General features: G+C 42.3%; 2 protein-coding genes, 1 long non-coding RNA gene and 1 other non-coding gene across 8 annotated transcripts in view; all 4 read left to right on the top strand.

The window, feature by feature from the left end:
* Positions 1–3,653: 3,653 nt before the first annotated feature.
* On the top strand, positions 3,654–89,065 carry LPGAT1 (lysophosphatidylglycerol acyltransferase 1). 4 transcript variants are annotated; one of them, XM_061383582.1, is made up of 8 exons: positions 3,654–3,737; positions 5,089–5,353; positions 43,381–43,499; positions 48,872–48,967; positions 51,696–51,969; positions 55,261–55,387; positions 79,114–79,220; positions 82,349–89,065. In XM_061383582.1, the coding sequence occupies exons 2-8, from the start codon at positions 5,116–5,118 to the stop codon at positions 82,498–82,500; spliced, it is 1,113 nt and encodes a 370-aa protein (XP_061239566.1). In that variant the 5' UTR covers positions 3,654–3,737; positions 5,089–5,115; the 3' UTR covers positions 82,501–89,065. The 4 variants fall into 4 exon arrangements, with proteins under 4 accessions (XP_061239566.1, XP_061239567.1, XP_061239568.1 ...); XM_061383583.1 differs by lacking the exon at positions 3,654–3,737 and adding an exon at positions 4,097–4,187 and having other exon boundaries at positions 5,093–5,353; XM_061383584.1 differs by lacking the exon at positions 3,654–3,737 and adding an exon at positions 4,102–4,187.
* TRNAC-GCA (transfer RNA cysteine (anticodon GCA)) lies at positions 88,439–88,510 on the top strand. The gene has a single exon. It is a non-coding gene; the product is annotated as a tRNA-Cys (tRNA).
* Positions 89,066–130,696: 41,631 nt separating the features above from the next.
* Positions 130,697–132,837, top strand: LOC133228153 (uncharacterized). Its single transcript, XR_009730095.1, has 3 exons — positions 130,697–130,848; positions 131,553–131,583; positions 131,947–132,837. It is a non-coding gene; the product is annotated as an uncharacterized LOC133228153 (long non-coding RNA).
* A 9,419-nt stretch (positions 132,838–142,256) lies between these two features.
* The window catches only part of NEK2 (NIMA related kinase 2), a 12,662-nt gene continuing 10,739 nt past the window's right edge, over positions 142,257–144,179 (top strand). The window contains exons 1-3 of one of the 2 annotated variants that reach the window (XM_061383581.1): positions 142,257–142,536; positions 143,660–143,877; positions 144,159–144,179. The exon at positions 144,159–144,179 is cut by the window's right edge and continues 220 nt beyond it. In XM_061383581.1, coding sequence (XP_061239565.1) covers positions 142,441–142,536; positions 143,660–143,877; positions 144,159–144,179 — 335 coding nt within the window. In that variant the 5' untranslated portion in view covers positions 142,257–142,440. The remainder of the gene's footprint in view (positions 142,537–143,659; positions 143,878–144,158) is intronic. The other variant, XM_061383580.1, reaches the window with a different exon arrangement.

Raw genomic sequence — 144,179 nt, forward strand, 5'->3', positions numbered from 1 at the left:
TAGCTTCAAGATAAGTCTAATGAAGTGGAATCAGTCAAGAGGGGACCAGCTGAAATAATCAAGGTTAGGGTTTCCACATCCCTCCCATAAAGCTACTGTAAAGAATCTGTCTGCAATGCAGGAGACCTAAGTTCGATTCCTGTGTCAGGGAGATCCCCTGGAGAAGGAAATGGCAACCCACTCCAGTATTCTTGCCTGGAGAATCCCATGGACAGGGGAGCCTGGTGGGCTATATTCCATGGGGTCACAAGAGTCAGACATGACCTAGTAACTAAACCACCACCACCAAAGAGTAGAAGTAGGATGTTATGGGTGACTCTTGTCCCCCTAAAATTCATATATTGAAGTCATAACCTTCAGTACTTCTGAACCTGGCTGTATTTGGAGACAGGGCCTTTAAAGAGGTAATTAAATTAAATGGGGTCACTAGGGTGGGTGCTAATCCAACATGACTAGTATAAGGACTGGGGTTCTTGAAAGAAGAGACTGGGACACAAGAATGACACCAGATACCTGCACACACAGACAGATGACTGTGGTAATACACAAGAAGATGGGCATCCACAAGCCAAGGTGAGACGCTTCAGAAGAAACAAACCCTGCCGACACCTTGATCTGTGATTTCCAGCCTTTGCAAGTGCTAGAGATAAATTTCTGTTGTTTAAGTTCCCCAGTCTGTGATATTTTATATCACAGCCCTACAATGCGATATAAAGTACCAATGAGAACAGATATGATTGAATTATTTAAAATCATGAAAGGTCAAGAAAAGGTGATTATCTTAGGATCCTTCTCAGTCAGAGTTTCTTAAAGCAAGATCTGCCTACTCTGCCTGCATTAGAAACACCTATGGTTTTTTGTTTTTTTTAAAAAGCAGGTTCTCCAGCTCCTCTGAACCTAGAGTATGAAAATATTTCTCATATGAGGTTCAAGAATCTCTCTTTTTGGTAGGCACCATAAGTGATGTTTTTGCACGCTAAACTTTGACACCTGCTGTGCAGCCATGAAATTAAAAGACGCTTGCTCCTTGGAAGGAAAGTTATGACCAACCTAGAGAGCATATTCAAAAACAGAGACATTACTTTGCCAACAAAGGTTCGTCTAGTCAAGGCTATGGTTTTTCCTGTGGTCATGTATGGATGTGAGATTTGGACTGTGAAGAAGGCCGAGCGCTGAAGAATTGATGCTTTTGAACTGTGGTGTTGGAGAAGACTCTTGAGAGTCCCTTGGACTGCAAGGAGATCCAACCAGTCCATTCTGAAGGAGATCAGCCCTGGGATTTCTTTGGAAGGAATGATGCTAAAGCTGAAACTCCAGTACTTTGGCCACCTCATGCGAAGAGTTGACTCATTGGAAAAGACTCTGATGCTGGGAGGGATTGGGGGCAGGAGGAGAAGGGGACGACAGAGGATGAGATGGCTGGATGGCATCACTGACTCGATGGACGTGAGTCTGAGTGAACTCCGGGAGTTGGTGATGGACAGGGAGGCCTGGCGTGCTGCGATTCATGGGGTCGCAAAGAGTCAGACACGACTGAGCGACTGATCTGATCTGTGAAAGGTCCTCCCCAACCTCTGGCCCTTTTCTGGGCATGACTGACTGATACTAATTACATCTCAGCAAGTGCTGGTGTATCTGGAGCTCTGGCAGATGCTCTGTAATCCAGGAACCAGGTACAGATCACATTGTAGGTTATGTCTCCCCAGGTGTCAGCCAGCATTTGCCAGCATGTGGAGAATGCTGAATGGGATGGACCTAATGGAATCTTAGGGGAGTTTACTCTTGATTCTCAGCAGAAATATGTGTCTCACCTATCTTACCCACTTAATAATACTATGATATATTTTAAACAATCAATAAACAGTACATATATTATTTTTCTCATGAGATTTATTTTAAGATGCTATTACCTTGGCACCTAAATTCTCAAAGGAAACATTGATACAAAGAATAGAAAGATCATATTTAACTTGTCTATTGCTATTCATCACTTGAACTTATACAGAAAGATATCTGACATGGCCTGTGCCTTTTTATGCCCTGTACAGTTAGAATATAATATTGGTGAAATAAACAACATCTATAAATAAAAACAAATTAATAATAAATGGAAAGAAATCTAATCAACTATTCCAGCCAGGCTCTGTGCTTTCATATTTTCTCATCACCCAAGGGAATAGGAAATACTCTTTCACATGTCCCTAAGGTGAATTTTCTTTCCTTCACCTGTGAGCCAAAGAGGAGCTAGAGAAAGAGAGAGGTCATTGAAAGTCCAAAGCAAACACAGTGATAAACATTTTGTAGGAAGAGTAAGTGGCATTCTGATTTAAATATGGCAGTTCACCATAATGGCAGGGCACCAAAAAAAAAAAAGTGCGCCTCCTCAATTTACAAATGTGATTAAGGGATATAACAAGATTTTATACTTTTTTTTTTTTTAATACTGAAAATTAGTAGGCCATATGTGGAGAAGGAAATGGCAACCCACTCCTGTATTCTTGCCTAGGGACTCCTGTGGACACAGGAGCCTGATGGGCTCCTGTCCATAGGGTCACATAGAGTCGGACACGACTGAAGCGACTTAGCATGCATGCATGCATTGGAGAAGGAAATGGCAACCCACTCCAGTATTCTTGCCTGGAGAATCCCAGGGACAGAGGAGCCTGGTGGGCTGCCATCTATGGCGTCGCACAGAGTCGGACACGACTGAAGGGACTTAGCAGCAGCAGCAGCAGCAGCAGCAGTAGACAGTATGAGAATGTGTAGGTGGGGAGGTCGTTGGGCTCTTTCTCTATTTTTCTTCTGGTGGTCCAGCCTTTGAAACAGAATGCAACTACAGTATCTTGGGAATGACCCAGCCCTGACCAGGGGTACCTATGGACATGAATTTTTGAGCACTCGCTCAATGACAGTTACTGCCTACCTGCTTTTCCCTCTTTGACTAACCAAATTTTAGTGTCTCTGTGTAGACCACTCATTCCCACTGGATTCTTTGGGGTGGGGGTGGTGTAGGGGACAGGAGGATGGATGGGGCATTGGAACTGTCATTAATGTTCCATGTGCTTTCCAGGAACGAGAGTTCTGGCACTTAACATGAATTGATTTTAAACTCTAGACCTTAATCCTCTGGAGAGAGTCAGAAGAAAAGCCATGAGAGCAGCTGGGTTTCATTAGGAAAGAAAAGAGGGCATTCAGTCTTCGAGGAGGACAGTTTCCCAGTCTGGGCAGTGATCGGGTTTGTCAAGGGGAGAGAGAGAGCCCTCACAATGAAAAACCGCTGTTTCGGCAGAAAAGCGGCTCTAAATCTGGACCAAATCACTCTCGTGTGGTGGAAGGGTTGGAGCTCGTTGCTAGATCTTGCCGAGCGGCCCTCTTCCTCGGTCCGGGGCTAAGCCAGGTCCCAGCCTAAGGACCGGGCGGGCCCCAAGGGCCTCGACCCACTGCCAGCGGGATCCCCGGCGCCGGCGGCGGTGGCGCGAGCGGGCGGGCGGACGACGGCCGCCGCGCCTTCATTAGAGGGCGCTCTGGGGACGGCTCTGCAGCAGTGCAGACTCCCGCCGCTTCCTCCCCGCTGCCCCTCCCCGCGAGTCCCGGCGAAACGCGGCCAGGCCCCGGGGACCGAGTCTCGGCGCCGCCGGGGGCCGGGTGCGGGCCGCGCCGCTCCTCCTTCCGCCGGCCATGCAGTCTTCCGGCTCCTCTGGCTCCCGCAGCCCCGGCTGGGGCCGGGCCGGCCCGAGGTGAGTCCGGGCTCGGCGGGTGCAGGCCCCGCGGCTGCCGCAGGCTGGGCCCCGGGGAGGCGCTGTGGGGTGGGGTAGGGGGGAGGCGGGGAACGGGTGTCGTCGTCGCGTGGCCCGGGGAGGAGGCGGCGGCGGCGGCATGAGGGACGAGGGCGCGGTAGGCCCCAAGGAGGAGGCGGGGGCGCGGGGCATCCGCCCGCCTCCCTGGGACCCGCCCCGGTGACAGGTCCGGCCTCTGAGTCCCCGCCGTCCCCTCTGTCCGCAGGCAGCCGCGAGGGGAGTAGGGCGCCCTCGCGCCCGCTCGCGCCGCACCTCGGCCGCCGCCGCCGCCGCGTCCATGACCGCGACCCCCCGGCCGAGGACACCCGCCGCCGCCGCCGCGCCCCGGGCCGCCCACCCCCGGCCCCGCCGGTCCCCGCACTCTACCGCCCGCCGCCCGCGCCAGCTGAGGTGAGCCCGGGGCGCGGGCCGACACCGGCGGCCCCGACCCCTCCCACACCTCGGACCCCGCGGCCGGCCCCAGCCGCCCCCCTGACTGCAGCGCCGCGGTCGCCTCTTCCCCGCTCCTTTCATCACCCCCGGCTCCCCTGCGCTCCGGCCGCGGACGGGGCTCGTCATCCCCGGCTCTGCGCCTCCTGCTGCCGCCGCCGCTCCCCTCCCCCTACTCCCGTTCTTCCTCCTTTTCGCCTGATTATCGCCCACTTTCTTCCTCTCACCCGCTCACCCTTTTGCCCGCTTTTCTGGCCCCCCTCCTTTCCCCCCACCCTCCTCTACACACCTAAGGAAAAAGGAACGCCAGACCCGATTTGCCGCAAATGAACCATTTTAGCGTAACTCTTTTTTTGGGGGGGGGCTAATGCGAGAGACCGTTTTAAAGGATGAATCAGTGCAGAAGGGTGGTGGTGAGGGTCCCGGTCTGGATCGAGAGGTGCCCGCTTCAGTCTTCTCTTCTCTGCTGTCAGTTAGGGAGCTGCCGCAGGCGTGTGAGGCAGGTCGCTGTGTTGTTTCTTCCTCAAAGTCCAACCGGAGACTGCAGTGACACGCGGTTGCGGGCCGGCCGCTGAGGAGTTGGTGGGAATAGTGCTATCAGTTGCTAAATATATTAGGACGTAGCCTGTGCCTCCGTGAACAGCTCCCTTGACCTTGTGGGGCTCCTCCTCCGCTGGCTGTCCGTCCCCCTCTGGAATTTCCCGGACGGATCGCTGAGGTACTACAGCGAGGGGGAAAAGCTTAGATCCTCGATTTTTTCTTTTTTCATTTGTTTTTGTGCTGGAGGTGATTTCTCTATTAGTGACTGTCTAGATGTGTTCACTCCGTTTTCCTTTTTAAATGAATTTTCTTTTCACCTCAGCAAGACAGGACAGACTTCGATGTGAGAATGGCTGTGACTCTGGAAGAAGCTCCGTGGCTGGGCTGGATCTTGGTGAAAGCCCTGGTGAGGTTTGCCTTCATGGTCGCCAACAACCTGGTTGCGATTCCATCCTACCTCTGCTATATAATCGTGCTTCTGCCCCTTCGACTGCTGGACAGCAAGCGCTACTGGTACCTTGAAGGAATGATGTACAAATGGCTTTTAGGAATGGTGGCTTCTTGGGGATGGTATGCTGGATATACAGGTAAGAGCATGAGCGGTTTTTAAAATGCATATTTAAAAATGTGTAACGTTTGCCTTAAATCAGGAGCCATGTTTTAAAAAAAATGTGTATTACACTTCAAGTGGAAGATGCTTTGACCATTGTAAACACAGAGAACAATTCTATTGAGGTTTTTTTTTTTTTTTAAGAATCCTAATTTAGAAAGGATGATATTTTCAGAAGTATCATTTCATAGTTATATACTGATAAATTCCTTAAATAATGGCTTTTAATGATTGACATGTACTAAAACCCGTCAGTGTAAGCTGTCCTAGAGGAGTAAGAGTGAGTTTTATTGGACTTCAGGGGTTATAAAATGAAGAAGTAAGATGTTTAGCTCATAATCATTGGGCATTAAGAAAAAGTACTGAGCCCTATTTGTGCTAAGATAGTTTAATAAAAGTTTTTTCATTTAATGGTGTATTGTACTTGTGTTCACATTTGAAGCCAAGCAAAGGGTGGCTTTTTTTCTGTTAAGTATGTTTCCTTTGTTTACTAGATAATTTTATATTAGAATATTAAATGTAAGAAATTAAGTTTATCCCTGTTAAGCTAATGTATCTTCAGAGTGTCTTTTAATAGATTTTTATTTCTGCAAGCGTAATGCTATTCTAAAGTGAATTTTAAAGAACTGAGAAGCAGTGTTTATTTTCTGCTTATAAGCCTTACATGCTTTGAGAACTTGTGCCCTGGTTGTGAAAATTGTGTACTATTATATTTATTTGACATTTCCCTCTAAAAAGTAGGATAACGAAAAAAGCATTCAGGTTTCTGGCCCTTGTCTTGGACATTGAGGCTTTATCATAGAATTTTATAACTGATAAACTCCTTAGAGATAGTGCCACAGATGCTGTGGTCAGTGGAGTCTGTAGCTCATATCTTGGAAGAGTGAGCAGGGTACTTTTAGGGTTGAACAGCACCGCAGATCCCCACTTAAGATTTTCTGTCTCCCTCTTTCCTGCCCAGGCGACATCTGCAGATTTTACGTACACACACAAGGGCACTGACAGCACACAGCTTTTTTGGAGTCTGGCAGTCTCTTGCTAGGTTAGAGTGCTCTTAGTTGCCCCAGATGAAGCTTTTCTCCTTCTGGCAATGCCATTTATTATTCTGCAAGACCCGAACCCCCAGGGATAGTATACGCATTGCTTCTTTGTTATGTATCTTGTTGAAATTCCAGTGGTCTTTAGATATGGCAGGTGAACTTCTGGTCCTCTTTGGGGGGACCTGGTGGTAGCAGCAGTAGTAAGAGAAAAAAGAAAACGAAGTAAAAATGAATTTTTTTCTATGGTGCTGAATTTTCACCTGTGCTGCACTGCTGTCATAGAATCGCTTTACTCTGTAGAGTCTGAGCTTCCCCCAATATGCTATGCAGTACTACTGGTTTGTTCTTTGCACAGTATACTTAAGTTTGCTTGTTTTAAATGAGCTCATAGTAGTTCTAGATATAAGTTCTAGAAGTTCATTCTACTTAAAAATAATGAAATTACTGAAACATTTGTGCCTGTGTGTGTGTGTTTGGAATATTTGTGTGTAAGTGTTAGCATGATCAGAAGCTGGGAAAAAATAATTTGGCATTGACCTTGAGATTGTAAGGAGGGTAGTGGTGCTGACTGAAGTTAAAGTTAATTATGCTATGGCTACAGCAAGGCTGCAGTATAATTTTTAAGCATATTTTCTTGGAGTGTTTCTTCTTTGCTGCCTATAAAACCATGCAGTTTCTTTGGCCACCTGCTTGGAAGGTGGTCTTGGCATGCTCTGCGTATTTTAGTCTCTCTGAAGCATCTGCTCTCCTTCAAGATACTGCTTTTTGACCATTTGATTGGTTTGTCTCATTTAAATATAGAATATCCTGGTATGTGCATTTTAAATAGTCTTCCTATAGGTAGACTACTTCTCAAGGGTCTGGTCATAACAGAACACAGACAAGGTCAAACAAATGTAGGAGTGACTTTTGTTTAAAGCCGCAACTGTGTCTAAAGAAGCAAACATAAGCAGGGGTTGATGAGCAGATACACCCACAAGGGGGTTGTGTTGGGCTTTGTTTGGATTATATGTTTCATTTCTTACCTTTGTATCAAGGAGAGGGTGGGCCTGGGTTTTTTTTTCACCTTCCCCTTTCCCTAGTTTTAAGTTTCACACCTGGAAAATTGAGCATTGCCAAAGCAGTGCTGCTCAGCGTGTCTAGTATGTTTATGTTTTAAAATAAAAATTGCCAGACTTTGTTGAAAAACCGCTTCTAAGGAAACCTTAAATGTTAATTAGCTAACTGTTAACTGGGAAACTGAAAATTGAATATTGGTATAGAATATCAAATTTTCAAGTTGTGACATTCAGTCTAAGGTAAGTGAATTACTCAGCTTTGCTGCTGAAGACTTATGTTGATTATATAATCTACACTGCCCCATATAGTAGCTGCCAGCCATATTTGACTATTTAAATTAATTAAAATGAAATAAATTTAAAACTCAGTTTCTCATTCACACCAACCACATTCCAAGTGCTCAGTACTAGGTGTCTGGTGGCTACTGTAGTAGACAGTGGAGATAATAGAACGTTTCCATCATCACAGGAAGTTCTATTGAATAGAGCTGATAAATAGTAGGTGTGACTTTTTCCTATTTCTTAGAAAAAGTGCATTTTATCTTTTTAAAAGAATGTTTTTCTCAACATAATTCTGAACAGATTTCTTTTGGGGAAGACAGGAAGATTTATTAAAATTTTATAACATTGACCTTTAATTTGAGGCAAATATCACACAAAAAATGAGTCCTTTAAACTCAAACACACTTCTTGGATAGAGAATGGTGAGACTAGTTAAGTCTAAAAATTTAACTAGATGTTCTTGTACTTGATTTGTCTTCTCAGAGCTGGGGTACTATCTGTGGACCCAGAAGAGGGAAAAGGATTTTCTGGTCTCTCTGCCCATTTCTGATTTTACATTTTCTGTCCAGGGGAACACATTTCTTGAAAGAACTCTGAGGACGCTGGGGTTTCTTCATCTCTAGTTTGCTACTAGGCAGTGATGATTGTTGTGATCACATTTCCTTCAATGGCACGTGCTGTCCAAGCCTCTCGTGTTGAGGGAAAGTTGTATACTACCTTGGTCTCTTTATTTCAAGAGCAAACCAAAAGACCTACTCCTTAATGATTCATATCTACCCGCTTTATTCAGAGCCAGGATAAATCAGCATACTCCTTTGTCTTCAGTTTAAGTGAAGATTGGCAAATCTCAATGCGATATTTCTTTGAAATAATATGTTTATTTAAAATAGATTATTATGATTTTCATTCACTTCTTTAATAAATACATTGTTCCCCATCCAAACACATCTAATTAAAGCCTCTTACACAAAATCCTTTAAAAATATTCACTGTAAGTAGAAGCTTCAAAATTTCTTATGCAGGATGAGGGGAGTCTTTTGGGCCACAGTCTGGCTGGAAAAGAGCGAGGTGCCAGGGGACTTAGCACCAAGCTATCTTTGCTTCGCAATCCTCGTTTCCCTTGGATTGGGTGTTTACTTGGATGGCTGATGGGATTAGGTTTAGCTTCCTCCCACTCCCCAGGGGACAGCTGTCATGGCTCCATGTTAGTCTTTGGGGTGCTATTTGATAGTGTTGTACATTTTTTTTGCTGGGATATTCACTGTGTGAGGAAAATTAATTATTATTAATTTTGTCTGCCTGACATTTAAGAGTTTTAATCTAGCGTAGTATTTTTCCACTTTTGAGGCATAAACCTACTTAATGTGTCAGGACGAACATAAAAAAAAAAGAGTGTGAACTAGAAAAGATCAGAAGTATATGCATTTGTACTGGGTGGGTGGTTGTTAGTCTCTCAGTCGTGTCTGACTCTTTGTGACCCATGGACTGTAGCCCGCCAGGCTCCTCTGTCCATGGGATTCTCCACTCAAGAATACTGGAGTGAGTCGCAGTGCTACAGATTTCCTTTTTTTTTTTTTTTTTTTGCTGTGAGCCGTCAGAATGTCATTTGAAAGACATTCTTCCGGTGGAAAGAGCTAAAATTTAGAATTTTGGGAGTCAGCTGTCTTGGTCTAGCTTTAACTTTAACATCTCTACCTAACTAGTAGGAGGGAGAGCCTTACCTGCTCTGTGCCCCGTGGCTGTGAGCTCCCTATAGACAGAGATGTAGTGTTCTTTATACCCCTAGAACCCAGTTCATTGCCTGATGCTCACAGGGTGCTCTATAAGTGTTCTAAGTGTTTTTTTTTCCTTCAATGAATCCCTTCTTTCATTCTTAGTCCCAGCTGACCTTCCATTCCCCCCCAACCCCCGCTCTTGGAAGCGTGGCCATCTTAATCACTGGACTGCCAGGGAAGTCCACTGCCTGCTGCTACTGCTGCTGCTAAGTCGCTTCAGTCATGTCCGACTCTGCAACCCCGTAGACGGCAGCCCACCAGGCTCCCCGTCCCTGGGATTCTCCAGGCAAGAACAGTGGAGTGGGTTGCCATTTCCTTCTCCAATGCATGAAAGTGAGAAGTGAAAGGGAAGTCACTTAGTCATGTCCAACTCTTCGCGACCCCATGGACTGCAGCCCACCAGGCTCCTCCATCCATGGGATTTTCCAGGCAAGAGTACTGGAGTGGGGTGCCATTGTCTTCTCCGAGTCCACTGCCTACCTTCCTAGTTTTGATATCAGAACTTTCAGGAAGGTAGGCATCTAAGGCAGCTCAGTCTGTTATCAAGATCATTGCAATCCACAGAATATAAACCCTGAACTGGATCATGTTTTTCATACACTTGCACGCACATACACACACCGACTACAATACCACATTTGTTAATTTAACACACCTTAATTGAGCTTCTAGTGTGTGTGGGAACAGGTGCATAAGACATAAATATGACTTTAAGTTGTTCACAGCAGCTTTGGTCGGAAAGACAGTGCCGCTAACAATGAACGCATCCTGGTACAAGGCTTAATGGAGTGTACCATGGGATGAAAGAGGAAGGGCTGCTAATCTTGCCCCGGAGGTAGGTGGCAGCCGAGAGGAAATAGGGAATTTAGGATAGGAGCAACTTTACATTCTTTTTTTTTTTTCATAGGGAAATATTTGTCTATGGGGCTAATTCTATCATCAGTAATTATATAGATTTAAGAGATTTGAATAATGCATCAGTTTTAAATTTGCATCTCCATGATGATAATATTAGCTAACACTTACTGCAATGTAAACCAAGCAGTGTTTGATGAGTTTTAGTTATGTGATGCTCACAGCAGTGTTATCAAGTTGGTACTATTATTATCCTCTCCTTTTGTTATTGATGTTGAAATTGAAACACAGAGATTTCACAATTACTTCCTCTTATGCATTAACTGAGTTGATGCTGCCACAAGTGCATTTTTGTGTTTATAGAACCATTATTGACCTTTATATTATATTTTTAGAATATTTAAAATTTTTTTTTCTACCCATACTATTGTTTCTGAGGCCTGAAATCTCTTTCTGAAACTACAGATTTTTAACTCCTGAAAGCAATCTCATGGTTGTGGATTTCTGCAAGAGGTTAAAAAAATTGTTGCTTCAACAGAATTATTTTTAATAAATAAATTGCATAAAATCCCACTTCCTTAAGATTCAGAAAACAACTCAACCGAAATTTTAGTTTTTGAGTGCTTGACAGTCATCAGGATGAGGAGGTATTGCAATGATGTTAGAGCAACAGCTGATCTTGATGTAAATACAGGTGAGGACGGCTCAGTAAAGTATTTTGATTTTTATGTGGAAAAATTTTTATATACCATTAACTCAGCAATTTGATATCTAGTCTTACTTCAAAGATTGTATATTTGTATATAATTAATTATTATATAGTTTTAATGTATATATGGTATATTTAATCGTGTACACATACCCTATACATACATTGTTACAGAAGCACATGAAACATTATTTGCAGTTCTTGTAAAAGATAAGACCTCAGATTCTGGAATCAAAAAATTCCTACTTTCTTTTTGTTTACATTTGCCTTGTATATCTTTGCCCATCCTTTTGTTTTCTAACCATTTAAATTACTTTGATTTACATATATCTTTCAATCAGCATGAAGATAGGTTTTGCTCTATGAGTCAATTTGAAAATCTCTTTCAACATGAGTTGAATCCATTTACATTTATTGATATGTCAGACTTTTTTTCTGGGGTCTGTCATTGTATTTTATATTTTCTGTTGTAAAATTTATAAATGTTAAGTCTTTCAGTGTGTAGTCTTCCCTTGCTTTCTTGTTCTTTTGATATTTAGGAAGGTTTGTGTTTTTGTCTTATTAGTTGCTTTATATATTTTTATATTACAGTTCACAGTAACTGTTTTCTTCTATGAAAAAAGGTGAAAGTCTTTTAAAATATTCTCTTCTCTCTTCCCCTTTCTCTTTTCTATCACCCAATTTTAGTCAATAGTGAATACTATTTATTCACTATTGTATTTACATTTGCACTGTTTTGTATGCTTTTACTTCTGCTACTTGATTTGTAAGCTTTAAGGCTCTCTGTTGACTCCCAGCTGTTACATCAAGATAATGAGTTAGCTTATTATACTTCCTGCTCACTTTCTCCCGTCACCTAATTTTTTTATTTGAATTTATACATTATTATAGACTATAATGTTTATGTTCTGTTTTGTCACCTTTATCTTTTCTTCTTTTAGTCTTAATTTTTCAGTTAAATATGTGTAATGCTCACTCAAACACTTTTGCAGAAGTTTTTCCTAGTTGCTTAAAGTTTGTCATCTGGTAGTTTCTCAGTAACATCATGAAAACAAAAGGGACCATTATTCTAACATTTTCAGAACTTCTTTTTGTTGCTTTACACTTAGGATGGCTTAGCAGATAATAAAGTCCTCGGCTCACTCTTTATTTCCTTGAGCATCTTATAGGTTTGTTCAATGTCTTCCGGCATTAAACGTTGCTATGTAGATGTGTGAAGCTAACTTGAATTTTTTCCCATTATTAATGATTTGATCTTTTTGCCTATTGGCCCAATGAATTCTGTCTCTAATATTTAGTAATTTTACTAGGATATGCTGGTGTAGGATACGTTGGCACATGTGTGCTTTTTTAATATATAGACTCAGATCCATTTTTATTTCAGGAAAGTTTTCTTTAATTACATCTTTAAATGTTTGTTTTGTTTGATTATTTTTGTTTTCTTTCTTGGTGACCCTAATTATATGTCTGTTGGATCTCCCTTTTTATATCTTTTCTGTTTATTACTTTGCTCTAATCCTTCTAAACACTTTTTCATTTGTTTCTATCTTTAATGTCTCTGTGTCTTCTGCAGTCTCTTTTCTGTGTTCTCCTTCCAGTTTCTTCATGTCTGTGATGCTTTTGTTCATTCTTCTGTTTCTTCCTTGAGTTCTGCTAGTTCATGCTTCTTTTGTTCCTGTTGTCTAGTCAGTTCTTCCTTGAGTTCTTATTATATTTATGCTTTGTGATCTTTTTCATATTGGAGTGACTTCATTGATTAATTTCTTAATTTCGTGCAAGAGTATGTAGTTACAGTTTTTATTTTCTCCGTTGTAATGTTTTTCTAGCAGTATTCTTTGACAGTTGGTATGTTATGCTGCTCATTTCTACTGTTTTTCTTACAGTATCTCCAAGTCATTGCTGTGCCAGTTTCCCTTTGGTTTCCTGTGATTTAGTGAATTGGATTTTCCCTATTCAGTTATTTGTAGGAGGTATGGGTGGAACCAAAGTAGATTCCAGATTTCAGAGGTAGTTTTTTTCTTTTCTTTTCTTTTTTTTTTTTTTAACATATGAAGCCTGATTGTGTTCTCTGTGGTGCCACAAACCCTCTGTCTCTCCAAACCAGATTAAGTCCAGGAGGCTTTTTGCCACTGCAGCATGCCAGCGTAAATCCCTCTTAAGGATGAGCACTTTCACGTTGCTTTCTGAGAGCTGCCATTTTGGAGCCCTCTTCGTCACATGCCACACATTCTGTCTGTCTCTGCTCTCCACTTCCACTACAGATTCTGTCTTATGTCAGCTTGGTTTGATCTCAGCCAGATCTCATGTATTGTGGAAGTTTTATATTTTTGTTTTTCTCCTATACTTCCAGGAAAAGAGTTTTGTGAGGTTTTCTTTTTCTCTTTCTCCTTGTTGCTGTGTATATTTTCTAGGAAGATTCACATCTATAACTCTACAGTATTCATGCCAATGTAAGATTTTTATTCAACTATGTAATTATAATGCAGGCAACTCTGTGTCCATTTAAATGTACTACTAGTGGATTGTTATAAAGTGGAGACTAGTTTTGCTCCATATTTAAGTTCCTTTCTTTCTGTCCAAAAGCAAGACATAACCTCCCCGTTTTTTTTTTCCCCTCCCAAATTGTTTTGGATTTTGGTTCTCAAACTGTTTTGTTTCTTGAAATACTTATCACTGGAGTATATAGAAGATAAATTCTCTGTTTCCACTTGACTACAGAAAGAAAATGTCACTAAAATGAATGGAAGAAGTGACTTATCTTTGATACTTGAGTAAGGAATATGAATGAAATGTAACATTAATACTATAGGATCTGGTCTATTGACCACTTTGAAAACTTTAAAGGTGACTAGTGCTACCAAACTTTGATAAACATATTTATAGTATATTATAATATTAAATATTTTAAGTATATATAATATATATTAGTTATATAAAAGTATATTATCTGTATAAAATATGGTATATTTATAGTTTGAAAATGTTAGTCACTCAGTCATGTTCGACTCTTTGCAACCCCATGGATTGTAGCCCTCCAAGCTCTCCAGTGCATGTATGGATGTGAGAGTTGGACTGTGAAGAAAGCTGAGTGCCAGAGAATTGATGCTTTTGAACTGTGGTGCTGGAGATGACTCTTGAGAGTCCCTTGGACTGCAAGGAGATCCAACCAGTCCATCCTAATGGAGATCAGTCCTGGGTGTTCATTGGAAGGACTGATGCTGAAGCTGAAACTCCAATACTTTGGCCACCTCATGCAAAGAGTTGACTCATTGGAAAAGACCCTGATGCTGGGAGGGAGGGATTGGGGGCAGGAAGAGAAGGGGACAACAGAGGATGAGATGGCTGAATAGCATCACCGACTTGATGGACATGAGTTTGGGTAAACTCCGGGAGTTGGTGAGGGACAAGGAGGCCTGGCATGCTGTGATTCATGGGGTCGCAAGGAGTTGGACACGACTGAGCGACTGAACTGAACTGAAGCTCTTCTGTCCGTGGAATTCTCCAGGCAGAAATACTGGAGTGGGTAGCCATTCCCTTCTCCAAGGGATCTTCCCAACCCAGGGATCAAACCCAGGTCTCCTGCATTGCAGGCAGATTTTTTTATAATCTGAACCCAGGGAAGCCCATATTTATAGTTTGTCTGTTATAAACTAGTTTCAAGAGTTTCTTTTCAGAGTTTGCAAACTAGTGGCCATATTCAGCAGCCAGTGGGACTTTATTTGATCTTTGCAGTTTTTCAATTTTTTAAATTAGTTGGCAACATTTCAAAATTAGGGGTTTTTCCCAAAACATGAAAGATGAAACCAAAGTTTCCAGCTCTTGAGAAATGAGAAATGTGACTCTCTTGGGGCCTCACGTCTGGCAGCAGCTTGCTGGAGTTGAGTGATGGCTGTCTCCTTTAGATGGTCCTGTGCTCTCCTGTTTACCCAAGACCCCACCCCTTCCTTGTCCTCCTCTGGACCCGCTCTGCTCACTTACATTACTGCCTGGACCCCAGAGGCTTAAATGATATTCATTGAAAAATACTCAAGCAATGATTACTAGTCTATTTCTGCTGGGAATATGACAGTTTTGCATTTATGGCCTTTAACAATGCCTGTATCCTAATGAATTGTACCATTAAAACCGAAAGTTGGTTAGTGATCTCAGGCTCTGATTTCATGCAGCAGAGGCACATGATGAAAACTGCAAAATGAAATGCCATTAGTAAGAACTGTGGTCACAGGTTTTTCAAGTTTCATGTACCATATTACTTGTCTAATGAAATGTTTCCTGTTACTTGTGCATTCAGTAACTGGTAGAATGTCTCATTTCTTCTTTTGAATATAGTCATGGAAAACCTAGATGATTAAAAATTGGTAATTTCTTTTTGCTTTTCATATTTGAATATGAAAAACAAAGTCTAGTTGATTTGTTTCTTTAACTTGTAGTGTAGATAATTTTAAAATGGTGTCATAAAAACATGCATAAATTTTAGTTATAAGATTATACTTTTTCTTAAGTTTGGTAGATCTGATCAAGTTTTGCTAGTAACCTTTTCCGCAAAATTTTTTATTACTCATTAAACTTTAAGAAACTATTATGAGTCAAGTATATAAACATGTTTTAATATGCTATTAGGAGTATGCATTGTTTGACACTTTTAAGGGATAAAACATCTGTAAATTTAAATACATCAGGATGTTTCTGAATCATCAAAAGACTAAACTATGATCAATATAGCTTTTGTTGCTGTTGTTCAGTCACTATATGATAATATATATGTGTATATAAATATATAAAAATTGAGATAGAACTCACATACCATAAATTTTGCTATATTTGAATGTACAATTTAATGGGTTTTACTAAAGTCACAAGATTATACAGCCATGAGCACTGACTAATCCTAAGACATTTCATCACCCCCAAAAGAAACCCCAAACTGTTTAGTCCTCACTCTCTATTTCCTCCTCCCTTCAATCCTGGCAACCACTAATCTCTCTTCTGTCTGTATGGATTTGCCTATTCTGGACTTTCATACAAATGGAATTGTACAATATGTACTTGTATGTGTCTGACTTCTTTCACATAGCACAGTGTTTTCTGGGTTCATCCATATTATAATGTGTTAGGACTTTATTCCTTTGTATGTCTGAATAATACTCCATTGTGTAGACAGATTACATTTCATTTATATATTCCTCAGTTGATGAACATTTGGGTTGTTTCTACATGTTGGCTATTGTAAATAATGCTTCCAGAAACATTCATGTATGAGTTTTGGGGTGAATATATGTTTTCAGTTCTCTTGGACCTAGGAGTCCAATCGCTGAGTCATATGATAATTCTGTGTTTAACTTTTTGAGGAACTGCCAAACTATTTTCCATAGCAGTTGTCATGTTGTGCGTTCTTACCAGCAGGGTAGAAGAGTTCCAGTTTCTCCATATCCTCATTAATACTTTCTATTGTCTGGGTTTTTGTTTTTGTTGTTTTAGTTTGGCCATCCTAGTGGATGTGAAGTAATAGCTCACTGTGGTTTAGATTTGCATGTTCCTAATGAGGGATTGGGGGCAGGAGGAGAAGGGGACGACAGAGGATGAGATGGCTGGATGGCATCACCGACTCGATGGACGTGAGTTTGAGTGAACTCCGGGAGTTGGTGATGGACAGGGAGGCCTGGCGTGCTGCAATTCATGGGGTCACAAAGAGTTGGACACGACTGAGTGACTGAACTGAACTGAATGACTAATGGTCATAAGCATCTTTTCATATGCTTATTAGCCAGTTATATATCTTTTGAGAAATGTCTGTTCAAATGCTTTGCCCGTTTTTGAATTGAATTATTTGTCTTCTTAGTATTGAGTTGTAAGGTTTTTCTGTGTTTTATATACTACACTCTATCTGTTTTTTCATTGGTTACTTGTGTTTTTGGTGTCATCTAAGGAACCACTGCCTAATCCAAGGTCATGAAGGTTTACACCTATGGGTGGTTTTTTTTTTCCTTTTTTTTTTTTTTTTGGTTCCTCTGTGCGGCATGCAGAATCTTAGTTCCCTAACCAGGGATCAAACCCATACCCTCTTCACTGGAAGCATAGAGTCTTAACATCTGGACTGCCGGGGAAGTCCTATGTTTTAAGAGTTTAGATTTTATACTTAAGTTTTTGATCAATTTTGAGTTAATTTTTCTAGGTAGTATAAGGTAGGGGTTCATACTTCATTCTTTTGCACATGGAGGATATCTAGTTGTTCTAACATTACTTGTTGGAAAGACTGTTCTTTCCATATTGAGTGATCTTGGCACCATTGTTGAGTATCCAGTTGGCCATATGGGTTTATTTCTGGGCTCTCAGATCTGTCCTTGTGCCAGTACCACACTTTTCTTTATTACTGTAGTTTTGTACTAAGTTTTACATTTCAAGTATATTTTGCTGTATTTCAGTACTTTAAGAATTCATGATCCATTTTGTTACATATAATGACTTCAATAATCATGCTAGTTCACTAATCAGAAATCCTAAAGTTGTTTTGGATTTAAAAGTGTTTACTGAATACTGTGTTTTTCAAGAATTAATATTTATAATTGGGTTAAATCACCCATTTTTACCTCTGTGTTGAGGAAACGCTTATAAGTTATGTATTTCACTAGGAGTTGTCTTAGAAATAACATGATTAGAATTAACAATATTTCTTTCCTGTTTGCTCTGTCAAGAAAGTAGGGCATTCATTGTAGAAATATCTTGTGTAATTGAACAATCAAATGCTTATTGTCTACTGCCAGTTAGCAAAGTTATTGATTTATATAATACTGTGCTGAAGAGTATGATTTAGATTAATTTCTACCCAAAGGATTTTTGGCATAGTTTCTAGTTTGATGGATGGTTTTGAGTTTGCTATGAACTATGGGTCCAAAATGCTTTTGCAAAAAATTTTCTGAAAAACAGTGTTCAGTATGCACATTTTCCCCAATGTGATGGTTCTACTTTTTAAAGTTAATTGAAATCATTGCAGAGAAGAAAATTAACTAGAAGCTAAATTGATATTAAAAATGGATGTATAAAATGGATTACATGGATCAGGAAAAAGGGTGTCATTTGAAGTAAGTTGTAAGCTGTTTTTTTTATGGGTGGGATTGTTATTGTTCAGTCACTAGTCATGTCTGAGTCTCTGTGACCCCATGGACTGCAGCACACCAGGCTTCCCTGTCCTTCACTGTCTCCCGGAGTTTGCTCCGACTCATGTCCTCTGAGAAAGTGATGTCACCCAGCCATCTCGTCCTCTGTCACCTCCTTCTCCCTGCCCTCAATGTTGCCCAGCATCAGGGTCTTTTCCAGTAAGTCGGCTCTGCACAGCAGGTGGCCAGAGTATTAGCACTTCAGCCTAAGCGCTTCCAATGAATATTCCCTTCCACTAACCCTTCCAATGAATATTCAGGGTTGAATTCCTTTAGGATTGACTGGTTTGATCTCCTTGCTGGCCAAGGGACTCAAGAGTCTTCTCCAACACCATCCTTAAAAAGCATCAATTCTTTGATACTCAGCCTTCTTTATGTTCCATCTCGGACATCCATACATGACAACTGGAAAAACCATAGCTTTGTCTATACAGAACTTTGTGGGCAAAATAATATCTCTGCTTTTTAATACACTGTCTAGATTTGTCATAACTTTCCTTTCAAGGAGCAAGCATCTTTTAATTTCACGGTTGCAGTCACCATCCACAGTGATTTTGGAATTCAGGAGAATAAAATCTGTCACTGCTTCCACTTTGTCCCCTTCTATTTGCCATGAAGTGATGGGACCAGATGCCATGATCTTAGTTTTCTGGATGTTAAGTTTTAAGCCAGTTTTTCACTCTCCTCTTTTCACCTTCATGAAGAGTCTCTTTAGTTCCTCTTCACTTTCTGCCTTTAGTGTGATGTCATCTGTATTTTTGAGGTTATTGATATTTGTCCCACCAATTTTGATTCCATCTTGTGATTCATCCAACTTGGCATTTTGCATGAGGTGCTCTGTGTAGAAGTTAAATAAGCAGGGTGAAAACATATATATAGCCTTGACGTACTCCTTTCCCAATTTTGAACCAGTCCATTGTTCCATGTTTGGTTTTACCTGTTGTTTCTTGACCTGCATACAGGTTTCTTGGGAGACAGGTAAGGCGGTCGGGTATTCTTGTCTCTTTCAGAATTTTCCATAGTTTGTTGTAATCCACACAGTCAAAGGCATTAGTGTAGTCAATGAAACAGAAGTAGATGTTTTTCTGGAATTCCCTTGCTTTCTCTGTGATCCAGTGGATGTTGGCAATTTGATCTCTGTTCTTCTGCCTTTTTGAAACACAGCTCATACATCTAGAAGTTCTCAGTTCATGTACTGCTGAAGTCTAGTTTGTAGGATTTTGAGCTTTTCCTTTCTAGCATGTGAAACGAGTGCAGTTGTACAGTAATTTGAACATTCTTTGGCTTTGGCTTTCTTTGGGATCTTTCCTCATAGCTCAGTTGATAAAGAATCCACCTGCAATGCAGGAGACCCCAGTTTGATTCTTGAGTTGGGAAGATCCACTGGAGAAGGGAAAGGCTACCCACTCCCGTATTCTTGGGCTTCCCTTGTGGCTCAGCTGGTAAAGAATCTGCCTGCAGTGCAGGAGACCTGGGTTTGATCGCTGGGTTGGGAAGATCCCCTGGAGAAGGGAAAGGCTACTCCATCTAGTATTCTGGCCTGGAGAATTCCATGGACTGTAGTCCATGGAGTTGCAAAGAGTTGGACACAACTGAGCGACTTTCACTTCACTTCACTTCTTTGGGATCGGAGTGAAAACTGACCTTTTCCAGTCCTGTGGCCACTGCTGAGTTTTCCAAATTTGCTGGCATATTGAGTGTAGGACTTTCACAGCATCATCTTTTAGGATTTGAAATAGCTCAGCTGGAATTGCATTACCTCCACTAGCTTTGTTCATATTAATGCTTCCTAAGGCCCACTTGACTTTATACTCCAGGATGTCTGGCTCTAGGTAAGTGACCACACCATCATGGTTATCCAGGTCATTGAGACCTTTTTTGTATAGTTGTCCTGTGTATTCTTGCCACCTCTTCTTAATCTCTTCTGCTTCTGTTGGGTCCTTACCGTTTCTGTCCTTTATTGTGTCTATCCTTGCATGAAATGCTCCCATACTCCCTTGATAGCTCTAATTTTCTTGAAGAGATCTCTAGTTTTTCCCATTCTGTTGTTTTCCTCTATTTCTTTGCACTGTTCACTGAAGAAGGCCTTCTTGTCTCTCCTCGCTATTCTCTGGAATTCTACATTCAGTTGGGTATATCTTTCCCTTTCTCCCTTGCCTTTTGCATCTCTTCTTTCCTCAGCTATTTGTAAGGCTGCCTCAGACAACCACTTTGCTTTCTTGCATTTTTTCCCTGCTTTGGAGTGGTTTTGATCACTGCCTCCTATACAGTGTTACAGACCTCTGTCCATAGTTCTTCAGGTATTCTGTCTACAAGATCTCATCCCTTGAATCTACTTATCACCTCCACTGTATAATCATAAAGGATTTGATTTCGGTCATACTTAAATAGATTTGTGGTTTTTCCCAACGTTCATCAATTTAAGCCTGAATTTTGCAATAAGGAGCTGCTGATCTGAGTTTTTGTGATTGAGAGGCTGAGTTAGGCAATCATTTTAAAGCTGATATAAACTTTTAAAACTGTTTTAAACCTCAGATCCTTGTATACAGTTGTATTCTATTACAGTTAATAATTATTTCTAAATATGTATGTTATTGGAGATACACCATGAGGTATTCCGGAAAAACATTGACTTTTGAGTTTGAGTTCTGCCACGGCTCATTACTAGTTGTATAACCTTGAACTTAACTTCTCTGAGCTTCAGTTTCACTGTCTTTATTAATGGAAGTTGTATTGATAATATTTTTCTCTTGTGAAGTTTAAATGTGAAGTGAATAGCTTGACATTTGGTACTCTATAAATAATAATATCATTATCATCATTATTATTACATTAATGCCTAGGAAAACAATTATGTTTACTTTTAGGGGAGAGGTGTGAATAAATGAATAAAAGCTAACTTATGGAATAATTTTAGAAACACATTTGAGGATACTCAGACTTGGCTCAATATAGTTCTTATGCTTTCAGTTCAGTTCACTTCAGTTCAGTCGCTCAGTCGTGTCTGACTCTTTGTGATTCCATGAATCACAGCACGCCAGGCCTCCCTGTCCATCACCAACTCCTGGAGTTTACCCAAACTCATGTCCATCGAGTCAGTGATGCCATCCAGCCATCTCATCCTCTGTTGTCCCCTTCTCCTCCTGCCCCCAGTCCCTCCCTCCCAGTATCAAGGTCTTTTCCAATGAGTCAACTCTTCGCACGAGGTGGCCAAAGTATTGGATTTTCAGCTTCAGCATCAGTCCTTCCAGTGAACACCCAGGACTGATATCCGTTGGGATGGACTGGTTGGATCTCCTTGCAGTCTAAGGGACTCTCAAGAGTCTTCTCCAACACCACAGTTTAAAAGCATCAATTCTTCGGTGCTCAGCTTTCTTCACAGTCCAACTCTTCATCCATACATGACCACTGGAAAAACCATAACCTTGACTAGACGAACCTTTGTTGGCAAAGTAATGTCCCTGCTTTTTAATATGCAATCTAGGTTGGTCATAACTTTCCTTCCAAGGAGTCAGCATCTTTTAATTTCATGGCTGCAATCACTATCTACAATGATTTTGGAGCCCCCCAAAATAAAGTCTGACACTGTTTCCACTGTTTCCCCATCTATTTCCCATGAAGTGATGGGACCAGGTGCCATGATCTTCGTTTTCTGAATGTTGAGCTTTAAGCCAACTTTTTCACTCTCCTCTTTCACTTTCATCAAGAGGCTTTTTAAGTTCCTCTTCACTTTCTGTCATAAGGGTGGTATCATCTGCGTATCTGAGGTTATTGATATTTCTCCTGGCAATCTTGATTGCAGCTTGTGCTTCTTCCAGCCCAGCATTTCTCAGGGTGTACTCTGCATATAAGTTAAATAAGCAGGGTGACAGTATACAGCCTTGACGTACTCCTTTTCCTATTTGGAACCAGTCTGTTGTTCCATGTCCAGTTCTAACTGCTGCTTCCTGACCTGCATATAGGTTTCTCAAGAGGCAGGTCAGGTGGTCTGGTTTTCCCATCTCTTTCAGAATTTTCTAGTTTATTGTGATCCACTTCTGCTTTAAGCAATAAATAAAAATAATTTATTGTTAGTAGTTTAAGCCATAGTCTAGCTAAAATATTAACTAAATTTCACATTTGTAAATTACAAAATGCTTCAAAGCAATTTATGTTTAACTTTTCTGATTCATTCCGTCACCTATTCTAATACCAAATATTTGAGTGTCTTTTCTGTCAGACATCGTGCTGGTGGTGGAAATAAAACAGTAACAAAACAGAAGAGCTCCTGTTCTTCTACAGTTGACTTTTTCACATGGGAGACAGAAGGAGTTGCATGATAACCATGAAACCCCAAGTGTGAAAAGGGCTACAAAGAACAAGTATAGGGGCTGTGAGAGTAGGTAATAGAGGTCTTGTTCTGGAGATGATGGTGTCAGGGAGAAATGGCCTCCTTGAGAAAGTGACATTGAGACTGAGACTTCAAGTATAAGTGGACCAGGTGGTGCTGGGGGAGGGCTGCATATTCAGAGGACGCAGAGCTTGTTGTGTTTGAGGAATGAAGGGAAGAGCAGGTGGGATGCAGCAGGGAGCGAATGAGGAGGGGAGCAGCGGCGGCGAGGGTGAGATGATGAGGCCAAGCCCACTGAGGCCTTGTGGTACTTACTGAGAATTTTGAAATTTATCATAAAAGGAATTAATGCAAGGATTTTAAGCAAGGGAATGATGGAAATCAGACTCTCTAATCCATTTCCACAAAACTCTGCCTGTTTTGTGAAAATGGATTAGAGAGAGGTGAGAGTACGCAGGTAGTACCCTCTGGAAGATTCTCAGCTTCCCCAGGTGAGGTGATAGTTGCTTGGTCCAGGGGTGATGGTATTGGAGATGGAAAGAAGTGAACTAATTTGGGGATTTTATGGGAGGAAATTATCGGGACTTGCTGAGAGCTTGGACATAGAGGACAGAATTCATGGACAGGTGATGGGTTTGACTATGAGGTTTCTGGTGTGAGATGCTGCGTTCATAGGGAAGCCCAGCGAAGGAGCAGTGTTGAGAAGAAAGATGAAAAATTGAGCACAGGCTGAGTGAGAAGCATCTAGGAAAAGCTCTGAAGTAGATACATGGGTATGCAGTTTAGAACTCAGAAGAGACACGTGAACTAGAAAGATCAATTGGGAAATTAACAATGGTACTTAAAGTCATGGAGATGAATGGGTTCACCTAGGGAGATTGTAAGTACTGAGTGGTGGGAGACCAGGGCCAGACTCTGAAGAATGCTGACACTTGGAGGTTGGGGAGAGGAGGGTAGTAGAGCCTGTGAAGGAGCAGCTAGAGAAGTAGAAGGCATGCCTGGGCTGTGAGTGTGTGTGAGAGGTCAGCAGTGTTCCAGGGCAGGGGTTCCCCAGGAGAGCTGCTGAGAGTGTCCATTTTGTAAGGTGAGCTGATTCATCCTTTCAATTATTTGGCAAGAGCACCTTCATTGAGGTAGGAGTGGACCTAGCTTGGAGTGAGTTGGAGATGAATGATGAATGGAGGAAATAAAATGGAAACATGTATGTATGATTTTCCAGAAACGTGGCTCTGCAGGAATAAAGGGTGACAGTTGCAGGAGAGAAATTGGGTCAAGGGAAGGCTTTTATTTATTTTTTTTTTAAGATTTAAAACTCTCGCTTTTGACCCACTTAAGAGTTGTACCTGATGAAACCAGAGTCATTTACTTACACCGCTCAAGTGCTTAGGAAACTATTCTATGATTAAATGAGACAAGGCTTATCAGATCTCCATGATACGATAAAACATGGAAAGCACTTAAATGCTGCCTCTGGTGACACAGGCAGGTAAGCAAGGCAGAGCTGCCATGGTTTGATCCTGTTCCAAGCTCTTATTCAGTAAGGCTTGGTCCCTTGGTCCCTCTGCATTTTCTCATTGATGTTTTTCCTGTCCCTAAGATCTGTTCTTCAGTTTCTTTGAAAGTGTATCTCCTTATCTAAGCCCATGACATCCTTTCCTACTGCTCTAATTTCTGCTGTTTCCTTCTTTCTGAACCTCTTTGACATCTGCTCTGCAACTGTGGTTACAAACCTTTGGACTGAGAGTTCCTGCAGTGCTTCAGAGTTCTCTCAGGGGTTCAAGAATCCCAAAATATATTAAATGCCATCTGTGGTTGAATAAATAATGGGTCTTATAAGTACATGTTAATATGTTTCAAATATATGTAGCTGCTGTTTTTTTTTTTTTTTTAAATAAGAAATCCCTTAAAAGCATTATAGACTTTACAGTTGCTTTTTGTTACCAATCTTTTAATTCAGTGCTAAGAGAACTACTAGCATAGGTGTCTGCCACATTTTTTCCACTTAATTTTAGAATGCTGGGAGGGATTGGGGGCAGGAGGAGAAGGGGACGACAGAAGATGAGATGGCTGGATGGCATCACTGACTTGATGGATGTGAGTTTGAGTGAACTCCGGGAGTTGGAGATGGACAGGGAGGCCTGGCGTGCTGCGATTCATGGGGTCACAAAGAGTCGGACACGACTGAGTGACTGATCTGATCTGATCTGATCTTAGAATGCTATACCACTCACTTTGAGAAACAATCTATTAATGTCAGGGGGTAAATATTATAAGATATAAAGTCAAAAATTTTATTAGGTTACTAAGGTAGGGCAGTAAGACAAGTGTTGGCGAAATGTTCAGATTTCCTTGGTCGTGCACTGCACACTGTGCAGCATGTCAGGTCTTAAAGTTCCCTGACCAGGGGTCGAACCCACGCCCCCAGCACTGGAAGCACTGAGTCCTACCCACTGGACCGCCAGGGAGGTCCTACACAGATTTCATGTCTCATTTCTCTGTGCTCAGAGGGTCTATATTGCCAGGCCCAGGTCTTGTCGTGTTTTGTGATGTTAAAAAAGACTGTTCACACTTGAAACAGTTAAGACTCACTGCTCCACAACCAGAATTCTGGTTCATATTTTTTCACTGTTGTTTTTACCTTTGCTGTTCCAATCTCTTTAGCTTGTCAGCTAGTTCAGGGCAGGGACTGTGGTTCTTTCTTCTTCCTTATACCTTTCTGCAGAAATTGGCAAGCTAGTGCCTTTAAGCCAAATCCAGCTGTTTGTTTCGTAAGTTTTCTCTAGTTCAAGAGGTTTTTTTACAGATGACGGTTTGCAGTTGATCTGATAATAGGAAACGCTAACTTTGAAACCCAGTTCACTGAAATCTTACTCCTCGCAAGAAAGAATTTTGTTCTTCTCTTTAGTAGACCAAAAGTCACAAAAAGTTGTATTCTATTATTTTTATATTTTCAATTTTGTCAATAAAGATTTGTAGAATTTTGTTGTAAAACAAATTTGTTACGTAAATGCCTATATAATTTTACTCAATTCTGACTCTTGGCCCGCATAGCCTAATAGTTTACTATCTGACCTTTTAGAGAAGTTTATTGATCCCTGCTTTATAGTGATAATTCCCAAATTAGTCTGTACATCTGTATTATCAGAGAAGCTTTGTATGTATATCAATTTCTCTACCCTGGAGAGTCTGATCAACATATTAAGATGGAGCCTGAGAACCTATATTTTTAACAGGCCGTTTAATTGTTTAGGAATCACTGCCTTTTAATGCCAGGGTCCCCAGTCTCTGGGATCTAATGCCTGATGATCTGAGGTGAAGCTGATGTAATAATTATAGAAATAAAGTGTACAATAAACATAATGCATTTGAATCATCCCAAAACCATACCACCCCTCCTCTCTCTCTGTGGAGAAATTGTCTTTCACGAAACCAGTCCCTGGTGCTAAAAATGTTGGGGACTGCTGTGAATGCATTCATAGGGTTGAACCCTAAGAGATAGCGAAATGAATATTGGATTAGATATCAGAGGACAGCTTGTTATTTTCTTACTTCAACATTTACTGACTATGGGACCCTATCCAAGTAACTACTTGTTCTGCAGGTTTTTGAGAAATTTTCGGTTCCTTTGTTTACACAGAATTTTGCTTAATCCTCTACAGTAGTAGTTCTTTTACTTTGTGGGGTTCATAAGAACCTCTTTCAGAGTCTGATGAGAGCTCTGGGCTCTCCTCTCAGAAAAGTGCACCTGTATTAATTTCATGTAGTTGCATAACAAATGAGCACAGAAGCGTTTAAAACAACAGAAGTGAATTCTTGTCACATTTCTGGAGGCCTGAAGTTCAACTCCTCACAGAGGCTCTAGGGGGAGATTGTCTGCCTCTTTTCTGGTAGCTGTCAGCATTCCTGGGCTTATGGCTGCATCACTCCGAGCTCCGCCTCCAGAGTCATGTGGCCACCCCCTCTTCTCTGTGTCTGTCCTCTATGTGTCTCTTATAAGGATGTTTGTCATTGGCTGAGGGCCTAGCTGGGTAATCCGGAATTAGCTCCTCTTCTCAAGAGCCTAAACTGAATCACATCTTTTACCATATAGGATAACATTCACAGGTTCCAGAAACTTGACATGGTTATCTTGCGGAGTGGGTGTAGGGGAACATTTTTTGGCTTACCACAGCACCTTTGCACATACTCACAGTTTTACAGATAGTTTCAAGGGGTTCAGAACTCTTTTAAGTCCATTTATTGACCCACAAACTCCAGGTTTGAGCTCCATGCTCAGTGAGAAGAACTTTACACCTTTAGTGTATTCTAGTCTATTTACTCTCTCCTCTATGTCAAGTTACATTCATGTCCTGTTAATATGAATCTCGAAATTATGATGTTTTCTTCTTGTGACTTAGTTTCTTCAATTTATAGTATGCTTTGAGTTAGTTTCTCTGATTCCTTTAGGAACTATTTATTCTCTAGTAAGATTTATTGTTAAAATACAAATCTTTCACAATCCTTTTTACTTAATTCTGTCAGTAATGCTTCCAGTGAGGAGACAAACTTACCGTAGCTGAGTACCTGATGTTCCAGGCTATTTACCAAGTGCTTACATGTGACTTCTTATTAAATACTGAAAACAATCCTGAGAGGGAAGTAGTATCAACACCATTACATAAAGGAAAGAAGGAAGACTTCTAGATGCTAAGTAACTTGCTTCATGTGGGTGATAGAGCTAGCAAGGGATAGAGCTGGTCTTTGAATGAAAGTCTACTTGAAAGTCCGTTCTATTTTCATTATACGTTGAACAACATACTTCCCTTTTAGTTGAATGGTTAATAATTTTGTTAAACAGGGGCTATCTATGCTTTGGTTTTAGGGACAAAGAGACAGATTTCAGTAAGATTTATAGTGCTTACTTATAGTATTACCTTTTGCAATATCTTCTCTGAGTCTTAGCTTTAAGTAAGACTGATACACTGCTTGTATGTGTTTAGTGCTGCTGTGGCAATTGAGAGAATAGGGATGAAAGCCCTTTAAAATAGGAAATTTTTACTAATGTGTACTTTCTCATATAATTATATTCTTAGTACTTTCTTCTTTTAGTATCCTGGATTTCAACACTTAGGAATATGGTCAAACCTCAAACCAGGGGCTATATTATTAATAGCTCCAACTACGAACTTCTTTGCTTCAGGCCTCTTGGGCAGTTAGCTGGTGTGAATGCTTGTATCTGCTTTCTGCTCCTCTGTTTTGAGGGGCATCCCCAATTTTGTCTAGCTCAGTTCCACTCAGGATGTCTATGTTCATGATGCTTTTGTCAGCAGTTCTCTTTCCCAGGTCAGTTTTGAATTCCACTCATTGCCTTTTGCCATGGGTTTGGTTGGTGCCCTGGAATTGTGCTCTGGAGACTCTCCCCTTTTCTCTGTCCTACTCCCCAACTTCTTTGCACCCTCATTCATCAATAGATCATCCCTTACCCAAAGCAATTTCCCAATCTCTCTTGTTTCACCTTATTGATTACTGTCTGCTTCTATTTGTGTTTTAGTCTTACAGGATATAAAAATACTAAAGACATTCTCATCTTAAAAAAAAAAAAATCCCCCACTTAACAAGTAGCTACTCTCCCTCATCCCTGCAGTCCTGCATCTCTTCCCTCCATCCCACATTTTGTCAGTTCCTTTCCTACAGGCTTTCTGTGGTTTGTGAGATAACGTGCAGAGCTCTGGTGCTCTGCTACCCTGGCCCAAACCTGCCTCTTTGGCCACATCTTTTGGTATTCCTTCCTTTATTCCTCCCGTTATATTGCAGAATGTCCTTTCTACCAAAAGCCAGTTGTCTCTTTGCTTACGTTCTATTCCTGCTAACCCAGGAGTCTTCCAACATTGTTAATCTTCTATTTAAATTTCATAAAAACTCTCAAATGTCCAATTACTGTTGGATTGGAGGGTCTGGTAAACTGGGTCCACATTTCCAGATATCAGAAACAGCTTAGAACTGGAACTCCTGGAGGGGGTGAGGCATACAAACTGTTCTGAACACAATACCACTGCTCCCTTCTGTCATATAGGAGCCCACTGCCCTCAATTTTGTCACCTGCCTGGTGACAAAAAAAAGGAATTTTATATTTCCTGGTCTCAATTCTAGTATCTGACGTCTAAAAGTACCTCTGTAATCTGACCTTTTATTTACAGTTGCAACCTCATTTTCCAGTCTTCCCAATAGCAACTCTCTGTTCAAGGCCATTTCCCCTGTGTCTTTGGTGTCTCTTCCATTCATGTTTTATCTCCCAATGATTTCTTCCCATCATGCCTCTTGTAGTACATATTTTCATGTGCCATGCATTATTCCCTAGTTTAATTTTTATTCCTAATAAGTGAGCAAACTTCTTGAGGGCAGGGATCATGTTTCATCAATTAAAAAGTTTGCTTACATTTTTTTACGGAAGAAAATGAATTTTTTTAAAAAGCGAAATCATCCTGCTCACTGGGCTGCTATCATGATGACCGGCACATGAGAGCTGAATTGAGGAGGCATAGCGGCTTCACAATTTCAGTCTCAGGCTTCCCCCAGGGCATACACCTGAGAAGTGGAAGGGCAGGCAGAATTGCTTGTACTATTTAAAATGTTCTCTGTCTCAGTCTTTTACTTCTTCCCTTCCTTACTCTATCTTCCCTCAACCTTTGCCTTTTTTTCTCTCTTAGTTTTCTTGCTAAGCTCATGTAGTTGAATTTAATGATTGAATTACTTTTTGATACAATCCCTGTATATGCAGAGAAATGCTGGGCTGGATGAAGCACAAGCTGGAATCAAGATTGCCGGGAGAAATATCAATAACCTCAGATATGCAGATGACACCACCCTTATGGCAGAAAGTGAAGAGGAACTAAAGAGCCTCTTGATGAAAGTGAAAGAGGAGAGTGAAAAAGGTGGCTTAAAACTCAACATTCAGAAAACTAAGATCATAGTGTCTGGTCCCATCACTTCCTGACAAATAGATGGAGAAACAATGGAAACAGTGACAGACTTTATTTTTGGGGGCTCCAAAATCACTGCAGATGGTGACTGCAGCCATGAGATTAAAACATGCTTGCTCCTTGGAAGGAAAATTATGACCAACCTAGACAGCATATTAAAAACCAGAGACATTACTTTGCCAACAAAGGTCCGTCTAGTCAAAGCTATGGTTTTTCCAGTAGTCATATATGGATGTGAGAGTTGGACTATAAAGCAAGCTGAGTGCTGAAGAATTGATGCTTTTGAACTGTGGTGTTGGAGAAGACTTTTGAGAGTCCCTTGGACTGCAAGGAGATCCAACCAATCCATCCTAAAGGAAATCAGTCCTGACTATTCATTGGAAGGACTGATGCTGAAGCTGAAACTCCAATACTTTGGCCACCTGATGCAAAGAACTGACTCATTGGAAAAGACCCTGATGCTGGGAAAGATTGAAGGCGGGAGGAGAAAGGGACAACAGAGGATGAGATGATTGGATGGCATCACCGACTCAATGGACATGAGTTTGAGTGAACTCCGGGAGTTGGTGATGGACAGGGAGGCCTGGCGTGCTGCAGTCCGTGGGGTCACAAAGAGTCGGATATGACTAAGCGACTGAACTGAACTGAACTGAACTGTATATGTCTACGTCCCCCAAAGTGGCAGAATCCTGTTTATCTATGAAGAAAATAAAACTAATTGAATGAATGAATACATCAGTAAGTGCCTTAGGGGATAGTAAGCAAGAGCTGTTGTAAATTAATTATCCTTATCATTTGCATGTTTTTTCTTGCAACTAATTCAGTCAGTCAAGGGGTAGCCATAGAGTTCTGCTTCTTGTATTTGAAAAAGTATCTGTGAAGTAAGGAACTTGATTCAAATACCTCTATGTTCCTTTCAAGCTGTAAACTTCATTAAAATCAGACCTCCTCCCATATGTAATGGCCTGATTCTAAAGCTATTTAGAACTCTACTAGCAAAGCAGAGAAGCATCTACGTTGCGTACTTATTTCCTACCAGTTTGGTTTAATCCTCTACCTTTAGGAGAAGTTAGAATTTCCCTTCTTCTAATTACTCATTTTAGTAACCCAAGGCAGGCACTACTTAATCCCATTGCTTATACTTTCCCAAGGGAATCAAATTAAAGTACCTTTGATTTAAATCTGAATCTTTGAATTTAGTGTAGTGTTCTGTTTGTCATCTTACAAGTAAATGAAAGAAGCTATATAAAAGGTTGAGAAAACAAAACTTTGAACAAGTTGAGGATTTTGTGTAGAGTGAAGTACTTTTATTGGAACATTCTGTAAAAAGCAACAATATAAAGTCTTAGCTACTTCAATTCTCAGTGATTTAACAAAATACATTTGAAGCAGACTACTCAAGGGGAGAGGTTTTTAGAAAGTGAGAAAATGAACATTTAAGAAACAAAAAGAGTGCAATCCATTAGTAACATCTTCTGATACTTAGATGTGGGGCAAAAAACCTCCCTGAATTACTAAAGTAAGAAGTCAAATGCTGAAAACTTGGAGAAAACAGAAAATTATTTTTGAAAGGAAGAAAAACAACAGAGTAAAAAATCATCTGTAGTTTTGCCATGCTTCAGTGATCTCTATCCTTGGTAATCACATTCTCCCCCTACCTGTAACCCCTGGCAATCCCTTGTCTGTCCTCTTTCACTATAATTTTGTCTTTTTGAGAATGTAATAAAATAGAATCATGCATTATGTAACCTTTTAAGAGGCAATTCCTGGTCTGTTTTCTGTCACCATAATTTTGTCTTTTTGAGACTGTCATAAAATAGAATCGTGCATTATGTAACTTTTTTGAGACTGACTTCTTTGACTCAGCATGCCTTTTAAAGTTGTCTAAGTTGTGGTGTGTATCATTAGAATGCCCTTTTTTGCTGCTAAGTCATATTCCATTTTATGGATGTATCACAGTTGATATGCATTCAGCTACTGAAGGACATTTGGGTTGTTTCTAGTATTTAGCAATTATGAATATAGCTGGTGTAAACATTCATGTAGAGTTTTCTGTATTGACGTAAGTTTTCATTTCTCTAGGGTAAGAGTCAACAAACTATGCCCAAATTTTCCTGTTGCCTGTTTTTGTATGGCACTGAAATTCCAGTACTTTGGCCACCTCATGCGAAGAGTTGACTCATTGGAAAAGACTCTGATGCTGGGAGGGATTGGGGGCAGGAGGAGAAGGGGACGACAGAGGATGAGATGGCTGGATGGCATCACTGACTCGATGGACGTGAGTCTGAGTGAACTCCGGGAGTTGGTGATGGACCGGGAGGCCTGGCGTGCTGCGATTCATGGGGTCGCAAAGAGTCTGAGTGACTGATCTGATCTGATCTGATCTGATGAGCTAAGAATGCCTTTTACATTTGTAAAGGTTTGTTTAAAAAAAAAAGAGAGAGAGAATATGCAACAGAGACCATATGTGGCCCTCAAAGTTTAGAATATGTAATGGCTGACTCTTTACAGAAAAAGTTTGCTAACCCTTGCTTTAGGGTAAATACCCAGGAGTCGGTTTCTTAGGTCAGATGGTAAGTGTATTTTTAACTTTAGAAGAAACTGCCAAACTGTTTCCAGAGTGGCTATATATTTTTCATTTCCATCAGCAGTGTCTGTAAGTTTGTTTTTCTGCATCCTTATCAAAATTTGGTATCATCATTATGTTTAATTTTAATAATTCTAGTAAGTGTATGGGCTTTCCTTGTGGCACAGATGGTAAAGAATCTGAAGTTCTCAGCTCTTCATGGTTTTAATTTGTATTTCCCTAATGGCTAATGATGTTGAACATCTTTTAATAAGGTTGTTTGTCATCCTTCTATATTCTTTGGTGAGGTGTCCAAATTTTTTGCCTAGTTTTTAATTGAGTGATTTGTTATCTTACTCTTGAGTTTTAGAAGTTCTGTAAACATTCTAGATACAAAGACACAAATACTTTGTTGTGATTGCTTCCATTTTCACCCAGTCTTGTCATTCTCTTAACAGTGTCTTTTCCTGAGCAAAAGGTTTAAATTTCAAAAAGTCCAGTTTACTGATTTTTTCTTTTATGAATTATGCTTCTCTTATCAAGTCTAAGAACACTTTGCCTAACTCCAGGTCATGGAGATTTCCCCCTAAATTTTCTTCAGGAAGTTTTATAGTTCTAAGTTTCACATTTAATTCTGTGATCCATTTTGTATTAATTGTAGTAAGGTATGGGTTTAGGTTTCATATTTTTCTAACATTGTTTGTTGAAAAGACTCTTCTTTCTCCATTGGATTGACTTAGCACCTTTGTCAAAAATCATTTAGCCATATTTGTGTGATCTATTTCTGGAGTCTGTTTTCTCATCTCTTGATCTGTGTGTCTGATCCTTCACCAGTACCATGCCATTTGATTAGTGTAGCTTTATAGTTAATAAGTAAAATTTACTTTTACTTTATTTTTCCTTTTTAAAGTTATTTTGGTTATTCTAGTTTGTTGGTCTTTATAAGTTTTAGAATCCAATTGTCTGTATATGCAAAAATTCTTTTTGGGATTTTTATAAGAATTGTGTTTTATTTGTAGACCAATTTGTGGGAGAATTGATATCTTTATTGTGTTGAATCTTTCAACCCATTAACATGGTATTCATTTCATTTTAGCCTTCTTTGATTTATTTCATCAACACTTTGTAGTTGGAAGCATACAGATCCTGTCCATGTGTTTTAGATTTATACCTAAGTATATTTTTTGATCTGTTGTAAGTGGGATTTAATTTTTAAAACTTCCTATCATTCATTACTAATATAAAAATATGATACTTGTTGTTGAGTTTGTATCCTTCAGCTTTTCTAAACTCATTTATTAATGTGCTAAGTCACTTCCATCATGTCTGACTCTGTGTGATCCCATGGACTGTAGACTGCCAGGCTTCTCTGTCCATGGGATTCTCCAGACAAGAATACTGGAGTGGGTTGCCATTTCCTTCTCCACATTTATTAATAATATGAGCTTTTTAGAGATTGATTCGGAGAAGGCAATGGCACCCCACTCCAGTACTCTTGCCTGGAAAATCCCATGGACGGAGGAGCCTGGTAGGCTGCAGTCCATGGGGTCACTAGAGTCGGACACGACTGAGCAACTTCACTTTCACTTTTCACTTGCATGCATTGGAGAAGGAAATGGCAACCCACTCCAGTGTTCTTGCCTGGAGAATCGCAGGGACGGGGGAGCCTGGTGGGCTGCTGTCTAGGGTCACACAGAGTTGGACACGACTGAAGTGACTTAGCATAGCAGAGCATAGAGATTGATTGGGATTGGGACATTCTACAGAGATAGTCATGCCATTTGTGAATATGGGCAGAATTATCTCTTCCTTTTCAATCTGCATGGCTTTCATTTCTTTTTCATTTTCCCCCCCTTTTCTTTCTTTTTTCTCCTGTTACTAAACTCGCTAAGACTTCTGGAATAATGTTAAATAAGATAGGTGAGATTGAGCATCCTTGCCTTGTTCTCAATCTTAGGCAGAAAGCACTCATATATAATTAATACCAAATAATATGTTAACTATTGGTTTTGTGTAGAAACACTTTATCACACTGAGGAAATTCCTTTCTGTGCTTAGTTTACTGAGAGTTTTTATCATAAATGGGTATTGAAATTTAAGTGCTTTTTGTGTATTAATTCATATGTGTCTTGGTCTTTTGGACTGCTGTAACAAAGTGTCACAGGCTGGGTGGTTTATGAAAAACAGAAATTTATTGCTCATAATTCAGGAGGCTTAGAAGTCCAAAGTCAAGGTGCCAGCACAGTCACCTTCTGGTAAAGGCTCTCTTCATGGTTCATAGCCTTTTCACTGTGCCCTCACTTGGTAGAATGAGCTGGATAGCTCCGTGGGGTCTCTTATAAGCCCACTAATTCCATTCATGAGGCCTCAACTCGTAGGACCTAATCACTTTCCAAAGTCCTTGTCTACTAATACCATCACCTTGGAAGGTTGGGACTTTAAGATATGAATTTAGAGGGATACAAACCTTCAGACTGTTGCAATATAGTTGTGAGGTTTTTCTTCCTTAGACTGTTAATATGTTGGATTATTACCTTCAGTTCTTGTGATGATAAAACCTTACTTGATTGCAGTGTATATTATTGGAGTCCATTTCCTGATGTTTTTTGAGGATTTTAATGGACATGAGTCTATAGGGGTTTTTTTGTTGTTGTTGTTGTTGTCTTTTTCTGGTTTTGGTATAAGGGTAATCTTTCCCTTCTTTTCTATTTTCTGGAAGAGATGGTATAGAATTGGTGGTGTTTCTTTTTAAAAAGATTAGTGGAATTTGCTAGTGAAATCATTTGGGCCAGAAGAATTATTTTTTGGAAGGTTTTTGACTATATATATCAATTTCTTTAATAGACTATTTGCTTTATTTTCTTTCACATTAAGGGCTTTTTCTGGTTATCTGGTAATACATGACAGTGTGTTCTTATTTAAGAGTAGGGGACTATAATCACTGCACATGGTGACTGCAGCCATGAAATTAAAAGACACTTACTCCTTGGAAGAAACACAAGCTGGAATCAAGATTGCTGGGAGAAATATCAATAACCTCAGATATGCAGATGACACCACCCTTATGGCAGAAAGTCAAGAGGAACTAAAAAGCCTCTTGATGAAAGTGAAAGAGGAGAGTGAAAAAGTTGGCTTAAAGCTCAACATTCAGAAAACGAAGATCATGGCATCTGGTCCCATCACTTCATGGGAAATAGATGGGAAAACAGTGGAAACAGTGTCAGACTTTATTTTGGGGGCTCCAAAATCACTGCAGATGGTGACTGCAGCCATGAAATTAAAAGACGCTTACTCCTTGGAAGGAAAGTTATGACCAACCTAGATTGCATATTAAAAAGCAGAGACATTACTTTGCCAACAAAGGTCCATCTAGTCACGGCTATGGTTTTTCCTGTGGTCATGTATGGATGCGAGAGTTGGACTGTGAAGAAGGCTGAGCGCCGAAGAATTGATGCTTTTGAACTGTGGTGTTGGAGAAGACTCTTGAGAGTCCCTTGGACTGCAAGGAGATCCAACCAGTCCATTCTGAAGGAGATCAGCCCTGGGATTTCTTTGGAAGGAATGATGCTAAAGCTGAAACTCTGGTACTTTGGCCACCTCATGCGAAGAGTCGACTCATTGGAAAAGAGTCTGATGATGGGAGGGATTGGGGGCAGGAGGAGAAGGGGACGACAGAGGATGAGATGGCTGGATGGCATCGCTGACTCGATGGACATGAGTTTGAGTGAACTCCGGGAGATGGTGATGGACAGGGAGGCCTGGAGTGCTGCGATTCATGGGGTCACAAAGAGTTGGACACAACTGAGCGACTGAACTGAACTGAACTGAGGGGACTATAAAGTTGATTGGCAGCCCTACTAGTGGTTGAGGCTTGTCTACACTAAGCCTCATTGTAAGATAATGATTGGAATACTTCGCTGGAGAATCCTAAATGTCAGGATTTTTATATCTTTTCTCATGAATTGATCAGATTTCCCAGAGAAGACTCTAGCAGTCTCCTTGCTGCCATATCCTGGGAGGTGATTGGGTACAAGCTGGTGTCACAGGGCATGATCTTTGTTTTTAATAAGCACGTGTTCACTTAGTCCTCATGTTGTCTGCACTATTCTCATTTGTTATTTAACTCACTCTGATTTTATTACAGGGTCCTATTGACCTCAGTCATTTTGAACTCTCTTAGTGGTTTTATGGCACCCACTCCAGTACTCTTGCCTGGAAAATCCCATGGACAGAGGAGCCTGGTAGGCTGCAGTCCATGGGGTCGGTAAGAGTCGGACATGACTGAGCGACTTCACTTTCACTTTTCACTTTCATGCTTTGGAGAAGGAAATGGCAACCCACTCCAGTGTTCTTGCCTGGAGAATCCCAGGGATGGGGGAGCTTGGTGGGCTGCCGTCACTGGGGTTGCACAGAGTCGGACACGACTGAAGCGACCTAGCAGCAGCAGTGGTTTTAAGTGGGATAGAGGTGGGAGTAGGATGTTTGGACATGTGTAGGGTCTTTCGGTTGTAACGGAGGATGCTGACCAGCTGTGCTGAAAGTTTGCAGTGCTGTGACCGCAGATAGAGTTGCTTCTTCCGAGATACATATCTTCCCTTTGGAAACTGTCTAGGTTTGAGGTAAAACAAACCTGTCTAGATTTAAGGTAACCCACTCCAGTACTCTTGCCTGGCAAATCCCGTGGACGGAGGAGCCTAGTAGGCTGCAGTCCATGGGGTCGCTAGGAGTCGGACACGACTGAGCGACTTCACTTTCACTTTTCACTTTCAAGCATTGGAGAAGGAAATGGCAACCCACTCCAGTGTTCTTGCCTGCAGAATCCCAGGGATGGGGGAGCCTGGTGGGCTGCCGTCTATGGGGTCACACAGAGTCGGACACGACTGAAATGACTTAGTAGTAGTAGTAGTTAGAGTTAATTATCAGTTATCTTTGACTTTCCTGCTCTTTCTCTTTCCAGTCTTGCCAGTGTGATTCAGATTATATTGGTATTTGAAATTACAAACTATTTTAAAATTTTGTTTTAAGCAGGTGGCTAAAGTAGAAGTGAGAGGTCTAGTTAGGAGGTCACTTTAGAGTCCATGACAGAGGTGTCGGTGGCTCGGCCTAGAGTAGAGGTAGTAAGAAGGAGCAACATGGAGGTTGCAGGACGTGTCTTGGAGGTAGAGCTCAAAGGACTTAGATTAAATGTGGAGAACTGAGGAAAGGAAGGAATCAAAGGTGGCCTTAGGTTTTGTCTTGAGTTGGTTGGGTGAATGATGATGTCCTTTGTTGAGATGGAGAAGACTAGGGTGAAGAACTGGTTCTGTATTGAGCATATTAAATTTAAGATGACAGCATCCGGGCCCAAAAGCAATGTTGATTCTCCTTTCTTAGGTATTCTTTGCCTCTTTAGTCTGGGTTATTGTTCAACTGTCATGAAAAAAGCACTTGATTCTTGGCTTCTGTTCCACTCCTTACTGTTGTTGTCCACCACCCTTATTTGTTGTTGAGGATAAGGAAGGTTAGTGGACCTAACCACTAACTTGGCACGCCTGCCCCATTTCCTGGTATGATCATGGGCAACGTCAGGGGCTGTGTGGACAGCATACCCGTTTGTTCCTCTCCTCAAGGTTCCTCGACGCTGTAAGACACCTGCAGTGACAACATGATACAGTGGTTTTGAATCCCAGTTCCTCTACTTCCTAACTGTGTGACTTTAAATATATTGCTTAACCTTTTGTATCTCATTTTCTTCAATTATAAATTGTGGATAATAGTGTCTATACCTTTGGGATTTTTGTGAAGGTTACATAAGAAAATAATGTGAATTATTTTCTATTACTAATTATTAATGCCTGACACATGGTAAACGTTCTATAAATGATAGCTATTAATATTATTAGTATTTAATTGTATATCTATTTAATAATATATGCTACTTTTATTCTTTTAGTTAAGCAGTCCTTCCAAAAGCTATACCTTGAGCCTTGCCACCTCAAGTTTAACCTCTTAAAGTCCCAAAAAGGGGTGCTGACCAGAGCTTCCCAGTATGTTCAGTATTCTTAAAAACATTGGTGCATAAATTCTAGTGATTCTTACTTATAGGCATACATTGGATTCTCCTGGGGGCTTTCTCAGAATGTCTGGACCCCATTTGTGGAGGTTTGAATAGGATGGGTAAAGGTGAACAGAGCGGGAGGCATCGAGTATCTCCATAATAATGGCCCTCCCTTGGTTTTCTTTTAGTGAATCACTCCCTTACTTGCTTCCTCCCCTCCTGTCTCCTCGCTATTATTCAGTACCGTAAGCTGCTTTCTCATAGACACCCGTAATGTCCTCTCTCCTTTTTCATCTTCCTCTGCTAACCCCTGACTTTGGATGAGTCCAGTCCAGTCTGCCTGCAATCTGAAAGCTGCAGTTCCGGAGTTTCACGAGATTCTTTCATGTTTTTTTTTTTTTTTTTCCTCTCTAATCTTTTCTATTCATATTAGAATACCTGACCTTACATGAGTGACATAGTAGTTGTATGACTCAGTTAATAGTGATTTCAAAGGGAACGTCAACTGTCGTGTAATCTAATTACCCAGGATGTCTGTGATTCTATCAATTATATCTCATTCATTTCACAATAAGTTTGAATAGCATAATGATATCATTATATTTCTTAAGTGAAAATACTTAGGCACAGAATCATAAAATAGTTTGTTCCATCAGCTTTCCGATATTTTTTTTTATTTTTGAAAAGCAAGCTATGGCTATGATTGTGTTATTATGATTGCATGTAAAAAGCAACCTTTCTTCTCCACATTGATTCTGTTTTGTGGATCAGTATAACAGCTTTAGCAGCAATGTTTTTAAGGAATTTGTGATGGTTTAATTGTTTTTATTTTCTTTTTGAGATGTGCACTATCCTGATCAATTCTAGTCTATGACTTTTGGTGAGATTTATTAATATATGTGTATGTGTGTGTGTTGGAGAAGGCAATGGCACCCCACTCCAGTACTCTTGCCTGGGAAATCCCAGGGACGGAGGAGCCTGGTAGGAGGCCGTCTATGGGGTCGCACAGAGATGGACACGACTGAAGCGACTTAGCAGCAGCAGCAGCATGTGTGTGTGTAGCAGGTGATAATCTTTGGCTTTGGTTTTTAATAAGAATTTTTAAAAAATCAGTTATAACTAGGAAACTTTTCTTCCAGTTTTTACCCAGTTGTCTTTCATTCCCTTTGGAAATAGTGGACCTGACCCAGTTCTTTTTAGAGAATTCATTTCACAAAACAGTATGTTAAAATATTTTTGTTATTCTAATCAAGTACAATGTAAGAACTGGCTGTCATCCATAGTTTCTGTTCTTTAACATGAGAATAATTCTGTTCCTTGGTTAAGATACTCCTCCATTATTATACTTAACTGGTTTGGATAGCAGGCTATGATTTGAGGAACACAGCTATTTCATACATAAAATAAATGATTTTTCTCTGCAAACATTTTTTAATCTTGATTTTGTCTAACTTGAAGTACATAATGATATGGTAAAAGTACTGGTAAAAGAAGAATCCCATAGATACTAGAAGTGAAATTTATTGTTGAATAAAATTCAGCTTATTATAAAATATAGCATGACTTTATTGCTACATCAGGATAATTTTTAAAAAATTGATCCAGCTACCTTCCCTTGTTTGGTTTAGTATTCATGTAAGTCTTAGTATAATAAATTGACATTTAGTTTTAAAAGTAATTTTAGCTAAGTTGTGGCAGGGAAAGAAAATATATATTGGGTTAACTCTTAATGATTATACCCTTAACCTATTTGTAGGAACGAACATTGAGGACCATTTATAATATATAATATTAGGTTTCTATATAATCTTCTGGGTGTTTAAAGTACAGTGTTGTTGTTCTTTTCTTATAGTTGGTTAGAAAAAAACTATTATTTGAAGGGAATAGAATGGAAAAGCAAAATGAGGAAAGTTGAGGAGGGTGGGATATATTAGTTTTAGAGGGCTTCCATAACCAAGTGCCACAAACTGGGGGACAAAACAACAGGAATTTATTATCTCATAGTTCAGGGTTAGAAGTCTGAAACTAAAGTGTTGGCAGGGATGTCCTGTCTGACGGCTCCAGTGGGAAGGATCCTTCCTTGCCTCTTGCTCACTTTTGATGGTTGTCGGCAGTCCTTGGCTTATGGACGCATCACTCCAGTTTCTGTCTCCGTCGTCACATGACATTCTCCTTGTGTATCTCTGTCCAAATTTCCCTCATTTTATAAGGACACCAGTCATATTGGATATAGGTTTAGAGCCCACCCTAATCAACTCTAACCTCATCTTAACTTGATTACATCTACAAAGCCCCTGTTTCCAAATAAAGTCACATTCATAGATTTTGGATTGATGTAAATTTGAAGGGACACTATTTAAGCCAAAACAAAGAGTTCTAAATTCAATTTATATTTTGAGATTTGAAACCAACACACTGGATTTATCTATTTTATATCTAACAAATGGTAAGATGCATTTTATGTAGAAAGCTTATTTTTATTTGCAGTTATATTTACACGTAGGCTTTCCTGTGTCACAGGCCTAAGTATCTAGTATTTTCCATTCATGTAGCAGAAATTGCTTAAAAGGAATATTTGGCTATAAAACATCAATGTGGAGCCAGAAGGCTTTCCACATTACCTCTTAACAGCCCAATATTTGTAGAATTGAGTTAGAGTTTTCTTGTGTTTTAACTGCTGTTAGAATAATACTTTTGCTTTTATTCATTTTATATCCACAGTGCCTGATGCTGCTTTATTGAGTGAAGAATGAGTTAATAAAAGGGTAGGGTGTGCATGTGTGTGTCCATTGAAGGGTTGTTGACAGAGGCGTAACATGGGAAGTTCTCACTTAGTAAATATATTCTGTCTTTTTTGAAAACCCAGCTGGTGGCATCCTTCACACAGTGTTCTGCACTTGGCCTTTATTACTTACAGTCATTTCATCAGTTCAGTTCAGTTGTTCAGTCATGTCTGACTCTGCGACCCCATGGACTGCAGCACACCAGGGTTCCCTGTCGATCACCAACTCCTGGAGTTTACTCAAGCTCATATCCATCAAGTTGGTGATGCCATCCAAACATCCTCTGTTCCCCGTCTCCTCCTGCCTTCAATCTTTTCCAGCATCAGGGTCTTTTCTAATGAGTTAGTTCTTTGCATCAGGTGCCCAGAGTATTGGAGCTTCAGCCAGTATCATTTCATAGTAGTGTATAGATGCTATGATTGCATAATATTCTATTGCATGGATATATTATAATTTATTTAACTAGCAAGCTCCCCAATTTTCCCCATCAACCACCATTTTAGAAACTTCTATGAATTTGAGCTACTCTGTCTTTTTAGTTGCTTTCATCTTTGCTCTTTGAAATGATGCTGCAATAAAGAGCTTTGCATATGTGTCACTTTACACATAAGTATATTTGTAAGATGAATTCCTAGAAGTGGAATGCCTGGCTAAAAAGATTTTTACATTTCTTAGTTCTCATATAGATTGCCAGATTGACTTCCAAAACTCTTGTACCAATTTATACTCCCGCCCCCTACACATACAATGTATGATATATCAGCTGTTCAGAGAAGTTTAAGTAAAGTTAGCTTGTCAGCTAAACTTCACGGGCAGCTTGAGGAAGGAAAGGCCACTCTGAAGGAAAGTTGTTGCCACTGGACTGTCCCCAGTGTTCTACCTCTATTCCTTAAGGATTACTGGACATCTGTAATGTGGTTTCCATTCTGCATTCATTTAAAAAGCTTAAAGTAAAAGGTTTCAGCACTCAGTGTAAGCTACTTGTGTTTTAGTAATAATTTCTGAGAGAATGATTATGCAAGTAGATACCACAGCTGATTGAAGGCAAAAGAAGAAGAGGGCGGCAGAGGTTGAGGTGGTTAGATAGCATCACTGGACACGAATATGAGCAAACCCTAGGAGATAGTGAAGGACAGGAGAGCCTGGTGTGCTGCAGTTCATGAGGTCGCTAAGAGTTGGACAAGACTTAACAACTGAGCAACATAACAACCACAACTGAAGATATGTTCATCCTGGCTGAAATTCCCTTAATACAGATTTTTAAAATGAAGGCATAGATGCTTTGCTTAGATTTTAATAGAAAAAAATAGCAGAACTCTTTTCTCAAATGATGTCTTAAGAGGAGCTCCACTGTACTGGGGTGACAGTGAAGTGTGGCTGCGGAGGACGGGGGCTGGCAGAGGTAAAGCAAGTGAGCTCCAGGCCCCCCATCCCTGTTTCCTCCAGAACTATTGCAGACAGGGAGCCCAGCTTCTTTCCTTATAGCAATGACAGAGTTGAGTGAATACTAGTGTATATTCAGCCTCTGGTAATTTAGGTCAGACATTTGAAGAACCAAGAAGCTTCTCCATAGAATCCTGATGTTTGAAACTGATGTTTAATTTTCTCTTGTGTGTGTGTGTAGTAAGTGTGCTATAAAATGAGGCATACCTACTTGGAGATATCACTGTTTTCCTTAGAGTGTACATATAGGTTTTGGTGCAATGATTTTTCATCTGGAGATTTTAAATAAATGTAACATCTTTAATTAGTTTTCTTATAAAATGAAAATGCTTACACAGTTTATAATATTTGTATATTTTATTCTAAAGTAGAATTTAAGGATATTTGGGAACTGCCTCCCAATGAAGATCAGTACTTACAGTTTTGAATTCATTTCCCCAGACTTTTTCAATGTGTTAAATTACATGTAAATTTTATTCCTTCTTTGCAAAAATGGAATCATATTATATATACTGTTTTGTGATTTGTTTTGTTTACTTGATAAGAAGACCTTTGAGGTTAGTGTATAGAGATATCTTCCATTCTTTTAATGGATTTATACTCTTTCATTGTATGAAAATTACCCATTCCCCTGTTGGTGAACTATCCTTTATGCATATTTTTGCCCATTTGGACAAATGTTTCTGTAGGATAAACTCTTAAATAGAATTTCTAAATCAAAGGTATGGCTGTTTTACCATGGATATTTTGAGTGTCTCTAAAATATGAATATCCTCATTTTTATAGGAAATATACTTAGGAAATAAACTTTCAGAAGTTTTAATGTGCACCCACTCCAGTGTTCTTGCCTGGAGAATCCCAGGGACGGGGGAGTCTGGTGGGCTGCCGTCTATGGGGTCACACACAGTCAGACATGACTGAAGTGACGCAGCAGCAGCAGTGTTTCTAACATAAGATTTCTGGAAATAGATAAATTTTTAAAATGACAGCTTTGAAACTTTTTGTCTTTACAGTGATGGAGTGGGGGGAAGATATTAAAACAATTTCAGAAGATGAAGCAGTCATGTTGGTGAACCATCAGGCAACAGGAGACGTTTGCACTCTGATGATGTGCCTCCAGGACAAGGGACTGGTAAGCCATCCTGAAAGCAGAGACAGACTGTGGGGAGAGGGGTTGACGAAGGGTCAGCTGAGTGTCTTACTACAGCTGGGAATGTAAAATCTTGAAGAAAAAATATACTGTGTATATAATTCTAAATCACTCTAAGAGGCATTTATAGACTTAAAGAAAACCAACTGGGATAATGTGGATTATACCTCCATGAAGCTTTTTTTTTTTTAAAGAACTGAAATGAAAGCAAAGTTAATATGGTTCAACTTGGGGCTATCTTGAGGTGAGTGGTGGATTTCCAGTTTGAGAAATACAACCACAAAAAAGTTTGCTTAAGACAGAAGAATAAAATTGGATGGGGAATTAGGTGATCTTGGGGATTTTTAGCCAGAAGAAAGTAAAGTAGATATTGTTTTGAATTTCACTTAGAAAGCAAATTGAAAGGAAAGATACTACGTCTATTTTATTCCGTGTTCTAGGGCTGTGTTTGAACTGTTGATTTCACATTGCTTATATTGATAACTAAAATATATCTATAAAATGGGAGGATGTTAAAGTCAATCCTTAACATTAAAAGAATTAACACCTTAGGAGAAGGTAAAGAGATTATGTTCATAGAAAAGTAAATAAATAGAAAGTATATAGAATTAATGGAGTTAATATTTGGCCTAATAATGAAGAAACCAATAGGTATTTTATCAATGTTTCATGTTCATGGTCACTAACTATAAATATAGAAGAACATCATCCTATAAGATGTCCTTTTAAAGGAACTGATAAGCTAGTGATAGGTGAAGAGAGGGAATAGCAAACAATACTTAATTACAAAGTGAGAAGCATTTGGTGGAAGGTGAGCTCACCATGTACTTGGTGGATATAGAAAAATTTGTGGAGAGGAGAAGACATAAACTTGACCTGAAAGGATTGAGTAGAACTTAAGCAGAGTAGTGAAGCAAGGGCCTCTTCTGTAGTGAAATAATCATGGCCAAAACCCAAGGCAAGAATACACCTGGTGTGTTTAGGTCCTCACAGTTTGATTCAGCAGGTCAAGGGTCAGAAAATGAGGTGAGAGTAAATGGAAAAGGTTTGCTTATTATGAAATCTGTTTTTGTTGTTTATCTGAGAAGCAAAGGCATTATTTTGCTAGAATGTAGAATAAATTCAATAATTTCTTATATTCAGAATTGTTAAATAATATCACTGTATATATATATTTGCATTTATAATAATATGTCACCTGTCCTCTAAATTATTGATGTTAAAATTTTGTAAAAACTAGTTTATTTTTGGACTTCTCTGGTGGTCCAGTGGTTAAGACTCTGCTTCCACTGCAAGGGGCATAGGTTCGATCCCTGATTGGCAAACTAAGATCCCACATGCTGTGAAGTGTGGGCCCCCCCCCCCGCAAAAAAAAAACCTATTTGGCTTTATATCAAGGAGAACATTTTTATTCTTACTGATAAGATACTTGTAGTGATTTTTCTGAGGGCCTATGATGTCTTCCATTGGTTTTTGAGTCTCAAAAAGTGCTTAAAATGATAAGTATAAATATCCTAACTTTGTTACTCTTAACTTCAGTTTGGCAGAAATGATGACTGCGTTAGTCAGAATATAGGTAATCTGAGATTCATCAATATTGCAGACAAAAGAAATTTTGATTTATTTGTTTGCTTTTGTAAAAAGATTTCAGTTAGTTGGTCTTCTGCTCATTTTTCTGTCCAGAGTTATTCCCATTTTCAGATTAGTTATACTAAGTATTTGTTACCATCTGATATTACTAAATAATGTGAAATTTCAAAGAATTTTTATCTTGTTTCATAAAGGAGTAGTTGAGAAATAAAAGGTAGAACATTATGATCTCTACCTCCTGCCTAGTAAATGTGGAGCAATATTAATTTATACTCATAAATAGAAATGTTTACTCGATTAATTGCATACTCCATGGGCACTTTCAAAGAAAGGAAACTAATGTCAGTTTAAAACTGGCCCACTAGGGCTTCCCTGGTGGCTCAGATGGTAAAGAATCTGCCTGCGATGCAGGAGACCTGTGTTCGATACCTGGGTCGGGAAGATCTCCTGGAGAAGGAAATGGCAACTCACTCCAGTATTCTTGCCTGGAGAATCCCATAGACAGAGGAACCCATTGGGTTGCAAAGAGTCAGACATGACTGAGCAAGTAACACTTAAAAATATTAGTTTAATGGTGATATAAGTGTAACATAGCTTTTTGAATTCAGGAATTCCTGTGGTGCTCGTCATTATTCCTTTGTGGAGCAAGGGCACTGCTTGCATTTTGGTAGGACAGCACTGTTGTTCTCATCTGTCCTGCTGGAGTTGTTTTCCTTACCTGGCTGCAACCTGCGGCATGCTAGTAGAACTCCCTAGCTATTGTGACCGCCAAAATTGTCCTTGCAGATTTCTAAATGGAGAATCATTGACTTTACTAACATTTCAGAATGATATAAAGAATGGAGCCATTTATGTAAGCCTCTCCAGATGTTTGAATATGTAGAAAATCCATGCTTATGGGTAAAGGATAATTAATGTAAAAGATAAAGCACAAGTTGGAATCAAGATTGCTGGGAGAAATATCAATAACCTCAGATATGCAGATGACACCACCGTTATGGCAGAAAGTGAAGAGGAACTAAAAAGCCTCTTGATGAAAGTGAAAGAGAAGAGTGAAAAAGTTGGCTTAAAGCTCAACATTCAGAAAACTAAGATCATGGCATCTGGTCCTATCACTTCATGGAGAATAGATGTGGAAACAGTGTCAGACTTTATTTTTGGGGGATCCAAAATCACTGCAGATGGTGACTGCAGCATGAAATAAAAAGACGCTTACTCCTTGGGAGAAAAGTTATGACCAACCTAAACAGCATATTAAAAAACAGAGACGTTACTTTGCCAACAAAGGTCCATCTGGTCAAGACTATGGTTTTTCCAGTGGTCATGTATGGATGTGAGAGTTAGACTATAAAGAAAGCTGAGCACTGAAGAATTGATGCTTTTGAACTGTGGTGTTGGAGAAGACTCTTGAGAGTCCTTTGGACTGCAAGGAGGTCCAACCAGTCCATTCTAAAGGAAATCAGTCCTGAGTGTTCATTGGAAGGACTGATGTTGAAGCTGAAACTCCCAATACTTTGGCCACCTGATATGAAGAGCTGACTCATTTGAAAAGACTGATGCGGGGGAAGATTGAGGGCAGGAGGAGAAGGGGACAACAGAGGATGAGATGGTTGGATGGCATCACCGACTCAATGGACATGAATTTGAGTAAACTCTGGGAGTTGGTGGACAGGGAGGCCTGGCATGCTGCAGTCCATGGGGTCGCAAAGAGTTGGACACGACTGAGCGACTGAACTGAACTGGATTTTGTCCCCTGGAAATACCTAGCAGTGCTCTGACAGACAACCTGTGAAATGTCGCCGGAGTTGACTCAGGCGGGTTGTGTTTACTGACTTCCTTTTTTCAGGAATGTGAGTCAAAGAATTAGTTATATTTTCTAAACATTCTAGTACCTTTTTAAGAAATGTCTCTAAAGTGAGGGGTCTTGCCCTTTCACGGCAGTTGATGATAAAACTAAGAATTTTCATTTCTACTAATAGAACTCTATTGGACATGTAATATATATTTATTGACTTGTAATATTTCTGCTAAAATAAGTCAGGACAGAATTATCCATACAAATCTTAGAAGATAGCTTGACTGTCTTATTGAATTTGTTTTAGGTTACTTTCTAACTGAGGAAATAAATCCACTATAAATGTAAGATTAAACATAAAAGCTACTTTAGTGTTGGTATATTAAACCCAGAGATCAGTAATTTGCAGCCACACTTAATACCGTGTATAAAGCTCAAAGATTTTATAGGTTGAATCCACCTGCTTTTTGTTTTGTTTCTTGGGAAACTTTTCAGCAAATTCCATTTAGTTCAGATCTCAATTTATTTACAGAAAGTACTTATCATTACAAAGCAAAACAAATTATTTTAATCTGTATTAATTGATTTGAAAATTAGTCTTTCACTGGGCATGTATCTATTTTTTTTAAGTTGTTTTATATAGTAAAACTGGTGGAATAGGAATCATGCAACTGAATTATTTAGTAATGCTGAAAAATTAAGGCAGAAGCTCCAGTATTATATTATTTGTGGGGTTTTATAATGTTTTTGTAAAAGCAGCACATGGGTGTCAATGCTTCATTTTTTCCTTATATGTGCATACAGTTTTGTGCTTAGAGATGGAATTTATGTTTCTTATTCCTGTAGGAACCGAAGTAGAGCTCTGTTGCATTCTTGATTGAGGCTGTAGTTTTCACTTTATTTATTTAAGGCTTATAACAAGGGATGCTATTATCTCAGCAGGGGAGAACAATTAAGCCATTCATTAACTAGATCCTGTTTACATTTACTTTTAATTTTGAAATTTTGCTTGGAATAAAGTCTTCTGCTCCTGATAGAGTATTAACTCTTATCAACAATGGATAATATTTTGGGTTTAAGAAACTGTATTTTTATGCTGGTAAAGAGTATGGCTTTGTATAAACTAACAAATACACTTAATAGTAGAATGTGTAAATCACTCTCCTGAATTAATTTTTAAAAATTTACAGTGTATTTTTTGAGTAAATGAATGGTTTAATGTTCTTTTATTGAACATTTTTATATTTTTGTATTTATATCTTTATGTTTTTTGACTTTTAGTATTTTAACCATTAAGGTAAAGTCACATTTTATAAAGCTTTAAAAAAGATGTTAACGAAGATATTAAGGCTTTTATAAAGCCTTAATAAAAATGTTAATCGTTCAGTTGTATCTGACTTTGCAACCCCATGGACTGTAGTCCACCGGGCTTCTCTGTCCGTGGGGTTCTCCAGGCAAGGACAGTGGAGTGGGTTTCCATTTCCTCCTCCAGGGGTCTTCCTAACCCAGGGATCAAACCAGCGTCTCCCCTTGCAGGCAGATTCTTTACCATCTGAGCTATTAGGGAAGCCCTTACAAAGCCTTAGTGCTTATTAATTAAACTCATAGCCCTCATTTGATAATTTAGGCATATTGTATTGTTTCAGAATAACTTTATAAGTTATGTAAGAATTACCAGTCATGTTTATATAGAACAAATTGGAAATCATTAAGTTCAAATTTAAGTTAATTCAGTTTTATCTGTTACTAGTGATGTATATACCTGTGATTTAAGAATCCAAGACTTGGAATCAAGACCTGTAATTTTTCATGTAGCACTTTATTTGTAGAAATAGCATTAGATTTTAAATATTTAGGTTAATGAAAAGTATGGTTGGATGATTATGCTTAAAATTTAGATACTGGCTAGTCTATACTCAGTATTTTTTCTATCCAATATTTAATTATTTTTTGTTTTTAAATATTTTAGGTTGTTGCTCAGATGATGTGGTTGATGGATCATATTTTTAAATACACAAACTTTGGAATTGTTTCTCTAGTTCATGGAGACTTCTTTATAAGACAGGTAACCAATGAGCATTTTTTTCCATAGTGAGAGTTGATCAGTCTGATTCTTTAGTGTAAAAAGAGACATCACAAAACTAATTGTAATAGATAGAGCCTCTTCTAGTTATCTCAGGGAGCTGGGAATCTGTTCCCTAAAACAGAGTTTGTATTATTTCAGTCTGAATTTGAGTATGCATAAGTATTAAAAATACAAATATTTTCATCTCTACCCTCCTCCTCTCTTTCTAAACAGTTTTCAAGCACCTGCCACATTCTCAGCTCTTCTGAGATCACTGTTAATTTTATTTACGAGTCACTGTTACATGATACAGAAGATACCTAAATTAGCAATTGTGAGATTGTTAAGTAAGATTACCAGTAGGGAGAATATTAAGTAATTAAATAAATAAGAGAAAATATTTTGTGAATTCATAATATGAAAACTGAGTACATCAGATTTCTGTAAATCCAGAAAAACCTTAGAGGAGAAGATAATACATGGCATAAATTTAAAGAATGAGTATGAGTTTGATGGAAGAAGATGGACTGGGAATGGATCCCAAGCATTAGGAATAGTTTAGTAGGAAAAAAAAACCTCACTTATCAAAATAGTGTTTCCCTGATATGCTACTTAGAGTCGCATGCTTTATTTTCTCAAAAATGGATAACTGAAATATGATATCAAGAGTTTTATGTATGGTAATGCCACACTAATCTACTGTTTATATATTTAGCAGCTTCACCTTGGATGGTGCAGTACCTTGTACATGTTAATTTATTTAATGAATTGCTGGTGAATCTAATTAAACCTCTTCTGAGAACTGTAAATTCAGAAATAAGCTGAAATAATGTAGAAAAACTTCTGAGCTGTATGAAAATACATATCCCAAAACACATAAACTTTGCTCCAGACAGTTATATGTACAAAACATTTTTTTTTTCCCCATTCTGTATAATTGCTTTGTTCCTTCTGGGAAGGCCCTTGGTTTTTCTGAGCAGAGAGATGGGAAAAAGAGCAGGCTTGGAACCTCAGGAAGAACTGGGAATGGGGATTGGCCACAATAAGACTGAAACAAAATAAGCAGATCAACTTATAAGTAATCAGAACAAGTTAATGAAGAAACTAATCTAACATCTTAGTATCACTGGAGGGAAAGACAGCGGAACTGACAATTGAAGCAGTCTGGGTGGAGTCCAGAGGAGAAGCTGGATGAACCGCTCCGAAGTCTGAGGAAATTATTGAATTTATAGTGTTGTAACAGTTGACCTTGTTATCATGATGATCCTTAGGCCTCAACAAGAGGCTAAATTAGACTGAATTATCAGTGAACTTTGAGGAGTTGGAAGTAGAAAATAATGTACTCCAAAACATTTCCTTTTTTATTACAGTGTTGTTTTACATACTTAAGACTATATTTCAGATTATTGGAGAGACTTACAAATTCACTTATAAAGAGCAAAAATATTTTCCCTGTTATATAGTAATTAAAATCTATAACTTGAGGGTAATAGAGAGAAAAAAATATTACTATTAAAGAAAATCTGTTGGGGCTTTGCTACTAGACATTTTTAATAAAATATTTCCAAGGATATTAAAAATATTTTATATGTAGTGTTGGGAACTTAATAAATAAAGTTTAATCATAATCAGTTCCATAAATCAGCTAAGAAAATTGTTACTTGTTTTGCGCTTGGAATAATTTAAAGACTGAAAGCATACGAATTATTTGGGGGGAGCTTCTGTAATTTTGTTGGCTGGAAAATTACTAGCAAATTGATCATACTGAAAGGGAGAGCCTTTCTAATATTTAGTCATGAGTTTGGGGCTTTCCTGAAAATGCTTCTGAATTCTTTTTTTCAGTATCCAAGTTATCCTCTTTCCTTACTTTCCCTCAAAACTGAAACCCAGTCCATCAGAGCATCCTGTTAGCATTCAGACTTTTTTCCTGAATGTATGTACCTCTCATCTATATCCTGTAGTTGAATCTCATCAAACTCCCCGGGCCAGACTCTACAGCAGTCTCCTAACTTATTTCCTGCAGTCTTTTTGTCACTGGAGCCAGAAGATATTTAATGTAAATAAGATCATGACTCTCCCTTTTTGAAAACTGTTTAATGACATCCCATCCCAAATTACTACTCACCAAACTCAAGGCCTTTCTCCTATGATCTCCACCTCTCTGCATTTCTCAGCCACACTGACCTTGTCATGCTCTCTGAAATGCCAAGGTTACTCCCACCTCAGGGCCCTTTGTCTCTTTTGTCCTCATCACCTCGAGTTCTCTGCCACTCATGTTCACATGGCTTATTCCCTCACAATAGCCTCTCTGCTTAAATTTCACCTACCTGGAGTTGCTTCCCCTGACCCTGTTGCACTTCTCTAGCCTCTTACTCTTCTTCCTAACACTTATCACCAGTTGCATGCATCCTCCACGAGGGTGTCTTACTTCTCTAAGACGTGCCTGGCAAGTAAGTAGTAGATACTCAGTAAATACTCACTAATGAAGAGTGAATAAACTTTCAGGGGCAATTAGAGCACTTTGTTTCTTCAGAAAGAAGAGTTTATTTATGTAAGTGGTAATAACTTCCTTTTGCCACTGTGGTCAAAAGGGGAAGTAAGCAGTGCAGGGGGAAGTCACTGTTCTAGCCTGTGTTTGGAATTTACTCTGGAAGCAGTCATTTCTAGCATTTATGGTCTTTAAATTTCAAACATGCCTATACTTATTATACATGTGTCTACCCTCTAGGGAAAATCTCATCGTGACCAACAGCTTCTTCTTCTTAAGAAGCACCTAGAAAATAATTACAGGAGCAGAGATCGAAAATGGATTGTTCTGTTTCCAGAAGGGGGCTTCCTCAGGAAGAGGCGAGAAACCAGTCAGTCATTTGCCAAGAAAAATAACTTGCCATTTCTTACACATGTCACTTTGCCAAGAGTTGGGGCAACAAAAATCATTTTGCGTGCACTTGTAGCACGACAGGAAAATGGAAGTCCAGCAGGAGGAGACGCTAAGGAATTAGGTACGATGGTTTTTAGCATTTTTTTCTTTTCTTGAAATTAGAGGCTTTTCTGGAGTTCTTTTTTATATTTACAATTTTGTTGAATAGAAATAATACTGAGGAAGAAGATGAAAATATAATTTAAAATATTTATTTGTTTGGCTATGTTGGATTTTAGTTGTAGCTCAGGACTCACATGTGGGATCTTAGTTCCTCAACCTGGAATTGAACCCTCATCCCCTGCATTGGAAGGCACATCCTAAACCACTGGACTGCCAGGGAAGTCCTGAAAATATAACTTTTTAATGTTTCTATTTACAAAGTAGTCCATGCTTACAGTAATCTATTCAAATAGTATAGGAATGTATAAGGTCAAAGGTGTCTTTCCCTTCCTGTATATCTTTCTCCTGGTCATTCACACTGCTTCAGTTGCCATTCCTGTAAATATCTTTTCAGATTTGTGAAGCATGTAAGTACTGTAAATTCCTATAAGTGGAATTAGTATATTAAAAGATACAGGAGTAGAAATGAGTAATTTGAAAAACTGTATGCAAATGAAATTGTAATGATACATATATTTTGCATTTATCAAATTTAGAAAGTTTTTTTTTGTTTTTAATACAGAGAATGAGTTTAATACAATTGGGCAGTATTTATTGAAAGTCTTAAAATGTTGATTAGTTACTCCACTGCATATAATACTTATCAAAATGAAATGATCTGAAATACTGGCACAGTAGTTTATCACAGCATTATGTCGAATGGCAGGAAATTGGAAATAGCCAGAAGAGAGAATAGATAAGTAATTATTAAATATCCGTCTAACAGAATACAACACAATCATTATGAATGATGTCTATGGGCTTAGAAAATGCTTCTGCTCTATAATATTAATGGAGTAGGAGGAACATAACAACTCTTGTGTAAACAATATGAGCTTAAATATGTAAATAATAAGGCAGTAGAAAATGTGTGAAAGGAAAGATTCCAGAATATTAGTGATTGCTTCTCTGAGTTGTAACATTATGGATATTTTTTCCCCATTTCTTAATACTTTTCTGAATTAAAAAAAAATAGCACATATTACTTTTATGGCCAGGAAAAAGTAAACCATCCTCAAAGATGCAGCTCTCTTGCAGATAGTCTGATGAAGTATGCAGATCTGCAGCATCTATTTGTGCCAACAATGTGAAGGCTCTTTTGAACAATTTTCTCTAAGACACTATGAAAGTTTGCTGATAAATTATAAGTCAAAAAGCTGAAAGAAACTGACTAGGCCTGTTTCCTTAGTAGCTATTTCTTTTAATAGTCTTTAGATAAAATAAAAATGGAAATGATGGACCCTCAGAAATGTGTGTTATTTTAGATGACATTAAGGACCAGATACAAAAATAATGCCATGAGATTGTGCTGAGTTCTTTTATTTGTTTTTTGCAAACAGCTGCCTGGCAGTCAGCTCTCTTGATCTTTCATCATCTATTAAAAAGACAAATTGAAAGAGTCTTTTAATAGAAAAGGAAGGTTTGGAATAGCTTCACGGCTGCAGAGACTGTGGCAATGTCAGCCAAGCCAAAGCTTGAAGACAAAGGTCTTCCAAACAGGATTAATTGCACTAATAAAGGCTGCTGTTTTTAAATAGTTTTACCCAGTCAATATTCTGTAGTGGTCTAGATCCCAAAGGAATGGGTACTTATCATAATCATTACACACAAGGGAAGAAAAATGTTTTGTTTTGTTTTCCTTTTGGAGAGAAACAGTCTCTGTTTATAACCAAAGTGAAATTGTTTATTACTTATCTTACCTTAGTTGAAATTTTTAGGCCTCTCACCTTCTGAGATGACCCACACTCTGTAGAGTGTGTTTCTCCCAGGGCCGCCCTCGCCTTCTGAGACAGATCACATTCTGTCTATGGGATGTGTATCTCTCTAAATAAATCCACTTCTTACCTGTCAAGAAAAAAAAAATTTCTTAATTCTAGCAGATTAGGAAAAATCCATAAGAAATTCTATAAAGCTATATACTCCAAAACTAGTTTTACTTATATTTTACCTTTTCTTCTCTATGTTTTGGTATTTGTATCTTATTTTTTTAGTGTTCATATTCACTATTTAGTATTTTATTCTATATAAACACAAACCATGCCTTCATGTTGGTTTTAAACATGTAAGCATAAACATGTGAAAATAAAGTTGTATCTAATTAACTTTAAAAGGATTAGTATTTTCATTTTTGTGTGATTTAATCAACATTAAATTGAACTCTGGTGATTTTTCCCAACCATTTTATTATAAAAATTTTTAAACATACATAAAAATTAAAAGAACTTTGCAATTTTGCAGTTAGTGAGCAGACCAACTAGATTTTACAGTTAACACTTTACTGTATTTGTTTTATCACATGTCTCTCTATCCTTCTATCTGTCTATTAGTCCATTTTGGTTGTTGTTTTGTTTTTTTTTTTTAATGCAGCTCAAGGTAAGTTGCAGTCATTACTTTAGCCCCAAACATTTCAGCTTGTATGTCATGGGTAGCTTGTTAAAATGTCTTTCTTTACCTACACTATTCCTTCAGCAATATATTATTTAAAAATTAAAATTTTTAAACTTATTTCTTATATGAGTATTTTTCCCCTTTAGAATGTTGTCTAAAATTTTAAAAGAATTTTAGGCCAGTTTTAAATTATTTGACACTTTAAGTAAAATATTATTGATTCCTTCTGTACATTTGGCCTTATGTTTAAAAGTAAGTTTTATTGTTTTAAAGATCCTTTAATTACTTCAAACAAAGGATAGACCTCTACACTTTAAAGTCTACCTATTAGCATTCTCTGTGAGGATTCCCCTCTCAATTCTTGCTCAACTTTGTACCCTGAGCTGGGAACAGAAATGGAGTGCAGAGGACTGCAGTGAGCAGAACTTCCCCGGCCCCTCCCACAACAATGGTTACCACCTGTTGTTCCTGCCAAAGGGTGGATGGTTTAGGGCTTTATTTTTCTATAACTCTTGACATAATGGGAGGGGTGTTTTGTTGTTGGTTTTGAACAAAAGCAGCAACTGAAGATCATGTGTGTCAATAAAGTGCTTAATTTTACTGCTTTAATCCAATATTTATTAATATCTTCCAAGTATCACAAATCTTAGTGTTTGTATTATCTTGTGAATGGATTTTTTTGTTTGTTTAGAGATCTGCTTTTTACTTTCCTGATGTGATACTTTAGCTTTTGACGTTTTCAAGATGCTTTATACTTTCTATGCTTATTGCAGGTTAGTTTTTCTTAGTTAACAAAATTGATCCAATTTTATATTGTTCTCAGACAACAAATCAAAAGGCCTCCAGTGGATAATAGATACAACTATAGCTTATCCCAAAGCTGAACCCATAGATATTCAAACCTGGATCCTTGGATACAGGAAACCAGCAGTCATACATGTACATTACAGGTAAGAATCCCACATTAGTACTCAGCATAAATCCAACATAAAGTACTGTCTCTATCAACCGTAGGTTGACTAGGTCACCTCATGTATTATTCTAGGCCACCAGGACACCCTGGGGGATAGGAAAAGAAAGATTGGTGTTTTGTTTGGCTGTTGGGGGGATTTTGGCTTTATTTTAACCCCTAGCTTTCTTAATTCCAAAACAGTCTGTTCATTGCATATTCTAGATTTGTCCTGTCAGGAATAACACCATTGAAATTAAAATAAATGGAAACATACATGGTACTCCTTACCCATTCTTGGTTTTCTGTTTTGTTTGTTTGTTTATTGTTCTCAGAAGAATTGGTTTCTGTTCAGACTCTCCAGTTGTTTGGTTGTATTTTAAAATTTTTAAATAAGAATGAAATGTTTTCAATTAGAATAAGAGATTTAAAATGCAGCATTAGAAACCATATATATATACAAATGTTAATAATACAAATAATGAGGTTAGATCTCTTTCTCTTTTAATGTGGGGAGATTGGCAAGAAAAACTAAGTAGCCCTGACTGCTTAAAGTGGGAAATAGGTGCATACAGATAGAAGGTAGTTTGGAAACTATGAAGTTCACTGAAAAATGATAATTTTGGTTTACTTATAGGTAGGTTTTAAAGTCTATTCATGAATGTATTCTTTTTCTGCAGTTAAGCATATCTTATCCAGAACATTACTATTAGCCCAAAATTAGTACAAGCCAGTTTTGCTTCATGTGACATAGAAAATGTTTTTCTTCTTTATCTCAACTGACTTTAAAGATAAAGCAACACCCATTCTTAGAGAATTTAATCGAAATGATCACTTTGGTAATTTGGTGTAGCTAGACAAGTTAGTACTTTTGCTAGTTTTTTCCCCCTAGTATAATTTAGAAGACTATACATGTGATTGGAGAAGGGAAATGGCAACCCACTCCAGTATTCTTGCCTGGAGAATCCCACGGACAGAGGAGCCTGGTGAGCTATATAGTCCACAGGGTCGCAAAGAGTCAGACATGACTGAGCAACTAAAACAGCAACAGCAATGCTTGTGATAGTTGGGCTTCCCTGGTGACTCAGTAGTAAAGAATGTGCCTGCCAGTGCAGGAGATGAGGGTTTGACCATTGGGTCAGGAAGATCACCAGGAAGAGGAAACGGCAACCCACTCCAGTATCCTGCCTGGGAAATCCCATGGACAGAGGAGCCTGGGGGGCTACAATCCATAGGGTCACAAAGTGTTGGACATGACTTAGCATACCCAACATATCTTAGCAACTAAACAACAGCAACAAGAACACATGTGAGAGTCAGAAAGGAATTATTCTATTTTGCTCAGTATTTATCAGATCCCACTTAGAGTATTACATGTAATTTCTCTACTTCAAAAGAAATAATGCAATTAGTAGAAAAGTTTGCAAAGAGCCAATATGATAGATCACTACTACCACTTAAAATGCAGTTGTTTTAGAGCAAATCAAATTTGGAGATAGTAGAGACTAAATGAAACAATGCTAGGAGAAACTCCAAGTTGAAAGCACCAAATCCTAACCACTAAAGCACCAGGGGAGTGAAACTCCAAGTTGAAAGTACAAACAGGTTAAAGAGAAGTTTTAACAACTCATAAATATTAAATTTGTAATAGGTTTCTGTGTATATGAAGTATTTTTTATTGTATTTTAAGTAGATTTCATGGAAGGTAGTTTGATGCTAAGAACTGACTCATTTGAAAAGACCCCGATGCTAGGAAAGATTGAAGGCAGGAGGAGAAGGGGACGACAGAGGGGTGATGGACAGGGAAGCCTGGCGTGGTGCAGTCCATGGGGTCGTGAAGAGTTGGACACGACTAAGCGACTGAACTGAATAGAATAGTAACTGTCCTTTCCTGTGCGATCATCTTGGAGCCTGCTGAGAATAGCACAGTGTGCCTCTGGATGGCTGGAGCACTCTATTATTATACTGCAACATTGCTGACCGTCAGAGTATACTTGGGAAATAATAAAGTTGCCATCATTTATTTACCATTAATCAATGGTTAGGCCATTTTAAATTTCTTTAATGCATTACTTTTCTCTTCTTGGAAATTATTGTCAAGGCTACTAAGTGGATTCCACTGTTCTTTGTCTCTTTGCAACGTACTGTGACGGGTGTATGGAGATCTCTGAGCAAGAAAGACATTCCCCACCAAGTGACTGCAGCCGTGATGCGCCAGTACACTTAAGTGCTTGGAAAACATTTGGTCTTTATTTAAATAGGAAAAGAATATCCAGTTACCAGAATGCGCAGCTGAATGTTCTTTTAGATTTTATGTTTCTATACTGATGCTTAGGGGAAAAAATTAGAAGAATGCAATAGCTAATTTTAACTGTTCTGATATAAACTGTTTTTTCTTCCAAAAGCAGTTTTCTACATTGTCAGTTCAATTGTTACTTCTTAGGCTTATGTTGATTTTTAGAATTTCTGGAAGAGATGAACTCTAAATGTACATATTATTATGTACTATAGAATACTTTCCTAAAAGTCCACACAGCCCCTGCCCGCACCTCGTCCCTGCTGCGCCCCCTGCCCATTCTGGTCGCCACGGGTGGCGGGTATGCAGGGTACCGGCAGTACGAGAAGTACCGGGAGCGAGAGCTGGAGAAGCTGGGCTTGGACGTCCCGCCCAGAAATTTAAAAAAAAAAAAAAGAATACTTTCCTAAAATACCACATAAATGAGAAAGTTAAAATTTGTGATGTGGTTACTTATTAGATCCTATCCTATGAACAGGTAGTAAATAACAGTGCCGTAAATGCATTGTTTGAGCACCAAATGATACACTGATTTTTAAAGTGTTTAAAAAACTACACAAAGTACTATTACTAAGATATATAAGGTTATCAATAAATCCAGTACTAATAAATTAGCATTCTGCATAGATTGGATCTAAACTACTTTATTGGAGAAGGAAATGGCAACCCACTCCAGTATTCTTTCCTGGAAAATTCCATGGACAGAGAAGTCTGGCAGGCTACAGTCCATGGGGTCACAAAGAGTTGGACACAACTGCACGACTAAGCACAAGTTACTTTAAAAGGTGTCTTATTCTTTACTTCCCAATGCTATATATTATTTAACTAGGGAAATATTTTTCGTTACTGTGGATACAACTGCATCATGGATCTCTTTCAGAAGTGAAGGTTGTTTTAAAAGAGGAAAGTGAAAGAAGAAAGTGAAGTCGCTCAGTCATCTCTCACTCTTTGCAACCCCATGGACTGTAGCCTGCCAGGCTCCTCTGTCCATGGGATTTTGCAGGCAAGAATAGTGGAGTGAGCTGCCATTTCCTTCTCTAGGGAGTCTTCCCAACCCAAGGATCGAATCCAGGTCCCCTCACACTGCAGGCAGACTCTTTACCATCTGAGTCACCAGGGAAGCCCCTTTAAAATGAGAACCATTTGAGGGGAACAACTTTTTCCTCCACTTCATATTACAGTCACATCAGAAGACAGCTTATTCCTATTAAAGTAGAAATGGGCACAGTATGCTGCTGTTAAGGAGTTAGTAGCAAAATTAAACATGAATTAGATTTTAATTACAGGGATAGAATGCCCCATCCTTAATACAAATGTCTGCTTCACTCCAAATTAGAAAAAGTGAGTTGGAGAACATTCCGTCATGCAGAAATAGCTTATATTTTAAAAAATCTTAAGTTATAACCATGAGTGTGCTGTTGCTGCTAAGTTGCTTCAGTCGTGTCTGACTCTGTGAGACCCCGTAGACAGCAGCCCACCAGGCTCCTCTGTCCCTGGGATTCTCCAGGCAAGAATACTGGAGTGGGTTGCCATTTCCTTCTCCAATGCATGAAAGTGAAAGGTGAAAGTGAAGTCGCTCAGTTGTATCCAACTCTTAGCGACACCATGGACTATAGCCTACCAGGCTCCTCCATCCATGGGATTCTCCGTACTGGAGTGGGTTGCCATTTCCTTCTCCAAACCATGAGCGTAGTGGCATAGATAAATTGCTAAAAGCAGAGGTGTTACTTTCATGTCTAATTTGATTGGAACATTGGTAACTTCGTTCATGTCTAATTTGATTGGAACGTTGGTAACTTCGAAGGTGTTCAGTTAAAGACTTTGGGTAGTAAATTATTTTCTGTTTGTAGGAGGGTGGGAATTAATTCAGAAAAGTACTATTTAATGAATATTTTTAAAGAAAATATATTCATTAGCAAGAATGGACAAGTGTTAACATTCTGACATATTTGCCTCAGGATAGTTTTATCAGTAAAGAAAATAAAACATTTCTAGAATGCAGTACTTGTTGAATGTATGAATGCTGAAGTTCGTGCTATTTAGACATGGACTGTCCAGTTACAGCAGCCACTAGCCACATTTGCTATTGAGCACTTAAAATGTAGCTAGTCTGATTTGAGATGTTCTGTATGTGTAAAATATACAGTGAATTTTAAAGACTAGTAGGAAAAAGGAATATAAAATATCTCACTAATAATTTTTATTGATGATATACTAAAATGATATTTTAGCTTTAGGGGATTAAAGGATTAAATTTCTTTAATGTTATTAGATGCTCTCTATTGTGTACTTTGTAAAACATTAAATTTCTTTTTAAAAATAAAAACATATAACTATGAAAATACATCATAGAGGGAAAAAATCTCTCCCAGCATGCTCACATAAATTTTTTTTTCATATTTCAATATTGTTTTATGTATATTTATGGTGTAGCTGCAGTTGTAATATGCATAAAAGTTATTTTTATTCTACTTTATTCCACATTGCATTTTAATGAATGTTAAACCTATACACGACTGAGCGACTTCACTTTCACTCTTCACTTTCAAGCATTGGAGAAGGAAATGGCAACCCACTCCAGTGTTCTTGCCTGGAGAATCCCAGGGACGGGGGAGCCTGGTGGGCTGCCGTCTATGGGGTCGCACAGAGTCGGACAAGACTGACGCGACTTAGCAGCAGCAGCAGCAGCCAACCTGTACTACACATGTTCTAGATGTTAAGATTACAAATTTAATAAGTATTTTCAAGTAGCCTTATGAAGTTTTTACATTTTTAGTGGCTTTCCAAAATCCTGGTTACTAAACACATTTAATTATTTTCCTATTGATAATAGATTTCTCAGATTTCATTCTTGATTTTAATACTATGCTGAATGTCAGTACATACATACAGTTTATCTTACCCCATGTTTTAGATTTTTTATAATAGATATATTTAGCCTGTGAGTTCTCATGTTAGATTGCAGAGTGTTATTAAAATTACAGAAAAACTTATTTATTAGAAAAATTACCAACATTTTAAAATAGTATAATATTTTGTTAATTTAATGCATAAACCTATAATATTTGTGATTAATATTATATCACTTTGATTTTTCTTTCTGTTTTTTCCCTTTACTTCATAAAACAAGTTACAAGTTTTTATCAGTTTTAGGGGCTATAATTTCAGAAATAGTGTTTTCCTCCAAAACTTTTTGTTATGGAAAATTTCAAACCTGGAAATGAAACCCCATGTACCTGTCTTACTCTTATGGTGAATGTTGTTTCCTCTGTGTTATTTCCCAGGTTCCAGTGGATTATTTTGAAGGAAGGCTCAGACATTATATCATTTCATTTGTAAATGTTTTATTGTATATTCTTTAAAATTTAATAATTCTTTTTGTAAAAACCAGTACACATTGTCACACCTAAAATGTTAATAGTTTATTAGTATTATCAAACATCCAATCAATCATCAGTTTTCCTGGATTGTCTCATAAATTATTTTTTTGACACTTTGGATTCAGTTAACTTGCAATTGGTTGACGTATCGCAAGTTTCTTCGGTGTCCAGATTCCTCCCTCTCTTATTTTCCTTGTAGCTTATTTGCTGAGATACCATATCGTTTGCCCTGTAGAGTTTATACAGTTTTTGTTTTGCTGATTGTATCCTATGTATTCCTCTGTTCCCTATATTTCCTATAAATTGGTGGGTAGGTACTACAACTTCATCAGATTAAGGGTTAAATTTGTTTCACAAGAAATACCTTGCAAGTGATGATGCCTACTTCTGTCAAAGAGGTAAATAATGTCTGATTGCCAGAAATAGTTTTTTGAATGCTGTTATTAGTTTAAATTTTTCAAATATATCCAGTGCTTTGAGAAAAAAAATCATACCTCCTTATACCATCCTTTAACCCCAAACAATAATGTCAGAAATTTCAATTTAGAGTCGAGACCTCTTCTGGCATGTAACATATAAAGAGAATCAATTTGCCTAAGATACCCTGATAGTGACGGATTGAGAAAGTCCATAGTCTTTTTATTGTTTGATGAGTCATTAAAAAGGATTTTTCCCTACTATGTCCCTAACTATAAAGATATTGAAATTGTTCTAAACTTAATTGGCAAATGAGATATAAATCATCCATTGGGATGATGGATAGTTGTATTAGTTAGGGTTCTTCAGAGAAATAGAACCAATAGGATATAGAGAGAGATCAAGAATAGATTTATTACAGGAGTTGGCTCTCCTGGTTATGGAAGCCGGGAAGTCCCATGATCTAGTATCTGCAAGCTGGAGAACCAGGAAAGCCAGTGGTATAATTCAGTCTGAGTCCCAAGGTCTGAAAAAGGTGGGGAAGTGTGAAAGCCTAAGAACTAGGAGTGCTGATGTTCTAGAGCAGCAGAAGGAGGTCTTAGCAAAGACAGTGGGCTCCCCCTTCTTCCACTATTCTGTTCTGGTCAGGACCTCAATGGATTAGATGCTGCCCGCCAGCATTGGCGAAGCGGATCTTCTTAACTTAATCTTCTGATTTGAATACTAATCGCTTCCAGTGACATCCTTAGAACACACCCTTATAGCACACCAAACATTATGTAAATGTATTACATTTGTAATAATGTAAAACATTATTTGGACATCCTTTAGCCCAGTCAGATTGACCCATTGCAGTGGTCTATGTTGAAAACCAAAGAAACTGAGTTCACCGTCTATTTATAGAGTTCAGCAATCTTGATATAAAATCATCACAGAAAAATCAGTATTATCCCTTTATCCTGACAATACATAGAAAATGTGATATTTTTTAAAAGATGCTTATCTGAGAAACAAGAAGACTATTAAGTATTTACCAATAAAACTTAAGAAAAAAATGTAGAAGGCTTCTATGAAGGAAAATATAAAACTGCACTGAAGAACATAAAAAAACTGAAAAAGTGGAAAGAGATACTGTGTTCATAGGGGGAGGGCTGAAAAGTATAAAGATATCAATTCTCCCAATCTATAAATTTAATTAAATTTAATCTATAAATTTAATATAAGTGTAGTTACATTATCCAGGACTATTAGGATCAGAATTCAGGATGTTTTTTTCTGGAAACTTGACAGATGGTTCTAAAATTCACTTGAGAGAGTAAAGACAAATGAATAGCTAAGATAGTTTTGAAGATAAACAGGACAGAGGAATTCTTCCTACCAGATGTCAAGGCTTAGTGTAATTAAAGCTGTGTACTTTAAGGGCAGGGTTAGATCAATGGAAAGATTAGAGAATCCGGATTTACTTGGGAACTTGTGTATGGTTGATGATTTTCTAACTATATTTTCTATATTTGGTAGTTTTAAAGGGGATATTTGAAGCCCGTCGATAAAGTAGTGTTACTTCTTAGAAACTGCAAGTAAGTTCTGAAAAACACAAGTAAGACATCATATATCCTATTTCATCCATTAAGATACATATTTTTTCACATATTAACATCTCTGAAACTGAGTCATCTTAAAACCCAGTAAAATAAAGCCTTAGTTATTATTTAATTGGGCTTCCCTTATGAGTCAACTGGTAAAGAATCTGCCTGCAATGTGGGAGACCTGGGTTTGATCCCTGGGTTGGGAAGATCCCCTGGAGAAGGGAAAGGCTACCCTCTCCAGTATTCTGGCCTAGAGAATTCCATAGACGTCCATGGGGTCGCAAAGAGTTAGACTCGATTGAGCGACTTTCAGTTCACTTTTCTTCACATTATTTAATTAGATATTTGGCATGCTGCCAAAAAAAAGTAACTGCTGCCTCTCTCCTCTCCCCCTCTGCGTCTGGGGAATGAATCTTTGTACTATTTTAGGACTTTTGTTTGTTTTTTACAATGTGAATGTATTAATTCTTCAATTTAAAAAATTATTTGAGGAATTCCCTGGTGGTTCAGTGGTTGGGAATCTGCATGCTGCAGGGCAACTAAACTTGTATGCCACAACCTCTGACCCCGCACACAAAAGCCTGCAAGCTGCAACTCCTGAAGCCTGCATGCCCGAGAGCCCTGCTCTGAAACAGGAGATGCCACCTCAGTGAGAAGCCTGTGCAACATGACTGGAGAGTAACCCCAACTCGCTACAACCAGAGAAAGCCCATGCACAGCAAAGAAGATCCAGCATTCAGTTCAGTTCGGTTCGGTTGCTCAGTCATGTCCGACTCTTTGCAACCCCATGAACCCCAGCATGCCAGGCCTCCCTGTCCGTCACCAACTCCCGGAGTTCACTCAGACTCACGTCCATCGAGTCGGTGATGCCATCCAGCCATCTCATCCTCTGTCGTCCCCTTCTCCTCCTGCCCCCAATCCCTCCCATCATCAGAGTCTTTTCCAATGAGTCAACTCTTCGCATGAGGTGGCCAAAGTACTGGAGTTTCAGCTTTAGCATCATTCCTTCCAAAGAACACCCAGGGCTGATCTCCTTCAGAATGGACTGGTTGGATCTCCTTGCAGTCAAGGGACTCTCAAGAGTCTTCTCCAACACCACAGTTCAAAAGCATCAATTCTTCGGTGCTCGGCCTTCTTCACAGTCCAACTCTCACATCCATACGTGACCACAGGAAAGACTATAGCCTTGACTAGATGGACCTTTGTTGGCAAAGTAATGTCTCTGCTTTTGAATATGCTCTCTAGGTTGGTCATAACTTTCCTTCCAAGGAGTAAGCGTCTTTTAATTTCATAAGTTATTCAACATATTGAGGTTTCAGATCACTTTTCTCAGTAACTGTAACTAAGTAATACACACCTAAGTGGTACACACCAGGTACTAATGATGCAGGTTTAGAGGTTTACCACCCTCAGCCCCCAAATTACTCATCTGAAAGTAAGGTCATTAAATTGCCTCTTGAACTGAAAGTGACTTTTTTTAATAGCAAAAGGAAACATTGTCCTGTCTTTAGTTTTTCTTATAGAACTTTTCCTTATCACCATAGTTATCACTCATTTCACCTCTAGTTTTGCTATCTAATGATTCTCTTCTTTCTATCTACTTTTCTTGTCATCTCTTGTTTTTTACTGCTTTGCCTCTGTGCCCTAGCTTTACTCTGGAAAAGTCTGGATTTTTTCAAAGCTTCCAGTTGGAAAATGGAAAGTTACCCATTAAATTTAACCTTCAGGTTTTTAGTTCTGCTTGGCTGTTTTTATTGATGTTCACCACCCCCAAGTTATTTTTTTCTTTTCTGCCCCAGCAGTTTTGTCTTTCTTCTTTAAGAAAACAAAACATTTTACTTTGACACAATTCAGGATGCTGACATTAAATAAGTGGTCTTAATTTAGATTTGACTGTATTATGGATTGAATTCTGTGTTTCTGTAATGAAGTTGATTTGAAAGAGGTGAATCATCATTTCAAATAAGATAAAATCTCCATCCTCTACTTAGAAGATATGCTTAATTTCATCTCAAATTTTTATAAGAAGTTATACATGAAAGAGATTTTTTACTGTTAACACAGAACCAAGAAGCTAATAACCTAAAATCTAATTTGCTAAGTTATTTTCATTGTATGAATCTGGAGAGAGTAAGCTTTGGAAATGAAGCTCTATCCTCTCTTCCTTGACCCTCTGGGGGTTCATATTTTCTTTTTCAGATTTCTCTAGAGTCAAGCATAGTTACCGCCATTGGTATTCAAAAAATGCTTTTTGTTTTCTAAGGAAGTTTTGTTGGAAATATTATAGCTTCCAAATTAAAAAAAATTCTTAGAGTTTAAATTTTAATTGAATAATGGTTAAGCATAACTCTCACTGATCAGTATTTATATTTTATATTTTATAGTTACTTAAAGTCATTGAATTGGATCTGTAAAGTGGAAAGGCTAACTAGGTCTTTTTGTCTAACTTTCCATTTAATACAGGAATACACACACAGACACACACACGCACACACACAGATTACTTAAATATAGACCTTCTCTAGAATCCTGTTTTTAGTCTTCTCTTTTTTCTCCTGTGAAAGAGGTTCATAACAGGAGAGTATGTAGAAATGGAGCCTGTGTAGATGTACCTCTGGCTCTCAGTCTTTCTCCCAAGTTCCACATCCTCACTTGGCTTTCTTTCCTCCACCTGGATACCCTGTCTTCTTTGAACCTCATATGTCTAGAACTGAACTCATTTTCCTTCACACAAACTTGTTTCTTTCCTTTTGGGGTTTATGTTAACATAATTCTACCCTCACCCAGAATGAAAATTTTGGAGTTTTTTGACTCTTCCACTTTAAAATTTTATCCTCTTTCTCAAATTCAGCTGCCAGTTCCTATGAAAGTTACTTCTGTAATGTTTGTTTCTGTTCTCTCTTTTTATCTAAATGCCATAACCTAGCTCAGATTTCAATACTTTTTACCTAGAATATGTCTGCTTATTAAATATTCCCTTTATTGATACTGATACTTTACCCTATCTTTTTTATTTCACTGCTATTCTCCTTTTCCTAAAGCATGGTGCCTTTTTTTCCCCTTTGTTTCTTTTCTTGTTTCTTTATTCCTTTGTTTCTGTCTTTTTTCTTTACTTTTTTTGTTATAGACATTAGTGGAACACAGCACAATTTGAATGAAATCTGTAGATTTTAAATTACATAATAGTAGCAGTGTTCATTTCCTGATTTTTATCATTGAAGCATAGTTATATGAATGACTGTTCTTGTATTTTTAAAAAACATTCATGGAAGTATTTTAGGGGACGCACCATCTATAACTTACTCTCAAAAGTTGAGGAAAGACTATATAGATAGATCAGGAAAAAATATATATGGAAAGATGATAAAGTAAATATGAGAAATAATGATATTTTAGGAATATGATTGAAGCATATATATGAATTCTTTGCAGTATTTTTGTAACTTTGCTTTGAGTCTGAAATTATTTCAAAATTAAAAAAAATTTTTTTAAGTCTTTAGAGAGATACAGAAAAATCTCTGTACCTTCTCCTCAGTTTTGCTGTGAACCTTAAACTACTCTTTAAAAAAGAAAGTCTTAACAAAAATATTAAGAAGTCATTAGACTCATTGAAAACACAGTAATGATTCTCACCAGTGTTATATTTTGCTTACTGGATAGTTCAGTTCATTCAGCAAGCATTTGTGTCTCAAAGGATGCAACACAAAAAAGATATAATGAATAAATTTGAGGTATAAACAATGCCATCTCATTGTTTATGCCCTCAATGGCATGTTGGTTTGCTATAGCTTTGACTGTTACAAGGAGCAGGACTCAAGTGATGCCTTTTCCATGTATCCTGTATCCTAAGTAGACATGCACACCCCTTCACTTAAACTTACCCAGAAATTCTTTAAAGTCCTTATATAACCACATTCTGGTTTTAGAGTATTTACTTTTCTTGTTTGGCTCAGTTGTTCCTGAACATGAAGGGAGGCAGTGATCTAGGTGCTGAGTATTTGCTATCTTTCCTTAAACATAAACCTTAAAGTCACTCTGAATTCTCTCCTGTGTGATCCCAGGTTTGCTACCATAGAGCCTTGATTTATTCCTCTACTGAAGTGAGTAAAAGTTTATATCTGAGTTGCTCAATTATTTTTTTTTAGCTGAGTGGCTTAAAAAAAAAAAAACAAAAAAACTTTTCTAGTGGATCCAGGAGGAAGCTCTAAATATTATTCCTTAGTATGTTGAGGATGAGGCCTGAGCAGCTTACCTAAGGACGATGACTCAAAGCAAAACTGGGAACTGAGTACTCGGAGATATTCTGATGTGTTAAGTTTGACAGGATCTGTTCTTGTCCATAAATCTATTTTTGGTGACAAGTAGTTTCCGTATTTCTGAGCTATTCTTGTCATACTACCCTTGTGTCAGTTAACCATGTTGTGTTGTTGATGGCTGTCTACAGATGCACCTCATCAAGTTTTACCCTGGCAGATTACTTTGAATTTAATTAAGTTCAGCAAATTTGAGTTTTCACAGAGGAGCAGGCACTGATTTATACACTGGATATGCAAAGATGAGTATAGCACAGTCTGATAGAGTAAACAGACGCATAAAAAAATAAACAGAACATAATCTAATAAGCATAGTTACAAAGGGCAGAGTTGGCACCAAGGAGGAATTACTAACTACAGGAGAGGAGGAGGAAGTCAAAGAGAGAACAAAGGTAGAAGAGAGCCAAGTCCTTGTCTTTCCTGTTAGGAAGTTGATGAATACATTTTAAATTGGACAGTCTAGCATGTTATATAAGCAATGTGGAAGTGAACAGCAAAATAAAGTTGAAAGAGGTTGTATCTGGGAAATAGGTATCTGAGGAGGGAAAAAATAGGTCTATTATTTTTCACCACGAACCTAATAGTACTCTGACTCTTGAAAACTACATGCAAGTCCTTATATAGTGAAAGTTGCTCAATCATGTCCAACTCTTTGCAACCCCATGGACTGTAATCCGCCAGGCTCCTCTGTCCATGGAATTCTCCAGGCAAGAATACTGGAGTGGGTTGCCATTTCCTTCTCTGAAAATCCTAATATAACATTTACCATATTCTGATGTTAGATTATTTACTTTCCTTGTCCCTCTGCTAGATTATTTAGTTTAAGAAAGCATCAGCAGTTTATCTTCTTCAGTGCTTATTGGCTCCTAACATACCATTGACATAATTGAATTGAGGGTTTAGCCATGTTGTTTGTTAGCTCACATTTTGGAGTCTTTGTGGCATGAAAATTCAAACATTCTAATGAGAAGGTAAGGTATAGAGGTGTCAGCTGCTAAGCATTATTTTATGTCTTTTTTTTTTTTTTAATATAGTTTATCTAGTGATCCTAAATCTGACCCTATGCTTTTTGGTGGAATACTCTGTATTTAGGACCACATTCTAGATTACTATTAATAAGAATTTTTATTTCTGGAACACTAGGAGCCAGTTTCTCAATTGGATAACTGTTGCTATTGCAAAGGTTTATTTCTTTATATCCCACAAGAACTCCTTTTATTTGATTCCAAGAGGACTGGTATTCAGTGCATTTGACACTCTGCCATATTAGGAGATTAGTCATTTTAATATTTTAATCCCATGGTGACCAAACAATCAGACTAATAGCTGTTGACTGCTCTTGAGCGAGCATTTGGTCTTCCCTCCTGGCTGCCTCTTAAAGCAAGAGAAAGTCCAAGCTATTCTAGGCAGATGGTAGGGTAGATTTTCTGTTAAAACACGGCCCCACTCCCTGACACTCACCCCATTTAAAGCAATAGATACTTCACCAACCTCACCACAGTCTTTCACGAGTTAAGTTGGTAAACCCAAACTTCCTCTTTCAGCCTTATTTTTAATGTCACTTTCCTCCTTATAAAGATTTTTTTTTTTAATTTTAATTTTAATTTTATTTTTTTTCTAATTTTATTTTATTTTTAAACTTTACATAATTGTATTAGTTTTGCCAAATAAAAACTATTTCCAAGTTAGCTCTTGCTAAATTATCCTCAGGTTGATTAGACCTGCTTTTTTATTTATAGAAATAGTGTATTTTTAGGGGCTAAAAAGTAATCTAGATAACTCCCCAAACCATTTGACTGTACTCAGTGTGGTAGAGGTAGATAAAGAGTTTAAAGAACACCACTTATATCACAAAACTGTGTTAAGACAGTATTAAACTATCTAAAAGTAAGAAGTCAGTAATTTCTAATACCATTCATTTAAAAAACAAACTTTGATTTTTAAATTTAAATTTTAAAACATTCCATGAATCAACTCTATTTCAATTAAAAAAAAAAAACACTTCAATGAAAGAAACAAATAAAACATCCCTCTAGTATCAGGATGACTAACTGATTTTCCTAAAAATCCAAATATTAAGGACATTTAATTTGAAAAAAACAAAAAGAAACAAATGATTAAATTTCCTGAGTAGTTGAATTTCCTGCATAGCTCTGGGCATCTCTCTTGTGTCCAGCACTGTGCTGGCTTTATTTTGCTGGCTTCTGCCCCATACGTACATAGTTCAGGAGTCACCCAGAAATTCAAGTGGGGAGCAGACTCAGAAGGCATGGTTCCCACTCAGTGCTTACTTCTGTCTGAGATTCCTCACTTTTCAAATGTTATGGTCACCCTAATATCTGTCCTCTGATTCTTCAATGAGTGAGATGACATGTTCTTATATAAGTCTTGATTCTTTGCGTGGCTCTAACTAGGAACTATTTTGAGGTAAAGAGCTGTAAAAAATGGAAAACACACCTACTTTCCTGTTTCTCCTACTCTCCTGTCTTTCCTGACTCTCCTCTAATATCCGATTGCTTTTAGTTACTCTCCAGTGCCTTCCACTAATTACTTTTTGCATTTTGTCCAGAATTTATAACCATTACCTGTGAACTACTCTACCATTTCAAGAAGCAGAACTCCTCTTGTTTTATTTTATTTAAAACATTTATTTTAATGGATATTAAAAAGTCACAGGAGAGGTGACCTTTAAGAGGTGGAAGAATAGGTTTTGCTCCTAAGGGTGCCCTTGTTAAACTTCCCCGGCCCTTATGCCTTTAAAGTTGTACTGCGTTGTGCCAGTGTAGTGTAGTGCCAGTCGCGCAGTCATGTCTGACTCTCTGCGACCCCATGGACTGCAGCCCGCCAGTCTCCTCTGTCCATGGGAGTCTCCAAGCAAGAATACTGGAGTGGGTTGCCATGCCCCTCTCCAAAAGATGTCAGTGCTCAACAAATTCATCTAAATAATTCACTAAGTGAAAGTTGCTCAGTCGTGTCCAACTCTTTGCGACCCCATGGACTCTTCAGTCCATGGAATTCTCCAGGCCAGAGTACTGGAATGGGTAGCTGTTCCCTTCTCCAGGGGATCTTCCCAACTCAGAAATCAAACCGGGGTCTCCTGCACTGAAGGCGGATTATTTACCTTCTGAGCCACCAGGGAAGCCCTAAAGTGACTATAGACATAGGCTCTGAAGTCAGATAGCAGTGCTAATGTGTTTCTCTGTAAGTAAGACTCGGAATATTTGTATTAAGGTTAATATTGAAATGAAGACATAAGGTGTCTGTATTCTTAAAGAGAGCTCATAGGTGGATTCCTAAGAATGTGTCCCCAAATTGGCATATCCCAGTTGTGAAAGGCAGAGGAACCAGAGATCAAATTGCCAACATCCGTTGGATCATAGAAAAAGCAAGAGAGTTGCAGAAAAGCATCTTCTTTATTGACTAAGCCAAAACCTTTGACTGTGTGGATCACAACAAACTGTGGAAAATTTTCAAAGAGATGGGAATACCAGACCATGTTACCTGCCTCCTGAGAATCTGTATGCAGGTCAAGAAGCAACAGTTAGAACCCAACATGGAACAACGGACTGCTTCCAAATTGGGAAAGAAGTATGTTGAGACTGTATATGGTCACCCTGCTTATTTAACTTATATGCAGAGTGCATCATGTGAAATGCTGGGCTAGATGAAACACAGACTGGAATCAGGATTGCCAGGAGAAATATCAATAATCTCAGATACACAGATGACACCACCCTTATGGTAGAAAGTGAAGAAGATCTAAAGAGCTTCTTGATGAAAGTGAAAGAGGAGAGTGAAAAAGCTGGCTTAAAACTCAGCATTCAAAAAACAAAGATCATGGCATCTTATCCCATCATGTCATGGCAAATAGATGGGGAAATGATGGAAACAGTGACAGACTTTATTTTCTTGGGCTCCAGAATCACTGCAGATGATGCCTGCAGCCATGAAATTAAAAGATGCTTGCTCCTTGGAAGAAAAGCTATGACCAACCTAGACAGCATGTTAAAAAGCAGAGATATTACTTTGCCAACAAAGGTCCATCTAGTCAAAGCTATAGTTTTTCCAGTAGTCATGTATGGATGTGAGAGTTGAACTATAAATAAAACTGAGTGCCAAAGAATTGAAGCTTTTGAACTGTGGTGTTGGAGAAGACTATTGGGAGTCCCCTGGACAGCAAGTAGATCAAACCAGTCCATCCTAAAGGAGATCAGTCCTGGATGTTCATTGGAAGAACTGATGCTAAAGCTGAAACTCCAATACTTTGGCCACCTGATGCGAAGAGCTGACTCATTGGAAAAGACCCTGATGCTGGGAAAGATTGAAGGCGGGAGGAGAGGGGGATGACAGAGGATGAGATAGTTGGATGGCGTCACCAACTCAATGGACACGAGTTTGAGCAAGCTCCAAGAGTTGGTGATGGACAGGGAAACCTGGTGTGCTGTGGTCCATGGGGTCACAAAGAGTTGGATACGCCTGAGTGACTGAACTGAATTGAGTTGTGAAACACTGCTCATCATCTTCTACAACCTAAATCAGAGCCTTCAGATTTCGTTCTTCTCCAGTTTAAAAATCTTTCTCTGAGAAGCATTCTCATAAGTTGCTAGTAGGAATATAAATCGGTATAATCTTTATGAAGATAATGTAGCAAAATCTTTCAAAATTAACCTTTGACTTAGCAGTTTCACTTCTGTAATTTTATCATATAGATATACACCTATGAATGGGCATTTGCACAATGCTGTAACAAAAAAATGAGAAACTGTCCATCCGTAGGGTGGTTGTTATTGTTCAGTCACTAATTGTGTCAGACTCTTTGCAGCCCAATAGACTGCAGCATGCCAGGCTTTGCTGTCCTTCACTGTCTCCTGGAGTTTGCTCAAATTCATGTCCATTGAGTTGGTGACACTAACTATCTCATCCTCTGCCACTCTCTTCCCCTTTTGCTTTCGATCTTTCCTAGCATCAGGGTCTTTTCCAATGCGTTGGATCTTCACATCAAGTGGTAGAGAATAGGAGGAATTTACGGCTTACCATGTATGAAGAAATTACAATGAAAGTAGAAAATATTTTTAGCAGAATGATTGTGAAAATATGATCTGTAAGAATTTATGGGGTACAACTTAATCTGTATTAATCTGTATTTTAGAGGAAAATGTACAGCCTTAACAACTTCTGTTAGAGACTTCCCTGGTGGCACAGTGGATAGGAATCTGCCTGCCAGTGCAGGGGACACAGGTTCAATCCCTGGTCTGAGAGGGTTCCAGGTGCCACGGAGCAGCTAGGCCTGTGCACTACAACTACTGAGGCTGCACTTTGGAGCCCTTGAGCTGCAACCACAGAGCCTGCGTGCTTTAACTGCTGAAGGCTGCGCACCTAGAAACTGCACTCTGCAACAAGAAGAGCCGCCCGGGGAGCCTGCACACTGCTCTCCACAACTAGAGGAAGCCGGCGTGAAACACTGAAGGCTCAGCACAGCCAGAAATAATAATATAAAGAAAAGCAAAAAGAACACTTCTATTAAAAAAGAAGACAGTTAAAAATCAGTGATCTAAATGTCTATTTTAAGAAGTTAGAAAAAAAGAAGCAAATGTAATCCTAAAATAGTAGAAGTCAGGGAATAATAAGGGAGAACTTACTGAAATAGAAAACATACAATAGAAAGAAAAATGACATAAAAATTTTTATTTTTTGAAAACATTAACGTGATCAGCTTCTGGCAAGACTGATCAAGAAAAAAAGATCAGTGTTATCGATAGCAGGAATGAAAAGGGGAACATTACCTCAGATTCTGTAGTCATTAAAAAGGAAAATTAAAGGATAGTAAGTGCAGTTATTCCAGAGCATCCAAAAGAGGAAATACTTCCTAGCTTCTTTTATGAGGCCAGCATAACTTGGATACCAAAACCTGAACCAAAGATATTATAAGAAAGGAATATTTAAAGGCAAATCTCTTACATGATTATGGATATAAGAGTAACCCAGCAAAATATTTTAAATTCATCATATTATGTACTGAGAGCATATATTTCAGGAATGAAAGTTTGGCTCAACATTCAAAATAAGTTTGGATTTTTAAATAAAATCACTTACTAAATATAAATACCTATTCATGATAGAAACTCTTTGTAGATTTTTAGAATAGAAAGGACTTTCCTCATTCTGATAAAGGATATCTACAAAATTCTTCAGAAAACACCATATTAAAGGATGATATTCTGAAATATTTCTTTCCAAGATCAGGAATAAGATAATGATGCTTTTTAAAAATAAAAAAGAAACTTTTTATTTTGTATTGGGCTATAACTGATGAACAATATTGTGATAGTTTCAGGTGGACGGCAAAGGGACTCCACTGTACTTATATATGTATCCATTCTCCCTTAAACTCCCCTCTCATCCAGGCTGCCACATAACATTGAGCAGAGATCCCTGTGCTATACAGTAGGACCTTGTTGATTATCCACTTCAAGTATAGCAGTGTGTATGTGTCAGTCCCAAACTCTAAGAACGAAGCTTTTTATCACCACTTTTACAATATTGTATAAGAGGACCTATAATATGCAATAATGAACCCACTGAATAGAAGATATTAACAGTACATTTATCTGATAAAGGGCATGTGTCTGTAATATAGAAATAAAATCTACAAATGGAAAAAATATCTAAAAGTAATCCCTTTAATTAATCACATTAACAGAAGTAGGAAACTATATAAGCATTTGAACAGATGGAAAAAATTGATAAAAGTGCAACTCTTATTCATGATAAAAAAGAAAACTTTTAGCAAATTGTGAATAGAAGGGGATTTCTTTAATCTGATTAATGTTATCTACCAAAGAAATCTACAGCAAGCATATTAAATGGTAAACTACTGAATATTTCCCCCTGAAAAATCAAAAATGAAAGGCAGGGTGCTCATTATCACCACTTCTATTCAACATTGTACTAGAGGTCTTAGAAACGTGATAAGAAAATTGGAAGTGTAAATATAGAGAAGGTAAAAACAAAATTGTCATCATTTGCATTAATTCATCTTCCTACCTGCAAATTAAGATTATAAAATAGTTTGATACAGACATTCGGTCCTTACATATAAATGACTGTTTCATGCAACCAAGTACCCAAAGGGACTTCTTAGGGGAGAAAAGGAGTTAGGAAAAACTACTTCACAAAACTGACTTTTGTTTTTAATTATCTCCCTCTTAAAAACTCACTTTAAGTGGAGATCCAGGCTTGAGATAGGGTGCTAGGCCTTTTGTAACTGACGAGCAAATATACAGGGGGATGAGAAAATGTGAAGTTACTATTATCTGGTGAACACTGAGAACATTTTTCCACAGAAATGTGTTTGTCTAATGGTTCATTCTGCAGGATTTCATGTACAGTGTAGGGGAAGTAGTCTGCAAGCACTCTTAGGAGCTTGTGTATCCTCAGTAACTTCCCTCATAGGAATCTGCTTTCTTAGTTTAAATGGGGAAAGAAGAAAGAGACAATGGAATTCTTGGACTATTATTTCTAATTTGAGGGTTTCTTATAATTCAAAGATAGAAATTATCCTTTGAAGAGAAGGGAAAACACACTTGTTTAAATATCCCACGGACTCTTCCTCTTGAAATTTTCTCTCTCTGTCTCTACTCCTCTGATTATATAAATTTTGATATTAAAAGAACTCTGTCAAGAATTCATTTTTATAATACTTGTAACAGCTGTCCTTTTACATTTATATGGCTGGCTTGAAGCTGGCTTTTTTATTGCCTCCATGGTGTAAAAGATACACACACACACACACACTAATATGTGTAAAGCTGGCTTGGGACCTGTTACTTTATTTACTGCTCTTTTTTCCAACATCCCAGGTTTTGTTGCTATTGTCATTCCTAGTGTTCACCCCATCCTTGTGAGTTTACCCTTGAAAAACCTCTCTAGTATTTTACTGGGGTTTTGGAAGGGCATGAAAGTGGACTTGAGTTGAGTCTACTCCCTCTTTTGAAAAGCCAAGAGGTTGGCAGCATCAGCACCTGTGGAAATAAGGTGGAAAGTTGCTAAACATGGGAAGACTGGTTGAAATCTGTTTAAGGAGAACTGAGAACCCCAGGGAGAAGGCAATGGCACCCCACTCCAGTAATCTTGCCTGGAAAATCCCATGGATGGAGGAGCCTGGTAGGCTGCAGTCCATGGGGTCGCTAAGAGTCGGACACGACTGAGGGACTTCACTTTCACTTTTCACTTTCATGCATTGGAGAAGGAAATGGCAACCCACTCCAGTGTTCTTGCCTGGAGAATCACAGGGACGGGGGAGCCTGGTGGCCTATCGTCTATGGGGTCGCACAGAGTTGGACACGACTGAAGCGACTTAGCAGCAGCAACAGCAGCAGCAGCAAAGAACCCCAGAACCCCCATCCTGCATGCCATTCCTGGGCTCTTGTTCTTTCCCTGCCCTAGCAAATACTGGAGGCCTGCTCTGGAACCCCAGGTGCAGCTGAGGCAGAGGTCCCGTAATGAGACGAGAATAGCAGAGTTAGGTGACGTCTGTGTGCTGAGTGTTGAGACTCCCAGCCCTCACCTTGCTCTGCTGCCAGAAAACTAGCAACAAGGCCTTTCCTCTCTCTTAGCAGGAAATTCGAGGATCTTTCTGTGAGTAAAGGGCGAATTCAAGAGGAAAGACCAATTTAAATGGCCCAGTCAGATAATCCTCAGGGTGACTGACAGTCAACAAACTCCACTCACAGGCAGAGAACTTTGAATCAGCTGTGTAGTCCCACATCTGTAAATGTGCATGAGCAACAGAGAATCCCCAGATAACTGGGAATCTGATCAGCCTCCACTGTTAAAGATGGAGACAAAAACGAACATAGGAGGGTCATGTGAGAAACAGACTGTACGGCTTCCAAAATCCTCATGGTACATGAGAGTTCATTAACCCTTTTCTCTATTTCTGTGAATGTTTTAAAATTCCCATGATAATTGTTATAGAAATGAGATTCTCATAGAGATGAAATATTGTAACAATAATAGCATTCTGTAAAAAAAAGGAACACTCAGATCTCTCAGAAACTAAAAGTATGATAAAAAAAAAAGTAAAACTCAGTAAAAGTTTGAAATTTAAATAAGAAATCTCTCAGAAAGGACAAAAAGACAGATGGAAAAAAAATGAATTTCAACTCTGAATCCTATATCTAGTCAAATTATCAACCAGATATGAGGACGGAAAAAAAGACATTGGCAGAAACGCAAGATTTCAAGTGCCTTTTCTCAGGAAACTACTGGAGGGGTGTACTCCATCAAAATGTGGAGTAAACAGAGAAGTAAGACATGAGATACAGAAAGCACTAAATCCACTTTAGGAATATGAAGACTCACCAGGATGACAGTGAAGGGCCTTTGCAGGATGAAAACTACAGGCAACACATCCAGAACCTTGCTGAAATTTCCTCACGAAAGTGAAATTGAAAGAATGTCTCATGCGCGTGAATCCCTTGGGAGGCGATCTAGACCCGAGTCCATGTGGCCCACTGCCTGGTTTTTAAATAAAGTTGCATTTGAACACAACTACACTAATTTATTTATACCTTGTCTGTGACTGCCTGCACACTACACAAAGCAGAGTAGAATAGTTGTGACAAAGATCTTAATAGCCTGCAAAGTCTAAATATTTTTTCTCTGGCCCTTTAAGGAAAAGTTTGTCGACCTGATCTAGAGATTTGATTTTATTTCATTGGTCCATAGTTTATGGTTGAATTAGTTATGTCTACCTAGGAAACAATGCAAATTGCTCAGTCTAGGGAGAACAGAAATTGGAGATGAGAGGAAACATAGCCTTGATTTACCACCTGGTTTACCTTTGAATGGGCTTCCCTGGTGGCTCAGAGGTTAAAGCGTCTGCCTGCAATGCAGGAGACCTGGGTTTGATCCCTGGGTCGGGAAGATCTCCTGGAGAAGGAAATGGCAACCCACTCCAGTATTCTTGCCTGGAGAATCCCATGGACGGAGGAGCCTGGTGGGCTACAGACCACGGGGTCAGAAAGAGTCAGACACGACTGAGTCGACTGAGTGACTTACCTTTGAATGTACTTACATGATTATAATAATGTAAATATCAAATATTGTGATAATTAAAATGACCATACGAGTGCATGGGAAGATGGAAAGGATGTGCCTGTGTGGTGGGTTGGGAAGAGAAAGGAGCTTAACCCTCATCTGTGATCGTCAGCGAGTGAATGTGTAAAGTCGCTCAGTCGTGTCCAACTCTTTGCGACCCCATGGACTGTAGCCTACCAGGCTCCTCTGTCCATGAGATTTTCCAGGCAATAGTCCTGGAGTGGATTGCCATTTCCTTCTCCAAGGGATCTTCCCAACCCAGGGATCAAACCTGGGTCTCCTGCATTGTAGACAGACGCTTTACCGTCTGAGCCACCGGTGGACAAAGTGTATCATCGTGATTTTGTTATTGCTTCTCACAGTGTTCCCCACTTTCATTTCACATCATTCTAGAGTTCTTTTCTGTTAGCCAGGCTTTTTTGTAGTCTCTTCTTCTTTCCCGGTAATTACTTGCTTCTTTATATCCCGGTTTCCTTCTGTTTGGAAAATACATAGTAAGTGATTGAAGGGGAAAATGTGTAGTTCTCCACTGAAAATTAACCCTCCACCCCACCCTACCCCCATCCTGATTTTTAAAAAAAGGTTTACATTTACAAAGATTCAGATGAAATTTTCAACTCTTAAAAAGATTCAGATGAAATTTTCAACTCTTCTGAAACCAGAAGGACACACCTGACTTTAATAGTTTTCTTAGCTGAAATTGTAGATGTTTTTCTTCAGTTTAACTTATGAGAAAAGATTATCTGATGCATTTTGTGTTCAACTTCCCCTTTAGTGGTTTATTTTTGTCTTTTTCTGCCCATCTGTCTACTAATAAAATGTGAAATAAAATACACCTGTATTGCTACTTCCCCATGGAATGACCCTTTTCTTTTTTGTGTGTTAAAAGGTGGTCTTAATACTTCCTATGTTCCCAGATTATACACAGGACTCAGCTGAAAAATTAAAAAAAAACAAATCATAAGCCCTAAAACTAAAGAAGCAGCAGTGCTAAATACTAAGAGGGAAAAATCCATTCCTCTGGGGAAGGAGAAACAAAAGGCAGAGGAAGTAGGGGCTGTGTTTTTCATACAAACAAACGTTTTGCAGACTTTAAAAACCACACCTTTATACTTTTGATGAAGAAATCAAGAACACCTTCTTCTCACAATTGGAAAACAAAAAAGGAAAGAAACACTTGTTCAAGGCCCCTGTTCTGTTCTCACTTGCAGTAGATATATGTCACTCATCATCCCAGTCTAGTTCCTGTTGAGTAAGGACAGTCACAGAATCCTTCAGAATCATGTTCCAACAACTACATTCAGTCATGAAACCAGTATTTCTGATATAATTAGCAAAAGGGCACCAATTAATACAGATTCTGTCTGGTTCATAGATATTCCCAACAAAGGAACATTGCTAAGATACATTATTTGGCCTAACGTTTGAGTATTCTAAATGTGTTCTAAGAAAGCTGCATTCTAAAACTCCACTTGTTCCAAAAAACATTCCTACTTAAACCTACAAACATGGAAAGACAGGTATTTCTCAATAATTTTTTGTAGATATAGGATACTCTAAAGCTAAGTTGTGGTTCTGAATGATTTTGACTTCTGAATTAAAGTAGTTTTTGCTTTTTTTCTGACTCTTGATAGAATCTTTCCAGTTAAAGATGTACCCCTGGAGACTGATGACCTTTCTGACTGGCTCTATCAGCGTTTTATTGAAAAAGAGGACCTCTTATCGCATTTTTATGAAACAGGTACACAGAATCCTATTACATGTATTCCTGAAGTTACTGATGGTTTCAAAGATATATTTTAAGGGAGATAACCATTTTTCAATTCTTCAGGCACCCTAAAGGAATCAAAGTATTTCCATATTTTAGAATTTCAGCTTAAAACTTTTATAAAGACAAATAAATGCATGTGAAATTTATCCAGGCCCTTACTTGATCAGCCAGTGTGGAACAGTCAAATGATGAGTAAAACATCATACAAACATCAAGTTCAAGAGAATACAACTCTGTGGAAGACTGTAGACATACCTCTGTGATTATATGGTCTATTTTAAGAAATAACAAATATCATTCATGTTTTGATCCTGCACTTGATTGTTTGACCATCACCATGCAGTCATTTTAGATTATTTTTAACTGCATTTTCATGTGCTTATTCTTTTCTTTATGTGGAGGGATAACATTTACATTTTAAGTCTTCATAGATATAACCTTATTACTTTTCTCCTAGGGAGAAAAAGGTCTATTTACTCTAAGATACCTTTTCTGTACTCAATATTCTGTACTTTCTATGACAACTACAGTGAGATGAAAAACACAGAGAAGGGAAGGAGAAGAGAGGGAGGAAACCAGGAAGTTGGGGAAGCAGGAACTAACCAGCCTGGAGCCCCAGGCAGACCCCAGGTTTTCACAGACAGCCGTGTTGCCCACCTGTTTCCAGAGCAACAGGAGTAAGAAGATGAAGAGAAACATGTCCCGGGTCTGAGGATAGCCGTGGGGTTTTAGATGAATAGAGGCCCAGTTTTCTTCCCATCTAGGCTTTTTGGAGACAGAATTAAAGTAGATATTAAATCAGTCTATCAAAGGTTTAATACTCATAATGTTAGTCGCTCAGTCATGTCCAACTCTTTGCAACCCCATGGACTATAGCCCCTGAGCTCTTCTGTCCATGGGATTCTCCAAGCAAGAATACCGAAATGGGTTGCCGTTCCTCCTCCAGAGGATCTTCCTGACTCAGGGATCGAACTAGGGTCTCCTGCATTGCAGGCAGATTCTTTACCGTCTGAGCTACCAGGGAAGCCCCCCAGTAGTCATAAGCAAAAGCTGATACTGTTAATTATCTTTAAGGCTTTTGTGTTTGTATTTAGGATTGTTTCACTTTATCCTCAATGAGACTCCTTTCTCATCTTAACTTTCCCACCCGGGGACTTTGGAGTCATGCATATTAATATGACAGCAGCAGGACGTTGTCTGTGCCATTAAAATGCCTAGTAAGGCTAGTTGAACAACATGTCCCTCTCTGCTGTTTTGCATTCCTTGATCTCCAGGATTTTCTTTCAGGATAAGACAGGTGGATGTATTGGGGAGGCCAAAAAGCTTGTTCAGGTTTTTCTATAAGATGTAATGTAAACCCGAACAAACATTTTTGGCAAACCCAACATAAGAAGGCATCAGGTGATTAAAAGGCCAGCAAGGTCCCTCTTCTTATTCATCTCAATCTCTTTATAATATTTGGCCTAAATAGTAGCAACAATAATAGAAACTCTTTTTAAGAAAGCTATTTGCATAACAGACCTTGAAACTTTAAAATGTTCTCTGTAAATTGTTTGTGAGAAGCAAATCCTCTTTCGAATCAGCTTACCCTAGGGGATTATCCTCAAGAACAAAGACTATTTGGAATGCTGAAGAGTGTTTTCAAGATGACCTTAGAAAATATTGTTCCAAAGTGGTCTAGCTTTCCTTTCCAGAAAAGAATTTAAAGACATCAGTTTACTTTATTTCTCCTTTTTATTTTTTTTATTATTGACATATGCCTTTTGAAAAAAGGAATAAACCATGTTGCCTTTTGAAAAGAGTATCAGCCATTTATGGGCTTACATGGTGGTTCAGTAGTAAAGAACCCACCTGCCAAGAGAGAAGACACAGGTTCAATCCCTGGGTCAGGCAGATCCCCTGGAGAAGGAAATGGCAACCGCTTCAGTATTCTTGCCTGGGAAATCCAATGGACAGAGGAGCGTGGTGGGCTACAGTCCTTGGAGTCGCAAAAAATTTGGGCATGACCTAGGGACTAAACAGCAACATTGGTAATTTACAACCCCTTTTGTGGCAAAAACATTTAATTTGTAAATAGAAGAATTAGTATAAATTACGCTATTTTGAAAAAGAAAATATTTTTTGGCCACAAAGTTTGGCTTGTAGGATCTTAGTTCCCTGACCAGGAGTTGAACCCGTGCCTTTGGCAGCGGGCACAGAGTCCTAACCACTGGTCCATCAAAGAATTCTCTGGAAATTATTTAATTGATTTAATCCTGTGTCCTGGCCATTGTAGAAATCTGTAGGGATACAGTGGAAAACAAGGCAGCCATAGTGCCTGCTCTCCTGCAGTTTGTGTTCCTGCAGGAGACGGAAAGTAAACCAGTCTGTAGAAAAGAGAAAGGTAGATTGGAATCAATACAGACTGTGGAAAGTGCCAAGAAGGAAATAAACATGAAGATACCAGTGACTGGTGGGGAAGGGGAGACAAGACAGTGGTGTTTTTCTGATGTTGGAAAAATGCCCTGAGCCTGCCTTTCATGGAGGTGGAGGGAGGACTATTCTAGGCAGAGAAAAAGGCAAAGGCTCAGAGTTGGGAAAGGGCTCAGTGGTTTGAAAACTGTATCTCAAATGATATCTCTCTTTAAGAGCAAGAAGAAATCAGAGATGCTTTAAAAAAAAAAAAAAAATGCAGGGCTTCCCTGATGGTCTAGTGGTTAAAAATCCGCCTGTCAGTGCAGGGGACGTGGGTTTGATCCCTGGTCCAGGAAGATCCTGCAGGTAGCGGAGCAACTAAACCCGTGTGCTGCAACTATTGAGCCAACACTCTAGAGCCTGAGAGCCCCAACTACCGAATCCTGTAGGCCTAGAGCCTGTGCTCTGCAACAGGAGAAGCCACCGCAGTGAGTAGCCCACACGTGGCAATGCAGAGTAGTCTCGGCTGACTGCAGCTAGAGAAAGCCCACAAGCAGCGATGAAGACCCAGCACCAAAGAACACACAGAAGCAAAAACAAACAACAACAGCAAAAATAACTCTAGCTAAACTAATGTTCAGCTTTTACTCTAGGACACCTCCCACCACAGGAAAACAAATGAATATTTCTGTTTTGTCTTTTAGGGGCTTTTCCACCTCCCAAGGGCCATAAGGAAGCTGTTTCCAGGGAGATGACCCTCAGCAATATGTGGATATTTCTCATACAGTCTTTTGCATTTTTGTCAGGCTATATGTGGTACAATATCTTTCAGTACTTTTACCATTGCCTGTTTTAGGAATTGACTTAGACTTGTCATGGTCACCATAGGAGTTTGGACTTTCCTAAGCGTGCATTATTTTACATGTGCAAATCAGAATATAAAAAAAACAAGCAAAGGAGATTGAATGGATGGATTAATATTTATCCCCCTTTGGGATATTTTTAAACTCTACTAAAATGAGGATCAATAATATAATGACCTGCTAATATGTTTTAATGACTTTTCATGTTTTAAAACAATACACTCTACCACCCACTTATGCAAACATCACATTTGGAGAAGAAGAAATCATCAAATCATCCTAGAAGACTATCTGAGAGAAATTCTGTTGCCACCAGATGTATGTGATAATCTTGCCCAGGCTCAGAAAACTGTGCGCGTCCGTTCCTCTTAGCTAGTCCTCTCTGCTAGGCAGCGCCGGGGCACGCCCTCACCTCTGTCAGCTCTGGCTGTGTTCCCAGTAGCCTTGAGGCGAGCTGGTCGGCACCTTCGAAGAGCTGCTTTCCTTTTGTTTGCAGAGACTCTGTTGTTTGCAGAGGTCCTCAACAGCTCCTGAGGTTTGGTGTCAAGCATGCCCCCGGGGGCAAAGCAGTGTCCAGTGACACATTCCGGTACTAGAAGGTGTTCTTCCAAAAGACCAGCTCAGTCCAATGCCGTGTTTACATGCATTCATGCTGCCCCTTGTATGGGGAGGGGGGGTTCACTTGATTTATCTTTTTGTATAGAAGGCATATCATAGATTGATAATTGTCTTTTACAAAATGCACTTTTATCAGATGCATCTACAGCAGAGGATTAGCACTATAGGTTGGAAACAGACGTGACCGTGATCAGCAAGTGAAATTCTTGAGAGGCTGCCTGTCTGTCTGCATGTTGATCTGTGTGCTGACGCTCTCCAGCGCCATCTGCACTGGGCACCACACCGAGGCTTCTGTCCTGCTCAGAGCCTTTGTTTTGTTTTGTTCTGTTTTCTTTACATTTTGCATTTTAGCATCAAATGCATATAGGGATGGTTGAAATAAATGAAGGCATTTAACTGATCAAGTTAAGGTGAAATAGACTCATTTAATATAAGGAATATAAGAACTAGAGCCAGGCACTGGCTTCCGATGGTGACACGTTCTCACACGACACCCCCAGAACCCACGTTTGTTCCTTTAGCATTTCAAGGAGCTGCCCATTTCAGAGTGGCGTAACCAGGAGAGACCAGCAAAGAGGCTTCCCAGTTTCTTCCAGTTGATCTTGGAGAGGATAGAGTCAAGTTCATACTTCTAGAAAACTTTTTTTTTTTTATAATGTATCACTATATTTATGTGATTTACCTCATAGGAGAACCAAAAACTCCTCAGAAACTGCTGGCCCGGTGTCAACTGGTCACCCGCACTCCCAGTGTTGAGAGAGAGGTTGTGTTTTGGTTTGGGACTATAGGACTATTTAGACCCTAGTGAGTCAGTGTACTTATTGGTGATGAGCATTGTTGATTCCCCTGTTGTCACTAATTGTACAAATGACAATTTTGAGAAGTAGGCCAGAACCTAAAAGTAAGGGTTTATTGTTTTCTATTTTAAAATAAACCAAAAAAAACAAAAACTGAATAGATGTGAATTTTCTCCCAGTTACGTGGGAAAGGCAAAGTAACCAAATAAAAGCCCCCAGCAGCTCCATCTTTAGGGTTAATTCAGTACAGAGGTCAAAGAATATTCATTACCTGAAATACCTCATTGAATAGTAGACAACTACTGGTGAAATGCAGAAGACAGTGTTACTATGTTTGGTTTGGTGTAGTGGGTGTTATAAGATGCAGTTTTTTTTGAAATCTGAGCGTTTTGTTCTATGTGTTTTACAGTGACAGTAATTAGGTAAAGCCAATCTCAATTAAAGGTATGAAGGATGATAGGAAGCTGGATGGAAACTTAAGGATGCTTCTGTTTGAGGCCCAGCAAACACTACTAGACAAGATGAATTGAAATTGTTCCCTTGAGAGATTAGTCAGCCAGCTGGGGGATAAGTAGGTCACTGTGGAGTCTGGCGTGCATAGTCCTAGCCAATAGACCTTTTTCGTCATTGCTAAGCAAACCACAGATAGAGTGGCCAGTTCTCCCATCCAAAAGAAAAAAAAAGAAATGCACACGTCAGTGTGATTTAGGGCCACTTTTGCCATCACTGTTCTCCGAGGGAACCTAATATTGTGTAATGTACATGTCAAGCAGACTGTTCTGTAAGATGCTTTTGTTTTCAAGTGCAGTCATTTCAGCAGTCTCTAGAGTGAAAAATACCAACAGATGTGTGAGTTAATTTTTGAAAATAGATCTGTGAGTTGTAAATAGATGTATATTTGGTCTGCCCTATCCGTCTTTGATTCCTTATCAACATGTTCTCTCTCTTCTGTTGGCAGAACATGTTTGAGAGCATTGATAGTGCTTTCCCTATCAGTAACTGGAGTTCTGCTCGCACTGGGGAAGGTAAAGAGAGAATCCGTGTTTTCGTATGGCAACCAGGGAAGCAGCAATATGCCACTGTACAGAACCAAATTAAAAGTCCTAATCTGTATTTTCTTTGCAAAGTGAGATCAAAGGATGTTTAGAGAGTATACATTTTTGTCAAGGGAAAAGAAAATAAAACTGTGCCAGTTTCTATGCTCGCAGCTTGTAGAATCTCAGCACTTCCTGGTCTCAGCTGATCTGCCTGGATTCACACAGCAAAGAGGGCTGAGATCTCCCTGCTGGATTTTGGTCTCCATGAGTCACAGTGATGGAGCATTGCTTGGCCACAGGCAGGCACAGTGACTCCAGAGATGACCACCCCAGCAGTTCACACTTAACTTCAGAAACTGTCATTGGTGTTAAAAGATACAAATAGCGTGGAGAAACCTATATGCCAGTGGAAGGTAAAGAAAAATTACAGAATGGAAAATGATGTTTTGGGTGAGCAAACAAGTTGAGAATCTAAATAGTAGATTTTTTTTTTAAAGCTAACTATGAGTTCAAATCTGTCATTAAGTAGTCCTTCATATTACAACCAACCCTTAATTTTTTCCACGGGGAAAGACCTAGAGATTACCAGAGTTAATCCAGTAATAAGTCATAGTAAACCAAAAATCTAATTGTATTTAGGAGTTTGAGTCCTTATTCTCATCAAACTGTTTTACTTCTAGGGATAAGTATTATTAAAAAAAAAAAAAGATTTCTCTTGCCTATCTATTTATGACTGTTCATGAGTAGTGAAAAGATTTGGAAAGACAGCTTCAGGAAGAGGAAACACAAAAGCCTGAATAATCCATGGGCTAGAAAAGGAATCCATGAATAATCAAGAGCTGGTGGTATTGTCATTTTTTTTCAAGACTTTTTGTGAAAATGAAATGTTAAATCACCGAATGTAAACCTCAGAACATCAATGTAGTATTAATAGCATTTGGATCGGTGTTGCAATGCCTCTTCATTCTTTGTTCACGCCACTCACGTCTTGTGGATTTGTCTTGGTAATGTTTCTGACAATCATTTCCCTACAGACTGTTCTAAACTACTGGGACCTGGTTATAATTGTAGAAAGTTAATCATGGATAGTCTTATTGGATTCTTTTTATATTTAAGAAAATTTTATTTACATTGCTAAATAGGAAGTTATTTTCTTCATTACACTATAGGACTTCGCTCCAGAGTTACCATTATGAGTATGTCAGCTCTATTCTACAAAGGATGGATAAAAATGGGTAGCCTTATTTTCTTGCAGTGTAGTGCTGTGAATTTTACATCTGTTAACATGAAAGGCGAAGTCAGAGCCACCCTGGGCAGCAAGTACACTGGTTTATTTTCTGAGACAGTAGAGACTAATACGTTTGGGACCAAAGCCACCAAAATCGAACATTTTGGGGTCACAAAGGGGCCAGGTGTTCTCTGGAGCAGTCACTGGTTGGTGCTTCATTGCAATCATTTTACATTGATACCCAACAGTTAGGACCTGGACCCTGGGAATAAGCTGAGGGTGCTGTACTGTTGGGGGAAGGTGACTGTAGCCATACAGAAGATAAAATAAGGGTTTTTCTGCAAAATTTCCATTTGAGGATTTTTACATTTAATATTTTTTTAAAACAGTTAAAAGAGCAAAAAAATATATAAGTGTAATCTAGTTGCAAGATATGCACACATATGTTGAATGGCTTTATTTTTGTTGTGTAAAACTGTTGAACACATGACTGTAATGCACAAATTCTTTATGTGTAAGGGGTCTGTGCATTTTACAGTAACTCATTTCATGATTGGATAATGAAACAGTTATACGTTGAATCGCCGTTGTTGTGTTACATGCTTTCCTTTTCTTTACAGTTATTACAGAGTTGTATTTATTTTATACAGGTGGATTTTCATTTTCCTGATGCCATAATGTTTACTTCAGCTTGTTGACCTGTCTTTCTTTGTCTATCTGCATGTTGTAATGTATGATAAGAATGAATGTAAAGGCTGTGGCAACTGTCATTAAATTTTGTAAAGGGCTGGTCACTCGTGGATCTATCTGGTTTATGAATGCGCTTGGGATTATTTTAGTAACCAGAATCACCTTTTCAGAAATTTAGATGTGAACACCAAAAGAAACATTTTTCCCAACAAAAATTAATTGCTGGTTCTATTTTTTTTAATCTAGAAAAAATAAAGTTGATTTTTTTCAAGTAAAGTGCTTTTAATTCTTAGTAGTGGGAATGGGGTGTTTGTATTTTACTGGAGAGATTTAGGCATTAACATCTGTGGGCGTGTATTATGGCAGTTGGATGCTGAGGGCAAACTGAAAAACCAAAAGAAAAAAACATTGTGCTTCCTTCTTTGGTTTTAAACTGTTCCCCCCACTCCTTCCCCACTTTCCCCATCCAGTGGTGTACTGGTAAATGTTGAATAGTCTGCTCTCCTAAAAAAAAAATTCTGTATACAAATATACATGTTTGTTAAAATTTTGCTGATAGCAAAGACATATAACACAGCTAACAAATAATAATAAAATATACTTTATTGTCAAGTCCATATGGCCAGTTCATTCTCCCAGGATGCTTTAATTGATTTTTGCTGAACTCATGTAGCCAATCTATGGTTGCAATTCGGCCATGATTTGAAAAGTGGAATTACATCATAATTACTTATTTCTTAAATATTGTCACTCAATCTGATAAGTGATCTGATAAAGTGTTTCTTCAGTTCAGTTGCTCAGTCGTGTCCGACTCTTTGCGACCCCATGGAGAAAAAATTGTTTCTTACCCTTGTGCAAATTATTGTCACTAAAGTGAACCACATTTGGCTTCATTACTCTTTGTAAGCTTATGTAACTTAATTTTAATAACAACTGTTTAGCAACTGCTGGCAAAATTTTAAAATTTAACAATCAGCTGTAGTGAGCCAGTAGGAGCTGTCTCCAGCACACCACTGTCCTGTACTTATTTTAAAATTTAACTGTTAGTGTTGAGTAAACTCACTGCTCAACACTAAGGGTCCTATTACTGACCCTAGCAGGGGCTTAATGGGTGGAAAGCATTAATATCAGTCCTACAGAGCATGCTTTTGTTTATTTTTTTAAGTTTTTTTTTTTAATGTGGGTCATTTAAAAAATCTTTTTCAAATTTGTCACAATATTGTGCTCTTTTATATTTTTTGGCTACAAACCATGTGGGCTCTCCTAGCTCCCTGACCAGGGATTGAACCCTCACACCCTACACTGGAAAGTGAAGTTTTAACCACTGGACAGCCAGGGGAGTCCCCAGAGTGGGCTTTTGATTTGAAGAATTTGACAACAGCAAGTCTTTCCTCAAGTGCATGGGAAGCTTGCATTTTTCTAAAGTTGGTCCTTTGCTTTCATTTCTCAAAACTAGGTAAACTGATAACAGGCATCTCTAAGATTCTGTTTTGAGCACTGAAAACACTCTTTGTTTAGATATTTGGAGAATATGTTTGATCCCACTGAAAACTTTTGGCCTTCCCTGGTGGCTCAGATGGTAAAGCGTCTGTCTGCAATGCAGGAGACCCAGGTTCGATCCCTGGGTTGGGAAGATCCCTTGGAGAAGGAAATGGCAGCCCACTCCAGTATTCTTGCTGGAAAATCCCATGGGCGGCGGAGCCTGGTAGGCTACTGTCCATGGGGTTACAAAGAGTTGGACACGACTGAGCGAAGGGAAGATCACACAGTCTGCCAAACAAGTTAAACAGTTCAAGTTCAGTCTACCTCCTCTTTCCCTGTCTGGACTTAGGATGCTGCTCTGGTGAGGCTGTTGTTTCCCGCAGGGTGGTTTCTGTGGAAGATGAACAGACTGAGGACAGAGCCCTGAAAGCAAGTGTGAAGAACTCTGAGATCTATTGCGGACCAGCCCTATTCTTCATGAGTTGGGAACAAAAGAAAATCCATTGTTTTTAATTTCCACTTAATATGAAAATGTTTGTTTTTAGAAAATGTTTCTTCCTGCTGAAAAAGATAATGTATTTTTAAAAGGAAAAAATTTCCTCTTTTGGCTATAAGAAAAAGTCAGCTGTATGAGCATGTGTGACCATATCATAACATGCTGATATGGTATAAGTCAATAAATTTTTACCTCTCAGGACTTGGATAACCTTGTTCTTCACTCTTAGAGGCTTGGGAAACAAACTGAGTATCAGTTACCCAGATCATATTGAAACACACATGAATGGACTGTGGGAGGAGGGCTGGCTAACCACTGGAAATAAAACAGTCTCCTTTCCGAGTCAGCAAAATGCTCTTTATTAGCTGAGTAAACCCATTTTACAAAGGAAGAAACTGGAACTGTTTGGGTTTGTTTTTGTTTTTGTTTTTTTGCTGGGAAGTGTGAGCATATTACAAAGCTCCCTCCTGATTTTTCCCCTGGAAAATTTCTGTTGCCTCTCCTTGGAAAACTTGCTGCTTTTTAGGTGTGCAATTCATTCTAGAGGTGATGGTAAAGTTCTCACTGTTGAAGAGGGAGCTCTGGGCCATCCTTGTGATGATAGCTGTCTCAGTGATGTCGCTGAGAAATCACATGGCTAGGACACCTCCCCTAAAATATCAATTCTGCATCTTCATGCCTTTGTTTCATTTTTGACACCAAACTGCCTGAAAAGGTCTTTATCTTCAGTTCTTACCAGTTAACACTGAACACTATCAGGGTCAGCTGATGGATAGTTAAAGGAAAAGAAAATAGATACCTATAAGTTGGGGGAGTTGGGAGGGGATTGGAAGAGGTTGAAATACAAGGAAGAGGAACCCAGGAGTGTTAAAAGACAAAGAAAGTGCCAAAGTCTGCTGTCTACAAACAGGTACACACACCCCTGATCAATGAGGACCCCAAAGAGTATTCAGACACGGTTTAAGAAATCAACTTCTGTGTGAACTGTCCTCAGGCTGCCATTCCTGCGGGCTCACGTCTAAAGTATCACAGTGTGTAGTGTTAGTCACTCTGTGGCCCACCAGGCTCCCCCGTCCCTGGAATTCTAAAGGCAAGAATACTGGAGTGGGTTGCCATTTCCTTTTCCAGGGGATCTTCCCAGTCCAGGGATCAAACCCAGGTATCCTGCACTGCAGGTAGATTCTTTACCATCTGAGCCACCAGAGTAGTTTAGAGGAGCCCAGCTGCCGTTTTAGATACTCTGCCCTCTTGGCAGAAAAAAGATATGCCTCTCAGCCTTTAGGCATCTCCAGGATACCAAAACAAAGGGACAATTCAAAATATTGGTGACAAGGAGCCTCTTTTAATCAAGGCATCTAGGGCCCACAATAGGGCTTTTTCTCTTTCCCTGATATGTACACATCTTAATAAGGACAAAGAATGGCATTGGAAATGAGACATCTGGGCCTACATTGGATCTGTTGAACTCTGATAGATCTGGTGTGGAGCAGGGAGAGCAATGGCAACTTGGAGCACCCCAAAAAGCAGCAACCAAGACTTCTTTTGGCTTAGACCCAGGACTGGCACAATGTCACTTGGGCCACAGTGACTCACAGGGCAGTATGGGAGGGCCTACTAAAGGGTATGGATACCAGAAGGCATGGCTCATTTGGGAGCCATCTTTGAAGACCAGCTATCACAGTGAAACAATTCCTCAGCCATTTGAATAATTTAAGAATGCTACATGGGTCTAGAAGAACCCTCTCCCTTCTAAAAGTTTGGCCATAATTTCAATAATTGGAAATTTTTTGAGTCTGAATACTTTAAGAGGATTAGATCTGTTGATCCTTCACTCATTCATACAAATCACATTAATCAAAGGGACACCAATCTAAAACAATGGAGGTTTTGTTTGGTTATAATAGCCAGGACATGGAAGCAAACTAGATGCCCATCAGCAGATGAATGGATAAGAAAGCTGTGGTACATATACACAATGGAGTATTACTCAGCCATTAAAAAGAATACATTTGAATCAGTTCTAATGAGGTGGATGAAACTGGAGCCTATTATACAGAGTGAAGTTAGCCAGAAGGAAAAACACCAATACAGTATACTAACGCATATATATGGAATTTAGAAAGATGGTAGCGATAACCGTGTATACGAGACAGCAAAAGAGACACTGATGTATAGAACAGTCTTATGGACTCTGTGGGAGAGGGAGAGGGTGAGAAGATTTGAGAGAATGGCATTGAAACATGTAAAATATCATGTATGAAACGAGATGCCAGTCCAGGTTCGATGCACAATACTGGATGCTTGGGGCTAGTGCACTGGGATGACCCAGAGGGATGGTATGGGGAGGGAGGAGGGAGGAGGGTTCAGGATGGGGAACACAGGTATACCCGTGGCGGATTCATTTTGATATTTGGCAAAACTAATACAATTATGTAAAGTTTAAAAATTAAATAAAATTTTAAAAAAAAGATAAAACAATGGAGGTTTTGTTTGGGAATAATCTTCATATTACTTTTGGCGCTGATTGATGCATAACTCATTGGCCCTTACAATTTCAGAGCTCCTGGAACTTTAGAAATCACCTTGTTTTGAGATGGCACATTTCATTCTGGGACAATTTTGGTCCATTGCTGGTTGCATTAAATGACTGCTTAATCGAATTATGGGGGCTAGAACCAGGCCTTTTGATTTCCATTCAAATGTTTTCCTCAAAACAGCAGATTGCCCTCTGCTGGATTTGTTTTTAGTAAATGAGAGTTAAATCTAAATGATTAGGTATGCATGTTAAAGGGGGTGATGGACCTAAAGCCTTCTATAATTTCATTTTCCCCAATTTTAAACTGAACATAAGAGCTCCCAAACCCTAGAAGATTACTTTTTAAGATAAGATATGGTCCCCTCAGCTGTTACAGAAATACAATTAACCACTAAAAAAGTTGGAAACCCATTTTTTAAAATCTTTTTGGATATGGATATGAAATGTATTTTGTTTTTATTTTTGCCATAGAGACTGCAACATAAAGAGACATTTGTTTCCGACTGAAGGGGATAGAGATTTCAGTCTCATGATGGTTCCTTTCATTTCTGAATTCCAGGTATGAAACTAGAAGCTGGTGATAATTCTTTACTAGCTCTAGTACCTAAATGTCCCTTCATCATGGTGGCCTCTGAGTTCCAGGGCTTGTTCAAGTAAGAGCCCCAGACAAGCAGTGGAACCAAGGACTCGTCAAATGAGTTTGATCAGCACCCCCTTTGACAAGGTTCTTACTCACTCAACCTCATGCTTGTGTTTTAAATGGGAAACTTTCAAATAGGTCTCTTCAGTGTTAAGTGAGATCATGTATGTGAAGCACATTGTATGAATGCTCAGTAAGGGAGGCTGCTTTATCCCACCCCAAGTAGGTTTAGCAGATGACGTAAATTATTCGTACACCTGGCTGTGCCTAAGGTCCAAATAGCTGGTTTGGTGCATAGGAATTTTATCACTATGGCATATGCTATAGTGCCCACTATCTCATTTTCCAGAGTCCCAGGGAAACTGAAATGCAGTTAGCATAGCCAAGCTCCTAACCTCACCTAGTCAGACTCTATCTAATTATCTAAGGCTCCAGACAGCAGCAAGAAACGGTTTTGCAGGCAGAGAGCCAATTAGAAAGGTGAGGAGGCTAGGGCATAAAGAAGAAATAGCACCTGCTAGACAGAAGACATTACATAGTCCTAATAGGGACCTATTTTTGCTTCTGAGACATGATGTCACTTGTGGTGAAGACCTTGAACTCATTATCAAAAGTGACGGAAATAAAACTTCTAGTAGTTGGAAGCTACCCACCAGCCCACGGTTCTCTATGTATAATTCATATGATCCTAAATATAAAAGCGTGCTTTGACAGCATCCTAAAGATTTAGGAAGCTGCACTAATTCTGAAAACCTTTTCCTTTCTAGTTACAGTAGATTCTGAGGTTTGAACCTTGAGAACTGACATTTCATCTTCCAGTTTTAAGTACGGTATCCTCAATTCTTGGAAGTCTGGGTACCAGAAGGAAGTGGGCAGATTAGAATCAAATGTTGCTTGTGGTTATGGAGGTGTCATGGTGAAGTACAGAGGGGCTCTCAGCAGAGCTGAGACAGCAGGCATGGGTTTGAGGCCTGGCTCTGCTGAAGGTTGGAGGGGAGAAATGATAGAAAGGAGATGTTCCAAAGCCCAATCTGGCCCTAAGGGCCTTTGAGTTCCCAGCCAGATAGCCCTCAGGCTGTTCCGTCTACCATCACAGAACTTCTTCAGAGCACCATCGCCTGAAGGTAGAACTCCCTGAGAAAGAGGACAAAGGCAATGATAAGAGGATGGAACAGGTCTCTGAGAGGAGATTTGGAAATACTTAGAAGCCACCATCCGGTGATGACTCACGGAGATACACCTGTGCCTGCTCTCAGTTCAGTTCAGCCGCTCAGTCGAGTCCTACTCTGCGACCCCATGGACTGCAGCACACCAGGCTTCCCTGTCCTTCACTGTCTCCCGGGGCTTGCTCAAACTCACATCCATTGAGTCAGTGATGCCATCCAACCATCTCATCCTCGGTTGTCCCCTTCTCCTCCTGCCTTCAATCTTTCCCAGCATCAGGGTCTTTTCCAATGAGTCAGCTCTTCGCATCAGGTGGCCAAAATATTGGAGTTTCAGCTTCAGCATCAGTCTTTCCAATGAATAGTCAGGACTGACTTCCTTTAGGATAGACTGGTTTGATCTCCTTGCAAGCCAAGGGACTCTCAAGAGTCTTCTCCAACACCACAGTGCCTACCCTGGCACAGCACTATTCAGAGAAGTCCTGATCTGCCTTCTAATGATGAGAACCTGGCTTTGTTTCCCTAAAGAACTACTGAAAAAAAGCAAGGGACTGAGCAAGTTCATGAACGTGGAATTTATAAAGCAGTTTCTCTTTAGAGGCAAAGATGTGGTCTCGTTGATGACTCAACCTGCAGAATCCATTCCATTTTAGATCAGGAATAGCGACTGGAATAAAAAGGAGTCCTACCTGAATAGTGAGGAAAGGTGGTGTGTCAGATGAAGTGTTGACTCAGACTGACTTACCCTTTATTGAAAGAGGAGGGAGAGGAGTGACAGGCAGGCTCCCTCCCCCGCCCCACTGGGGCCACCTGTGGCACCGCAGGCAGGGATTCTAACACAGAGAGACAGCTCAAGTGCCAGCCCGTGGGTTTTTCATTTAAAAGGTATTTATGGTTCAGGTGGGGGTGGCGAGGAATGCTGTTTGTGGGCACAGGACAGCTACAAAGAACCTGAAAATCACAGACAAGAAGCAAATGAAAGTAAAGGCCTTTGCTTGACTATAAGGTGGGGGAGCAGGAGAGCAGGAAAGTCTACAGGACAGGGCAGAAACAACAAGCACGGCCTCCAGGGAGCTCCCGCCTCACGTTCAGCTGGGCGGTCAGCGTGTTCTCACCGGCAGGGTGGCATGTGAGGCTGCTTCTGCCTCTGTGACCCCTCCAGGGGCTCCAGCTCTTCCTGCCGACCCTGTACCCACCGCGCAGACAGCAGGCCCAGGACAGCCCTTCCTGCCCACTCTCACCAAGTTCCTTGCCCTCCCCTCCCTCAGGCGGCTGCCCTTCAAATCCGAGGACACTGGTGAAGGCTCAGGATTTTCTCCGTGGATCTATTCCCCCAGTCTGGGCTGGGGGACAAAGTCCTCCCGACAAACGTCACTTGGTTCTAGAAGCTTCTGTTTCTTTCCTTGACTGGCTGTTGTTGACGCATGTGTTCTACCCACTTTCCTTGTACGATGGACTCTTTGACTGTTTGGGGTTGTTGTGTTTTTTTGTTTTAAAATTTCTATGGTATTTCTTTGGGAAATAGCAGAAGGAGTTTCTGTGATCCTGTTTTATTCATCTTTTTTTTTTTTTTTGCCTGCACTGGGTCTTCATGGCAGTCCATGGGCTTCTCTAGTTGTGGCATTGGGTTTAGTTGCCCTGGGGAATGTGGGATCTTAGTTCCTCTACCAGGGATAGAACCCACATCCCCTGCATTGGAAGGCATATTCTTAACCACTGGAGCAGCAGGCAAGTCCCCTATCATCTTTAAGCAGAAGTTTAACTGCTCAGCTCAGTTTTTTAAGGTTCAGTTCATTGGAAGCCTGCTTAGCTTACGCCATTTTCATGGCTGTTATTCAAAGTAAAGCACATCTGGGAAAAAAAAAAGGCATTGTATTTCCTATAGCCCAGGGAGAAAAATAATTTACTACCATATAAAGACTTAAGGGAAAAAAGAATGAAGGAGTTTTTCTTCTCTCCAGATAGGTGAAGTGAGATTCCAATTGCTGATAGAAGGAAGGGAAGGCTGAATGAAGCAACAAAGCCTGTTAATCTGGAAGTTAACAATTTCCTCAGTCTCTACCCCTAAGGAAATGACTACCGCCTAAGAAGGTTGGAAAGAAGCCAGTGGCTATGCTGATTGCATTTCAGTTTACCTGGGTCAAAGGAGCTGGTAACCCGCCAAAGGCCCACGTCCTTGTGAAAAGGTTTGGAGAACCTTAAAAGGCCCACAGGAGTGAGGGGTTGTTACACTTAGAATCAATAATGAAACGAGTCCTTTCTTGCCACTAGAAGAATTCACAAAGAGGCTTGGATGAGCCTGTGCCAGGGGTGCCAGGCAAGAGATCACGACTCCGGGTGGGGCTGGACCAGCTGGCCCCTAAGGCCTGTCCCCACTGCACCCCCACCCCCAGGAGTCATTGTCGGTCACACCACACCAGCCGTGATAAAAGCTGCCACTATGTCTGCATTTTCTGTTCTGCTCAGGGAAGGGAGAATCGATGAGCCCAGCTTGGCCAGAGGACAGGGTTCATTGCGCCCTCATCATTTGGAGACTCTTTCCCCCAGACTCCCATCAGCTTCCGTGGTGGCTCAGACGGTAAAGTGTCTGCCTACAATGTGGGAGACCTGGGTTCAATCCCTGGATCGGGAAGATCTCCTGGAGAAGGAAATGGCAACCCACTCCAGTATTCTTGCCTGGAAAATCCCATGGATGGAGGAACCTGGTAGGCTACAGTCCATGGGGTCGCAAAGACGCAGACACGACTGAGCTACTTCACTTTACTTCACTTTCCCCAGACTCAAGCCGCCAGGCAAGGCCAGCTACACAGTTTGGGAGACTCAGTGCAAAATGAAATGTGGGGTGCCCGGTTCAAAAATGTAAAGATTTTCAAAATTGCAACAAACTTCAGAGGTTTGTGAAGTCAGCCTTGCCACCAGGACCACCAGGAAGGACACAAGGACGGGAAGCAGCCAGCGCTGGGTCACTGGGGTCCCCACTCTGTGCCTTCCCCCAGGGCACTGCACAAGGAGCTCTTAGATAGGAGACAAATCTCAAATAGGAAGGCAGTGCTCTAAGCACTTCCCACGCCCATTCCTCTAACCTTCACAGCAACGCCGTGGGTAGCCACTATTACTGTCACTGTTTCACAGATGTATGAAATGACACAGAGCTTGCCTGACTTGCCCAAGACCACCCAACCAGCGGGAGCGGAGCTGCGATGCAGATGCAGGCAGCCTGGCCTTGTAGCCACTAGGATTTATCCTTTTTCAGGGGGGTTCTGTGCAGTGACTCAGACATGGGAACAGTGGTAGGGGAAACTGCTACAGAAATGGATCACCGGGCTGTGGCCTTTTCTCCTTCATCATCCTTAGTAAAACCACACCAGACACACCGAGGAGGAGCACAAGGCCATGGGGACAGAGAGGAAGAGATAACCAGGCATCTAGGGGGTGTCTTAGCATGGGTTCCCTCTAAAGCAAATGTAGTTATTTGGGAGATGGTTCCCGGAATGAGTGAGGGAGCAGAGGGCATGGAAAAGAAAAGAAATGAGGAAAAGTCAATATTGGGGGTGTCGCTGAGGCCGCCACCGCAGGCAGTGGGAGCGCAGCTCTGCAGGAAGTGGGCAGTCACCCACTATCTGGGGGGCTGCCCCCAAGTCCCAAGGCCAAAAGCAAAGAGACTCAGGGCATGTGCTGGAGGTGTGAATGTGAGTCCTCAGGGAACCCATCTGAATAGGGGCCACCAGATTTCCCTAGGAACAGGCTCCCCGTAGGGGCAGAGGGTGGCAAGATGCCCTGTGGACAGAGCGCCATTTTGCCTTGTTCTCCTGGGCATCCCCCTGTTCCCTCCCCCTCCCTCACTGACTGCCTTAGGCCCCCCTCCCGCTCCGCCCAGTCGCACCACAGAACCGGAACCGGAACCTGGAGAGCAGAAGAGTGGGGCGGGGTCGGTCAGCTGTTGTTTGCTGGGTGGGTGTGTTTCCGGGTGGACCGGCCGAGGGGTCAAGGGGGGAGATAGGACCCAGCTCCCTCACCCTTCCAGCAGCTGACACGCCCCAGATGGCATCATGGAGATTAGCGGAGGCCCTGCTGAAGGGCGTGGGGAGGGGTTAATCCCCAGGGCATTCCTGGAGAAGGAGTCCCGGAGGCCAGGCAAGGACTCACCTCCACCCCCAGCCCCCTCCTGCCCCCTGGGGTCTCCCGGGCTGCCGGCCTGGGACTCTCCGGGCTGAGTCAGGGTGGCTGAGTCAGGCCTGCTCCGAGCCTCTTGCCAAGTCCTTTCTTCCCTTGGCCCCATTTCCTCGAAGCCACTTTCTAGGCTCTGTTTGCCTCCCACACTGTTCTGAGAAGCGGGTTGACAAGTTGACCGGCCCAAAGCCCTGCGCCAGGGAGCAGAGGGCAAGTGTATGACCATTACTCCTCTGTGAGGGGAAACACCCGGGCCCCTCTAGGCTGTGTTTCCAGCTCAGCTTCCCCCAAGCCACTGAGGTCACGGGGCCTCCGTCTCCCAGGGGCAACGGCAACCTGCCCTGCCGTGTCCACTGCCCAGGGTTGCTGGGAGACCAAAGGGAGCAGCGTCTGGCAGCGGAATTTCTGAACCCCTGGCGTTTTCTGTGAGTGGAACACGATGACCATTGTTTCTGCCCTCGCGCCTGGCATCGCTTTAGACCCTCCTGGCACACGCAGTGGACTTTGTTGTTTGGAACTTGTTCTCTTGGCCAGCTCCTGTTTGTCTGGAATCTAAACTGGATGCTCACACAGGCCGGTTGCGAGTTGTCTGGGGTCGTGAGGCAATGGAAGGGGCACACAGACCAGGGCCGGAGCCAAGAATTCTCTCTCCAGACCCAGGAGCCCCGCGGCCTGGGGCAACCTCCCTGATTTCCTCAGGCCTTGTGAGGCATCTGACAAAAGGGCTTATTGTGCCTGCCCAGGCTGCCTCCTGGGTTCTCCTGAGGGTCAAGCTAGATTAAAAGGGCCCACCCGATGTTCAGGTGCTCTGTAAATATTGGGGGTCGCCCCTGAGGAAAGGCTTTCTGACTTCATCCTGTAGCACACAACCACCCACCAGGCCTGGGGTGGACTCAGAGGCAGGCTGAGATCCTGAAAGGCTTCCCGGATCTCCTGGGAAACTCGGTGCACAAGAGAAAGGCCACCCCTCTCACCAGCCAGGGGCACTGGTAGCCGTCTACAGCGATGGTTGTCGTATGAAGATATTGTGGGTCAGAGCGAAGAAAAGGAAAGGGGTGGACTTGGAGTCCCAGAAAAGGAAGAAGAAAATGGTAAAAAGTCTTGGGAGGGGTGACAGGAGCCAGAAGGAAGGAGCAAGGCAGGGCCCTCAGTGCAGAGCCTGGAAGGAGGCGAGAGACAGGCTGGGGGCTGTGGGAGGAGGGGGAGCAGGAGATGGTGGGAGTACAAGAAGAAGCAGGAGCAGGAGAGGGTATGGGGTGCAGGAGGGGGAACTGGAGGGGGTGCTTAGGGCCCCCAAGGGCCCTCCCCCAACCCACCGTGGATGAACCATGACTGGTTTAGAATCTCCTTCTGCACCAGTAATCAGCTTACTAGTGTGACCCAGTCCTGCCGATAGAATCTGGGAGAGATAGTCTACTGGGAGCTTTGGGGAAAGATATTTTTCATCCTAGATTAAAATAAAAGAGATGACGGAGCCTCGTCCGTCCTGGACAGTGTCAAGCCACTGTATCTTGGAGTTCTCGACGTGTGAGCCAAGGATCGGTTTAAGCCACTTGTAATCTAATATTCCATTGACAAGAGGACCAGGGATAAAATAACACTGATAGTATGTGTCATTGGAGGGAACATTCTAGTTTCCATTGCACTTTTATATACACTTAAGCTATTTGATTATCACAAAAGACAAGAGGACTAGTGACCTTATCCTTTTTTAAAAACACACAAGGAAACTGAGGTCGGGGAAGGGAAGTGACCCCCCAAATCACACAGCTAATTGGTGGTAGGTCTAATATCCTAAGTCAGGTTTTCTGACTCTTGGTCCCGTAGGCTTTCCACTCCAAGTCTACTGCAAGAGATAGAAATCAGAACTAAACAGAGGGAGACACAAATGCCTCCAGACACGAAAAGAGACAGACAGTTCCTTACTCTCACCTCCAAGAAGAGTCCAGAGGAGAGTAAAAGAGAATCTGACCATCAACTCTGGGTGAGATATTGGGTGGAGGAGCTGAGACCAGGGTGTTACCTGACAGTGTGGGGTGGGGAGGTGGGCAGACGAAGAAGGTGGCAAGTTCCTCCACCACCCCCAGGGGAGCCCCTCCCTCCCCGAACTCCCTCCCCGCAAGCCTGCCTTCCTTCTAAATTTTCTCTCATTCAACAAATATGTGCTGAGTGCTTCCCACCCGCTAAGCACTCTGTCTGCCAAGAGCTGAGGGCATGGCAGTGAACAAAGCAGACAGGTTCTCCTGGGGCTTATCTTCCGGTCAGGAGGAACACAACACAGCTAAGCGAAGTGCAGCTGACCCTCCTCGTCCTCAGATTGCTTTATTTGCAAGCTCACCTATTTGTTAGAACGTATTTGCAGTCCCAAGATCAATGCACCTAGCACTCTCAGAGTCATCTGGGGACAAGAACTGAGCAGTGAGAATTCTGAGTAAGATGGGCATATTCCCAGGTGAGGTGGACTCTTCTTGCTTCAGCTCGCATATGCTAAACAAGCGACCTTCTGGGAACTATTTAATGCCACTATTTTTTTTTTTTAACATTTTTGTCATTTGTATTGGTGGTTTCCCTGTTTTAAAATGGCCCCAGGTTCAGCACTGAAGTTGTCTGTCTAGGGTTTGTAAGTGCAAGAAGCTGGGAAGTGCCCCCTCGAAGGAGAAATCAAAAGTTACATAAGCTTCCCTCAGGCATGCATGCTGTTGGCTGGGAATTCAGTGTTAATGAATCAACAGAATATTTTAAGCAAGCTGTCTTTAAGCAGAAACAAGCAAAGAACGCGGTTAAGATCTTGATGAAAATTTTGTGGCCAGAGGCTCATAGGTGCCTAAGCCTGTGTTTCCCCAATGGCTCAATACTTGCTCATCCGTTGTTCAGGACGAATTTACAGAATATGTGTTCTGTGTAGTAAATCACGTCAGTCGTGTCCAACTCTTTGCGACCCTATGGACTGTAGCCCGCCAGGCTCCTCTGTCCATGGGATTGTCCAGGCAAGAATACTGGAGCAGGTTGCCATTCCCTTCTCCAGGGGATCTTTCCAATCCAGGAATCAAACCCATGTCTCTTACGTCTCCTGCATTGGCCGATGGGTTCTTTACCGCTGGCGCCACCTGGGAAGCCCTTACAGAACATAACTACCTCCAGTAATGAGAAAGACTGGCATTTCATTTGCGATGAGCAGCTTGAGGAAAATCAAACAGGGTGATGATCAGCGTGATCGATGTGATTGGAAGGCGATATTGATCAAGGCAGTGTCTTTAGGAGGTGACACTGGAGCTGAGATCTGCAGAGAAGCAGGCAGCCAGCTGGGAGACCCGAGCGGAGCGGTCCGAGGGCAGAAGCTGGGTGCTCAGATCCTGGTGGGGGCAGGACCAGGTACACAGAGCCCATGCAGCTGGAGGGCCTGGGAGCAGGGGCCCCTGAGGACACAGAAGGACTTAGGCTTTTACTCCAAGTCCTGTGGAAGCCATTAAAGGGTTTTCAGTGGAGCAATGAAACTGATTTCTGGTTTTTCAGAGATGCCCAGCTGCTGTTGTGGAGAACGGCTCAGAGACCACAGTGGAAGCGGGGGCCAGCTGGGCGGTGGCTGCCGGTCCAGGCTGAGACAGGCGTGGCCTCGCGGGCTGTGGCATTGGAGACAGATTGTGGGTGTATTTTGGAGGAAGAGTAAAACCTGACTGGCCGATGAATCAGTGACAGAAAGTGAAAGAGAGAGAGGAATTAAGATGACACCTAGGTTTGGGAGCTGAAGCGACTGCATGAACTGGGGTGCCATCTGCTCAGATGGGCCACGGAAAATAACAGTATGTGATGTTTCAGGCATTTACATTTTCATACATTCAGGCTGACTTTCAGAAACCCAGTGTGAAGGATTTTGAGCACTACCTGGCTATGAACCAGGACATGTCACATAAGTGACTGAAAACACGGATCTGAAGCTCTGGGGGTGTTGGAGTTGGAGAGGTCAGTTTGGACATGAGAGGACTGGACAAGCTCACCCCCAGCTGGTGGGTGTGGGGGACCCAAGCATCATTCAGACAGAAGTGGGTGGTAGCAGGGAAAGGCTGGCCGGAGGCCAGGGCCTGCGGAGGTGAGGATACAGCTGAGGTCACCGAGGGTTCTTGATTGTGGGAGTGATAGAAAGGGGACCTGAAGAATTCTGAGGCGCGGGGCGGAGGGTTGGTGGGAGGCACCCTGGGCAGCCCTGCTCCACTGAAGCGGGCAGGACCACGCTTCCTGGTGAGTGGCAGGATCTAAGGCCAGCCGGGTGCCCATGACAGTCGTCCAGTGCCTTGTCCTGGGCCACCTGCCAGGAAGCACCTGAGCAGGGTACTAGCTGGTTCACATTTCTAACCAGCTTATTTCCCTTGCTGCTGGGGGCTGGTATTCACTGAGGAGACCAAAGGCAGGACTGGCCTGAGGTGGAGTGAGATGAGAGAACCTGGGGATTTTCCAAGCCTGTCATCACCTTGGATGAGGGGGCAGAGATAGGAGGAGGAGGAAGGGCAGGCTGGCGGCCAAGGCTCTCAGTAGCTGTGTCCTGTTCAATCAGTCAGGAAGGGGTCATCCTTGTTGCCTGAGGCAGCGCAGGGGGGCACTTCCCACACACGCCTGAGGCCTGACCCTTGGATTCTGATCTTACTGCCGCCACTTGCCCGGTCTTTGCATCTGCATAAAAGCGCTGAGCGCACGGTGCCCCTACGGAGCGCTCAGATCAGGGCAGCACTCGGGCCAGCACTCAGCGATCAGTGTCCACAGCTGTCTATTTAACTCCCTCCTCTGAGCTCAGGCATGATTTCAGAGTTGCAGGTCATGCCTGCACAGATGACAGGTGACTGTGGCTAGATCAAGACTGCGGATGAGGCAACAGCATAATGAACAGATCTGGACAGCACTCAGAACCAGGCAAAAGAACCCCGAGTTCAATAGGTTTCTGTGCAATGGCAATGCCTATTGTATTAGCATTCCTGATCCCATAATGCTGTGTGTTTCTCCCACTTTTCATATTAAGCTGATGTATTGTCTCCTCTGGTTGCTCTGCTTTTTCTAAACCCAGCTTGTACATCTGCACGTTCTCAGTTCATGTACTGTTGAAGCCTAGTTTGAAGGACATTTTGCATTACCTTGCTAGCACGTGAAATGGGTGCAACTGTATGGTCGTTTTGAGCATTCTTGGCATTGCCCTTTGGGATTGGAATGAAAACTGACTTTTCCCAGTCCTGTGGCCACTGCTGTATTTTCCAAATTTGCTGACATAATGAGTGTGGCACTTTAACGGCATCACCTATTAGGACTTAAAATAGCTCAGCTGGAATTCTGTCACCTTCGTTAGCTTTGTTCATAGTAATGCTTCCTAAGGCCCACTTGATGTCACACTCCAGGATTTCTGGCTCTAGGTGAGTGACTGCACCATCTTGGTTATCTGGGTCATTATGATCTTTTTTTGCGTGGTTCCTCTGTGTATTCTTGCTACCTCTTCTTAATGTCTTCTTCTATTAGGCCCTTATCATTTCTATTCTTTATTGTGCCCATCCTTGCATGAAATATTCCCTTTATTTCTCCATTTTTCTTAAAGAGATCTCTAGTCTTTCCCATTCTGTTGCTTTCCTCTATTTCTTCACATTGTTCATTTAGGAAGGCTTTCTTATCTCTCCTTGCTCTTCTCTGGAACTCTGCATTCAGATGGGTATATCTGTCCTTTTCCCCTTGCCTTTTGTTTATCTTCTTTTCTCAGCTATTTGTAAAGCCTCCTCAGACAACCATTCTGTCTTCTTGCATTTCTTTTTCTTTGGGATGGCTTTGGTCACTGTCTATACAATGTTATGAACCTCCATCCATAGTTCTTCAGGAACACTGTCTATCAGATCTAATCCCTTTAATCTATTCATCACCTCCACTGAATAATCTTAAGGGGTTTGATTTAGGTCATACCTGAATTGCCTAGTGGTTTTCTCTCTTTTCTTCAGTTTAAGCCTGAATTTTGCAATAAGGATCTCATGATCTAGGCCACAGTCAGCTCCTGGTCTAATTTTTGCTGATTGTATAGAGCTTATTCATCTTTGGCCGCAAAGAACATAATCAATCTGATTTCCGTACTGACCATCTGATGATGTCCATGTGTATAGATGTCTCTTGTGTTGTTGGAAAAGGGTGTTTTCTATGACCATCTATTGGCAAAACTCTGTTAGCCTTTGTCCTGCTTCATTTTGTACTCCAAGGCCAAACTTGCCTACTATTCTGGGTACCTCTTGACTTCCTTTTTTTTTTTTTTGGTGTTAGTTCTAGAATTGTAGTTCTTCATAGAACTTGTCAACTTCAGCTTCTTCAGCATCAGTGGTTCAGGCATAGACTTGTCTTACTGTGATGTTGAATGGTTTGCCTTGGAAACAAACCAAGATCATTCTGTCTTTTTTGAGATTGCACCCAAATACTGCATTTCAGACTCTTTTGTTGACTAGGAGGGCTACTCTATTTCTTCCAAGGGATTCTTGCCCACAGTAGTAGATACAATGGTCATCTGAATTAAATTTGCTCGTTTCCATGTAATTTAGTTCACTGATTCCTAAAATGTCAATGTTCACTCTTGCCATCTTCTGCTTGACCACATCCAATTTACCTTGATTCATGGACCTAATATTCCAGGTTTCTAATCAATATTGTTCTCTACAGCATTGGACTTGACTTTCACCACCAGACCCATCCATAACTGAGCATCATTTCTGCTTTGGCCCAGCCACTTCATTCTTTCTGGAGCTATTAGTAATTGCCCTCTGCCATTCTCCAGTAGCATACTGGACACCTTCTGACATGGAGGCTCATCTTCCAATGTCATGTTTTTTTCGCCTTTTCATACTGTTTATGGGGTTCTTGCAGGAAGAATACTGGAGTGGGTTTTCATTCCCTCCTCCAGTGGATCATGTTTTGTCAGAACTCTTCACTGTGACTCATCTGTCTTGGGTGGCCCTACACAGCATGGTTCATAGCTTCACTGAGTTATACAAGTCCCTTCACCACAACGGGGCTGTGATCCATGAAGAGGAGCCAGAGAACAAATTGCCAACATCCATTGGATCATGGAGAAAGCAAGCGAATTCCAAAAAAAAAATCTATGTCTACTTCATTGCCCACTAAAGCCTTTGACTGTGTGGATCACAACAAACTGTGGAAAATTCTCAAAGAGATGGGAGTACCAGACCACTTTAACTGCCTCCTAAGAAACCTGTACGTGGATCAAGAAGCAACAGTTAGAACCAGACATGAAACATCTGACTGGTTCAAATTGGGAGAGGAATATGACAAGGCTGAATATTGTCATCCTGCTTATTTAACTTTTATGCATGCAGAGTACATCATGTGAAGTGCTGGACTGGATGAATCACAAGCTGGAACCAAGATTGGCAGAAAAAATATCAACAACTTCAGATATGCAGATACTACTCTAATGGCAAAAAGTGAAGAGAAATTAAAGAGCCTCTTGAAGAGGGTGAAAGAAGAGAGTGAAAAAGCTGGCTCGAAACTCAGCATTAAAAAACTAAGATCATGGCATCCAGTCCCATCGCTTCATGGCAAATAGAAGGGGACAAAGTGGAAGCAGTGAACAAATTCTATTTTCTTGGGCTCCAAAATCTGCAGCCATGTAATTAAAAGACACTTGCTCCTGGGAAGGAAAGCTATGACAAACCTAGACAGCGTATAAAAAAGCAGAGAAACATCACTTTGCTGACCAAGGCTATGTAGTCAAAGCTATGGTTTTCTCCAGGAGTTGTGTATGAATGTGAGAGCTGAACCACAAAGAAGGCTGAGCACCGAAGAATTGATGCTTTCAAACTGTAGTGCTGAAGAAGACTCCTGAGAGTCCCTTGGACTGGAAGGAGATCAAACCAGTCGATCTTAAAGGAAATCAACCCTGAATATTCATTGGAAGGACTGATATTGAGGTGGAAGCTCCAGTATTTTGACCACCTGATGCCAAGAGCCAACTCATTGGAAAAGACCTTGATGCTGGGAAAGATTGAAGACAAAAGGAGAAGAAGGTAAAGATGAGATGTTAGATAGCATTCCCGACTCAATGCACATGAATTTGAGCAGACTCCGGGAGACAGTGAAGGACAGAGAAGCCTGGCATGCTGCAGTCCATGGGGTCACAAAGAGTCAGACATGACTTAGCGACCAAACAACAGCATCGTCTCCTCTGGCTGCCGTAACAAATTACCCACCAGCTGAACAGCTTAAAACAACAGATGCTTATTTGCTCACACTTCAGGAGTCCAGAAACCTGAAGTCAAGGTGCTGTCCAGGTTGGTTCCTTCTGGGGGCTGTGAAGGAGAGACCACCCCGTTCCTCTCTCCTGGCTTCTGGCGGCTTTCCTCGATGGTCAGCACCCTTTGGTTTATAGACGCACCTCTCCAGCCTCTGCCTCCCTCTTCTCGTGACCTTTTTCTCTGTGTCTCTTTGTGTCCTCCTCTCTTCTGACAGGGACACCTGTCACTAGATTAGGCAATGTCCCCAACCCCAGTATCATTTCATCTCAGGATACTTAATTCTATCTGCAAATACTCTTGAAATAAAGTTGTATTCTGAGATCTATGTAAACATGAATTTTGGGTAGACACTATTCAATCCTCTGCACCTTCCCCCACAGCCTCCTTCTAGATACAGATACTCTAATTCTCTTTTTAGGCATTGAGAAGCCAGGGTCTAGAGAGAAGTGAACCACCCCGTGGTCATATAATTAATAGGTGGGCATAGATCCTCAGATTTCAATTCCTGCCCTAACACCCAAGTGTTATTCCCTTTAGAGAAGTGCTGTGTGCATGTGAGAGAGACAGAAAGGGCAAGAAGGAGCTTCATCTTGACTGTCCAGCTCTCCCCCCCTCTTCTGTCAAGTTGGCTCAGCCTTTTCAGTCATGTGGTGCCGTGGAGACGATGCTCTGACAGGACCTCCCTGCCCACCCAGCACAGGAGTTCACCTGGGGCCCAGCACCTTCCCCAAAATGAGTGCCAGGGCATCACTGCTGACTGCGCTCGATGGTCCAGAGATGGACACATGATTCAAAGGAAAGCAGAGCCTCTTCTTAGGGATGTATACCTCAGGGCTTTGTATAGCAGTGTAAACATGTAAACAAACTCAGTTGACAATGAGGAGGTCAGTAAACAAAGTTAGAAATCATATTTGGTTTTCAATTTAATGTTAGATGGCAAAGTATTCATATTTAAATAAATAAATTTATTTAATCAACGGATTAGCACAGAAGTGTTGACAGAGCTCTTTTTAAATTCAGTAGGAAAGAGCAAAAGTGATAGTCAAATAGCCTCATGATTTTAATGGCTACACTCTGTGATAGGCAGACTTCTAAGATGGTCCCCAGTGACTGAATGCCCTGGTACTCACGACTGTCACTTGAATAGGAGACAAGCCTAGTAACTTGCTTCTGACAAATAGAACACAGCAAAAGTTGTGGAGTGCCACTTAAGCAATTAGGTTACAAAAGATACTTTGCTGAGCCTGTCTTTTGCTGACTTTGATGAAAGAAGCTGGCATGGTGGATAAGCCCACAGGGCAAGGAATCCAGGGTGGGCTCCAGCCAACAGCCAGCAAGGGACTGAACCCTGCCACTACTGTGTAAGGGAGCTTGGAAGTAGATCAGGCCCCAGTTGGAACCCGGTTACAGCTGGGTGAGATCTCCCAAAACAGAGGGCTCAGATCAGCTGAGCCCAGCCTCCTGATACACAGACACTATGTGAGTAAGGCATGTGTAATATTTTAAGCCACTAATGGTTGGGGGAATTTGTTACAGAGCATTTCCTCTACACACACACACACACACACATACACACACACATTACAGACCTCAGTTTGCGTGGCTAGACAAGATAGAAAATTCTGTCAGCTGAAGAAAAATGCACAGCCTAGAAGTTGTGAGTTAAGTTTTATTTGGGGACCCACTAAGGACTATAGCCTGGAAAACTAGTCTTTCAGATAGCTATGAGGAACTGCTCTGAAATGGTAAGGGAGGCGCCAGCATATATTGAAGGTGTTTTTTGCTGGACATATAGTTGAACAAAATAGAATAATCTAAATTTAGATCTAAAGATTATTGCTAATGACAACAGACACGTCGAGGTAGTGATCTTAGTGCTTTTTCTATGTATGGAAGATGCAAGAACCTGGGATCACTTGAAGTTATTCCTTAGATATGTATCGTAACTATCCAGGGCCAGCATCCAAAGCACAGAACGTGTCCTGTTTTTCTCCATCCTGAATTCCCCTCAGGGTGCATCGTGGGTGAATGGTTGCAGTGGCTAATGCCTTGATCTTTGTAGAATTGAGATGGTGGGCAACATTCTTTGTTTACCAGAATGGCAGGTAACATTCCCTGTCCACACTTCCATAGACAGAGGGAAATTGAAAAGAGGACCTGGAAAGATAGAGAAAAAACACATGAGTTTTGGAAGTTGATGAGGAAAACACCTTTGGTTCAGAGCCTCACTAAAGCTTTATACCTTTTTTTTTTTTTTTTCCAGTTATGGGTGCATTTAAATTTGCCTTAGTGTCAGGAGGTGAGGTTCATTTATTCATTTGTCTTTTCATTCATCAACAAATATTTACCCAGTGTCTATAGAGTATTGGACAGCATCAGTGCAGCTGAGATGAGAAATGAAAAACCAGGTCATACTCCCGAGGCATCCACAGAGCCTGTGTACACAGAGCATATGGTTACAGCCAGATGGTACAGTTAACAATGCAGAGATGGCTGCTGTGAGGAGAGTGTGTACTATGGGTGGAAGCAGGGAGAACCCAGTCTAACCCAGCCTGGGCTGCAGCACAGAAACCTCCTAGGAAGAATAGACGCCTCGGTCTAAGTTAGCAGGGTCCGCTGTAGGTGTCCTTGCAAGAACAGACCTGGGCCTGAAACCTGAACTAAGACAGTGCCATAGAATGGAAAGGAATGGCCAGTGGGGAGGGGGTCCAAGGAGGACCTGGCTGAGGGTGGTAACCATGTCCCCCTCGCCCCTGCCACCGATTTCAGCTCATGGAACCGGCAAGATAAGAATGCCATTAACTGAAACAGGGAAGAAAAGAACAGGTTTATGGCCAAAAGGATTTTTTCCCCCCAAATATAAGAATTTGATCATATAAATATCTGACAGAATATTTTCCAAAAATTTGCCATAGCTTTTAAGAAAATATTTAAACAACTCTTTTTCAGCACATACGGCTCTCCAATTTTTTTCTTCTTCTCCAGGTTTATTTCTTGCCACTCAACCAAGTTCATCCACAGATCCAGCTATTTGAAACTACTAGTAATTCCCCAGGCACATTCCATGGCTGTTGTATAGTTTTGAACATGTGATTCTCTGTTTAGAAAGTTCTCTATTAGGGGTATCTGTTGTTTTTGTGTTTTCAGCATCCTCTCCCTTGGCTTTTCTCTGTTTCATTCCATGTGATCCTGATGGAATATCATAGTATCCTGCTCTCCAACCTCAGGGATGGGCAGGAGATCCAAGCCTCTTTAAGCATAGTATCCCAGCCCTCAGTGATTGGTCCAGGATTGGCATGTGACCCAATCTGGACCAATCAGAGCCCTTCTCTGGGATTTTATATATGGTGCTGGAATAGTTTTCTCTTTCTTAAAGAGCCAACACACTGAAGTGACATAAGCCTGGAACTTCATGTGGCCATGCTCCTTTTGCCCACTGAAACACAGAGGAAGCTCACTGGCTAGGAGAGAATGGGTCTAACACAGAGGGAGAGACAACAGAGGTGAGTGTGAGAGCAGCAGATACGAAGGCTTTTCCCCCAGTCAGTCTTCCCAGTTATATAGTTCTGGTGTGCTTAAGTTAATCCTGTCACTTAAAATTGAAAGAGTCCTGCAACCAAAATTCCAGTTTCTTCTACACACTTCCTACACATCCTTTAAAACTCATTTCCAACTCAGTTCTTCCAGAAAGCCTACTGTGACCAGTTGCTCCTCCCTTCCCCATTTGGTGCACTTCCCTGGGTTCTCGTGCATACCATTCTGGGCAGATTTCAATTTCATCCCTTCCTAATCAAATCCACAAGAGTTGGCTTACATCTCTGTTTACCATCAAATCATAAGCTCATTGATCCTCATTGTATTCACCTTACAGCTCAATGTTTGGCAAAAAGAAAGTGTTTTATAAACCTTTGATGAATGAATAACAAGTTCAAAGTCCATCTGTGGAGCATTCAGGTGCCCAGGAGAGTTGCGGGTCTACAAATCATAGGAGGGGGTCTCTGTGTCAGTGTAGCAGTTGGAGACAGTGGACTGCGGGCAGTGGGCGGTGAAGAGGGTGGGGTGCCCTCAGTCTCTCCAAGAAGGGAAGGAGAGAAGTGGGCTGGTGACTGGAGGGATGAAGAGGGATTTATTTTAAGATTCCAAAGTCCTTCCCTGGTGGTCCTGTGGCTGGGACTCTGCACTCCCAATGCAGGGGGCCCGGGTTTGATCCCTGGTCAGGGAACTAGGTCCCACATGCCACAGTGAAAATTGAAGATCCCGTGTGTGGCAACTAGTAACTGGTGCAGCCAAAAACAATAAACAAACATTAAAAAAAAGTTCCAAGGTCCCAAATGTGTTTATATATTGAGCCAGCGGGGAGAGAGGGTTGAAGATTCAGACCAACCAAGATGTGTCACATGGAGAGGGCATGAGCCCCGAGCCCAGCTGGAGAACAGAGAACAGGTGTGATCACTCCAGTTTAGTCAACTCAGCAGCAGAGGCAGTGGAAATGGGGCATCCATGCCAGAGTGACCTCATTCAGCAGCCCACAGGCAGTGAGGTTGGGCAAAATAGAGCCTCCATCTTGTTCCTAAGGCTCCCAGAGCGTTCAGCTTTCTCTTCCCCAATCACCCTCCACCCCCCGCCAGGGACAGGCCACCGCTGAGCTGAAGCAGCCCTATCAGGTCACCCACCTCTCACCGGGTCCAGATCTCCTGGAGCGCTGGCCAGCATTCAATTCAATCCTCACATTGTTTCCCCTTGTTTCTGTCACCCGACCTAGGAGATCAGGTTACCCAGCTGAGTGTTCACCGATTTTGTCCGGGGCCATGCGATCCTGTCCAGGGAGAAGCAGAGATGTAAATTATTGAGGAAACCTCAGGTTCTCAACAACTCCCTAGCCATCCCCATCTGCCTGGAAACTTGAGCGGACTGGCCCTGGGCACCCATCAGCCGGGATTGGACAGCATCACTGCCCAGGCCTCTGAGGTCTGAACCTGCAGTGATTGTACCCCGAAGCCTGGTGGCTCCCCAGGGCCCCGGCAGCCAGGATTTCCCAAGGTCTGTAGGGGAGAGCGTGCAGCAGGTCACTGAGAAACCCAGCTTAGAAGCACTCCCCCGGGGCCCTGGGCACTTGGGGAGGTGAGGAGGAGGAGGCAATGTCTGCTCCCTCAGGAGGGGCCCAGGTGAGGGAGGGTCTTCCCTCAAGAAAGGCTCAGCCTCAGCATGGAAGGCACGCTGCCTGCCCTTGGGGAGCTCCTGGACAGATGGAGAACATACACACACACACACACTTGCTGTTTCTAGCTGTTGAGCATCAAACCCTGTGGTTCCAAGGGCAGAGCTGAAAAGATCTTGCTAAAGTCCCAGCCTCCTTTCTGAAAAAGAGGACAGGAAGGCAGGGGGGAGTTCAACCCCTCTGAGCATCCTTCGGCTTTGGTTATCAGGAGACAGCCCAAGCGTCTGCCCCAGACTCTCACTTCTCTGCTGTTTAACAACTGTGATCACACTCACTGTGTTTTGTGGGCTCTGAAAAACTGCCAAGCTTGTGTGTTTGTGCATCTTCATGGAAGCCTCGTGTGCATCTCTACATGCCTGGCCATCCAAGTGCACATCCACACATCTCCACGTGGGTGTGACCGCATGTGGTAACTCCCACTTGCCTAAGTGGTCCCTGTGCACACCCCCGTGTGTGCAGGTGTCCGTGGTGGGCATCCTCTTTCTCAAACACACTGAGTGTTCCTCTGCCAGGTTTTAGTGTCCAGCAATGTGACGACATTAACACAGTAGGTTGTATGTTGAACTGAGTCTTGCCACTCCCCGGCTTTGCCCAGAGCTGACACATGTACCCTAATATCCGCAACCACCCCTCTGCTGTCTGCCTTGAGTCCCTGAAGGACTCTGGTTTGCTACTCCCGAGGCTTCCCCAGAAGAGCTGAGGATGTCTGCTCTTTGCAGCTTCCACTGGACCTCAGTTCATCTGGTCATTTACTCCTCAAATAATCACTGAGCTTCTGCAGGGCCAGGCCCTGTGTTAAAAGCCAGAAATACTGAAATGAGTATTTCATGGCCCCTGTCTTCGTGAAAGGCACACTCCAGTCAGGGAGAAAGCCCTGGACACAACCAGCCATGTTCAAGGGCAGACTCTGGTGAGACATGGCCGAGAAGTCACTACCACTCATATATGTGGGATCTAGACAAATGCTACTGGTGAACATATTTGCAGGGTAGGACTAGAGATGCAGGCATAGAGAAAGGACTTGTGGATACGGAGGGAAGGAGAGGTGGGGCCTGAACTGAGAGAGTAGCACTGACGTATATACACTGCCATGCGTGAAATAGTCAGCCAGTGGGGAGCTGCCGAGCAGCACAGGGAGCCCAGCCCAGCGCTCTGCGATGACCCAGAGGGGTGGGATGGGGGAGGGAGGGAGGCTTAAAGGGGAGGGGATATATGTATACTCATGGCTGATTCACATCATTGTACAGCAGAAACTAAGAAAACGATGTAAAGCAATTATTCTCCGATTAAAAATAGATCAACAAAATGAAAAATGGAGGGAGGGGGTGTATGTTTACATATAGCTGATCATGTTGCGTACAACAGAAACTAACACAATACTGTAAAGCTATTATACTCCAATTAAAAAAAAACTCTAAAAAAAAGGAAGTCACTACCACCCTTTGAGGAAACCGGCATAGTTTCATTGAGGCTGCATTTAGTTATGACTTAAGTAGAATTTCAACAAGACAACATACATTCCAAGAGCATTCCAAGCAGAACAATGGTGTGATTGGAGATGAGAAATGAGGGAGCCCGTAGAGTGTTTCCTTGCGAACCCATCTTCAGTTTACACACCCATGCAACTACTGGGTGTTGCCTGACTCCAGGAGAAAGAATGCAAGTGTAGGGCACCCCCTGAAGTTGTGCAAGATTGGGGGCGGAAGTTCTGAGAAGTCACTGTGACACGAGTAAACAAAGGAAAAAGAATTCATTAACTCACGGGCAGATGGTGTGGCAAGGGGCTGTATCGTCTATCTTACTCCACCCAGGAAGGCTTCCTGGAGGATGTGTGGCCTTGGGAACAATTGAGGGAAGAAAGGGCAATCTGAAGGGACTGAAGCTAATTTGTGTCGTGTGAAAGCAGATATGTACTCGGGGGAGAATAACCATGCAGTTAACGGGATGGACTTAATATCTGTTGGAACATGCTTTGAAGAAAGGGTAGACAGGAAGGAGCAGACCCAGGTCTCCGTGCTCAAGCAGCCTCAACCTGATAAGAGCAAGCACAGAACCTACTGGGAGCTCCTAGCCTGGTGGCGGGACATGGGAAATGATGGCTTCCAGGACACTGGACATCAGACAACAAAGGTCAGCGATGCCTGAGAGACGCCCCAGTGTACAGCCTTGAGAGGGCGTCCAGGCCGAAGGGGCTGGGAGTCTGGGGAGACACAAGCCCTCAGTTTCTACATAGTATATACAAAAGAGTACCCAAGAGGAGAGAGCTGCCCAGAAAACTGCCCTGGAAAACTCCAAGTTTTCAGCAAAGCACTGATGAGCATATATGTAGGAGGCAACTACCCACAATTGGGGAAAGAACCCCCAAAAAGATGAAGAGTGCCCAGAGCTCACACAGGGCTGAGAGTACTTCCTTCTCCCACCAGTCAGGTTGGAAAAAAACATAATTTATGGGGAGATTACTCAGAAGGATCTTGCTTCGATAGTGGAAAGTAGCCCTGGTCTAAATACTGCTTTCATCTCACCTAATAAATCTTAAAAGATCTGAAAGGATAAAACTGCCACAACCTGGAAGTTCAAGGACATTTATAGGGATACAAAAATATCTAGCACCCAATAAAGTAAAATTCCCTCTGTCTGGCATCCAATAAAAAAATTACCAGGCATACAAAGAAAACAGGAAAATACAACCCATGATGAGGAGGAAAACAAATTGTTGAAACTGGCCCTACAACTAGGTGAACAACTGTCCCAGTTTATCTGGGGATGTCCCAGTTTGGGGCTTTCCTGGTGGCTCAGTGGTAAAGAATCCGCCTGCAATACAGGAGATGTAGATTTGCTCCCCAGGTCGGGAAGATCCCCTGAAGGAGGGCATGGCAACCCACTCCCATGTTCTTGCCTTAAGAATCCCATGGACAGAGGAGCCTAGAGGGCTACAGTCCATAGAGTTGCAGAGTCAGACACGACTGAAGCAACCTAGCACTGACGCACCCACTCACATACCAGTTTTAGCACGAAAAGTGGTACATCCCAGCAAATCCCTCAGTTCAGTGAAATCTGGGACGATTGGTCACCCTTACTACAACTAACATCAGTTCTTAGTAAAAGACTGAATACCTTTCTCTCTAAGATCAGGTGCACAGCAGAATGTCCACACTCAGTCACTACTTTTACCAACAATGCATATGAGATTCCAGCCAATTAATAAGGCAAGGAAAAGAAATCCATATTGGAAAGGAAGAAATAAAACTGTTCTCATGCTCAGATGATATCATCTATGAAGAAAATCTTGCTGACTCTATGAAAGAGTGACTCAAACTAGTAAGTGAGTCTAGTAAGACTGTCAGATCCAAGTGAATATTCACAAATCAACTGGATTTCTACACACTGGCAATGAACAACTAGAACTGAAATAAAATAGCAATACCCTTTTCAATAGCATCAAAAAATATGAAATAGGGATGACAATAGATAAGAAAGACCTGTATGTTGAAAACTACAAAACATTGCTTAGAGAAATTAAAGAAGGAGTGTATATACTTTGGTTATAGTTTGGAAGACTCAAGGTTGTTAAGCTGTCAAGTCTCCCCAAACAGATTCAACACAATCTCCCCCGAATCCCACTAGTCTTTTTTTTTTTTTTTAAATAGAAATTGACAGGCTGACTCTAAAATTCACGTGAAAAATGCAAAGAACCTAGAATAGCCAAAACGACTTTGAAAAAGAACAAAGTTGGAGGCCAAAACTACTTGATTTCAAAACATATCATAAAGCTAGAGTAGCCAGATAGACCCATGTCCACCTGGGACTTGTGATTGTGACCTCATCGGGAAAAAGGGTCTGTGCAGATGTAATTAAGTTAAGGATCTTAAGATGAGATCATCCCAGATTAAGGATAGGCCCTAAATCCAATGACAGACATCCTTATAAGAAGAGGGGAAGACAGAGATACCTGGGAAGAGGGCCAGGTAAAGACAGGTTGGAGTTATGTTGCCACAAACCAAGGAATGTCTGGAGCGGTCAGGAGCTGGAAGAGGCCAAGCACCTCTGGAGACGGTACTGCCTGCCAACACCTTGGTCTCAGACTTCTGGCTTTTCTAGAATTGAGAGAGAGTCCATTTCTGTTATTTTCAGCCATCAAGTTTGTGGTATTTTCTTAGGCAGTCCTAGATTCCAAAGAATACAATATATAACTGATATTCTGTAAAAGTGCAAAGGCAAGTCAGCAGAGCAAAACAGTCTTTCCCACAAACGGTGCTGGAACCATTGGATACGAATATGCACATATGTAAACTTGGATTGATACCTTTTAGCATATGTAAAAATTAACTCAAAATGGTACATTCATGGAAAACCAAGTCTATGAAATATCTGGAAAAACTCTTAAGAAAAAGCCTTTGTGACCTTCTGTTAAGCCAGATTATTTTTAAACATGACACCAAAGCATGATCCATTCAAAACTGATAAACTGGACTTCTTAAAATCAAAGTCTTGTACTCATCATATGATACCATCAAGAGAATGAAAAGATGAGTCACAGATTGCCGTGCATACATTGGATGAGAGACTCAGGTTTAAATTCTGTATTTTTTAAACTCTCAGACCTCAGTAATAAAAACACAAACAACCCAGTGTTAAAAGTAGACAAAAATTCAAATCGATGCTTCACCACAGAAAATACACAGATGGCAAATAAGCATACAAAAAGATGCTCAAGATCATTAGGGGAATGGAAATCAAAACCGCAAGGCACTACTACTGCACACTTATTACAATGTCTGTGATTAAAGACTTCCAGTTCCAAATGCTGGCAAGAATGCAGAGCAACTGGAATTCCCATCCACTGCGGGCAGGAACGTGAAAATGGTACAAACACTTCAGAAGACAGTGAGGCGATTCCTAAGTAAACGTGTACCTAGACGTGACCCACTATTCCCCTCCCAGGTATTTACCCAAAAGTAATGAGAGCACACGGTCACACAAAGAGCTGTACACAAACACCCGTCAGCAGTTAGATGGACAGATCAACTGTGGATACAATGGACTTCTACACGGCTATGAAAAGGAATGAACCAGTGAAGCACGCAACAGTGAATGAATCACAAAATAGTTAAGCCGAGTGAAAAGAATCTGGACCAAAAAAAGTACATAATGCACCATCCCATTTATGTAAAATTTTATAAAATGAACCGAATCTGTAGTGAGAAAAAGCAGATCAGTGGCTGCCTAAAGTAGGGGCTTAGGGAGGTGTGGAGGAGAGGGGAGAAATTGGAGGGGAAGGTGGATATATTCATTAGCTCATGGTAATGGTTCCGTGGGGAGCATGTGTCACACTTACCAAAATGCACGCTTGAAATAGGTGCACTTTATTGTGTGTCTTGCCTAGAAAATCCCACGGACAGAGGAGCCTGGTGCAGGCTACTGTCCATGGGGTCGCAAAGAGTCGGACACGACTGAGCAACTTCACTTTTTCACTTCACTATTGTGTGTCAGGTAAGCCTCAAAAAGCTGTAAAATGAGAAAGAAGAAAAACCAATGTCTCCAGTGCTCCCAGTACCACTGCTGCAGTCCCTCACCTAAGGATGGAGGGCCAGAAGGGCCGAGGCGCTGAGGGGTCCCACGGCCCTCACTCCTAGGCAGCCATGAAGTCCACCCAATCCACACTCACACCCTGGACACTGGATGCAAAGGCAGCAGGCCGTGGTCCCCACTGCTTAGCCCCTCCCTCAGGAGACCCCCGTGCTTGCCTGTGGGCTGGGCTTGCTGGCGGCGAGGAACGTTAGGGGAGATAAGGTCATTAGAGGCCTTGGAGCCAAAGCCCCTGAGAGTTGATACAAATGTCAGAAAACATTTGGTCCGACAGATGCTGGAAAACCCCTTGGAGTAATCTCCTGTCTTTGCTTCATTAGTCTGCCGCCTGTCTGCAACTGCATCTTTTGGGTAGTGGGGGGACTCTGCCCAGCTGCTGTCCTGCAATCAGGGTCATGGAGCGGGGACAGAGAGGGGGACAGTTCAGGAGCTCAGGACCAAGGATTCACTGTGATAGGATCTCAATGTAATTGGGGTCTCTACTTCCCGATTCACAAGGGTATGATTTTTTTTTAATTATTTTTTAAAGCTTTTTCTCTTAAAAAATTTTTTTTTAATATTTATTTATTTAGTTGGCTGCATCAGATCTTTGTTGTGTCATGCAGTATCCTTTGTTGAGGCTACAGGCTGTCTAGTGTGGTTTGAAGGCTTAGTTGTCATGAGGTATGTGGGATCTTAGTTCTCCAACCAGGGATCGAACTGGTGTCTCCTGCATCGCAAGGCAGATTCTAAACCACTGGACCAAGTCCCCAAGGATTTGATTTTTTTCCTTTTAATACACTTGTTTAAACATACATTTTATGTTTTCATAAGGCTTTTAAAGTGAATACATTTTTTTAAATGAATACATTTTAAAAAATTGCTATGAGGATCTACCTACTCCACTAGAAGTTGAGACAATTTGCCGCCCTATTCCCAGAAAGCCCTGAGGAAGGACTTGGGGGTCGTTTATTCTGTTCCTCAATTCAGAAATTCTCTTGCACTCAATCTATCTGGTTTGTGCCAAAGCAGATTCAGCTCACCCTTTTGCTAGGTAGAAGAAGACCCAGAAATTTCAGCCTGCTGTGCTTAAGTTTAAAATGATTCAGGTCAGTTCAGTCGCTCAGTCGTGTCTGACTGTTTGCGACCCCATGGACTGCAGCACTCCAGGCCTCCCTGTCCATCACCAACTCCAGGAGCCCCTGATTAGGGTCTACATAATCAGGAGGCCTCGGTAGTTCTGCTGGGACCCAGATGTTCAGGACAACAAAACTTGAGGAATTGATCCGTCTTGAGGGGTAGATTCCCAAAGTCCCAGAATAGACTCGTCTTCCGGACCCCCACACCTCTGCCGTGGCATCCTGTCATCCCTGTCCCCTTTGTTTGAAAAGTAGATCTAATCTGCCCCCTTCCTGCCCTTCTCAACTGGAAACACTAATAATAACGGACACAAGAGCACTCAGATGGCCAGGCACAGTGTGAACCCGTTATATGCTGGCTTGCTCAGTCTCTCAGTCATGTCTTTGCGACCCCATGGACAGTAGCCTGCCAGGCTCCTCTGTCTACAGGATTCTCCAGGCAAGAATGCTGGAGTGGGTTGTCATTTCCTTCTCCAGGGGATCCTCCCAACCCAGGGATCAAACCCTCATCTCCTGCGTGGGCAGGTGGATTCTTTACCACTGAGCCACCCGGGAAGCCCCTGAACCCATTATATATATTACCCAGCAAATCCTCATGACAATGCTATCAGAGGGGTAGCATGATTATTCCTAGCTTACAAATGAGGAAATCAAGCCAAAAAGAGGTGAGAAGAGGATACAGAGTTTTCTGCTTTGTTTTGGGGGTTTTTGTTGTTGTTGTTTTAGTTTTACAATTTTTTCTTTGTAGTAAATTACACACAACATAAAATTTATCATCTTAGCCATTTTAAAAAAATGTACAGTTCAGTAGTGTTAAATATATTCACACATATGTTCATACACCTGCAAAACTCTTTGCCTTTTGCAAAACTGAAGCTCTGTACTCATTAAACACCAGCTCCCTGCGTCCACCCCGCCCCTGGCACCCACCATTCCGCTTTCTGTCTCTAAGGTGCCCCCATATGAATGGAATCATACAGTATTCGTCTTTCTGTGACTGGCTTGCTTCACCTAGCATAATGTCCTCAAGGTTCATCCGTGTTGTAGCCTGTGACGGAATTTCACAGAGGGTCAGTTTTGCAAGATGAAAAGAATTCTGGAGATGTGTGGTGGTGATTTGTACAACAATGCCAATGTACTTAATGCCACGTGAAAATGGTCAATTTTAAGTTATTTGTATTTTACCACAATTAAAATAACAACAACAAAACAGGTGAGGAGGAACTTCCCTGGTGCTTCAGAGACTGAGAGACTCCGAGCTCCCAGTAAAGGGGGGCCCAGTTTGATCCCTGGTCAGGGAACTAGACCCTACGACCCTACATGCCTCGACTAAGAGTTCACATGCCGCAATGAAGACCCAGTGCAGCCAAGTAAATAAATTAAAAAAAAAAACAAAAACCCACCAATAGATGAGGAGCTGTGCTCAAGGGCACACAGTCGGAGCAGACCCACACGCACGGGCGGGCGCCGGGTCCAGCGCCGCGCCTAACGGCCGCCAGGAGCAGAAATGACGCATAGAAAGCCTGAAGCCCCCAAGCCTCCCAGGTCATCACACAGATGTGCGAGGCTGCAGATTCAGACCTGGGGCTTACTCCCAGCAGGAGCGAGCGGTCTGCACAGGGCTCTCAGATCCAACAGGATGCTCTGGCTTTAGGAAGACAGAGAGAAAAGCACCAGTGTGCGGGGAGGGGCGACAACCTGAGGTCTGGGAGCCTCCAGATGGTGGAGCTGGGCGGGGGTCATGTGAGGGTGGCTGTGCCAAGGAGCCGAGGTTAATGAGGGGTGGGGGCGGGTGGGGGGCGCTGACCTGCTTCCCTTACCTCTGTGGGGGCTCCTGGAGGAACAGAGGACCATCAGACCCTCTTCTGTGGGCAGGGACTAGGGGAAGGGGGTGGTAGGAGAGAGGGGCAGAGGCCGAATGGGCACAGTGGCCAGCTCACCAGGTCCTCCAGACCCCAGCCCCCTCCACGTGTCATAGACAGGACCATGCCCTGCCCTGGGGAGCATTTTCTTCCTGTAATCACATTTCACCCCCTTTAAGAGAAGGAGTGAAAGGAAGAAAGTGAAGTCGCTCAGTCGTGTCCGACTCTGCAACCCCATGGACCGTAACCTACCAGGCTCCTCTGTCCATGGGATTTTCCAGGCAAGAGTACTGGGGTGGGTTGCCATTTCCTTCTCCAGGGGATCTTCCTGACCCAGTGTCCCACACAGCAGGGCAGATTCTTTACCACAAGGGAAGCCACGAGAGAAGGAGTAGATGACCACTAAAATAATACCCTTTTTATCAACAGTTTTAGGTGGTTTTCAAGAATTCAGATAACAAAAAGACATATGAATAATGTGACAAAAATCAGGATCACTGGAGAAAATACATACTTGAACGTGAGGGCGACAGGAAAAATGAACTTTTTTCTCTCTGATTTGTCCCTGACCTGGCGTATCTTTTGCTGGGATGCTAGCCCTCTCTCCCCATTTTGTGAGCCCCAGGGGGAAGGTCAGGAGAGCACACCAGGGAATGGGCCAGATGGAGGCTTGCAGGTTGTCTGGGCAAGGGTTGGGATGGGATTACGGTGGCGAGCCCCCTGCAGAGGGAACCCAGGAACAGAGCAGGAAGGTGCTACCTGTGCGTGCAGGTGAGGCCACCACACCCTGGCTTCTCTGGGGCCTCATCCTAACAGGCAAGGACTCCAACCTGGGCTGTGGGTGCTCCTCTGGGGCCGGGTGACCTTGACATATTGGTCCGGAGACAGGATCACCTCCCAGGGAATTCTTGGAGCTGAGGACATCCTCTGATGAGGTGAGTGAGTCCCGCTTCTGCCCTCTGCTAGAGAAGGCTGGCCGGTCTCTGCCCGGTTGCACCCTGTGGCCAACCCTGGGAGTCTTCAGGCCGTGAAGGGGCCTCTCAGCATCACCCAGTTAAGCTTTCCTGGCAGAGGGCTGGGGGCAGGACTCAGGAAACACACACCCTGGGAATTAGCTCCCTGTGCGCACACATCTACCTTGCATTTCCTAACTGCTCTGGGCGGATGCCCCCAGGAGTAGCAGAGCTGGTTCAAGCACAGAGCTTTATTGCAGCTTCAACCAACCTCCTACTCCCTGGGGACATGAACAGAGGTGCTTAAAGAGACCTAATCAAGAAGTCAGAGAGGCAAGACAAACACCAAGACTGTGCTCCCACGCTCCTGGGTCCTTGGGGTGCCCTCCCTCTCACACACACCTACACGTCACCACCCTCACACACACCTAGATACCACACCTAGATGTCACCACTGCCTCCTATGTCCGCCCCGGTGCCCACAGCCTTCTCTCTTCAGACCCTGCACAAGGCAAGGGTTTTGCACCGTCCAGTCTTGTGAGGACGCTGTGCACGTGTAACCTTATCTGAGGCCATATTTCCTAGAGCAAGTTGAGGCCAGATTTCTGACAACTCTTGGCTTATAAACCCTTGGGACTGCAAGGCGGTGAGCTGACCAGCCTCACCAGTTCTGCTGGGTGGCAAAGAGCACTGGAGTGAGCCAGGGAGCCAGATCAAGAGAGCACGCCTCAGCTCATGCTATTGTGTTCAACAACCTCCAAGGCTTTGGGCAGGTAGCCCTGCTGTCTGTAAGCAGACAGGAGAATAGTGTCATAATAAGAGAACAATTAGCTGGTGTTTACGTGTGCCAGGCCCCAGGCATTTACATGCACTATTTAAAATCCTCTGCATAACTTTAGAAGTCAGTACTGAAGTTAGGTACGATCTTGTGGCTGTATGGGCTTCCTTCGTGGCTCAGATGGTAAAGAATCTACCAGCAATGAGGGAGACATAAGTTTAATCCCTGGGTTGGGAAGATCCCCTGGAGAAGAGAATGGCAACCCACTTCAATATTCTTGCCTGAAGAATTCCATGGACAGAGGAGCCTGGTGGGCTACAGCCCATGGGTCGGACACAACTGAGCAAATAACACTTTCACTTTATATCCTTGTAAGATAGGAGAACCAGACCTCAGGAATCAGAGCCAGTTCTTAAAATGGATTCCATTTGTCCAACAACCATAACTGTACCCGTAACCAGTGTTTCTCGCCTTCCAGGAGCAGCAGCTGCTCCTGAGGCTCCCATCCCGGAGGTCCTGATTGGGTGAGCCTGGCGGGGAGCCTGGACTTGCACTTCTCAAAGGCACACGAGCGGGTGGCGCTCGTGGTCCCAGGAGGAACCCTTCAAGCGGCACTGCCCCGCACCACACTTAGGATGCCCGGCCTCCCGCAGAGACCACCTGAGTCTCCCACAATCCCGGTGTTGTCATCTCATGGTCTTCACCTAGGAAATCCAGCCACTGCACGAGTGAGGCGTTGCGGCCATCTTGCTAGACAGCATGTCTCCCCAAAAGACAAGGTGCAAGGGTGGGGCAGACACAAGCTCACATCCCTGTCTGTACCCAAGATGCAGAGCTTTTCAAAGTCGGCAAGGCGCTTCAGAGCTCTAAGAGGCTACTTATGTATAACTGAGTTGCCTTTGTCCTCAGTTGGCGGAAGCAGATGGGGGTCAGGGTCACGGTGATGGGACTTCAAGACCCTCCCAGCTGATTGCCGCTTCTGTCATTGCAGCCCTGGCCACTGTCTAAACTGACCCTGACTTCAGCACTGCTTCACTTGCGCCCCGTCCTCTGACTGTGTGAAAGCATCGTGAAGGCAGACTCCTGTCGGCCTCGTTCCCACCGTTGCCAAATAGCTGGAACAGCAGTTCCACACAGGATGTGGGCAAGAAAGATGTCTTGAAAGAAGAGACAGGTGGACAGTGGACAGACAGATGAAGACACGATAGACCAAATGCAGAGGACCACAGACAGGCCCTGGAGAGTGCCAAGCGTGACTCGGTGATAAGCTGGAATAGGAACTTGAGAAGAGAAACCAGAAGAAAGACTGTTCTGGGACACTCAGCTCCCTGAACCTTCTTTCTAGAAATATTTTCAACAGGTGTGAGAGGTGGGGCCTGGTGTCCTGCCCACGCAGTCATCTGAACAGAGGTGTATTCGTCTGCTAGGCCTGCCCTTACAAATGTCACACACCAGACGAAGGAAGCAACAGAAATTGACATCCCACAGGTCTAGAGGCTGGAAGTCTGAGATCCAGGTATGGGCGGGGCCAGCTCCTTCTATAGGCTGTGAGAAGTACTCGTTCCATCCTCTCTCCTGGCTTCCGGTGGTTTGCAGACATCTCTGCTATGACTTGGCTTGTAGAACATGACCTTTCTCTGCCTTCAGCATCACATGGACATTCTCCCTGTGTACCTGTCTCCAAGTTTCCTTGTTTAATGAGAACACCAGTCATATACCTTGTGGTTTTTTGTTTTTTTTTTTTAATGTTCTCCTATCCTATGGGTTGCCTTTTAGCTCTCTCTCTCTCACAAACATTTATTTGTCTGTTTCGGGTCTTAGTTGGAGCATTCAGGATCTACCACTGTGGTGCGTGGACTCTCCGGTTGTGGCACACGGCTTGGTTGTTCTGCAGCATGTGGGATCTTTCAGGTACAATTTCCAAAAGTAGGTCCTTTTCTTTAGTTGCTAGCGGTAATCTGTTAACACAGCTTTTAAGCCTGTGAGGAAAATATGCTAGAGGCAGTGTGAAAGTAAGACCAGGTGGGACTTCCCTGGCGGTCCAGTGGTTAAAACTCCTTGCTTCTATGCAGGGGGCATGGGTTTGATCCCTGGTTGGGGAACTAGGATCCAAGGCACCCATAAGTGTGGCCAAAATTTTTTTTTAAGAGAAAAAGAAGAAAGTAAGACCATGAGAAGACCCGCTGAGGAGGAGGGCTGAGGTGCTTGTCCCCAGGACAGTGGACTTCAGACCACACCAGCAGAGCAGCTGCACCTGCTTCTTGGAGCTGGCAGATAGACTGAAGGGCTGAGGGTGGGCCAGAATGCAAGCCCCATCCCCCAGGTGCTGCTGGGACTGGACCCGGCTCTCCTCCAGGACTTCCTGAACCCAGCCCACTACCTCCCGGCAAGAGCAAAAGTGACCAGAGGAACAAAAAGGCTCATGCTCCCCTTGCAGACTTCCCTTTCTGGTGCTTCCGGTCCCAGACGCAAATTTCAACACTGCCCCCTCTCTGCCGCCTCTTTTGTGGGCACAGGAAGGAAAGAAGGTCACTTTTGGGCGTGAACCCACCTGGGCCAGGCTGAGCTGCTACCGTGCTGCCCCATGCCGCTGTTTCAGGCCTTTCCTCCTGCCTTGCATTCTAGATTTCACATATAAGGGATATCATGTATCCGTCGTTCTCTTTCTAACTTACTTCACTTAGTATGACAATCTCTAGTTGCATCTGTGTAGCTGCAAATGGCGTTGTTTCATTCTTTTGTATGGCTGCGTAATATTCCAGTGTATATATGTACCAATCTTCTTTATCCCTTCATCTATTGATGGACACTTAGTTTGTTTCCATGTCCCGGCTACTGTAAATAGTGCGGCAATGAGCATCAGGATGTACATATCCCACTGAATTATAGTTTTGTCCAGGTTCTGTCCAGGAGTGGGACTGCTGGATCATATGGTAGTTTGATTTTTAGTTTTTTGAAGAACTTCCATACTGTTTTCCAGAGTGGCTGCACCAGCTTATATTCCCACCAGCAGTGTAGGAGAGTTCCCTTTTCTCCACACCCTCTCTAGCACCTATTTCAGTAAACTAGGTTTTCAGGCTTTGACCCATAGCTCCTAAAGAAGACAGTAGCTAATAACTACATAAAACAATTTATTGGAAAACAACTTTCAATCTGAGGTTTAGTTCAGTTCAGTCACTCAGTTGTGTTCGACTCTTTGCGACCCCACGAACTGCAGCACACCAGGCCTCCCTGTCCATCACCAACTCCTGGAGTTTACTCAAATTCATGTCCATTGAGTCAGTGATGCCATCCAACCATCTCATCCTCTGTCGTTCCCTTCTCCTCCTGCCTTCAATCTTTCCCAACATCAGGGTCTTTTCCAATGAGTCAGCTCTTCGCATCAGGTGGCCAAAGTATTGGAGTTTCAGCTTCATCATCAGTCCTTCCAATGGATTTTCAGGACTGATCTCCTTTAGAACGGACTGGTTGGATCTCCTTGCAGTTCAAGGGACTCTCAAGAGTTTTCTCCAATACTACAGCTCAAAAGCATCAGTTCTTCGGCACTTGACTTTCTTTATAGTAACACTCTCACATCCATACATGACTACTGGAAAAACCATAGTCTCGACTAGATAGACCTTTGTTGACAAAAGTGGTCTCTGCTTTTTAATTTAGTGACTGTAGGTGGCGCAGTGGTAAAGAATCCTGCCATTGCAGGAGACACAAGAGACATGGGTTCAATCCCTGGGTCAGGAATATCCCCTGGAGGAGGAAATGGCAACCCGCTCCAGTATTCTTGCCTGGAAAATTCCATGGACAGAGAAGTCTAGTGGGCTACAGTTCATGGGGTCGCAAAGAGTTAGACATAACTGACAGACTGAGCACAGACACACACACATGCACACACATACAGGTAGAATTTAGCTGGTTTTGGATTCGTCAGAACAGGAGTTTAGGAAAATCACACACGAGGCGTGTGTCTACCTGCCTGTGACTCTCGGCTAACCTCAGTCTGCCCTGCATGCTTCCATCCACTCGACCCTCCAGGCCTCCTCATCCACACCATTTACCTTGGCTTCCATTACCATTTACCTTGGATGACCCCCATATCTCTATGTACCTCCTTCCCGGATTGTCTGTCTGCCTTGTTTCAGAGTCTCCAGTGGGAGGGCCACAGACACTTCAGATCTCCAGGTCTGGGCCAGCCTGCGCGCCTCCCGGAGCTCCTCCTCTTTATCCCAGGAACATCAGTCCTGGGCTGCGCATCCACCTCAGGTCCTCCCGCCTGTGTCTCACCCACCTTGAGTCAGCACGTCCCAGTCGTTCTGCTTTCTAATGGGCCTAGATGGTGTCCCCTTCGCCCCAGTGCCTTGGCCAAGGCGCCTTCAGGTGCCTAGGGCCCCACAAGACCCTCCCATCTGTGCCCTGTCTCCAGGCGTAACACCTGCCTTTCTTCTTGACTCTGATGTGACTTTTGTAAACGCACGTGGTTATGCTCCTACCGCCCCCTGCCGAGGGCCCAGCAGAGGCTTCCTGTCACTGTCAGGCTAAAGCACGACCGCCTTAGCAAAGATTTAAGAACGTTTGACACCTGATTCAGCCTCTTGCTTCCCAGTAGCATCTTTATACACACTCAGGACTATCCCTTGTTCTCCATGTCTGACACTGTCCCCCATCCCAGCTCTTATCTCTCTGGCCAACCTCTACTTGACCTTCAAAACCCAGCTCAAGGGTCACCTCCTGGGGAGCCTTTGGTGATCCCCAAGGTGAGGTAGGTGATGCTCTAACACGGACCCTGAGCATATGGACTTACCTCTATCAAAGCACTTAAAACACTATATGGCCATGATCAATTATTTTTTTTTTCTTTTCTCAATCCAACCAGGCTCTGAGTCTTAGAGAACAGAACTGTGTCTTAGTCATCATGGGATCCCCAGCACCTCGAACATGGCCTGGCACATCCAAAAGAGATGGCTTTGGTTGGTCAGTTACTCAGACTACATGGCACAGAACCGGCACTTGATCCACAGTGAAGAGCGGCGGTCACACACTCGCCTCTTCACTAAGATGGCCTGATGTGGTGGGACTAGCATGGGCTTTGCGATCACCCAGGCTCAGGTCCTTGGCTTCACCATTCTGTGACCCTGGGCAAGTGTCTGTACCTCTCTGAGCTTCAGTTGCCTAATGTGTAAAATGAGAATAAATGAGAGGGCTGGGTGGGAGGTGTGGGGTTTAGAATATATGTTAATGGTGCTCCAGCGGTTTTAGTTAAAACCCTGTGCTGATTATACTTCAGAATTTTTGACAAAACAAAAAAACCTACAGAATAACAGCAACAAAATCCCTTAAGATTTTATTGTTTTGGGATGCACTGAATCAAACTAAATCACACCTGTGCCCAGGGTTCAAGAAGAGTTCAACTTGGTCTCAGGATAATCAGTTACATAATAAAGAGGGGCTAAATACTTGGTGATGATTTAAGAACCTGTCTCAGTTTTGTCCAGTGAGATCTGTTGCTTCTCAATGGACAAACGCTTGGTGCTTTAAGAGCCAAAGGATGACACAAGTTAAACAGGGAAAAGACCAAACGTTGCACAGTTCAGTGACCTGGTACATTTGATGCAGTTTGCTGCTGCTGCTGCCAAGTCGCTTCAGTCGTGTCCGACTCTGTGATGCAGTTCAAACTCACACAAAAATTGCCTTTTATAAAACTAAGATAATACAAAATGAGGATAATAATACTCCCTCACTGAGCTGTGGGGAGGGTGGAAAGAGATCAGTGTGCAAAGCAGGGACATAAAGGACACTGGTGAGGATGTTGGTGGGTCAGGAGGTGGCCTGTATCTCCAGCTCTCCTGAGCATGCTCCTCAGAACTTACACCATGAGAGTGTGTCTGCAGGAATGTGTCCTGCACACGTACTCTCTGGCCCGTCTGGTGGACAGGGACCCACGTCCATAAAAGTGCCATGGAATCATGGGAAAATCATGGAATCATGGGAAAATCATGGAATCATGGCTTCATGAAGCTGGAGCAGAACTCAGAGACCCACGTCGTGGAGCCTCTAACGTCATGTGGAGAGGACTGAGGCCCAGAGAGGAGAAGAGATGGCCAAGGCCATGCAACTCACAACCATCTGGGCAAGTCAGGACCGGGAGGCAGGCTCCCTGACTCCCCGCCCCTGGCCCTTCTCATCCTCCCCCAGCTCCTTTGTCTGCCTCCCTACGCCTGGAGAATGGCTCTTCAGATGCAGCCCCCTGCTTTGGCATCTGGCCTAAAGGTCCAGCCCTGTGAAGTTCACCTCCAAACAGGGAGGCTGTGTCTGCAAAGGCTTCCCGAGGAACATTCATGGCCCAGGAGGAAAATGCCTGACAGCTAGGGACAGATTCTTCTCCAAGTCAAATCTGGGTGGGTAGGAGGAAAACTGGAAGTGAAGGGATGGGACGGTTCAGAGCAAACCAGCCCCAGACCTGGTCAAGCACCTTCTGGAACACGTCTGCCCCTCAGAGGCGGCTATTTGCTGCTCTTGTTTCTGGAATGGAGTTGATGTTTCTATATTTGGATGCTGTGCGGTCTCTAAGCCTCGAAAGGGTTTTGAGTTCCCTGGAGTCCCTTCTCTCATGACCCACTCCCCATCCCTCCCACCAGAAGCCTGTGCCAGCCCAGCCATGTGAAGGCTAAGGCTCCTCCCACTTCAGAGCCCGGAGGGAAGGGCACCCTCCTCTGGTGACAGGCAGGTGGTGGACAGAAGGCCACGCTGAGGGCCACAGGCTCTGCTAGTGGTCCTGGTTCCTGGATGCCCCTCAGAACCACCCGGGGGTCTTCCCCAAGTCACTGAAGCCTGGTCCTCACCAGAGGCCCTGATGTAGGTTGGCTGAATTGTGGCCCTGTCACATTTTTTTTTTTCTTTTTAAATAATTCAATCAATCACAATTCAAGTTATCTTTTATTTTAGCCATGCTACAGCTTGTGGGATCTTAGTTCCCCGTTATTGTCGTTCAGTCACTAAGTCATGTCCAACTCTTTGCAACCCAGTGGACTACAGCATGCCAGGCTCCCCTGTCCTTCACTATCTCCTGGAGCTTGCTCAAACTCATGTCCATTGAGTCGGTGATGCCATCCAACCATCTCATCCTTTGTCTTCCTCTTCTCCTCCCACCTTCAATCTTTCCCAGCATCAGGAAACTCATCTTTTCCAGTGAGCTGGCTCTTCACATCACGTGGCCAAAGTGTTGGAGCTTCAGCTTCAGCATCAGTCCTTCGTTCCCCAACCAGGAATCAAACCCAAGCCCTAGGCAATAAGAGCACAGAGTCCCAACCACTTGGACTCCCCAGGATTTTTTTTTTTTTTTTAATTTGAGTCCCTGGCACTTTTTACTTAAAAAAAAAAAAAAAGAACAAGCCACACAGGGCTTCTGACCTGCACCCAAGTTGAGAGCTGCAGGGTGTGGAGATCAGATATGCCAACCACTGTTAAGGTGCCAACATTTGACATTTTGAAATATGTGAGTTAGAGCAGATTTGAGGCTGGTCCTCTAAGTCTCCTCTGGCCCTGACACCCACTCACAGCCAGGATGCGCTGCACTCGGTCTAGCACTTTATTGCCTCCGCAAACCTCGGGCTCACTGCCAATCTGAGACATCCAGGGAAGTGTGTCTTGAACGCAGATGTCGTCTTCGCTTTCTCAGCAGAGAAAGGCTGAAAGTCAGCAATCCCGAGCGGCCGCTCTTGGCTTTTAACCTGCCCTGGGATCCCCTAGGGACTGTGTTCCAGAGCAGGCTCTGGTTCTGAAGGTCTGGGGTGCGGCCTGAGAGTCTGCATTTCTAGCGAGCTCCCAGGGGAGGCCGTTGCTGCTGTTCAAAGACCACACTCAGGTCTACACCACTTACCAACAACACGGCTCTTGCTATGAATGGGTCTGGGTGCTTGCGAAGAGGACACAGCACGGCCACAGCGACTGACCATCTTGGTTTGCCTGGGACTGAGGGGATCCCCAGGATGTGAGACTCTCAGTGCTAAAATCTGACACGGTCCAAGGAAGCCAGGATGCTTGGTCACCCGCCTATAAGCCCATGTACCCCGACAGCTAATTTAGGTGAAGACCTGAAATAGACATAGGGGTGGGGAGTGGTCAAGAACACTTACAAAGTAACAAACAAGATATTATAAATTGTTTTCCGGTAGAAAAGGGACTTCTTTTTCCTATCACGTTAACCCCAATTTTTATTCTCTGAAAATTTTGTTTATAAAAGAATGTGCTGAGTCAGAGAATAAAACATTGTTTTACATGGGTCTCAATCTGAAATCCATAAATGCTGGTAAGTCAATTTAAAAAATTTTTAAATGTGTTTCCTAGTTAAACCCAAGAGACGTCAACTCCACAGGAAAGCACTGGGGGGAGGTGGATTAAACTCATGGTCCCGGAGAAGTGGGGTTGATCAGGAAGGGCTGAGCTCTGAAGAGCTCATGAAGAGATTGGAGAGTGACCCGCGGCCCAGGTGAGGGAAAGGCTTCTCGCTCCTACATGAGCCAGCTTTGGTGGGTGTTGATTTTGCCTGATGCCATTCTGTCTCGTTTGCCAGGAGCTACAAGGCCATTAAAAATCATGTCCAAGCACGCTCTGGTGTATTTGTATTCAAGACCTCCATCTAATTCTTAATAGCCACTTTCTTCCCCGCATGCTCACAGCAGGTGCCCTGCACAGAAATTGCCCTGGCCTCCCCGCCCAGATGGCTTCCAGAGAATGTCACACAGTGCAGAGGTCTGAGGGCTGTAGCCCGGGCACGAGGGCCCTGAGGGGTTCCTGGAGACCCGGGGCCTCAGCAAAACTTGACAGACCTGGGAAAGCTGGGAGGCTGCTCTGGGAAGGCTCTCACACCAAGACTACAACAGTGCTTTCAGCAACGCAGCCATACTCTGGCCTCTGGGTGCTGATTCCTAGAATTCAGAGTGTGTGGGTTTGGAATACACTGTACTCTGGGCTGGGGCACAGAAAAGCTTCTTATAAAATATATTAAAATAAGTGCAGCTTTATTTCTTCAGCAGTGGTAAGGATATGAGCTTTGGAGTTGGGCAGGAATAAGGGCAAGGTCAGTTCTGGAGTTTTCTAGCAGTCTGACCTTGGCAAATTATTTAACCCCTGGTTTCCTCATCTGTAAACAGAGTATTTTAGTATCTGGTCTTCAGGTTGTGGCACCTGGCGCCTCGGCTGGCACGCAGTCAGTGCCCCAGAAGAGAAGCTGCGTTGTGGTCGCTGATATTGTCACAATTTCACAGACCCTGGAGAAGGAGCTGGGCAGGACCCCACCTGGGCCTCCTCTAAGGAGCCACTCATCATTGCACATAGTAACTGAAAGCTCCAAGATGCTGCCAAGTGGCTTGAAAAGATGTGTTAGAAATCCTTGTCTGCTCAAGGAGATCCAAATTCTCAGTTCACAGAGCTTTGAGATCAGGCGGACTTATTTTTTCAAATAAATGGTTTATTTCTGAAGAGTCCTCAACTTGTAGAAAAGTTGTACAGCTGCTACAGAGACTTCTCACACACCCCACCCCCCGCGTCCCCCTGGCAACATCTTGGTGTGGCAGGGCTGACACCAAGAACGCAGCAGCACTGTGACATCACAGACCGAAGCCCACTCTTGAGTCTGATTTTTTTTAACCTAATTTCCCTTTTCTGTTCCAAGATGGCATCTAGGATGCTGCAAACCCTTCCATCACCGCGAGCATGGAGGTCAGTTTCTGCTGGGCACTGGAACAGCCCAGGCTCTGTATTAATGTGCCACCCTGGCGAGTCAGTGGGTCTTTCTGGACGCCCTTGACTCCTCAGGCCTCCTGGGTCCCCATGCCCTTCCCTGCCTGGTTGCTGTTCCTGTCTGCCCCTAGCCCAGGCCAGGGCCCCTCCAGGCACCTGCCAGGCTTCTCACATCACGGGATGTGGGGAGGAGAGAGGAACCCACCTTCAGGCTAGGTCCCTGGGAAAATGGACGGTGCTGAGCAGCCTCAGACTGCACCCCGGGGCCCTCCTTGTCTCCCAGGGAGCCCCGCGCCGCCTCCCTGCTGGGCAGGGCTTGCTGGGTCCCAGATGTTTAGTTTTTGTCTGGCTTCCCTTTTCCTGTGGTGAGACTGTGAGGAGACTGCAGCCTTTTCATTTATAGAAACAACCCTCATCCCCACCTGCATCCTTGCCTCTGTGTGGAGAAATGCCTACTCGTGGCATACGGCCACCCAGGGTGATGAGTCCACCCACCGGGCCAGGCTCATGCCGACCCCGACTTGTCCTCCTGCAGGCGCTAGTTCCAAGCAGAGTCCTTGCAGGAGTCATCTGTTTTCTAAGTGGTCCAGAGTGCAGGGGTTGTGGGGAGCTTCATCAGAGATTCATGAGCCAGACCTCTAAGCATCTCTAGGGTGGGTACATTTTTGCTTTCTCTTTTTCAGATGAGAACCAGTATAGTGCCTGAGACATTAAGTAAGTAAGTAAGTGTTAGTCACTCAGTCGTGTCTGACTCTGCAAATCCTTAGACTGTAGCCCGCCAGGCTCCTCTGTCCACAAAAGTCTCTAGGCAAGAATACTGGAGTGGGTTGCCATTGCCTTCTCCAGGAGATCTTTCTGACCCAGAGATCGAACCTGCATCTCTTAACACTTCCTGCATTAGCAGGTGGGTTCTTTACCACCAGCACCACCTGGGAAGCCCATAATATATATTCATATATATAAATATGTACATAAATATACATACATAGGTACATGTCTATACATAAATGTGTATACATAAATATATGTACATACACACATACGTATATATATAAAATTTCTCATAAAATCCAACAGAAGAACAATTCTGAAAGAGTATGCAGGAGTCTGAAGTTCACCAGAGGCCATGTGACAGATCTCCCCAGGGGGAGCTTCCAGATGTTTCCTGAACACGAAGAGAGGAAGAGTGAGGTCTCACGTCGTGTCTCAGACCTGAGTGAGGCCAGTTCTGGAACTGGAGGCTTGTGGGGGAGGGAATAAAGTCTGAAGGGCCGAGGCCTCTCCTCTCCTCAGAGCCCCTCCTCTCTGCGATGTGAGGGCAGCCAAGGACGGGAAGAGAAAGGAACAGGAGAGAGAGTCGAGGTAAGAGCAACCACAGGAGGCTGGCAGGCACCTGGGGGCCGTTCGCACCTGCTTATGCATGGGGAAGTGGATGTAAAACCACCCAGAAAACAGCCGTGTCTTGGCCTTGCTGCCTGGCCTTGAGAGCTATGAACTCAAATGCCCTTGAATGCAGGCTTGAGAACCCGTCCAAGGCGGGATGCCATGTGTGGGCAGGCAGAACAGAAGCCAGGGGAGTGGGCCAGGCCAGTGCGGGGGGTGTTCACCCTCAGCTAGGGTGGGCGGGGTGGAGGGTGTGTAAAGTGCCGGTCAGGGAGCCATGGCAGTGAGCAGAAAGTCTAGGTGTTGTGTTGAGCTCCAGGACTCCACCCAGCAAAAGAATTGCATGAAAGACCCTAAGAGCCATCCTGGACGGCTTGGCCATCTGCTGCAGGGCAGACACTTCCTACATTGTTTCATCCACCACTCAGTGAAGCCCCAGGAGATCAGCAGGGTCTCCCCGATTCCACAGGGTCACCCAGCTTCCGTGCCCGGCCGGGGGTCTGCCTTGGGTCCGTGTGATTCAGGAGCAGGTGCTCAGAGCCCCACATGGATGCTCACCTCTGTCTCCCACGGTTGCACTAGGTGAGCTCCCCAGGTCCAGTGAGCGTGGGAAAGTCTGATCAGCAGGGAGATGCCGGGCCTCGAGGCAGGGCTGTTAAAACACAACCTGAAGCAGACGTTGGGTGGTTGCTGTTTGAAACCCTCTCCCTCTTAGACGAGACCAGGCAAGCCTCACAAACTAGCCGTCAGGATCCTGAGTCCTGCGCTGGAGCCCACCCGGCCTTCAGTCTGTAGCTGCCACTCAGCACCCTGAGTCAGTTACTTAACATCTTTGTGCCTCCAGCTCCTCATTTGTAAATCCCCCATGGGCACTTGGGAGATGGAGCGAGACCGGCTCACCGGTGCCAGGCCTGGGCTCTGTGACGTCACTTGTCTCCATGGCTGTGGCTGCAGGCTCTCCTTTCTGCCTCTGCCCTGGGCATCCTCACTGAGGAAAGGCAGCGGCACAGAGGTGACGCTCCAGCTGGGCTTTGTTCAAGGATTAACGCAGAGGAGCAACCCAAATAGCCCAGGGCTTTCCCGGACTGAATCCGGACTCAAGTATGCTGCTGATTGCAGGTACCTCGAAGCTCAGCATGCATCCTGGAGGTGGAACGGGCCCCAGCTGGTGCCTTTGAGTTCTGCCTCCTATAAGTGGAAATAGAAAATCCTCCCCTGATCTCTTTCCAGACCCTCCTCACTAAGCAAATACAACCTCTCCCAGGGTCTCCGTGGGCTGGCATTCAGGTCTTGGTGGACGCCAACCTTGGCGGCGGCTGGCACCTGGGAACCTGGGGCAGGTGTTTGTTGTGAAGAACAACATGCCTCTCTGGGTGACATGTCCTGAGGGTGCTCTGTGACGTCAGGGGAAGTCAGGTGGACAGCTCTTGGTTTGAGTGACGAGATGGGTGCACGGTTGGTGTCATGGGAGCGGTGACAAGGAGGGTGGAGATGCCTCTGGGACGGGTCATCCTCCTGGGGCACAGGACCAAGGTGCAAAAAGGGCAGAAAGGCGGGGCCCACAGCTGCTCTGGAAGGCCACCCAGGGTTGTCCACACACATGCTTCATCTACCCTCTTCCCCCATCTGGTCCAGCTGCAAACCCTGCAGACTGATCTCTGCCCCACCTAACTTGCCAGTCTCTTAGGGAGGTCACCTTACTCTCCAAGAGGAAGGAATGGCAACCCTCTCTTGCCTGGAGAATCCCATGGACAGAGGAGTCTGGTGGGCTACAGTCTATGGGGTGGCAAAGAGTCGGACGTGACTGAAGTGACTGGGCACGAATGCACGCATGAGCTGTACTCTCCAAGTGCCTAAATCCAGTGCTTACGTTTCTGCCCTTCCCTTACACACTCTTTCTGCAACATGTGCACTCTCACATTCTTAAAACCATCTCTTCTATTGGAACCGGGGTTAGATACTGTCTCTGTGTGGCCTCCTACCTCTTTGGTCTTGTTTCTTGGTCTCCTTTGCTGATTTTTCTTTGTTTTTGTGCCGTGTGGTGCTGGGTTGTGGTAAAGTGTTGTGGCTGAAGTCGGACACTTCAGCCGTGTCCAACTCTTTGCGACCCTAAGGACTGTAGCCCACCAGGCTCCTCTGTCCATGGGATTCTCCGGGAAAGAATACTGGAATGGGTTGCCATGCTCTTCTCCAGCGGATCTTCCCGACCCAGGGATTGAACCCTTGTCTCTTATGTCTCCTGCATTGGCAGGTGGATTCTTTACCACTCGTGCCACCTGGGAAGCCCTTCTTTCTTTTCAGCCCAATGTAACCTCCAGGCTGCCCTTCCATGTGCCACTCTGGGGGCATAGTCACCCCCACAGCTGGGCTCTCTCCCTAACTACTCCTGCTCTCTGGCTCCCACCTAAACCACCCTGGTGAGACTCTATATCCAACTGCCCACTGGTCAGTGCCCCCCCAGGCCTGTGGGCTCAACATGCCCTCAGTGCCCACCCCAACCTGCTCCTCCTCTGGCACTGTCTCCCGCAGTGGACAACACCACCATGCTTCTGGTCACTCAAGCCAGGAGCTGTCTGCCTGACTTCCCCTATGTATGGTTGCTCACCACACCTCATCTCATCGACCTCTCCAGTGGTTCTAGACTCCCTCCTTCTTCTCCACTGCCTTAGTTCAGCTGGTATCATTTCCTCCTGAGCTGTGACCACACCTTCCCACACCATGTTCCTGCCCTCCCAGGTTCATTCTCTATCTCGTTATTGGGGTGACCTTTTTAGAGCATGAGCTGGTGATGTTCAACTGCTCAAAGCTGCCACTGGGACTCCATCACCTTCAGAAGATCGCTTCACCTCCTGGGTCATCCTGCTCAGCGGTCTAACTGGCCGTCTCACGAAGTAATCACCAGCACCCTTGGGCTGACCAGCCTGCAGGCCCTTGCCTGCCTCCAGGTTTTTACCCACAGTCCCCTCCTAATTCTAGCCCATCCTTTCGATGTAATTCAGGGGTCACCTCCATTAGGAACATTTGCCCTGACCTGTACTTCTTGCCATTTTTATAAGGGCCTGTCTCCTCCCTCTGGGGTCCCTTAACATTTAGGCAAAGTTCTTTCAGAGAGATTACCACACCGAATAGGGATAACCGATTTACACCTGTCTCCCCTTTCCAAGTGGTTCCTCTTTGAGGTCCAGGGCTGACCTTCTATCTTTCTAAGTCCAGAACTTCTCACTGTGTTGCTAATAAAAATCAAGAATGAAGAGAGAGGATGTTGAGAAACTAATACAGACATAGCTACTTCATAAGAACCGTCACCTGGGGCCAAACCAAGAACCGAGCGGTGTTCTGCTTCTGCCAGAAGTTCTGGTGAATTATTAGGAGGAGGAGAAAGAATCATAGCTTCTGAAACTGGAAGGCTCATTAAAGGTCGCCTAGTGTAATACTTTCGGGGTATCACTTCACAGAGAGGTGAAGTGGATTCCCTAGGTCATGTTGTTGTTTTGTTGTTTAATCACTAAGTCATGTTTAACTCTTGTGGCTCCATGGACTGTAAGCCACCAGGCTCCTCTGTCCATGGGATTTTTCCAGGCAAGAATACTGGAGAAGGTTGACATTTCCTTCTCCAGGGGATCTTCCCAATCCAGGGCTTGAACCTGTGTCTCCTGCATTGGCTGGCGGATTCTTTACCACTGAGCCACCAGGGAAGCCCTCCCTTGGTCATGCTGCTGCTGCTGCTGCGTCACTTCAGTCATGTCCGACTCTGTGCAACCCCAGAGATGGCAGCCCACCAGGCTCCTATGTCCCTGGGATTCTTTAGGCAAGAACACTGGAGTGGGTTGCCATCTCCTTCTCCAATGCATGAAAGTGAAAAGTGAAAGTGAAGTCGCTCAGTTGTGTCTGACTCCTAGCAGCCCCATGGACTGCAGCCTACCAGGCTCCTCCGTTCATGGGATTTTCCAGGCAAGAGCACTGGAGTGGGGTGCCATCGCCTTCTCCCTCCCTTGGTCATACAGTTCATCAAAACAGAACTAGAGGAACCTGGGTTCCTAGACTTCAAGCCCACTGCTCCTATAATTTCACCGTGCTGACACCTGAAGGGAAAATTAGGAGTGTTTTCTAAAAGGTCCTAAAGTCTCTTAAATATACATTATGGCTTCCCATCTGTGATTCATTTTAACATTCTTCTTAACCAGTTTATATTGTCAATATTCTTAGAGATTTGATAATACATGTCGTGAATATACAAATGTCACTAAGTATGTAAAATTTGTGAATATCTGTGTCTGAAAGTTTATCCTTGTATTGAACAGATGTTAGCCTTCCCCTAACTTGCATCTTTGGGTGTAAGCCTGACACTATCCCTCTTTAAAATGTGATAGAGCACAGAACCAATCACAATGTGGTTTCAAAGATAAATTTCTTCTCATCACGCTGTTCCATCAGCTGCCTGTCATTAAATTCAAAGCTGTCTCTTCCATTCATCTTGTCCTTCTGTTTATATCAAGAAGCGAGTCACTATTAGGGTTAATCTCCATAACACTCATTCTTTCTTCAAGAACATGGTTATTTATCCAGTTCAGTTCAGTTCAGTTGCTCAGTTGTGTACAATTCTTTGAGACCCCATGGACTGTAGCATGCCAGGCTTCCCTGTCCATCACCAACTCCCAGAGCTTACTCAAATTCATGTCCATTGAGTCAGTGATGCCATCCAACCATCCCATCCTCTGTCGTCCCCTTCTCCTCCTGCCTTCAATCTTTCTCAGTATCAGGTCTTTTCCAATGAGTCAGTTCTTTGCATCAGGTGGCCAAAGTATTTGAGTTTCAGCTTCAACATCAGTCCTTCCAATGAATATTCAGGACTGATGGCCTTTGGAATGGACTGGTTGGATTTCCTTGCAGTCCAAGGGACTCTCAAGAGTCTTCTCAACACCACAGTTCAAAAGCATCAATTCTTCGGCGCTTAGCTGATTATTTATTGATCACATACTATCCCACGCACCTTTCTTTAACATCTTTTAGTTTCTGCTCTTCCCAAACAAAGAATCTCCCTCTCTTTTTTTTTTTTTTGATTTCTAGAAATCTTTATTAAACACCTTAAAAAATTTTCCATAATCCCTGACTTCAAATGGCTCCAAGTAATTGTGGAGATAAGGCGTACAAAACATCTTATCTGAGATTGGAAGTCTCCATATGCAAATCTCAGACTGTCCCGTCAGGACAGGCCTCGGGGTGGACTGGTCCAGAGGCGCTGATGCCTCATTTGTCACACGGTGATTTACAGCCCTCTAGTGACTGAAGCTAAAACATCCATCATCTCCTGAATTACTTGAATAGCTTATCCGGAACAAAGCCAAAGATTTGTTTATTGGTGACCTGATTCATAATGCTGGACCTCACTGGGATAAGAAACTCAAGTACTACATCCCGGAAGTTGTTTACACTGGCATCTACCCGCCCTATGCAGGAGGAGGCGGATTCCTCTACTCCGGCCACCTAGCCCTGAGACTGTACAATGTGACTGACCGGGTCCTTCTCTACCCCATCGATGATGTTTATATTGGAATGTGCCCTCAGAAACTCGGCCTCGCTCCAGAGAGACACAAAGGCTTCAGGACATTTGATATAGAAGAGAAAAGCAGGAGTAACATTTGTTCCTATGTAGATTTGATGTTGGTACATAGTAGAAAACCTCAAGAGATGATGGATATTTGGTCTCGGTTGCAGAGTGCTCATTTAAAATGCTGAATTATGTGCAAACTACATTTTACATAGAAATGTATCTCAAATAGTTCCCATTTGTGTTCTCTTCCATTAGAGGTCATTTCTATGTAAAACCATCAAAATTGCCTTTATAGGTCATGTCCATTTGATGGCCTCTAAACCCTTCAGTTCAGACGGTAAAGTGACTGCGTGCAACGCAGGAGACCTGGGTTTGATCCCTGGGTCGGGAAGATCCCCTGGAGGAGGAAATGGCAACCCACTCCAGCATTCTTGCCTGGAGAATCCCACGGACGGAGGAGCCTGGTGGGCTACAGTCCACGGGGTTGCAAAGAGTCGGACCTGACTGAGCGACTTCACTCAGCGACTGAAGCAACTTAGCAGCAGCAGCAGTGGGTCCTTATGCAACTTACAAAGGGACGCTGAGAGCAGTGGAGTATGACGGTGCATTTGCTGGGCCTTTCGCTAGTATTTTCTTTTGATGTAAAACGCCAGTTCAGTGCTTACTACTGCCCAGGCGTATTTTGGGTGCTGGAAATACTGCAGTAAACAAAACAAACAACAACACAATCATATACATTAGTTGCTTAAGACGAAGAAGACAGTAAGTGGAACATATCTGGGGCAAAGCTCAAGAGTTTGATTCTGGACACATTAGTCTTTCCAGTAGCTTCTTTTAAAAATTAGCTGGTGTCTCTGGGAACACCTATAGGACACTTGTGAGCAGAATACACATAGTGTTAATAATTCTTATTTGAGATTTCACCAAATTCAAATTAAAACTAACAACCATGAGCATATTTAGCAAGAAAATTGTGAAGACAGTGAATCAGGCAGACCCTGGACATAGGAGTCTGGTTATAGACAAGTTCGAGCCTTTACCCCACCCTCATGGAGCTGGTCGTCTCTTAGTTCTTTCAACATAATTTTCTCTGTTTCTATGTTAGTTTTTGTTTTTTTAATTTTTTTTTTGGTTTTATTTATTTTAGGCCAAGTTGTGTAGAATGTGGGATTAGTTCCCCAACCAGGGATCAAACTTGTGCGCCCTGCATTGGGAGCATGGAATCTTAACCACTGGACTTCCAGGGAAGCCCCTGTTTTCTTAATTCTTAGCAGAATTTGGAATGATTGAATTTCTCTGCCTATTTTGGTTTATCTACTTTCCCCACCTCCAGGACTACATGTCAGTCCCACGGCCACGGCACCTTCAGCACCTGGAGGGGCCTCAATTTATATTTGTTAAAGGATAATTAGGTCAGATAATCATCAGATTAGGTAAGATAGATGTACATGAGAAGCCTGTAATTCAGACTGTTGTATGACACATTCTAAATGAGTAAAGAACACAGTTAGTTGTTCTTTTAGGAGATCTCTGTGGGTTGAAGGCAGCCAGGGAAGTTTTAAGGGAAGAAATTGGGCTAGAGCTGAGTCTGAAAGAATGGATAGGATATGAAGGAAGGAAGGAGGAAGCATGGAAGAAGAGGGATTTCCTCTAAAGTGTTCCTGATTGCCCTCCACATGCTCTTCAGCCACCAATGTCTCTTTCTACTCAGTATCTAGTGGTCTCTGCCCAAATGTTCTGCCCTTACTCCCACCCAGTGATATGGGTTAACCTCAGCCAGTTACTAGGCTTTGTCATGCCATACCTATATCACTCTATCATTTTTGTCTCTTTTTTAACGAACACCCAGCATAGAAATGCCTATCATCATATCTGGCACATAGAAAGTACTCAATAAGCATTTGTTGAATGAACATATGTGCTTCAGAACCACTCTCCATATTCTTGGGATAGCGTTCCCCCCAGTATTTAGTTTCTGCCACAGTGTTGGAGGTTATTGAAACAAATTCTTACATGATTATTAATAAACTGCTTTCTTATATTTTCATTTAATAAAGATTTACTGCATGCTTCTTTTATTACAGGACTTATGCTATCGACAAGGAGCTTGGAGTTGAGCTACTGTGTGATCCATGTAAACAAATGATGATAAACAAGTTAAGGCGCATTTATGTACAAAGTGGTCTAAGAACACTGTAAACGGAGGAATTGCTTGTTTCAGGCTGCTAGGAAAAGAGTAAAGGGTACAGGAAAGAAAGGAGAGAAAACTGGCATTGAGTCTTGAAAGACAACTTGCGCCCGCTAGACAGACATCACTGGGGTAGGCGAGTTGCTAAGGGAATGGGATGGACAGTATTCCAGACAAATGGAGGAACAGGTGAAAAGGAGGTGGTAGGAGGGAACAGAGAAAGTGCGCTGGGTTTGGGGAACTGGGGCAAAGCAGGAGAGCATAACAACGGCCAGAGAGAAGGTACAGGAGTGGATTCGAGGCAGGCCAGCAAAAGAATTCATGGATGTCGATCTTTGCTAGTGCTCACGCTCAGTCACTTCATTCACGTCCAACTCTTTGCAACCCTATGGACTGAAGCCTGCCGGGCTCCTCTGTCCATGGGATTTTCCTGGCAAAAATGCTGAAGTGGGTTGCTGTGCCCTCCTCCAGGTGACCGTCCCAACCCAGGGATCACAGCTGAGCCACCAAGGAAGCCCATCAAATCTTTAAAAGGTACTAAAATTAAAAAATATAAAGCCAATTAACTCAGCCACGTGTGGCGCCGTACATAATTTTTGTAATGGAATGGTTCCATTCCCTTGAGGTAAGACAACGCTCTTGAATATTACTTTAAAAAAATCTCCTGGCTGGCAATTCCGATTATGTAATATTCAGCGCATGTAATGAATTCCTCATTTTTAACATAAAGAGGATTGTAATTCTTATTAATAGAAAATCAGTTTCCTTTTAATCCCATGCTGAACGGATATTTAAAGAAAATTGACCTATTTGTGCATTGCCAAATTATTAGCCTTCTTGTAGTGTATAAATTCCTCCATCCACTGCTAGATAGAGGGCTCCAGGTGCAGTCTCCCAGGTAAAAGTGGGACGATTCCAGCTGGCAGGGTGAGTTGAAAATGTTGGTTTCTGTGCACACTCAGAAGAGGCTGCATTCAATAAAGTGTTTCAATTAATTATGTGTCTGGCACCTCAGATAATCTATTCAGTAGTCTTTTCTAACAACAACAACAACAAATTTTAACAGTCTTAAAGGTAAACCTGACTGTCTCTGCCTTATGTTGTTGTTCAGTCCAAAGAAGCTGTGTCCAACTTCTTTGCTACCCCATGGACTGTAGCCCACTAGGCCCCTCTGTCCATGAGATTTCCCAGGCAAGAATATTGGAGTGGGTTGCCAGTTCCTTCTCCAGGGGATCTTCCCCACCCAGGGATTAAACCCACATCTCCTGCATTGGCAGGCACATTGTTTTACCACCGAGCAGCCCATCTCTGTCTTATAGAACCACCATATTCTTCAGGGTATTTCAAAACATCAAGGACTTCCATATTCCATTTTCCACCTAGAGATTTTGTACACATCCTCTGCTAAGGCTGTCACCAAGTATACCAGCTCCAAGTAAATATAATATGCCTAGCCGCTGTTAACCGAGAAGGCAATGGCACCCCACTCCAGTACTCTTGCCTGGAAAATCCCATGGACGGAGGGCCTGGTGGGCTGTAGTCCACGGGGTTGCTAAGAGTCAGACACGACTGAGCGACTTCACTTTCACTTTTCTGCATGTTAAATAGGCCTAAATTTGGTGTTCAAAAATATACTCTCTCTAGGATAGCTGCACCCTAAAGTGATGTGAAAACTTTAAATCATTACTATAAACATCCACTGTTTTTGCATTGAGTTTTCTCTTCCTCCCTTTTGGACCTAAAGCAAATACTACGACCTTTCTACGCTTCCGTTTCTTCATGGGAAATAACTAATTCCTGCATTACAAACCAGACAATACATGTAAAGTGCTTGGCACAATCCCTCAGCACTGTCGGCCTCACTCGCGCACCCTTTAGAGAGGGCCAGTACTTTTCATCTCTGCACTCAGCTTAGTATATGACCCCGCCCGGGTTCAGGGGGCGGGAACCTGAGAGCGGAGGGCGCGTGCCGGAGAGTGGGGTAGTGTGAGAGGTCAAAGTGCAAAGGTCAAAGGCAGTCAGTTGAGGCTGTGCGCCAAAAACTGAAGAAAGAGCTCTCGACTTCGGTTGCCTCGGCAATCTCAGCTGGAGGAGGCACAAGGTGGCGGGGACCGCCCCCCCGCTGCAGCTTTCCGTCCCCAGCCCCACTTGGGCTTTAGCTCCGCCCCTTTCTCCCTGGAGGTTGGGAGCGGAAGTCGACACCAACGCCGACGCGGTTGCCTAGCGATACCTTTTTCCCAAGATGCCCAGCGTGTTGTGGTCTTCTTAACCAATTAGAGAGGCGAAGCGGCCTTACCGCGGGCCAATAGGCTGCGAGGTCGGGGCCCGCGACGGTTAAACCGGGGCTGTAGATCAGGGCTGCCAGGCCCCGGGGCTGGAGGTCTGCGGGTCGGTGGCTGTAGCTCCGAGGAGACGATACGGCCTGTAGGCGTCCTGCGCGGGCCCCGCCATGCCGACTCGGGTGGAGGACTACGAGGTGCTGTACACCATTGGCACGGGCTCCTACGGCCGCTGCCAGAAGATCCGCAGGAAGAGCGATGGCAAGGTGAGCGCGGGCCTGGTCCCTGCCTCCGCCCCCGGCCGCCCAGAGGAAGCAAGGAGCCTGGCGGTGTGCATCTGAAACGCAGGGTGCTCAGAAGAGCCAGCCCTCTCCCCCAGATCTGTGTCTGTCCTGGGTCTCTCGAGGGATGGGAAGCCGCATCCTTTTTTTTCTTTTTAAATTTGTGAATCTGTCCCTTAATTCTTTGTTGTTGTTCAGACGCTCAGTCGTGTCCGACTCTACAGCCTTATGGACTGCAGCACGCCAGCCTTCCCTGTCTTTCACCAGCTCCCGGAGTTTGCCCAATTTCATGTCCATTGAGTCGGTGATGCCTTCCAACCATCTCGTCCTCTGTCGTCCCCTTCTCCTCCTGCCCTCAGTTTTTCCCAGCATCAGAGTCTTTTCCAGTGAGTCAGCTCTTCTCATTAGGTGGCCAAAGTAAAACTAATAAAATGTGCCAAGTAGAATGTATGTGTATATATATGTATATTTTTTCTTCTCCTGTCTTTTTTCCATTCTCTTCCATTTTCTTCCTTTTTTCTGCTTTGACCTGCCATGGGCCTTCTGTTGGTGACTGGTAGCTGACTCCTGAGCTGTTTTTAGAGAAATGTAATTCTCTCTGTCATAACCATCAGAACTTAGAACTTTTATATCTTGTAGTCAGAATTCATTTAAGTTACCCATTATTCTGATCGTTAGATTCATATTTCCCAAGGTGTGTGGGTAGACCCACACAGAAAAAAAAATAATGGAAAGGAAGTTAGCTCGGATGGAAGGGTCTTTACTAAGTTCTCTTACCCTGGAAATCTTGACTAGTTGGAATGGTCGGGGACTTCAACTGCCTCTGCTCCAGCTTTGACTAGAGTACCTTCTGCCAACCTCCCACTAGGCATTGAGGGCAGAGGGTTGGGGGTGGCCTAACCTACCTCATCACCCTCTGTTGCATCATTTACCGCTTAAAACTTAGGGGAAGGTTATGGAAATAAACTCAGGGGTCCTCAGTTCATTAAACTAAATTAGATAATAGTGACTGTATGATCTGTTTACTAGATAAGTAACTTTTTTTTTTTAGTTTTAAAAATTTGGAGTTATAATGAGTTCATTTATACCTTGGAAATTTTTATTTCAGATATTAGTTTGGAAAGAACTTGACTATGGCTCCATGACAGAAAATGAGAAACAAATGCTTGTTTCTGAAGTGAATTTGCTTCGTGAGCTGAAACATCCAAACATTGTCCGCTACTACGATAGAATTATTGACCGGACCAACACGACGCTGTACATCGTCATGGAATGCTGCGAAGGAGGAGACCTAGCTAGTGTGATTGCAAAGGGAACCAAGGAAAGGTAAGATGGAGTCACCTCTTAGATGGGCCTAGTTTTGCTTCTGTAAACATCCTGGATTAGGATCAGGGACAAAGTGCTTAGTAATGGGGGAGAGTCTTATTGTGTTTGTTCAGTGCGTCCACAGTACTTTAGAAAATCCCTGGTCAGTCAACACTTGAATTTCATATCCAAATAATTTATTTCCCTATGTGTATACTTAGAAAACTAGATAATTCACATCCTTTCGTCTTTGTAATGGTTTTATTCAGCAAATACATGCTACATAACAGCTTTGATTTCAGACAATACTTGGATGAAGAGTT

The sequence above is a fragment of the Bos javanicus genome, chromosome 16 (assembly GCF_032452875.1).
Source record: "Bos javanicus breed banteng chromosome 16, ARS-OSU_banteng_1.0, whole genome shotgun sequence".
NCBI classification, from domain to species: Eukaryota; Metazoa; Chordata; class Mammalia; order Artiodactyla; family Bovidae; genus Bos; species Bos javanicus.

Bases quoted from the DNA above. Each gene is read 5' to 3' on its own strand.
- LPGAT1 (XM_061383582.1), top strand. From the start codon at position 5,116: ATGGCTGTGACTCTGGAAGAAGCTCCGTGGCTGGGCTGGATCTTGGTG. The intron at 48,968-51,695 runs GTAACCAATGAG...TCTACCCTCTAG, and splicing joins GAGACTTCTTTATAAGACAG to GGAAAATCTCATCGTGACCA. The intron at 79,221-82,348 runs GTACACAGAATC...TTTGTCTTTTAG, and splicing joins ATCGCATTTTTATGAAACAG to GGGCTTTTCCACCTCCCAAG.